The sequence below is a fragment of the Pholcus phalangioides genome, unplaced genomic scaffold (genome assembly GCF_987345545.1).
Source record: "Pholcus phalangioides strain wild (caught in Gottingen) unplaced genomic scaffold, Ppha-v1.0 ptg000010l_1, whole genome shotgun sequence".
NCBI classification, from domain to species: domain Eukaryota; kingdom Metazoa; phylum Arthropoda; class Arachnida; order Araneae; family Pholcidae; genus Pholcus; species Pholcus phalangioides.
This window is the reverse complement of record NW_028301603.1, coordinates 39770209-39914387: the sequence shown is the minus strand read 5'-3', so window position 1 is coordinate 39914387 and position 144179 is coordinate 39770209. Positions and strand designations below refer to the sequence as shown.

The 144179-nt window shown below is 39.5% G+C and overlaps 1 protein-coding gene and 1 pseudogene across 1 annotated transcript; both read right to left on the bottom strand.

Annotated features, from left to right (window-relative positions):
• Positions 1-38254: 38254 nt before the first annotated feature.
• fd102C (forkhead domain 102C) lies at positions 38255-107675 on the bottom strand. The gene is made up of 2 exons (XM_089237343.1): positions 106026-107675; positions 38255-38400 (listed from the first exon to the last, which is right to left on the bottom strand). Exon 1 carries the CDS (start codon positions 107606-107608, stop codon positions 106157-106159), a length of 1452 nt encoding a protein of 483 aa, XP_089093469.1. The 5' UTR covers positions 107609-107675; the 3' UTR covers positions 38255-38400; positions 106026-106156.
• Positions 107676-120930: 13255 nt separating this feature from the next.
• LOC149081455 (U4 spliceosomal RNA) lies at positions 120931-121062 on the bottom strand (annotated as a pseudogene).
• Positions 121063-144179: the final 23117 nt, after the last annotated feature.

Sequence of the window (144179 nt, the reverse complement as noted above, 5' to 3'; positions counted from 1 at the left end):
TTGGGACGAAAATTTATTGTTTCAGTTAATAATTAATAACCATAAAAACACGACTTCAGTAAAAAGGAAAAAAAATTGAATAAATATTACATATTTGAATAGATCAAATTATTTTTTCAAATTTATTTTCAGTTCAAACAGAAAATTTCTTTCGAGAAAAAATTTCTTGCTCCCCCCCCCCCCCACACGAGATCAAACGATATTTTCACGAGAAAAATGCATTAAAGATCAGCTGTAATAATAAATAAATGAATATACGCATACATATATAAAAAAAAAAAATTATGTTGAAGATAATTGAATTGATTAATTTACTTCTCACATTCGAAATTTCTTCACGTTCAATTCCAATTAGAAGAGAAATTGGCGGAGATGCAAAAAAAAGATAAATAAATTGCTTCTCACGCGCGAAAATTAACAATAAAAAATGATGTTGAATTCATAATTATGGGAAAACTTCCTTAAAATAAAATTACCTCGAGAAAATTTTTCTTCTATTTAATATAATTTTATTCAATTTTTTTTTTTTTTGTTGCTTATTACGGACGGGGCTGTTGTATCGGTTTTAGCTTTTATAAGTTGTCTTTAGGTATTTCCGTGTTTGAATAAATATGAACTGTAATTAACCCCGTGGTTTTAATTAACTTTTTTTGCTGTCGAGGAATTTATCTCTTTCCTGCATAATTAACTCGGAAGGTGGGTGGTGGGGGAGGGGTGGGGGGAAATCGATATGCTTCGAAGAACGGGGGACGTGGACTTATTAAAAATTTTCACTGTTCGTGAGACGATTGCTACCCAGTCATTGCGTGTACATATCTCACATTATCATGATCTTTATCTTTTTAGTAGTCGGCTGAAGTTGGTTTTGCTGTGGTTCCCAACTTCAAGGCGCAAATGCGAGCCGATCTCCCCGTTAAAAAGATCTCGCCACAGAGAGCAACAGTCCTACAACGATAAATCATTCGATCATAACACTTCACTTATAGTTAGAAAAACTGGTGGCAGATGGCAGCACTACACATGACAAGCATTACAGAGAAACAAAAAAAAATATTTCACGTCAGGTTTCACTACACGTACACGCACATTCCCGCATGTACCGATTCGTTGGGGGTTCCGCGGGGTGCATGTGTGGTGTAGCAGTAGTAGGTAGGGCCTCCAAAAAATGGCTCGGGGATCCATGATGTTCTTAAGTCAGCCACCTCGTTGGGCAATTTGCCTGTTGTGGCGTTGTATTTGTATTATTTGTATAAACGCACCGAATTCATGATAGTAATTTTATCCCTACTCTTCTATTCTAAATTTATTCTGATTGTTTTATTTTTAGTCTTGTTATTGTTGTAATGTACCTGCTATCTTATCTTGTCTACTCTTTGTACAGGGCGTCCTGTAAGTGCTGATGCGATGTTTATCTCATCAACTGCTTGTCGTAGAGGTATAGTTTCAATTTAGAAAATGCCCAAAATGCGTTCGAAAATTACCCTGTACTTTTTCCAGTAAAAACACAGTGAGAAACGAGATAAATAAATTAAAAATAAATTTTTGTACGGTCCCCTTGTCTTTTAACTTCCAATTAAAAAGTTGTTGCCCTGTCTCTCTCTTGAAGTGAAGGGAAAAAAAAATTCTCCGAGTGTCTAAGTGCAATATTCGCTGAGGCATTCGTATTAAAGAATAAATAGGAGAAAAGTTGGAGAAAGGAGCGTTGTCTGTCCATTAGTTTTTTGCTGGTCTTTCCCAACTTTTCTCAGATTTTGAATTTGAATATCTCAGTGAATATTGCGCTTGGAAACTTGGATTTTTTTTTTGGCCTCAGGAGAGACATGGCAACAACATTTTAATTGAATTTCGAGGACGGGGGGGGGGCACCGTATATATATATATTATTTTGTAGTACACGGTACTTTTACTCTCAAAATTGGTACAGGGTAATTTTTGAACGCTTTTTAAGCATTTTATAAATATTTTATGAATTGGAATTATATCTCTACGATGGACGGGGTTGGTGAGATAAAGACCACAATAGGACTTACAGGACACCCTGCATATCTATCATGTTACGGTACCTTGTTGTTGCTCTGTTGCATATCATGCATATCGTCTTACCTTTTTTCAACATTGTTTTATTTATTTACAACATGCAGAAAGCGTATGACAACGTATGCTCATCATTTGCGGTAAGCCGTAAATAACTTGCATGAAATTCTAACATCTTTGCAAATATAATGTCATGATAATGTTCAGTAAAATCCAGCATACGGCTCATTTTGCAATCTCCTAAATCCACGCATGTATCTAATTGCTGCAACGATTCATTACCTAGTTTATAATATTCAGGGCTATAATACCCGGTGTTGTCGGGTTTTCTTCAATTACTGGGAGGATTGAAAAAGTATCAAACCATTATAAATGAATTATTAATCTAATCAATCAATTATACATAATACTGGCAGCATTAAAGAAGTGATGTCCGTCATTATGACCACTCGACCACCACAGCGGCTGTATATAGATTAGTGCGTCTACCCCGAATGCGTTGATCCGCTTTTTTGATAAAGAAATAGGGAGGTCATACAGATAACTCCCCTGGAAAAATTTGTTGGCGTTAAATTTTTATTCCCCTAGTTAGAATAACTTCACTTAACGTCATCAGCGAATTGCAATAGAGGGAGGGATGGGTGACAACAGCCCGATTGATATCGCAAGTGTACAAAGTAAAGGAGATCGGGCCTAAAAACCGATCCCTGGACGACTCCGCTTGGCACCTGGCATTCTCTGGACATGGCATTCGCTATCTTGCTATCTATCTTGTTATCTTTTTTATTTAAAATATTATCTTATTACTTGATTAAGATCATGGGCAGGGAACAAGTTAAAAATAAGATTTTTTCATTCTGTGTTATATTATGTTGCTCTCTTGCATCTTATCTTCTTTAATGCTGCTTTCATATTTTTTTGTTCTCTTGCTACCTATTTTTTTTGTTGCTATCTCTTTTTTTTGCTGTTATCTCTGTTTTTTGCTGTTATCTCTGTTTTTGTTGTCATCTGTTTTTACATTACATTCACGAAGATATTTATTCATATCAAATTACAGACATTAAATTGCAGATTACAGACACAAGAAAGTAAATATTAAATTTAGAAAATTTATTATAGAATTACAAAATACAAAAAAGCATATTTATCTTTATTTTGTTGTTACATCTTTCATTGCTGTTATCATATTTTATCTTCTCTGGCTGGGTCTTGATTGCTTTGTTATACTTTTTTATCTCATTTTCTTCTCTTGTATCTCATATTACCTTTTTGTATTTTTTAATCTTATCTTGTTCAATTGTTTGATCTTGTTATATTTATTTTATTGTTGTCATCATATCTGCTTCTCTGGCGATGGTCTCTATCGTTTTATAATTTTGCGCTATCCATCTCATCTTATCTTTTGTTGTATTGTTATTGTCTTATCTCGATCTCCTCATATATTTTCTTATTTTGGTGTTATATTATCATCCTCCTTGCTATTTATTGTTACTTTACAGCATAATAACTTTGCTATAATTATAAATAATATTTATATCACGTTGTCTTGCCTTGCTCTCATGCCAATTCTTTAAATTTTTATTTTATCATGCCATCTGCTACTGGTCATACCATGTTGTATCGTACCGTGTTAAAACATCTTGTTCTGTTGCTATATCTTTATTGTGATATTTAAAACTTTGTTATTTCTTACATCTTATCTCTGTCGTTATCTTTTATTTTTTGTCACTTCTGACTTTTTATCTCGTTATTCCTTTACTGTGGAGTTTTTTTTTTTTACCAAATTCAGCATTATTGTTAAAGCAGTATGATTAATTTTATCATTTATATGAGTTTTCATTTTCTAGGTAAGATTTCAAGAGGTCCCTAATCGAATGTCAAGAAAGTCTAAAGTAATTTCAATTCAACTCTTCGCTTGACATTATCACAGTATCGAAACTGTTTCAGCTCAATTTTATACAATGACAATATTGCAATTTGCAGTTTGGTTGCAAATTCAATATGTATCGTCCGTAGTGAATCAATCGGATCTCCTGCCGGATTCGAGGATCCATACAACACAAACTCATTATCGAAGGTAATGCACGTTGTCGGGCACGACCCATACACGAGGGAGCAAAACTTTTGACGCTGTCCCGATGTTTAATCCTCAGCATTTCTCTCCCCCGACATCGTTCATACACCCCGGTGATAATTGATTCGCGGATCAACCGCCCGAACCAAGAGCTCAAGCGTATTGCTTCAGGAAGCCGAACCGCTCTCGGAGGACTATCGACACACAAGGACCCTCGAAAAACCAGGAAACAGTCCTCGAATTCAATCCAGGAGCTTCTTCCGGCTTGTTTCTCGTTCCGGAAATTGTGCCCCGAACCAGGAAGCGGATGGCTTTCTGATGAGTCTATAAAACAAGGAAGCGGGCGGCCCCATCGGGTGAACCTAGGAACAACTATTATACATCAATGTTATATTGCGATGGGTGGTGAATGGAGTGGATCGCCGAACACACACACACACAAGATAGTCTGTTTGCACATATGTAGTCCGGATAATAGGTTGCGTGGTGATCTCGGTAGGTGGCCGTAGACAAATCTCCTGGCCCCTCTGGGAGATAGAGAGGTACGTCACAGTTAGCTAACCCTATAATCGATTTTGTAATTTGCCAACAACTGTAAGGGATTTCCCGTCTGGGAGATCGTCGTGATTGTTTCCAAGGATGATATCCTCGCGTGACACGAATCTAATGTCTCTTTCTGTACGGTACAAATGTGGAAACAGAATCTCGAACAGAAATTTGCAGCATTAAATCATAGATACGTAATTAAAATTACTGAACGTTCCAAAACACGAAAGTTTTGGTCACACATTGATATTTAGTTTGTGCATTTACATGTTCACTGCGCGGAACACATCGTATTTATTATTATTATTACTTCTGTTCGTGTGGAGCTTATATATTGTAGGACTTCAATCTTTTACGAGTCCCAAGCACCGTCTATGCTAGGTTCTTAACGTATGGGTCGCGACCTAAACTTGGGTCGCAAGGACTCCAGAGATGGGTCGTATAAATCCTCCCCCCCCCCTTTCCAGGTTTTCGAAATTATTTTTCTTTTTTTTCCTGGGGAATTTCTTCTTCCACTCTCTGAAACCATATAACTTCTCTTATTATTTATTTATTTTCAAACTCATTTTTACCCGCTTTGATCAATTGCAGCCAAAATTGCGAGAATACAAGAACCCAAGAATACACCAACCCCCATCTAAGCAGGGCAGATGATATTTTGACCAAGTCTCAACTGCTCCAAGTAAATATGAAAAAAGGTACTCCGAAAAAAAAAATCACAGCTCTGGAAATGAATAAAACTGGAACATCCAATTGAAGAATATCATTATTTAAACGAGCAGTGGATGCCGTATAATGAAGTGGAGCGAGACGGGGGGGGGGTGTTACCCCTTCCATTCGGAATTACTATAAAGAAAATAGAATTAAAACAGTCTCAATGCTGATTTCCATGGCGAAATTGCTTCTGTGAAAATAGTATCGGCCCGATCCCGAAAGAAAATGAAAAATCTTCTGAGGGTAGGAAAAGAGAAAACCTATCGTCTTGATCTAGGCAAAAGAATCAAACTTACCAGACTGTATGAACAATTCATTAGGGGCCGTTCAGGTATTACGTAAGCAAATTTTTATCCATTTTTGACCCCCCTCCCCCCCACTTGTCAGCAAAAGTCAGCAAACCGCTGAACCCCCCCCCCCCCACCTTGTCAGCAAAATTTCGTCATCGGCTCTGCCCCTCTGAATCCTAACTCATATTTTCATAAAGGGTGGTTGCTGACGTAAGCATTATCAAAAATCCCCCCTTCCCCCCCCTTGTCATAATATATTTATTTGTCAGCAAATCGGAAACCCCTTCCCCTCATCGATGATGACATAATATTTGAACGGTCCCTTATGAGCAGAGGAAAACCGATCATTATTCATTTCTTTTTTTTCTTTTTTTTTTTTTTGCTTCTCTAGGAGGTTTAGTTAGGAAGAATGATTGTGGTGGCGATTCTTTTTAGTTAGTGGCCTACACACAAGTAGCGCCATCTGATATGGAAATTATGAAAAGTGATGCTACCAAGGGTACGCAAGCAAGCGTCCTCCTTCCTCAGTTTCCTAACGTCCGTATTCACCGACAGAGTTTAACTGCAGTCGCAGGTTATAAAGGATTAGAGATCAAAACTGTTTGGTTAAATTCGGGATTTTAACCAATCTGTGTCGATCTCTGATCCTTTAACCTTCAAATGCGGCCATTGTGCAGTGTAACCTGTCTACGACAGGCACTGTACGAGACGGAAACCTGTCTGATGGAATCAAAATATAGTCTGTTCAATGACTAGTGCTTTTATTTGCACCTTTATAAAACGGAAATTTGTCTATAACGGAATATCATTTCAGTCTGTGTGTTGACGTTTCGTTTCGTACAGGTTTCACTGTATTTGCAACGTATGAGTTTGTGTGCCATCTATCTTTCGCAAAAGAGAAGTGAAAAGAAAGGGAAATTTTTTTCGCACTGCCATTTTGAGAGAATCATTCTCTGACTCTATTCCCGCAACCTAAGGGTTAAAAGCGTGAGAGTAAGTAATGACACTAAAATTGGCCACTGAATTTTCCTACGTACAATCTGCGGAATTTCAACACAAAACATCAGAATTTCTTAGTGCTGATTACATACAGCTGCGTATTTTCTGAATATTTTTTCCCCGCGAGGTTGGAATGTAAATAAATATTTGTGAAATTAATTAAAAAAATAATAATTTTCAAGAGATTTATAGATTACGAATCTGACATTCGAATAGAAAAGCTGACATTTTGTTGCCGTAAAAACGGGACAAATAACTCTTTCAATGATTAAGATTTCATTGTTGAAGAACTCAATTTTACAAGCGGGGTATTTGCCGCTGCAGATTATACAATGATAATTTTTTTTACCTCAAAAGTAGCGAAATTCACAAATTAGGAATATACGTATAATAAAATTCGGTAATTAACTTAGTTTTCTGCGGTATAGCATTTGTGAATCACTGAAATACACTGCTGGCCACCCAAATTGCAACACCAAGAAAGACAAGAGATATCGCAACAATATTTATTTTGTAGATAACATGTTGACCAAGCATCAAATGATTAAATTTATAGACTTCTGTGAAGTGTGGTTCCTGCCAAAATCAGTAGCCAGAGTAGCCGCCATTGTTGGAGATCACCGCTGCCACACGTCTCGCATTGATTCAAAGAGACTTTGGATGTGTTCTTGGGGTACAGCAGACCAAGTAGCTTCCACGCGTTGCCAAAGTTGATCTGGTGTGGCAGCTGGGGATGTAATCTGGGTCAATCGTTGAGCAACCATGGACCACATGTTTTCTATCGGCGAAAGATCCGGAGAGCGAGCTGGCCAGGGAAGCAATTCAATCTGGCGATTGACGAAGAACCTTTGGACAATGCGTGGCACGTGTGGTCGCGCATTATCCTGTTGAAATATGGCTGTGGGCAAGCCCTGAAGGTAAGGAAGGACAACTGGCTCCAACACCTCGGAGATGCAGCGCTGGCTTTTTAAAGTACCGGCAGTGCATACTGGAGGAGTGCGAGAGTGATATCCAATACCACCCCATACCATAATACCCGGTGCAGGACCAGTGTGGCGGTGCATAACGCAGCTGTTCAGCATCCTCTCTCCACGGTGTCTCCAGACTCGAATCCGACCATCGTGGTGTTGCAGACAGAAGCGTGACTCGTCAGTAAAGACAATTTCATTCCATTGTGCCGTCCACATCCTTCTTTCATCGCACCATTGGCGGCGGAGACGTCTGTGGTTCTGCGTCAAGGGTAGACGAAGCAATGGACGTCTTGCGGACAGACCACTCTGCTGTAAACAGCATCGAATGGTACGCGCAGAACCTGGATGATGCGGTACAGACTGAATGTGCTGTGCTATGGTTCGTGATGTGGCTGAGCGATCCGTCACTGCCATACGCACAATACGCCTGTCATCACGTGAAGTGGTGCACTGAGGTGGATGCGATCGAACACGTCGGTCCGTCGTACCCTCCTGCATCCAACGATCACATATCCGCATTACAGTTGTTTGGTTTCGTCCAACACGACTACCGATTTCCCTGAAAGATAATCCACAATCTCTGTAGGCCACTGTCCTTCTTCTGTCGAACTCGGATACTTGATCAAAAGATGATCGCTGTTTTCTACGAGGCATAATTGATCGTTTTTTTGAAAAAACCACAAGAAAAACACAATTGCCGTACTTCAAATCGTCGAAATCTCCAAGCCTTAAATAGCGCTTTGAAGTGGCGCCACAGGCGCGCGTGATGTGCGTCTGCGCTGAAATTCTAATCATTTGCATGTCTCACCTCCACTAATGCATGTTGTAAATTTCATATTATTTGCATGCTTCCTTCAGGGTGTTGCATTAACGGTAGCCAGCAGTGTAATTTTAATGAAATTAATTTCGGTGGAACTTGATTTCTATATCCTGAAGGAGAACGGCTCATATTCAGTAATACGAGTTGTCCTTGAGTGATTCACTGGGCTCTCGTACGATGTTAACAAAATAACACGTTGCACCAGTGGTTCTCAAAATTTTTCCACCCGCGGCTCCCCCTTGCCCCTAATCATAGTTTAGCTGCGGCTCCCCTGAATAGTTAACTGACATCAAGCACGTGCATAACCAAACCAATTTCAATGCACGAACAGACAGCCAAAGCAATATCTCCCGACGCACACTTTGAGAAACACCGTGATTTACGAGACAAGCAACGAAGCTTGTAATCGCGAGGATCCATTTATGATTGGTATGTCAAAGAGACTAACGTCACTTTTGGGGTCTTGCACGGCGGAAGAGTGCGGCATTGCGTCGCCACCGATTCGAGCATGGATGGATGGATATAACGGCAGCTCGGCCACCGTATAAATGGTTTCTAAAACCCAGACTTCATTCAGGCCGCTAGGTTTTCGCAGTAGAAAACGTTAGTCGATTAAATCAAAAGGAATGTTTCTAGACCATGATTCCCAGCCCGCGAGGGCCAACTGCCGGCATAAAAACTGGCCAAGAAGGCCTGTGAAGAAGAAAATATGTACATGTTTGTAGATAGATATGTGTTTGCATGAATGTGTAGTGTATGTAAAAAGAACTGGTCAAATTGGTGAAAAGTCATGATCTGGCTATAAGCAGGCAAATGTCATCACAGAAGCAGGTCACACAATCTGCAGCTAGCAACATCTATTCCAAGTGGAATGGGGGAAAAAACATCACATGGGAGTCGTGACGCAAAAAACCCCAGCAATAACATCAAAAATGCAATACAGGTAACAAAGTTCTGTTTCAACTCAGTGCATCAGAAATTAATGGGGATTTACTATTGACAAATTTTATGTATAAGCAAAACAATCCAAAGTTCAAAAAGAGTCCTCTCGCTCTTTTTTTTTACACCTTTTTCAAATGTACATCATATGCAGGTCAAGTTCAATATGTAAGTTCAATTGGGAAATATATGTGTATATACAAAATTCAATAATGAGAAGATACAAATCGAATAGATGCGAATAAATGTCAAAAGGGGATAGATACATAGTATGCAAGTAATGTGAGTATATACAATTGAATGAGAGAATTTATGTATTAAAATAGTATGTGTACAATGAGATTTGCAGAAGAAAACATCTTTACAAACTCTCCCATGTAAGGCGGCCAACATTCAAAAGGAAATTTCTAGATTGATAAATAAGTTTTTATGGTTTTATTTAATTATTTTTAAAAATGATTAGTTTTTTTGTTCTACAAAACATAACAAAATGTTATAATTATGAGTTCACCTAACTTATTTGAAAATTTGTGAGTTTCTTATTGTCATTGCTAAATGGCAGACACAACAAGCACGCAAAAATTTTCCAGATTCATTTTTCGATTTTTAAATCCTATGAAATTTTTTGCGTCTAACTGCTCGCGTTGTAAAATACTTTAATATAAACCGCTGGCAGGCATTACAATCTGCTAATGTTTTTCACTAAAATGCTTTTTCCTCAAAACTAAGTTTTTTGTTAGAATTGGAACATATTTTTCGAACACCACTCATTCAAGTGTCTTGACACTTTGCGTGTCTCTAACCACTATAGTGTTACATACTGTAACACGAGCTTTTAGGATTTTAATTGTTGAAATTAACAACTTTTTTTGTTAATCCATTTTTAAAAAAAAATTTTTTTTATCGAATTTTAATCTCCAACATGAAATTTTTTCGAAAATCACCAAAATTTACCCATATTTTTTGTGGCCTAAAAATTTTTTAAATAATATTTTAATTAAAAAAAAACATCCGGTTAAAGCATGTAACACCATAGTTTCGAAACATTTGGATTAGTTGGTGTTCGAAAAAATGTTCCTTATCTAACAAAAAACTTAGTTTCGAGACAAAAAAAAAACATTTTAGTGAGAGAAAAACATTAACACGTGTATAATGCCTGCCAGCAGTTTATATTAAAATATTTTAAAAATATTTTTTAAAAATATTCCTAGTACAAGGGGTAGAACAAAAACTTGAACGCAGTTAGACGCAGAAAATTTCACATAGTATTTAACACTAGAAAGGCCGGAGCAGTTATTTTGAGGGTTTTTGAAAACAGTATTTTAAGAACAGTATAATCTCGACAGTATTTAACGTGCACACTCCATTTTTTTGATGAATTTTCATTACTTCTGTACTTGTCCCTGTGTACAAAAATCTGAAAACATTGAGGGTTTTGTTCCGGAGACATCGAAGTTTATACCTAGAACGGCCAAGAGCAGTCATTTTGATTGTTATATGTAAACTAGCTGATACCCGGCGACGTTGCCCGCCCCGTAAAAAATTTATATATGTATAGCTTATTAATTACTTCTTAATAAAAAAAATTTCTGCATCAAGTAAGAGAAAATTACTTTCACATTTTTAAATATTTTAATTAAAAACTTGAGGTAATCGCTTGTGGATACACAATATTTTTTCTTTTTCCATCTGGTGTGTAGATGTACGAATTTTTTCTATTACCACACGCGAACAGGTGACGAAAAGGTGTCCGTGTGAAAAACAGGGCTCAAGTAAGTTGATACCTGCCACTGCTAAGGACTGGCCTTGCGCTTTGTTGATTGTCATGGCAAAAGTTAAACGAATCGGGAACTGTAATCGCTTGAAAGTGAATGGCATTTCTTCGGTGATGATTGGGATACGTGGAATAAAGACTTCTTTTTCTTTGTAACATCCAGTTAGAATCGTTGCTTCAATGATGCAATTGTGCAATTTCTTCACGCAGAGTCTGTTGCCATAGCAGAGTATCGGTGTCTCCAAATTTCTTAAAAGCATTACAGGTGCTCCGACTTTGAGGGTCAAATTGTGTGGTGGCAAACCCGGAATATCCAAAGGAGTTCAGAAATTCTGCAGGATACAGAACTGTCTGTGCCGTGTCTGTGACAGTGTCAACCGATTTGTAAGATGTGGAGTCTCCTGGAATAATTTTTAGGATTTTTTCGTTGATCTTGTTCACACTGTCATTTTTCGGTGCCAGAATCGCTCTCAGAAAGCCACTCATGGTTTTGGTCATTTTGTTGAATGTTTGGGAAGACTTTGTCTGCAAGTTCTTGAACTGGATTTAACAACTGGCAAAATCCATTTTGGAACGTAATCGGTCCAGTGCTTGTGTCTACTGGTTGGTCAACTGATGTGAAAATTATAGCAGTGCCGAGTCATTTTGCAGTTGAACTCGCATGTTGGTGGATAATGATAATTTTTTAACTTCGTGCCAGAGTGTTGATGATTTGAGGCAAGCATTGAGTTCATCAGTTGGCGTTGAACATTTTTATTCCCAGTTTTGTCAGCGTAGTTGTTGTTCTCTGTTGTTAGCGACGTCATACGTCCTGCTTGTGCAGCGAATATTATTCAAACGCCTTTTACGCATTTTTTAAATTGTAACTATACCTATACGATGGGCGGTTGATGAGATAAAGGCCGCATTAGCACTTACAGGACACCCTGTATACAGGCAAGCAAAAATACCCGGCGCTTCCCGGGTTTTCTTCAATTACTGGGAGGATTGGAAATGTGACAAACCGTTATAAATGAATAAACTGTTATAATAACATAATTAAAGGTGTGACAAACCATTGTAACCTGACACTGCTAACAACTGGCCTTGCACTTTGTTGATTGTCATGGCAAAAGCTAAACGAATCGGGAACTTCTAATCGCTTGAAAGTGAATGGCATTTCTTCGGTGATGATTGAGATACAAGGAATAAAGACTTCTTTTTCTTTGTAACATCCAGTTAGAATCGTTGCTTCAATGATGCAATTGTGCAATTTCTTCACGCAGAGTCTGTTGCCATACCAGAGTGTCGGTGTCTCCAAATTTCTTAAAAGCATTACAGGTGCTCCGACTTTGAGGGTCAAATTGTGTGGTGGCACACCCGGAATATCCAAAGAGTTCAGAAATTCTGCAGGATACCGAACTGTCTGCGCTGTGTCTGTGACAGTGTCAACCGGTTTGTAAGATGTGCAGTCTCCCGGAATAATTTTTAGATAATAATCTAGCTGATACCCGGCGACGTTGCCCGCCCCGTAAAAAATTTATATATACGTATAGATTATTAATTACTTCTTAATCAAAAAAATTTCTGCATCAAGTAAGAGAAAATTACTTTTATATTTAAATATTTTAATTAAAAACTTCAGGCAATCGCTTGTGGATACACAATATTTTTTCTTTTTCCATCTGTTGTGTAGATGTACAAATTTTTGCTATTACCAACACGCGAACAGGTGACGAAAAGGTGTGAAAAACAGGGCTCAAGTAAGTTGATACCTGCCATTGCTAACAACTGGCCTTGCACTTTGTTGATTGTCATGGCAAAAGCTAAACGCAAAAGTCGTAATCGCTTGAAAGTGAATGGCATTTCTTCAGTGATAATTGGGATACGTGGAATGAAGACTTCTTTTTCTTTGTAACATCCAGTTAGAATCGTTGCTTCAATGATGCAATTTCTTCACGCAGAGTCTGTTGCCATTGCAGAGTATCGGTATCTCCAAATTTCTTAAAAGCATTACAGGTGCTCCGACTTTGATGGTCAAGTTGTGTGGTGGCACACCCGGAATATCCAAAGAGTTCAGAAATTCTGCAGGATACAGAACTGTCTGCGCTGTGTCTGTGACAGTGTCAACCGATTTGTAAGATGTGGAGTCTCCCGGAATAATTTTTAGGATTTTTCCGTTGATCTTGTTCACACTGTCATTTTTCGGTGCCAGAATCGCACTCTCACAAAGCCACTCATGGTTTCGGTGATTTTGTTGAATGTTTGGGAAGACGTGGTCTGCAAGTTCTTGAACTGAGTTTATATATATAATAACTGGCAAAATCCATTTGGGAACGTTATCAGTCCAGTGCTTGGGTCTACGGGAATTCTTCCATTGCCAAGTTTGATCAACTGATGTGAAAATGATAGCAGTGCTGAGTCATTTTGCAGTTGAACTCGCATGTTGGTGGATAATGATAATTTTTTAGCTTCGTGCCAGAGTGTTGATGTCCTAACAAACTCGAGACGACCACCGATAGATAGAACCTTCACTTCCAACCCATCTCACTAATGGCAGTAAATTGCAATGTAGCGATATGGCCAGAGTTGGTGTTTGGTGAAGTAGAGTGCTGATGATTTGAGGCAAGCATTGAGTTCATCAGCTGGCGTTGAACATTTTTATTCCCTGTTTTATCGCCGTAGTTGTTGTTCTCTGTTGTTAATGACGCCATATGTCCAGCTTCTGCAGCGAATATTATTCAAACTCCTTTTAAGCACTTTTTAAATTGAAACTGTACCTCAACGATGGGTGGTTGATGAGATAAAGGCCACATTAGCACTTGCAGGACTCCCTGTATACATGCAAGCAAAAATATCTGGTGCTTCCCGGGTTTTTCTTGAATTACTGGGAGTATTGGAAAAGAGCCAAACCATTATAAAGGAATAAACTGTAATGATGGCAGCGTTAAAGATGTGACAAACCATTGTAAAGACATATACACGTCTGAAATGCATTGTTGGAAACCACGGTAACCAAAGTAAACGTTCCGAAAGTGATTGTTGAGGCCCCCAAAACCATTGTTGCCCGACAGTTTTTCGCCCATTTCGGGCATTTGCCCAGCTCTGCTTAACTTTTAAAGTAGCCTACGGCTCAATCCCGGACCTGTTTGGTATATATGCAAAATCTGGCGACGATCGGTCTAAAACTGTAGATTTGTATAAAGAGCATACATACATACATACATACATACATACTTTCACATTTATATATAAGATTGTATATGTTTTCTCCTTGTGATGGCCGCCGATGTATACTTTTTCTTTTAGGTTCATTCCCTGATGGCACACACACAACACAACATATATTCAGGAGTAACATATCAATAAGAAAAAATAAATGAATAATACTAGGGGCCATTCAAGTATTACGTAAGCAGATTTTCAGTCATTTTTGACCCCCCCCCCGTCAGCAAAAGTCAGCAAAACGCTGACCCCCCTTCCCCCCTGTCAGCAAAATTTCGTCAGCAGCTTAGAATATTTCATATCTTCAAAAAGGGGTGATTGATGACGTAAGCAATCTTCGAACCCCCCCCCCCCTGTCATCAAAAGTCAGCAAATCCGAACCCCCCCCCCCTTCGATGCTGACGTAATACTTGAATGACCCCCTATTTGTTTTGCATCGTGTTACTGGGTAATCTAAAATGTCTATTGGCAGGGACAGTATGCATCCATAATTAAAACACTATACAGGGATTCGACAAAATAATATGAACACCTGTGAAATGAGACAAAATCTTTATTAATAGGCAGTTGGCCCTCCTTTCTCATTAATTACAGCTTGTATCCGTCGTGGGATGGACAAATACAAGTCATGCACAACAGTCACAGGGATGCGTAGCCAGTCCTCCTGCAAAAAGTCCACTAATTCAGAACGTGTCTTTGGAGGCGGAAACCTACTGCACATTTTGGCCTCTAAATACCCCACAAAGGTTCAATGATATTAAGATAAGGGGATCGAGCGGGCCACACGAGGTGTTGCAGTTCATCCTGGTGTTCATCAAGTCTGTCTCCGACAATTCCAGCAGTGTGTAACCGGCGAATTATCTTCTTGGAACACGGGTCGAGAATCAGGGAACAAATGTTGCACCATTAGATGAAGATGGTCGGCGAGAATACTGACATAAACCCGCCCATCCGAGACAACACCTTCTAGAGCAAGAAGCCTTCGCTGCTGTGACGTCATCTCACTCCGTCCTGTTTTTTCCCCCATCGGTAGTGTTTGTCTCCCTGGTAGCCATATTGACAGCATTAGCGTGCACGTGCGCGCAGTTTTTTAATGATGTATAATTTATATTTTAAACATTTATTTTATTAATTTCTTCATAAGGCAATAAATAATGTTGCACACAAGTCCTTTAAAAAGAATAGTTGAAGAAAACAACGGCTAATCCGGCCACCGGCGAGCTTCTTTGTTTTCGGTGAAGAAGTATAAGCCTATATCTGTGTACAGCTGCATATAAAATCAGGTGAGTTCAGTTTTTACTATTACATGAAATGCATTGATGAATATTCTGTAATATTATTGCAAACATTGTTAATCTCATAATCCCAATTTTCATCAACTCAGTGCTATACATAGGGATAGGGCTTTATTAAGTTAATTGATAAATAATATTGGCACTGCTATTTGGATCATTTTTTAATGTTATCTTTCAAGGTAAAAAGTTTTTAACGAATAAACAGTTGGAGGGAATTTAGAATAATCACAGAAAATATATATTCCATGCACCTTCTCCTCACATCCAGGAGCCGGGCTTCTATGATAAAATTTTCAGTGGATCCCACTCTAATATTTCTCATTGGAGCCTTTGATGGAACTTCAAATAATTACGTGAAAGGAAATATTTTATTTCATGCTCCCTACTGAAACTGGGTCCCTTGGTAAGACCTGCTAGGGCCAAAGCAATGAAAATTCCAAACTTTTTTAATATTATAATTTCAACTCAATACATTCACAAATTTTGAAAAAATTCAAACGTCTAATGATGCTTTTATTTCATGTCAATAGGTGTGCATGACTTGGACAGTATCATGGGATCAGACCAGAATGATGTAAATTTGCTGAACGCCCAAGAAGAGTGAACTGGACTGGAGCATGAGGACTGGAGCTTGCATTGATTGTAACTACCAACGACAAATAATCTATCCCCAGCAACCTTGAACGATATGACATCCACAGGACTTGCCTCGTGCCATATTGCGACCAATCAAGTCGAGATGTTTGGGGGGGGGGGGACATACATTGTTTGTTGTGGACATTTATTCACAGTAAATGTGAGTGATAATATTCCTGCATATTTTGAAAGTACAGTTGAACCCTGTTATAGCATCTGTTGCTGTAGTGCCAACCCTGTTTGCCACCAGAAATTTTCAGTGAACACATCTTCAATTGGGGTTATAATGTAAAAAACGTAGGGATTATAATATAATGTAGAACTAAAATAATTTCAAAGGTAAGTGTAAAATATGTGTCTCTTAAGTTTTATATCAAGAAATATTCACAAGTAATGTATGAATTTTCTCTTAAAATTGAATGAGTTGAAATATTTATAGAATAGCAACTAATAAGACAAAGATAGTGTTTCATTATAAACGTGTGAATTTATGTAATGAAGCCTCTCTGAAACATTATTCCAACCATTACCCGATATAACGCCAAAATTCTTTGGGACAGGTGGTGGCATTATAACTGGGCTAGACGTTATTAGGTTAAAAAAATGGCAGCTTATTTTTCCATACAAATTAACAAATTTCTCAACACATAACACAACTTAAAATATTCAAGTGATTATTATATTGTTGATAGCAACGTGGGAGTAGTGTATAATCGTTGAGTATTAAATAGAATTTTTCTCCATGTCTATAAATTTGGTCAGATGCATATTTTACCAGTCTTAAACATATATGGCTCAGTGCTTCCTAATGTAATTCTCAAAATTGATCCACTTTGGAGGTTATTGGCTTTATTGTTATAGCCATCGCAACTGGTAATTGCATTAATAACAAAATAGTGGGTTTGTCTATTAGTCCCCCCATATAAATTTCCATGTTCATCCTCGCCCTCCAACATACAGGGTCAGACCATTTTTTCCCCTGATAGTGCATCTGATTATAAAATATCAGAAAAGCTGGCTGTATTAAAAAGGTGTTTTTTCCCCCCAAATAATTTTGTCCCGCCTATAAATTTTGCGAGGTTCATGTTTTGCCCTTCTTCAACATAAGATCACACGTTGCTTCATAATATAATTCTCAAAATTAATCTACGTTTGTCAGTGATTGGTACAAAAGGTGCATTTTCGAAATAGGCTTGCAATGCGTTATAATAAACAACTTCGGGTTCTTAGAAATGACAAAATACTGTGTTGATGAATTGGGTTTTATATACAGTCAAACCTCGTTAATGAGTCACTCTTGGGAGAGCAAAAATATGACTTGATAAACGGTGTGACTCATTAAACGGAGTAAGCCATAGCTGTGCCAATTCCTGCCTGAGGATAATTGGGACTTCCAAAAAGTGATCCGGTAAGCGAAGTGACGTGTTAACCGGGTGACGCACTAACGAGCACTAACGTATATATATAACTGGAAAATATATACAAATACTTATTCTTAAAAGCCAGGTTTTAGAAATATAGACAGGTATTAATAATATTTCTTTGAGGTAAGTTTTAATATTTAAGGGGGTAATTCTGTGTATTTAATCAAATTAAATCAAAGGTGATTGATAAAGGAAGCTATTCTTATACAATCACTTTCATTCTAAGAAGATACAGAACTGTTTTCTTCAATGCACATACATTTTTAATTCTGTATCACTCACATTTCTTTAAAAGTTGTGCAATTCAGCCCTGTTGGTTCAATTTTCTCGCTTTCAAACTTTAATATTGTAGTTTACAAACTTCAACCTCTCATCTTGGCAAAAAGAGACGGGGACAGAGAATATTCTCTCAAAGGACTATTATTATAAATTACTAGAGAATATTCCTATCAAATAATTATTATTCTCAAGCAGGGGCGTAGCCAGAAATTTCGTTCGGGGGGGGGGGACCACTTTCATTTTGGGGGGGGACCAAAGTGACAGAACAATGGATTTGGCCATCTTTTTCCCTTTTTTCGGTCATTTTCTCACATTTCGGGGGGGGGACCAGACCCCCAAGTCCCCCCCCCCTCGCTACGCCCTTGTTCTCAAGTTATTTATCGAGATTATTTATTATAATACATGTTATTACATACATTCTTGATAATAGTCTCTGGAAAGATTTTGGTAACTGAAGAATATTCTCTGCAAGCAATATTATTAACTTCAGAATAATTATTCTCTATATGAATATTCCCCAGTAATTTATGATAGTCCTTCCAGAGAATGTTCTCAAGGGTATTATATGTAACTATATATTATTATAAATAAATAACAGGAGAATATTTTCATCAACAAGAACTTATAAGAATATTCTCAAGTTATTTATGTTAGTCCTACCAGAGTAGTCCATTCATATCCAATCCATAGTGGAAGGAGCAAAGCAACGTATATTCCTTTCATAAAGTTTCCTTTTACATATTTTTTTTATAAATATTAAGTTTTTATTAAAACTCTGGCCCTAATTGATACTTGAAAGTAATGAATTACAAGCATAAACTTGTCTATTCGATTGCTCGAGTCCACTAGTTCGGCCTCTTTTTCTATAACATTGCGAAAAAATATAGCAACATGTGTTAAATATATAACATATCGGCGTTAGTGTGTGGTGCTGCTGGAAAACGATCTTACAGGGAAGGTGGGTTTCGTAAGACGGAATGAGATGACGCCACGAATCTCGGGGTCAGGCTTTCTGCTTTAGAAGGTATTGGCCGAGACCACGGTGAGGGTAGCGAGTCAAAATCGGACGGGACATATGCGGACAACATGGAAATAGGGTCAAAATCGGACAAATTTTGCCGCGCCCTCAATGTTGGCACTGTATCTCCCATTTGTTTCTCCAACCTGTTAAATGGCGACAAAATGGATACAACAAGAAACCGGGTCAAAATCGGACAAATTTTGCCGAGCCGGCGATGTTGGCGGTTTATCCCTAATTTTTCCACCAAGCTACTAAGTAGCGATTTTTTCTTTAATGGACATTATAAAGACATGTAGAGAAACTTTTGGTTAAATTTGAACAATGAAAGACGTGAGTCGTCTACCAGTCGCCAGAACAAGTTAAAAAAACCCGTCCTTCTTGAACCACTGACAAGTGATGGATTGCTACACGTATAAAAAACACGCCGACATAACCAACACTATAATAATATATAGCTTCAGTAGAACTATTGTCATTATTACTACCGGACTCGGCGCGGAGGTGATCATAAGTCCTTATCCCGAGGGATTTCTATCCTAGGAAGGGTCTCTACAACTAATCTCGCCTGAGTATTATCAGCACAGTGCGTGGACTACGGCATTGTCAAACCAAAGGAAGTTGATTGTTTCATAAGAGGGAAAATTAGTAAAATCATACATAAATTAATGAGCACTTATACGATCATATACATAAACGATATCGATTGATCGTACATGCAAGATATATCGTGGGAAAAGAAAAATAACTACATCAACTGAACTAAATTTAATCAATAAAAATCACGGCAATTCACAGATGTCACACGTGGATAGAAATATGATAATATAGAAAACATGTGAACTAGTTCGACAGAAACATTAAAAAAAGATTTTATTCTAATGAAGTGATCTAAAACTATGCACACACACACACTTATTCCGATTACAGTCAATCCCGTTTTTAACGTTCCCTCTTAGTACGACTTATTTCTGTGGTCTCAACTCTAAGTACAGTGGATCCCGCTTATAACATTTTTTTCAAAAACCTGTCACAAAAACATTGTAGGCGGGGAAATGCTTTAAATGGAAAATCTAAGAGCGAATTAGTGAGTTGTAAACACCAGAATAAGTCGTACTAAGCGGGAAAACTATATAAGCAGGATCGACTGTAATTGTCATTAAGATTTCCCATTTAAAGCGGCTCTCGCTTACAACGTTTTCCATGACAGTTTTGTGGAAAACGTTAGAAGTGGGATCCACTGTATTATTTAATATTTATGCATTTGCATATAATAGGTGGTCTATTAAAAAATCTTTGAGTTGAGCATAATGAATCGAAATGATAGATATCAAGTAGATACATGCGATCTTCATGCTTAATTGATTCAGAATTGAAATTCTATTACTGTCTTATTAAGGATGGGACGAATAGTGATTTGAGCGAATAACCGAATACTCGGCGGCCGAATATGTATTTTCTTAAAATTCAACACAATCATAAATAAAACTGGTGTTTTTAATTGAAAATAAAATTATTTGTAATTTCAAATGATTGACATTGAATTTTAGTTATACTATTTATTATTTAAATAAATAATAAAAGATTTTTATTGCCAAGATAATGACAATCAAATTTAAGGATGATGTACTGTATTTCAATATTACTTATGGAATTAATTTTGTTTTCAACACTCGTTACCAGTTTCATGTCTTTAATCAAGAAAATGTCTCAACCATTATTTACTCCCAACTATATAGTAATGTATCATAAATTTTACGACTTATTTTCTTATTTTTCCTCTCTAGATGTTCTTTGTCTCATTCAGGAGCTCAAAACGTATCTGGCCTAGGTACAACCTTCAGTTAGTGGAACTTGCGTAATTCATGCTAGCTTCCACCTTATTGAAGAAAAAAATAAGCGTGACCATACGTCCCACGTTTAACTAAACTTATCCGTTTTGTGGTCCGGAATTTTTTTATTGTTCTTGATTATGCCTGATAACTTGATCTACATTGCAGCTCTTATTGATGAACCATCGTTAGTTACACTTGTCCGAAAATGGGTAAAGAGCACTAATAGCTACATTTAGTAAGAAATTTATTTAAAATGCTCCAGAGGAGTATGGACCGGAGGAGGAAGCCGGACAAGTGAGAAGCCGAATTTTTCCTTTGCTTATATTCAATCGTTCGAGAAAAATTACTGGGGTTACTGGTCGAAAATCTGGGGTGAATGGCACCGAGACTACCTCAAATTACCAAGGATTAAGATCAGGAGTTTCGGAAGTATTTCGAACCAGTAGGTACTCATCTTTGTTTTAAACAAATAAATTTGCTTTCTGGTCGATTCTGCAGGTGTCGGATGCATGCCAAAAATTACCATGGGTGCACAGCACCGACTCGGATTATCCGAAAAACGATAGAAAGCGACTCTCGAGGGGGGGGGGGGGCTATATTGATTTAAGGGTAAATATAATAAAAAATGTTAAGAAAATACTAGGTTTATCCTGGGTCACAAAGCTGTAGCCCCATCCGCGTTCTACTTGTGTAGCGGCATTTGAAACATGAGCAGTTAACGGCCATAAGGAACTTACTTCCATTTGATGACATACTGTATAATAATTACATTAAAACAATTATTTTTCTAGTTTCTCTTCTTTTTGGACCTGCCTATTCAGACCCAATCTCCTCTGCTTTGTTATTAATTCAATAACTTAATTCGTTACAGATCAGGACTGCGAAGACCCATGACATCTTTATAAGGAAGACTGACATGGTTTCCAGATATATGAATGCTATAGTTTTTTGTTTGATGGCACAGTAAATTAACTATAAAGATGCTTATGAAAAATTTTAGCTAATCATTATAGGTACACGGAAGACCCCAGTTCAGGAGAAGACTCCTTCTGTCCCAGTCCAGTTCAAACGGGAATTGTAAGTACATTGTGTGTGCAGTGAATTCCATTCAGTAGTGTACGGAAAATTTTCTCATGAGGGCGGGGGGGGGGGGGTAAACCTTTTCTTCGTCGAAGGAGAATGGTTGAATGATAGTTAACCTACAAAATAGGGTAGATAGATCTGTTGGTTTTACATGACAGTCTTTGTTTTTGTCCAATTAGGACCCCGCTTATAACGTTTTTGAAAAAAGTCATAGAACTTTGAATAAACTGAAAACGAATTCCCTTAGAGAGAGTCAGACTGGGGCAGAGACAGGGAATGTCTAATTTCGTTAGCAGTGTTAAAATATCCTCTGTAACACTACTGAAAACGAAAAAAAAATCGGTTTACCGAAGAAACTTCAACGGTTTTAGGTTTTAGTGGGCTGCTGATTCCAAAACTGGCGTTGGTTTTGACGAAATGATTCTAGTTTTGAGATAGTGTGACGGTTGGTGAGGTGTATACGAAGCGACGAACATGAAGCATTCCTTTATTTTGCATTAACCTGTGAAACACACAACCCTTCGTCATGAAGGTTAAAATCGAACTTCTCGAGAATATCTTCTCTCGATGCCACTTAAATCTCACGTGTCTCGTGAATAAAAGTATTACTGTACATCCTTGTTAACAGCTTGCCTGTTACAATAGTACATATTCTCAACATTCCAATGCAGTCTGTAATCACTATTTTTTGCGGCAGATTTTTACTTTTGTGTTTATTTATTTTCCTTATTGTCTGCATTTATTTATTATTATTATTGCATTTATATCATCATTAAGGAAGCGTAATTTTCATATTTACGGAATAAATGCGATAAAAGTGAAATTAGCCGATGTAGATGAATAAATACGAAAATTTTGATTTTTATAACTTTTCCTCAAAAATTCGAAGATTTACAATTTTAAGCGAAAATAGGTTGTGATTTTGCTGAGCAAAATGCTTTTGAATTCTAACTCGTGAATTAAGAGTTCAGTTGCCTTCCGTTTCTGAGTTCTATCCCAAAATTATGGATGTTATTGACTATTTACAGAAGGACCAAACTAAATATCCATTCGCGCACGTTTTGCGCATCAAGTTAATTTTCTCATGAACGCAAAAGTCAGAGCCATTTTTTTCGAAAAGACAGAGAAAAGTTTGACAGCAGCAGAAGAGTTTAAATACATTTATTTTACACGATATTCGACGCAACAAATTAACCTCTGCAGCATATACAGTGGTTTTATGCTGGGCCTATCTGACGCCGTGACAACACTTACATCAACTTTGCACCCAAATTTTGTACTTAGGAAAGCTTCTCCAAGATAATATTTTTTGCAACGTTATGGCATGGTATGAAGTCATTGACAAATAGAATCATACTACTTTCAGTAGTCATCTAAAAGACTTCTGTTGATGGCCATGCACATGACATTCTACTACCTACTTTGCAAAGGCAGTTATTCAAAGTCTTCGTAGTCCAACTAATAGCAAGAATGCTGACACAGTCAACCTTCGGTTTACGAACGTCTCGGTTTGCGTAATTTTGGTTTACCAACAACAAAAATTGATTCGGTTTACGAACACGCAAGCAGGAAAATATTTGACTAAATTCGAAATGATAATGGAGAAATTGAAGTGTCTACGGCCGCATTTCGATTTTTTCAAATGCGTTCCTCCGAATTCGACTCCTTTTATCCAGCTCATAGATCAGCTTGTCATTTCAAATTTTGGGACGGTTTACATCAAAGAAATTTTTTAAACACGTTTTGCAATAACCTCTGACACATATATAATTACTACTATCTGATTTCTAGAAACATTTTAATGTCCCACATTGCTCGTAGAGCTTATTGATGAAGTTTGGCAGCAAGTGACTTATAAAACCAAACCATGAATTCGGTTTGGAACGCATTGTAGCCAGTTTGCTTTGCAGGCAGAAGTTTCGAGAACTTTGACACTGAGATTAATAGATGAAATTAATCAGGCTAGACATGGGTACGGCTCTGCCCTGGTATAGCATATATGCCCGTTTTCTCGTAAAGTCTGGATTTTCTCTGGAAAAAAGTGTTTTTAGTGTCAGTATGATTATTTCAATAGGTAGAGTTATTCACTTGAGCGTGAAAAAGTGTAAAAATTTACACTTTTCGGGGTCTTAGAAACGAATGAATTTATTTTTACATTAATTCCTATGGGCAAATGTGTTTCGGTTTGCCAACCTACCTCAGAAACGAATTAACTTCGTAAACCGAGGATCGAATGTATTATGTACCTACAACGCCGTTACTATTCACAGAGAGAAGTACTATCAAAGAAGGAGATATGCAGAGACTACTGAAATATTAGCTTTTAATTAAGTATTTTATTACTTCGCTTCAAAATGAAACCTGAAAGAAAAATATATCGTTAGTTTTGTTCATTTTTGCGAATAAATGTAAAATCTCTAATTTAGAAAATTTTATTTTTGCGAAATTTCGAAATTTTATGCGCAAAATTTACGTATAAATCATCAGACATTCGTTATTTGTCATGATCTTGAGCTGATGAACCTCTCACTGGGACAACAAAGAAAATATTTTCAGAGAGCCAGCGGTTCTCATAGACAAAATACATCTCCCAACACTTCATATAAAACTCGGCTTAGTGAAACAATTCGATAAAGGTATTCAATAAATAAAGTGGCGAGTGCTTCCAATTAATTTGTAAAACGTTTCCTGGACTGAACAATAAAAAGCTGTGAGCAGGGATTTTTGATGGTTCTCAAATTCATAAATTTCTTAAAGATTCGAAATTTTCATCATTTTTGACGGATATTAAATCTTCAGTTTGATCATGTTTCGTATCGGTTGTTGAGAATTTTTGGAATGATTACAAAGCAGAGAACGATGAAGAATTGCAGTAAAATACGATTAATTTGTAATTTGAATTTAAAAATTTTCAAACGTTTGAAAAATAGGTTGTGAATATGAGCACAAAGGCGCATTTTCTTCTTAGTTACTTGGTCCAATTTCACAGACAATCTGAGTCATTTTAATGACAAGAGAGGCGGTTTCATCAAGATATGAAAGTAATGGAACAGAAGTATCAAGGCAAGCTCGAGCCTCGCGTGTGATGGCTGATTACTCTACCGAAGCCTCCTATGAAAGACATTCAAAACCCATAACAGAAAATCATGCAAGTGCTTCTCCTTGAATTAATTTAATATCATTTTGTGTTCATTTTAGTGGACAAAATGCAACATTATAGAGCATATCATTACTGCATTGATCTATTCTGATATCCTAAATATATTCCTTTATTTTCATTCCATATATTATACGATATATAAATGTATACACGATATGTATAATGTATATTATACATATATATTGTTTTACTTTTATTCTGAACATAAATGTACCACAAATTTCATGTGACGTGCATTACCTGCATATTGAAATCTGATAATTGAGAGGAGTGTTTTTAAAGATGTGCATTTATTGATTTACAAATACGCATTACTTCATTATCAACGACGGGCTTAAACATTTTGTGGCCCTCGAAAACTGAGTTTCCTAATACCCGAGTAACCATGAACACCCTGGAGCAAGCCAGGTTTACATGCGCAGAATGAACATCAAACTACTATTTCATGGTCATAGAAAAAAATTATTCGACAATAAATTTAAACGATATTGCCCGCTGCTTCCAGACATTTAAAGGTTTGAGAGCTGTCGGAGAAATCGGACCGATTACCTATCCAGGACCTCAACTTCATACTCTTTCAGCCGGGCAAGTATGTCTGCCTCGTGTAATTTTTTAAATTTTAAAAGAAGAATTTAGCAACCCATCGTCCGAGCACTCTAGATCCACCTCCATCATTTACTTCATTTGGAGGAAGGGGTTTTGTGAAAACCCTAGGCAAGAGCAATAGGGTTCGATGTCTGAATTTTAAAGGTTTTAGAAAAAAATTTTAAGCCGAAACCTCGATACAACGACCAAGAAAAAATGTCGTTGTAGATTATGTAGGGATTATATATCGTTATGTCGAGAGGTAACAGTTTAACATTAGAGTATAGGCATTTTCAAACAAGGCTTGAAAAAATATCGTTGTAGAGTAATTTATCGTTACATTGAGTATCGTTGTAGAGTAATTTATCGTTATATTGAGTATCGTTGTAGAGTAATTTATCGTTATATTGAGTATCGTTGTAGAGTAATTTATCGTTATATTGAGTATCGTTGTAGAGTAATTTATCGTTATATTGAGTATCGTTGTAGAGTAATTTATCGTTATATTGAGTATCGTTGTAGAGTAATTTATCGTTATATTGAGTATCGTTGTAGCGAGGTTTAAATGCATTCGCTTTGTTGAAAACGAAGTTTTTAAATTAAAATGCAAATCAAAGTATTTTCATTCATCACGTTTTTGCGGCTCTAACATTTAACGCCCCGGTTGCGGCCAACTTTCACACTTGCCGAAGTCCGGCCCGTCAGTATTGACCTATCTTCTGATTTATTTATTGATTACTTTTCATGATTAAATTGATTCATTCCATTGATTCAAGCTTTCTAGTGATGTAAACTACGCTCGCAGATTTAAATGCGATTTGTGTGCTGCTTATGTAGTACTACTGAAATTTAATTTTCATTTTATGTTAAAAATTAGAGCGTTTGAAAAAAAAATAATGCCAGATTCACACATAGAATGAGCACTCAAAATTATCCTGAAATCACTAAAAAGTTTTTAGCAATAAAATTAGTGTTGTGCAGTCTACGTGTCAAAGCACTCGAAATTTCTGCCTGAAAAGCAATCTGGTTATAATGCGTCCCAAAAGGAATTCATGGTTCTGTAAGTCTAAAGCCGCCCTTAGAGGTGTGCGGCAGGTGCGGTTGCACCGGGTCCCGCACTCACGGTAACTTATTGGAGGCTTCCATCAATTCTTAAATTATGTCTTGCATTAATTCCGAATTTTCATCAATTCTAGAATTTTTTCTTCCGTTCATTCTAAAAAAAATCAATTCTGTTATTATTTTTCTAATTAATTCTGAATTTTCATTGGTGTTGGATCCATTTCTTAGTTACAGTTATTTTTAATTCCTCAATTCTAAAATTTTCATCAGTTTCTGGAATATTGTTTCCTCTCATTACTTTAAAATTACCTTTAAGTACTGAATTATCATTAATTTTTTTTATTTACATTTTATTGTGTATTTAAAATTTTTTGTTAGGATATTTCTCAGCATTCCTGCATATTCTGAAATAATAGATGATGATCTCCCCTCCCTACAAAATATATAAAATCGGGGCTAAGGGGTCCCTAAACATTTTTGATGCCTCGAAATTTTTGAGATGCAATTGACCCCGTGTCTGATAGCGGCGCCCCTGTGTAAGCCACTTGCTGCAAAGCTTCATGGATAAAAATTATGAGGAATGTAGTGTATTAGTTTATTAAATTATGTTTGCAGAAGTCAGCGATTGTTAATTCTGAGACAGAGGTTATTGCAAAACACCTTCTTAAAAGTCCTTTGATTTAAACCTTCTCTCAAAGTTTTAAAACTACTTTTTTATCCATGGGCTGGATAAGAGTCGTATTTGGAGGTACGGACGGCAATGTTAGAAAACGACGTTTCTCAGAAGAAAACAAGGCGACAATTGACTTTAATCCTCCCAGCTCTCAATCAATTCATTCTTCTTCATAGTACAATCTCCCATGGGGTCGGCAACCGACATACATTGATTCTTCTTCAAACTTTCCAGGAACTTCTTATTCTCTCTCCCCCCCCCCCCCCTTCCCATTCAACACATTTAGAAAATGTAGCTCGAAAAATCGCCAGAATCATTCACCAATAAGTGTTAAATTATCGGTAAACATAAAATGTCCGATTTTGACCCGATCGCGACCAGAGAACGTACCTTAAAAATCGCCAGAATTACTCGCCATTAATGTTTGATTATTGGTAAACATAAAATGTCCGCATATGTCCCGATTTCCGACATGTCCGCATATGTCTCGTCCGCTTTTAACCCCTAATCACGGTGAGACATCGCGCTCCACAGCATCACTGATCCCCCTCCATGCTTAACAGTAGGGAAGGAGCCAGTCAACGTCATAGGCTTGTGCTGGCGTTCTCCAAACGTAAACACGTCCGTTAATCTGGAATAATGTGAACGACGATTCGTCTGACCAGATGACATTCTCCCATTGTTGTTGTGTCCATTTTTTATGGTCGTGACACCATTTTCGTCGTTTCAAGGCATTGCATGGTGTCACCAATGATTTTGGAATAGTCGCTTTACCTTGTATGTTTGCTGTGCTGCATGCAGTTCACGGCGGATAGCTTTTGTCGATACACCTTCTTGTAGATGTGTGTTCATCTCAGATGTTATCTGGGATGCTGTTGTCTTGTGCTTTCTGGCCACAATCCGCTTCAAAACCCTTCTGTCTCTATCAGTCATCTTCGACTTTCGGCCACTGTTATGCTTGGTAGATGATGTCTTTCCCTGTTTGCTATAGGCTATCATTACCATCGACACGGTACTTCTCCCGACACCAACAAGGGTGGCCGTTTTCGTTACTGTGGCCGCGGCAAGACGGGCTCCAACAATCATGCCCTTTTCGAAATCTGTGGGGGTCAGCCATAACGAAGTTTTAACCCCCCAGTATAACATCGCATCCGAACGCTATCACTGCTACGACTAGACTGATTTTGTTACGCTTATTTTATGGTTCAATAAAGTAAAATAAATTAAAACATCATTAATATTTCAATGTTTATTGGTCGCGCAGCGTGTTCGAAAAACAGGAATTTACCAAATTCTTGCAGGTTTCGTTGTGCAGCTTTTCGTCCGTTTTGTTAGAACAAAACGACCCAGAATTCATCACAAGGAGGGGACTGAACGTCGAGTTTCACCCACACGCAACCCAATCAACCATCCAAAATAGGCGTGTGCGTATAATTTCCATTATATATCAAAACCAGTCATCAAAATTAACACGTTCAAAATATGACTTTTCGGAGAAATCAGTCGTAACTGATCATGATAATAGCGTAGATCTGATGCACACTTAGGCTTCTCATGTCTATACACTTTAGTTCAGGCCTCGGTAACAAGTTTGATGCATCTCTCGACTGTCTGAGTCCGTCGGATAAACCTTTCGATGCCTCTGATGTGGTTAGTGTCGGAATTGATGAATGATATAATATCATCATATACTTCCCGTTGCATTGGGGGAAGGATAAAGAGGCAAGTATTAAAGTTAGTAATTCCAGTGTATTCGGTAGCTTTAAAGTTTTTCTTACGTAGCACGAAGTGTCTAATGGTTTTTCCTTTAGAGGCGGATTGTTTTACTTCAACCCTTTAGATCCGACATTGAGAAAAGTAGAATAAAAGGAAAATTATAATAAATTAAAATAAAAGCATAAATGTGATGGCAATAACAAATAGTTAACCTACAAAATCATTTGGTAGGTCACTTTAGTTCTAATTAAAGAAAAACTAGAAACAAAAACAATGTTTTTGAAACAATTAGTTAGTTTGAAACAAATTTATTTACCCTAGTACTTTGAAGTACCTTCTGGGTATAAAAAGGGTTAAAGTTCTTCTATATCCAAGTTCTCTCGAATGTCATCAACAATCATAGCCAACAGTAAATTTTTTCAGGGTGTCCAAAGAACGCATTGGGTTCAACTATTGGATTAACAACTTTAAGTAAGTCTCACTCATTAAATAAATACCACAATTTTTGAACTGCTGGAAAAACATGTTTAGAAGGTCATTGAAATACTTGTTCTTTTTGAGGTGGGACCACACAGGCACGTACGATTTCAAGATGAAGAGAACTTCTGGTTCTCAAGAGGATTTGGCTAACTTAAGTATTCCTATAACCTTAGCACTCTATTGGCCGCATTTAGCCATCTAGAATGTGACAGACGACCAGGATCTCGAATTGACAAATCCCCTGGAAAATTTCCTGGCTTTATTGTTTTGGATATGCCTAATAAATACAGTACTACTGGTCTTTTCTCAGCATCTTTCTGTCTACTTCTAGAAACCAACAATCTACAGATTCATACTCCAACACAGAGAGCTTTCACATCCAGTAAGCTGTTATCAAATAGGCCCAGAAAAAGATTTTGGCCCTGTAGATGCACCATCTATATCTGTAGTTCCCGACTTGAGGCGCGAATGCGAGCCGATTCCCGTTAAAAAATCTTGCCATAAAGAGCAACAGGCCTGCAACGGTACGAATATTCAATCATTTCACTTCACTCACAATTTCAAATTTAGATGATAGCGCTAAACATTCCCGCACAACACTAAATACGGCTCAGATTGTCAGGTGCACATACTTTGTTCCAGACTCCGTAACGAAGCTGGGCTGGAAGAGATCCCGGCAACGGGAAAAATCCGATAGCAGAGTCCTGACGTTCATTGATTCATTGCACCATCTATATGCGGAAAAATATGATGGGAGAGGAATTTCGTTGAAATGAAGTAGATGCACGATTCACTGTAGTGGTCTTTCCACGTGATCCAGTCAGACTCAGACAGTTGAGGGATATGCCTAAATTGTTACCGATGCCTCAACTAAAGGATGTGACATGGAGATAGAGATAGTTACATCAATCTATGCTATTATCAAAATCAGTAATGCTTGATTTATCCCAAAAGTCAGACTTCAAACCTGTACACTTGTTAAAGAAACAGTAGAAGAAACTATAAACCACCGAATTCTAGTCAATTGTAGTAACTATTTTTCAAATATAGTGTGAATTACACACTCACACGTCTAGTTTGGAAGGTTGATTGTGTTGCGTGTGGGTGGAACTCGACGTGCAGCCACCTCCTAGTAATGAATTCTGGGGTCGTTTTATTCTGACAAAACGGGCGAAAAGCTCCACAATGAAACCTGTAAGAATTTGGTAAATTCCTGTTTTTCAAACACGCTGCGCGACCAATAAACATTGAAATGTTAATGATGCTTTAATTTATTTTACTTTATTGAACCATAAAATAAGCGTAACAAACTTTTGCGTGTCGATCATAGAATTTTATCTAATATTAAAAGATTTAAGAAAAATGTTTGATTTCCTCAATTTTCATAAAATTCAAGTTCAATGCGCGACCGGAAGATATCAACCGATTTTAAAAAAAATTTTACGTCCTTTTTCTTCTCATTAAAGGAGGCAAGTTTTCCGCACTATAGCGATTTGAAAATAAAAAATTCATTTCTTTCGTCCCACCCTAATGTGCACGTTCCCGCCCGCTAAGTGGCACTCTTCCACACTAAAGGGCGGGAGTATAAGACAGGTTCCCTGGAGTGTTTTTTTTTTTTTCACAGGTGTCCATATTATTTTGTCCAACCCCTGTATATTATTTAGCTACAGCCTCTGTTATCAGAGTTGAGAACACTTTTTTTTTTACCATTCACCTGGCAAGCTCAGTTTTTGTTTTGTTTGACATTTCGTAACTCTTCATGCCTCAATCTGCTTCGAAAGCTTCCGGGGAAACAGATTCGTTCACAGTGTGTAAAAATGGCTCTTACATAAAGGATGTATTAGAACAAAACAAAAAGAAAGACGTGTAGTCTTTAAGACTAAGTCTAAAGTTCTTAACCTAGGCATGCAACATCATCACCAAGGACTAGGCCTCCTCTCTCATCGCTAATTAGTAGCTAGAGCCCGGATTATATGCACTTAAGAAGTGGCAAAATATGCTTTAAAAATATGTAAATATGCACTTGAAAAGGCTAAAATATGCACTTAAAAAAGCCAAAATATGCACTTAAAACGGCCAAAATATGCACTTGAAAAAGCCAAAATATGCATTTAAAAATTCCAAAATATATACTATCTTTACACACATCCCCTATCTTTTATGGGTAGCTTTTTTCTGCCACCTCGTTAGGCAGTTTGCCTATTGTGTCCTTTGTGTTTGTATTTGAAAAATCCTGAAAAAAGTTAAAAATTCGAAAATATGTACCAAAAATGAGAAAATAAGCTTTAAAAAAATCACCATGCAAAAAAAAAAAAAAAACATATGTTTTTAAAATGCATATTTTCTATCCATTAGTGCATATTTTTCATTTACCTCCTTACTTATGCATATACTGCATATGCAAATAACTTCTAAATATTTTTTATCCAAGCATTTTCAATTAGTAACGAAATTAACAGTAAAAGAGAATTTCGTGACTATTTCTAAAAGAATCGAACATTTTCGACGCTAACGCTGAAACAGTTGATACATGCATATGGAACAAAAGCAATCCCACCTGCGGGAAACAAAACCCGATGTTATGAAAATATTATGAGCGATATTCATTTGAAAAAATATGAAGAAGTGATTGAGCTTGAATGAACCTTCACAAATATGCACTTATTCTGAAAATTCTTTGATTTTATGCATTTATATGCATTAATGCTGGTGGGAAAAGCCAAAAATGCAAATTCATATGCACACATGCATTTTCATATAATCCGGGCACTACTAATTAGCATCGAATTATTTAATCGGAAAATTCTAACCTCTTCGCTTCCTTTTTCACCATCTTTTTTTCTGAAAAAAGAAAAATCCTCTTCAAAAAAAACCATAAAATTATTTCGTGAAAATTCTCAAAACAAAAGCGGCCATTTAATCGTGTTTCTTCACATTTAATCGTGAAAAATCTACCCTTTCTATCGTTTCCGGACTTTAAAAATAATCGTACTGATCCTTTCTCTTTTTTCCTCATGCCTTGCCACTAACTTTATTTTTCACTGTATAAAAATGTATTTTTCAGGTTCCAGCCAATGGGGAATCGAGTTCTCGTTTCAGCCAATACGAGACAACCAGGCCAACATCAAGACGTTGCCCGACCGGGCTTCTTCACATTGAACATTGAAGGACCGGACACACCCCCGCTTCCCATCTCAAGGAGATATCAAAGCGTTCCCGAACGATGGGTGCATCCGGAATTTTATTAAATATGTATATATATCTATATAAATTTGTATAACAGAATAACAAGTCCAATTACAGGAGTATAAATCAACGAAATAATTATGATAAATCATGATCTAAGAATCGATCAAGATAAATCATGATCAGCGAAGCTAATAATACTAATCACGTGAGGCAGTGGCGGCATTTCACCAGTCGTTTAAATCCAAGTTAAAAAAATCTCCAGGACCATTTTATATTCACCGAATAGAGCCAGTCACGGGCTTTAAACATCTGATTCTGGTCTGGTCTAGTGGAGCAAAATAGTCTAATTTTATCAGCGCTGAATGATATTTCGGACAATTTGAGGCTGAGTAGACTTACGATGCAAACTAATTTGTAGTATGGAATTTTAATAGCGCCCTAGTTTTTCCTAGATAGTGCAAATTTACGGTGCCATATGAGGGTATATACTATCCATAGCGTGCACGAACAACTAAAGTGAATAAAAAAAGACCGTGATATAGGCCTACATATAAAAATATGTACATCATCAAAATGGAGCAATGTACGATGTGATGTAAATGCAGCGTTTATCTATCTTTTTTCCAAGGTAAATCTTGTCCACACTTGGCCTATGAATTTACATACTTATATTTGGAAAAAAGTCATTTTATGGACACCCTGTATGCTTAAGAAAACGCAAATTTCTTCAAAATAAACAAATTAACTATGTGGGATGATGCTTTTTTTTTTTTTTTTTGCAAAATTTAGTATGATTAGTTCACTAAAAAAGAAGCAGAAATCACAAAATGACTGCCATCGGCGCTTTTAGGTATAACGTATAGTCCGGCCTTTCCAGTGTTAAAATTTGGAAAATGTGTTTTTTGGAAAATTTGCGTACAAACACTAACCCCCTTGAATTATGAAAAAATCGCGGGGCCACTTAAGTGCTCTGGAACTGGGTCGCGGGTCGCTCAAGTGCTCTATAAATATGTCGCGGTTCCATCAATAAATCTGGAAATGTTTGGCGGGACACACTTAAGTAATCTTTTAATGTGCCACATTTTTGGCCGTATAGGCCCCACGTTGAGAACCAGTAGTCTAACCTGGTAGACCTCTGATCAGACAGAATGTGAACATGACGAAATCTGGTAGGCTTACTAGACTCACTTAATTAGCAAAAAAAAAAAATAAATAGCAGAAGTAATTTGCGGACTAACAAAAAATAAATAAATAATCAAGTAATTAAATAAATATATACAGCTGAATCCCGTTGTAACGAACTTCAAGAGACCGTAGAAATCACTTCGTTATAATGAAATTTCGTTATAAAGGAATTTCAGGTTATTTAAAAATGTCCCTACGTAAACTTCCCTGGAGGATTAGAAAAGTTCGTTAAAAACAAGATTTTCGCTATAACGGTATTCGTTAAAACGGGATTCGACTGTATATATATACAGTAAAACCTCGTTAAGTCGTCACCCTGGTAAGTCGTCACTTTTTCTTCAGACCCTTCCAGCTCTCATAGACCACAATGTTATTAAACCCTCGTTTACTCGTCGCTAATTTCGGTTAAGTCGTCACTATGAAGAAGTTTGAGAAAGTGGGAACAGACTATTTTTATGGCTCCCATTAAAAAAAGAGCTCGTTAACAGCATTGCCATATGCTTAAAAGTCACCATAAAATCCTATATACCCAAATGGGGAACAGTTTAAGTAACGAAAGTTGCCATGGGGAAGTTCATTTGCCGACTAAGGTTTTTGGAACGTTGGGGACTGTTCAAGCTAGATCTCATTTCTGCATGGGCTGCATTGGAGAAACTGGACAAACCGCGAGACACCCAAGCTCTGTCGCAAGAAGCAACGTAAGCACTTCGGCCCCCCAGGGCATCTCCGGCAAAACCAAAATTTATTGATTCGTCAAAGATTACACATAGTGCAAGGAAATCAAAAATTATGTAAATCGAAGAATCAAATTTATCAAGTTAAAGTCAAAGTGCAGTGCGGATACAGATAATAAATTATCATAGAAAGTATGGACTCTACTAATTTAGGGCTTGAAATTTGAACAAAATATCTTTGTTGAAAAAAATTTGACATTCTTTCCCAAGTTGACGTCTTCTGTTTACTTTTCCCTGCCCAGGGCCCCTCGACCAAGTCAAAAGTGTTCGGGATTACTTTGTAGTTGTATCATGAACTACTGATGAAGAATTCAAACACTAAAATTAAATTTGATGCATACAGTACATGTGTGTACAGTACATTTCACCACAATAATTTAAAGAATAAAAGATAAAAATATTGCTATTATTTTTTCTTTCGCAATCTATAAATTTTATTAATACCGTTATTTTGATTCATACTTTAATGAATGTCATATTACTTCAAACTTACACGATTTTCAAAACATTGCTCATTAAAACTGACGGAACTCCGCTTAAGCCGTCACAATTTTTCGATAACTTGAGGTGACGACTTATCGAGGTTTTACTGTGTATATATGTTACCGGTAACATACATATAATAATAAGTAAATGAAAGAAATAATTTGCGGACCGACAACATAATTTTATGAAAGAAAAAATTTGAATTACGGCAAAAAAAAAGGGGGAAATAATTGGCGGACCGGCAAGAAACAAGAACAAATAAATGGGAGAAATAATTTGCGGACCGGGGGGGGCAAAAAAAATAAAAAAATAATAATTTGGAGAGACGAGTAAAAAGTAATTAAATAAGAAAATTAATTTGAGTGACAAAATAATTTGCGGGCCGACAAAAAGAAATGGTTTGAGGACAGACGGAAGAACTATTTAATTGAATAAGAGTAGTAATTGGAAGACCGGCAAAAAAATAAATAAATGAGAATTAACTTGCGGAGTAGAGCAAAATTTGATAAACAGGATAAATTACTTGCGGGCCGGCGGAAAATAAATAAATGCCAGCAAGAATATATATAAGAGAAATAATTCCGGGAATGATGGGAAAAAAAGGGGGAAGAAATGTTCAGCGGACCGACGAAAAACGAATAAATTGAGAAATAACTCGCGGACCAGCAGAAATAATTTGCGGACCATCAAGAATTTAAATAAATAGGGAAATAAGGCTACATGGACTAGGCGAAATTGGGTACAGAACTATACACTACGACAAGTAGAAAGAGTTACTCGCTCCTGAAATGAAGGGGCCCTGGGTAAGAAGGTGAGGGGGGGGGGGAAACGGCATGCAATGAAGCAAATGCATTGCAAGAAGCAAATATGGCCCCAAAGGGGGGCTGCGGGCTTTGAAACACCAAGAAACACTATTACAGTCGATCTCAAAATCCCAGTTTTGGGATCAAATAGTGATAATAATATGAAAAAAAATCACGGAATATATTTAAATATAGCATGGCAACATACAGTAATATGATTTATAAGGTTCCTCAACTGTCAACAGTCCTTATAAAAATCCTTATATATAAGCCGTAAGAAAAAAATAATAATGACGCCTTTTAAGATGATGTTATTATTACTTATATACTGTTATACGAGAAAATAACCACGAAGAAAAACACCTTCAATTCAAGTTTTCTTGACAAGTTACTTGACAGACTCCGTGACTTGAAGGCTTCTTATTTATGGGCGAGTTTTGAAAATTCCGTGATTTCTCGAGAATACAACACACACACACACCTGCTATGTATTATTATTATTATTATGTATTTCTTTTTATGTATGACTCATCCGTCACACACACACACACACAAGTGTCTTTTCAATCACGGAACCTTTAATACACTTTCGTATTTGTATCATCAATCATATTCCATTATCATCTATGTCAGGTGATGATTTCGCGGGAATATATTGGACTATACAATGTTAGGATCAAATAATTAATTATATAATGTCGTGGCTATAAGAGGATTATTATTTCTCGGATTTTGTGGGATTTAGTGCGGGTTTTTGCGGGAGTAGATTTCCCTTGGGATCGGTTATTACCTCGTAGTGGGGTGGAAAAATAGAGATTTTATCATAGATTTCGTATCTCTTGGTATTTTATGTTTTTATTGGGTTTTGGGAGAGGATTAGGGGCCACTCCACCACACACATGGCAGTCAGTTGGGTACTTGCGTTTAGGGATCGCGTTTAGATTTTGCGGTCCTCTACAATAATAAAGGGCTAGTTACAGGGCCGTAACTAGGATTTTCGCCTCCCAGGGCAAACATTATTTTGCCTTCCCTACAACTTTAAATTTCGTAATGGTGTTCTTTACCCACACTTAAAAAACTGCCGACCCTTAAATTTTTCCGCCCAGGGAAATTGCCCCCCCCCCCTGGGGCGGCCCTGCCTACAACAATACAAATATTCAATCACTTCACTCACAGTCTGAAAAATAGATGGCAGCACTAAATAGTCGCGCCGCAACACTAGAATACGCACTCAAACTCTTGTTCACACGTACACATTTCCCGTTCAACTCATTCGGTAGTAAATTGAACATGGAGATAGACCGGAATTCTGGTCAGTTTGAAAAGGCCCATTACAATATCTGTGTGCAATGGCCTCTACAAGGAGGAATCTCATTTTATGCATATTTTTTTTTTTTGTTTTTCAAAAAATTAGACAAAAAATCAATACAAGGGTCTTTACAGGAACCGGGCCCCCTGGAACCGGGCCAAAGGCTAGAATGTAGCAGTAAATTTATAGCGTAAAGAAACTAAAAAATGGATTCAGGTTCTCCCCATCCGGGACCTTTACAGCACAAAAAATCTTGGCGGTATGGGAGAGGTTGTTTGTATACAGGGTGTCCAAGAACTCTATCGCTAAACATTATTTCCAATGGAACTTGGGGTCGCAAATGACATCATTGTTTAGCGCTCCTCTCAATAGTCTGAAAATAACCACTTCAAAGCATTCGGACGTCACGTCAATACCACATCAATATCACCAACTCGCCGCGACGCCCTTGACAAAGGTCGTGTTCCTTTGGAGTCGCGACGCCCACTTTGAGGAACATCGCCTCGGAGAGGAAGAAGGGACGAATCTTTTCCGCCTCCGTAATTACATGTGACTGAAATTCAGAAACTTCCCTGTCGCTTCTCATGATGTTAAAAAATGGCCGCCGTATTTTGGGCACTTCTCTGAAATGAGGCAATGCACGCATCCCTAGAATAAATGAGTTGCGACCTGGGTTCCATTGAAAAAATTTTTTGTCTTGACATTTGCATCACCCTTCTCATTAAGCGGTAGAGCATAGGACTTCTTATTCAGAACTTGACGGAATAACTACGGCTTTGTTCAAGAAATCGAAGCCGAAATGCATTTTCAATTTCGTTAGACGGCCCTAATATTTTAAGGCTAGTATGTTTGTAGTCTTGGCAATTATAATCGCAAATATCCAAAGCCACGTTCAACAGACATCGCACGAGTGTGAATACTTCATTTATTGATACAACCATAATACAGTTCGAATGTAATAAAATCCCGCAGCATACTATACATAATATGACATTAAACAATTAGAGCCATTTTCCTCTCTCCATTCATATACTGATGCCTTGATTGCCATCATTTGATACATTTCATGGGAAATATTCCAACCTGTAAGTAAATAAATGAATAAAATTGCGTTATTTCATGGGATATTATACAAAAGTCGCACTGTAATCACAGACTCGTATAATTTTCCGATCTGTTACATGTTATTAGATTTCAATTACGATTACCAAAGATTCAAAATAGGTCTGCAACGTGAATATGAGTGCACGGGTGTCCCTTAGAGAGCTTCCAGGAGGAGGGGGGGGGGGGACAAAGATCCTCTGGACCCACAACATTAAAATTACACTGAAACACCGGTTTCTTACTTCTGGATGTAGATGATACATGGCGGAAGCACCACCAGTACGACATATTATAAGCATAGTAAAGTAAAACACTGTAACAAGTGTATTTTGCGTATCAAGCTCCGATTTTTTAGTTAACAATCGCTTACACGGTAGTGGCAAGAAATTCGGAGGATCTATATTTGTTAAACGGGCGATAAATATGGTAACCTTGTCCTAACCTAACAGCACGTTAGAAAAAAAGGAAAGAAAGTGGAAGAAAAAAAAACTAAATGAAAGGAAAACAGTACAATAGATAAATACAGATAAGAGAGGATATAAAAGAGAATAGGTACACGAAGTATGTTTCTCTTTTTTCGCTCTTATACGTATATAGTAGAAGGATGCATCACTGGGGGGGGGGGGGGGGTCACTAATAATTGTATATAAATAAAAGAAAGGAGAGAACTTCATAGTTTTACTTACGATGATGAGGTGAGAGGAAAGAAAACAGAGAGTTACATCCCACAGGCATTTGGACGCAATGTTACGTCCTTGATCGTAAAGTGATTTTCGGACATTTTCTGACATTTCAAAGTGAACACACGCCAATCCCCTCCTCTCCTCTACACACACATAATATAAGCAAACACTTGAGACCTCAAAGGACTGCGAAGTTTTTCTAGTAGGCCTAAAATGTTTCTTCAGTGATGGCGAAGTTCGCGAATGGCTGAGACTACAGGGTGTTTCAAAAAGAATCACCCGATTTGAAATGCGTATATTACGAAAATATTGAACACAGACACTTAAGATTAATTTTATATTACATGGTTAATTATAATTTTTTTTTTACAAACCAAATTAAAGGTGCTCAATATGTCCACCTTGGGATGCACGACATATGTCTACACGGTAGTCAAATTCGTTCTAAACTTTTGCGAGCATATTCGCATCCACTGCGTGTGTATTCCCGTGGACTAAATGCGAAACTCTGTCGGATGCCCTCCGCAGTTTCGTCTGACGTACGGGGACGGCCATTTCCCTTTCCACAGACAACCCGTGTCTCAGAATTGTTTATACCGTCGCCTAATGCTCTGAGCTGTAGGAAGTTCAATACCAGGGTATTGCCGACGAAAAGCACGATGAACAATTGTTACGGACTCGCACCTCGCGATGCTTAGAACACAAAACGATTTCTGTCGCGCAGTCGCCATCTTGACAAACACTGGAGTGGCGGCCAAAGGAAGAGCGTTATCGCTGCCTGTCGGCAACTGCGTGAAAAACTCGAGATTTCCCTCTTTTTACCTATACATTATTCGATCAAAACGGATTAAAGGCTGAATAATTACGATTTTTTTTTTTAATCGGATGATTCTTTTTTGAAACACCCTGTATTATAAGGCCGCCAGGAAACAAACAAAAAAAAATTCAAGATATACAGAAGACTGGATGTTGTGAAGATATTTATTATTTTAGATGTTAATTTTTTTTTTTTTTTTAAGGAAGGAAAAAACTCATCTCTGCCTCTACCGGGAGTCGAACCCGGGTCCCTCGATTGCCGGACGAGTGCTCTGACACTAAGCTACAGAGGAGATAGAGATTTTCCTTCGCTAGAGCGTATATGTGCCGAACGGAACCGTGCAATGGACGGTGAACCGATCAGCTAATAGCTCATGGACGACGAGCCACCAGATGGCTATATATTATTGACATGAATGTCGCTCTCCACTTGTTAATACAAGATATACAAAAGACTGGATGTTGTGAAGATATTTATTATTTTAGATGTTAATTTTTTAAGGAAGGAAAAAACTCATCTCTGCCTCTACCGGGAGTCGAACCCGGGTCCCTCGAATGCCGGACGAGTGCTGTGACCACTAAGCTACAGAGGAGATAGAGACTTTCCTTCGTTAGAGCGTATATGTGCCGAACGGAACCTGTATATCTTGTATTAAGTGGAGAGCGACATTCATGTCATAAAAAAAAAAATTGCACAATAACTCAACATGACCATTAATGACATCAAAAAGTCTCGGGACCGCGAAATTTTAAAGCAGCATTGACTTCCATCAGACACACACGAGGCACTTACAAAAGTGGATTCAGGCATATTCATCAACAGAAATGGTATCTCACGGCCTGCTCATAACTCACATTACCAACCGTTTGTTTGTTCCATGAGCTACAACAACACCCGTACACATACATACACACAACACACACACCAACTTCAACATTACATTAACGACGTTACCATCCAGGAGTTGCGGGGGGGGTTAACAGTTTCGCCCTCCGGTATGCGGTGTATATATCTAAAAATCCCAACGTGTTCGAGGATACTACAAGGATAGAATAGATCACATTAGATGGCGGCTTGTACACTGGATACATCAGAAATGGAAATATGGTGGAGCCTCGTTTATACGACGTTCGAAAAGCCGGGTAAAAACGTGGTACAAAAGCGTAAGTCGAATAACTGAGACGCCTTTGAAAAAAAAAAACAAAAAAAAAACGACCTGCTGCACATTTTCCTAACAACTCAAGCTGCTTGCTGCCAGGGCCGTCTTAAGAGTATCATGGGCCCCCGGGCCAATTGATTTTTCTGAGGCACTACCAAACAAATTCTCGAAAATTTCAACCAGATCTCATTTTTGTGAGGGTGGGCCCATGCCTTAAGATGGCACTGTTTGCTGCACATTTTACAAATAACTTAAGTGATCCGTGGCGCTGTTCCAGATCTCTTAATTAAGTGATCCGTGGCGCTGTTCCAGATCTCTTAATTAAGTGGCCCGCGACACATTTCCGGTCAATGAAGTGGCCCGCACTCTCCTAAAGGTTGAAAACTTTTGGTCTACAGAAATCGCGCGCATTTGATGGATATAAAGGAAGAATAAAAATGAATTATTTTAACATGTATTGGAACCAATTGTGCGACGGAACAGAACGTCGTATAACCGAGAGACGTATAAACGAGGTCCGCTGCATATATATATATATATATATATATATATACTTTTATACTCTGTACACATACATCGATATGCCCCGAAGGGAGTGAGGGAGGTTATATTGGCCATTCTCTCGTATGAGAGCCGCAGTAAGGGGAATTGAATAGGAGCATGGGAAAGAGGTATATATGGGCGGGGGCAGTCTTTGCTGCCCCACCTGATGCCCATTGTCTCGTGGGGAATGGGGGGCGGGGCGGGTACATTGTTCGCTGACCGTTACCGGAATATTGATACGAAGATGATGTACTGGATGTACTGTATATACATGTGAAAAAAAATTGGTTACATTGAGAGAGAGCCGTCTTTTTGTGAAAACCCTATATAGATCGGGTACATCTTTTATCGAAGACCGAGTGCAGTATTCCCCCCCCCCCCACTGTTGAAATATAGTAGAAAATCCGTTATAACGAAGATTTCGGGAAATTTTGTCGTTACAACCGAGGTTGAGGATCTCTCGTGTGTGAAAATATAATTAGATTATATCAGAGTATATATCAAATACAATTATGCATTTGTATTATCCTTTAGTGAAGCACCCTGGGGCGCAAGAACTCTGTATATACAGTCGAATCCCGTTATAACGAACTCCAAGAGACCGGAGAAATCGCTTCGTTATAACGAAATTTCGTTATAAAGGAATTCCAGGATTTTGCATTTTGTTCTTACGTACACTTAATACTTGGGGGGATTAGAATGTTTGTTAAAACGAGATTCGACTGTATTTGTTTGTGTGTTTTTTTTGCATTTTTTTGCGCACCGTGTTACCTCAATTTATGCAAGATGTACAAAGCATAATGCATATACAGTATTTATTTTGTATTTTTAGCATTTTTTCTCGCTTACCGTATTTTTTTTTTCAATTTACGCGTAATGTTCAAGGCGTATTTCCATGTACAGTCGAATCCCGTTTTAACGATTACCGTTATAGTGAAAATCTCGTTGTAACGAACACTTTTCTAATCCCTCAGATAAACGGAATTAAGAACAATGTAAAAAAAACTTGGAATTCCTTCATAACGAAATTTCGCTACAACGAAGTGATTTTTCCGGTCTCTCGGAGTTCGTTATAACGGGATTCGACGGTATCTCTATCGTATTTTGCATTTTTTTCGTGTACCCAGCTATCAATATTTTGTATATATATATACTTTACTTTCATACATGCAGTAACAAAATACAATATCTGTATACGTATTGCACTGCATAGTTGCCAGCACGCACTGCATATTACTGGCGAGCCGTTGATCTTAGAGGCATACTTCCAATTAGAATAAGTATCCAAACAACGCGTAGACCACATATGCATCATTCACGTTACACAAAGGGCTTATCCACATTCTATAATAGATAAGCCCTTGTAACATGCTTAATATATAACATGCTTAACATAGATATATAAGCCCCTATCTATATCTATATATATAAAATTGATTTTCTGTGTGTGTGTGTGTGTGTATGTTCTCTATACAAATCTACAATTTTAGATCGATCGTCGCCAAATTTTGAATATATACCAAATGGGACCAACTTAAACGATAGGTTACTTTAAAATTTCGTCAGACCAGGGCAAATGCCCCAAATGGGCAAAAAACCGTAGTGCAGCAATGGTTTTTGGGCCTCAACAATCACTTTCCGAACGTTTACTTTGGTTACCGTGGTTCCCTAGCGATGAGTTTCAGACGCCTTTACAATGGTTTGTCATTTCTTCAACGCTGTCAGTAAATGTATAATATTTATGCCTTTATAATGGTTTTCCACATTTTCAATATTCCCAGTAATGACTTTTTTTTTGAATGACGTCGTAATCATCATCAGCATCGCTTTGATGGTCAGGAAAAGGGTGATCCTCATAGAAATCAGTGTTAAAATTGCCGATTTTAATGCAGAAATTTGCTGGGGTTTTCTGTCACATCAATAGTTTTGAAAATTGTATTGAATTCTCGATTTCTCAAATATTGAGTTCGCTTTAGAGATATACGAAGCCCAGGAGATTAAATATGAAGTAGTTAGCCCCGGACCTACTTTCGAGTTGGACATTCATGCAATAACATTGATCTCAACTATTTATTCATATCTTCTTAAAAATAGGAAAGAATATATATTTTTACGTTTCCTTAAATCTAGATTTGTTTCTTTCATAAGTCGTGCAGGAAGTCGCCATATTGGTGAACTTAGACACGGTTTGCATGTCCCTCAAGGAAAGAGGGAGATATCACGGGATCCAAAAAAGCCTCATCGAAGAAAACCCGGGCAACGCCGGGTATTGTAGCTAGTAACATATAAAATCACAAACTCGAAAAGGGCCTGTTTCTATGGGGCCGTTCAAGTATTACGTCATCATCGATGGGGGTTTCCAATTTGCTGACTTTTGATGACAGTGGGGGGGGGGGGGGGTTGGATAATGCTTACGTCATCAACCACCCAGGGCCGTCATTTCAACTCTTTCCAGGGGAGGGGAGAAAACATTTTCCGGGGGGGGGGCAAAGCACATGTACTCAATGTATGTATATATATATATTTGTTCATATATATATTATTTACCATTTCTAGTGTATTTTCAAAAGTCAGAGGGGGGGGCAACGGCCCCCGCCGCCCCTTCCCTAAATGATGGGCCTGCAACCACCACCCTTTATGAGGATATGAAATATTTTTAACGACATCTTACTCGGTGCGCCAAAAACGGCAAAAAACCTTTCGATAGTTTGCGGGAACTTGAACAAACATCCCCCCCCCCCTCCATTGATAAGTGATCCCACTTTAGTGATCTCTAAATGTTTCGCGGCTCCAAGTGCTCTGGAAATGTGTCCGGGCCGCTTAAGTGCTCTGCAACTGTTCCATGCATCACCCAAGTGATCCGTAATTATATGCCGCGGATCAGTTGAATAATCTTCTTCTTCTTACCAGGCAGGGACCTGGCTCTGTCCCGCTAGGGATATTAGCCATTTACTCGGCTGAGTTGGTCCGTGCCGGAGAGTGCTGAAGGTGTCCGACCGGGAAGCCCTCGAGACACATTCGAAGGCCACACGGTCCGGCACATCCAGCCCTCTTTCCTCTTTTTATCCATGATGAGGGCACTATCCAGTCCCCCCCCCCCCATCAAGCAGCATTAGTGGTGTCCCTGTGGGCCGCTCGTTCCGACCTGATTTGATGCAATTCTGCCATCTGGCTCTTTACCAAGCTGTGGCTCCCGATGTTGCACATGCGCACCACCCAGCGAAGCCCTACCTCTCCAGAATTTTTTCATCAAATATCATATTCAGTTAAATAATCTGAGAATGTGCCGCGGGTAACTTGGGGGGCACTTAAGTGCTATAAAACCACGTCACGTGTCACTCAAGAGATCTCTAAATGGGTCACGGATCGCTTAAGTGTCCTGGAACCGTGTCCCGGGTCATTTAAGTGATCTGAAAATATGCCACGGGCCGCTTAAATGTTCTGGAATTGTACCCCGGGACACTTAAGCGATCTGTAAATGTGTCGCTTAGTTCATTTTTACGAAATTAAGTTTAAGGAAGGCAGGCCGCATCAGATAACCCACAAGGCCATATTTGGTCCGCTGGCCAAGGGCCTTTATGCGATTTATCATTATATGGCTTAGAGGGTGGGTCGCAATGAATTTATTAAAGATAAATTTTGGAGGATAAATTTTCAAAAATGGATAAAAATTTGCTTACGTAATACTTGAACGGCCCCCATGCAACGGAAATCTGTTACGTTTTCCGGTGAAGTTTTCATTTAACTGTTTAGTATATCGGGAACCGTTCGACCCATCGGCATCAAATTATGTGTATGCACCGAGAGGCGTGCCCCCCCCACACCCCCATCCTACAGCAGGTTCCCAGGCTGGGATAGTTGGTGGGCCTCCAAACCAGCTCTTTCACGGGCCCCTATGTGGATAATTTATAGTGTGAAAAATCAAAACTTGGTAAGAATCGTTCTGGTAATCGCTCGTCACCAGTAAAATGGGGCAAGAACATTATGGAATCACCCTGTATACTATTATTTATCAAAGTTTTCTTCGGCACGGTCCAGGGCCGTCATTTCAACATTTTCCGGGGGGGGGGTGGGCAAAGCACATGTACTCAACGTATGTATATATATATATATATATACTGAAGAGCCAAAAAAACTGGTCCACCTGCATAATATCGTGTAGGGGCTTCCGCGAGCCCGCAGAAGTGCCCCAACACGACGTGGCATGGACTCGACTAATGTCTGAAGTAGTGCTGGAGGTAATTGACATCATGAATCCTGCAGTGCTGTCCATAAATCCGTAGGAGTAAGAGAGGGGTGGATATCTCTTCTGAACAGCACGTTGCAAGGCATCCCAGATATGTTCAATAATGTTCATGTCTGGGGATTTAGGTGGCCAGCGGAAGTGTCTAAAGTCAGAAGAGTGTTCCTGGAGCCACTTTGTAGCAATTCTGGACGTGTGGGGTGTCGCATTGTCCTGGTGAAATTGTCCAAGTCCGTCGGAATGCACAATGGACATGAATGGGTGCAGGTGATCAGACAGGATGCTTACGTACCTGTCACCTGTCAGAGTGGTATCTAGACGTATCAGGGGTCCCATATCACGCCAACTGCACACGCCCCATACCATCACAGAGCCTCCACCAGCTTGAACAGTCCCCTGTTGACATGTAGGGTCCATGGATTCATGAGGTTGTCTCCATACCCGTACATGTCCATCAGCTCGAAGCAATTGGAACCGAGACTCGTCAGACCAGGCAACGTGTTTCCAGTCCTCAACAGTCCAATGTCGGTGTTGTCGGGCCCAGGCGAGGCGTAAAGCTTTGTGTCGTGCAGTCATCAAGGGTACACGAGTGGGCCTTCGGCTCCGAAAGCCCATATCGATTATGTTTCGTTGAATGGTTCGCACGCTGACATTTGTTGATGGCCCAGCATTGAAATCTGCGGAAGGGTTGCACGTCTGTCACTTTTAATGATTCTCGTCGGTCATCCCGTTCTTGCATGATCTTTTTCCGGCCGCAGCGATGTCGTAGATTTAATTTTTTACCGGATTCCCGATATTCACGGTACACTCGTGAAATGGTCGTACGTGAAATTCCAAATTTCATCGCTACCTCGGAGATGCTGTGTCCCATCTCTCGTGCGCCGACTACAAACAACACCACGTTCAAACTCACTTAAATCTCGATAACCTGTCATTGTAGCAGCAGTAACCGATCTAGCAACTATGCCAGACACTTGGTGTGTTATATAGGCGTTGCCGACCGCAGCGCCGTACTCTGATTGGTTCCATACCTCTTTATTTGCATACTCATGCCTGTACCCGTTTTTTTGGCTCTTCAGTTTATATTTGTATGTATATATAACATTTTTAGTGTATTTTCAAAAGCCAGGAGAGGGGGCAACTTCCTCCCCCTGCTCCCCTTCCCCTACATGACGGGCCTGGCACCCCTTAACTAATGGGCAGAGGAATAACTGGCTGAAATTGACTAAAGTCGATAGAACCTCGGCCGTGTTCGGTTTGAAAGAAAAAAAAAGGAGAAAGGGCACCAGACCCTAATGCCCCCCCCCCCCAGTTGCGGTTCTACTTCTTAAGGTAGTATATTGAAGCGGTAGTATATTGCCTGCCATAGACACCCCCCCCCCTCTATGTATAGCAGCAGAAACTACAGTCATCTATCGGCGAGATTGTGCGCGGAGAATGGAGGGCATTCTATACAGTTGTAGTACATACGATGCGATAGAAAAAAAAATATCATCTACTGGACTACTACTACTTAACCGTACATGCACCTCGTACACCGTACTCCAGGCCCGTATCCAGAAATTTCGTTCGGGGGGGATATCAAAATGATAGAGCAATAGAGGCCATCAAAGGCCATCCTTTTCCCTTTTTTCGGTCATTTTCTCACATTTCGGGGGGGGGGGGGCACCAGATTCTTGAGTCCCCCCCCCGCCCGCTACGCCCTTGCCTTACTCTATGTGCATGTACGTATTGTGAATTGTAACAATATTACTTGCTGCAGTCTCCCAACGTTGCAGCAGTACCTTTTCGCGTTGATTTAATGTTTTTCAACTTTTCACATTGTTATTTTTTTTTTTTTTACAATTCTACAAGTAGGCCGTGGACCCCTCCATTTGGGAACCGCTGGTATATATTGGATGATTACAGTGAAACACCGCTACAACGATACTCGATATAACGATGAATCCTTCTACAACGATATTTCTTCATGGAATTGTATAGTCTAATGTTATACTCTTCCCTCAATACAACGATATCCTTTACTACGATTAATCCATCCATAGCGGTATTTTTCAAGAGATTTTGCAAGCAAGCGCTATAACGCGGTACTTTTTTAATATGTATTTCTCCCGAAATTGTCTTGAGTTCAATGTCTTCGCCTCTTGTTTTCGTTCTTACGATGGCGTCAAATGAAATCGGTATTTTGCACCACCTGATCATCGAAAAATGTTGATGAAGTTTTCGATACTACGTCTGTTTCTGTGTGAGACAAGAAGGTACAATGCGGTAAACAACTTTACGGGGCAACGCATCTAACTGAATCTTATCATCACGAGAATTAGAACTTCGCCTGGTTTTAATTTATAATACAAAAAAATTGACACGCTTTCAAGACAAATGAAATTTTAATTGGTCGACGCGTTTCGGCTCTACAATGGAGAGTCGCCGTCAGGACCTCGTGGTGAGAAATCAAACAAGTGAGTCGTTGAAGGGGGGTGATGTTTATGTTTGGTCGTATAGAATCCTACGGTAAGTTCGTGACTTCTATCGCCCACCAGAGGGGGGGGGGCGATATTGCCCACTTTGGGACCGATCCGATCAATAACAATTTTTCGCAGTTGATAAAATACCTAAAACCCGTTTTCAAGTGGTACTAACAACGCTGATTCAGAAAAGATGCCAACAAAAACAAGAATTTTGGTAGCGCCGCTGAGTATCGTTGTATCGGATTTCCACTGCATGTATTACGTTTACTTATCAAATTAAAAATTTCCGAGACCGTCCATCCCTTTGGGAAATAGCGCAGACCATCCCAAGATGGTCTGCCTGTGCGGTCACCGGTCATGTATATTATGTTAGCACCATCTATTAATGGTTTAGGTAACCAAAGTACGCATCCACTATTTCCTGGGAATCTCTTTCAAATGTAAATTGAAAATATAATTAACTTTTCATTTTTGTTATTAAACGGAAGTCTTATATTCATATGTAATTGATAGTAAATATTTTAGCATTGCACATGTAAAGATTGAGGTTTTTTACAAATGCCAATACTTAACATCTAGAACATTTGGCTACATCAATCCCGATACCTCATAGCGACATGATAGACGAGATTCGCCAATGATGACACTCCGGGGGAGTGTCAAGTACGTGTTCTAAGCACCCAATAGAAGCATTTATCGTTCATTACATACTGGCTGAGAAGTGGCAGATGGGGATCCCCACTTGACAACCAACACCCTTCAATGTACTTGGTATATGTACACACACGATAGAAATGAGTAAAAAAAAGAACACGAGAAGGACACCTTTCACATCACGTAACCCTCCTCCTTTTTTCTTGTACACAATACTGTACGTGATGGCTCCCGTGTAAAAGTCGAGGGGTAAAATCAGGTAGTGAAGTATTCGTATTACCGGATGTATTCGGTTGCGGTTTTCCCCGCGTTGTGCGTAAATAGGTACGAATTATGGGCTTGAATTGTGCCGTATGCGCCGTCGGGTATCGTATGTCGTACAATTTCGGGGTTTGTCCTGAATCGTTATTGGGAAAATTTTATTTCTCTGCGTATCTTGTTGTGCTGTGCATCGAGAAACTTGGGCAATCTCCACAGATACTCACGACCTAATCTCAAGGCCTAATATGTACCATTATGTGAACGAGGAAGACACTATGAGTAGTGGTTTGAAGTGCAGGGGCTATCCAAAGATAAGTTATCGACCATCTCCACAGATACTCACGACCTAATCTCAAGGCCTAATATGTACCATTATGTGAACGAGGAAGACACTATGAGTAGTGGTTTGAAGTGCAGGGGCTATCCAAAGATAAGTTATCGATACTCGAATGCCACATGGAAGCTGAAAATTTAGGGAACCTATAAGCCAGTGGCTCTCAAAGTGGGCGTCGCGGCGAGCTGAAGATATTGGTTTGCGTGCCTATTTATGCTTTGAAGTGGTTCTTTTATAAGGTATATCTGTTAAACTATTCTGGTGGGACCGCAGATGACCCGCGGCTCCCTTGCCGCGGGTGACAAAAGTTTGAGCACCACCACCACTGCAGTAGGTTATTTCTCTTTGGGATTAGTTTCTCTGCTCAAATTGATCACCATTTGATCATTTTTGCCGCACCACAGTCATTTTCAGCACGCGAGATATGGTTAGACCGGACCTATAATTTATTGTCGATTCCGAATGGCAGCCTTTTATTGTATACTCACCTAAAGGTTCCTGCACTGACCCCTCGGTGTGGGACTCCCTGAGGTAGTAATCTTTTTCTGCGGTCTTGTCGACGTTTCTGTTGACCCAGGGCCGGAACTAGAGGTGGGGGGGGGGCAACTGCCAGGGTTGCAAAATTTAGGAGGCGGTAAAAATCCTAGTTACGGCCCTGGTTGTATTTCCGCGTCAGAAAAGTTTCTGACTAGGGCTGGGAAGACCCACCAATTGGGATTTAATTTTTCTTGAGAGCCTCTGTCATTAGAGGTGAGGTCATTAGAGATCCCTTGTGGGGACAGAGAAAGTTTTCCGTTTCACTAAGGCAGACAAGTTCTTGGTCTAAACGTGTTGGCATGTCAATTGAAAAATAACCATTATGAGTGTTGTTTTTCCTCCGATTGATATCATATTGGAAGTTTTTGACTTCTGTTTGAGTTTTGTATTACTCCCATCAATGAACACGGTGTTCTCAACAGTTTTTGGCACGTGGAGATCTTTTTAGCATATGATTTCTGTATTGAAGTCCCGTAGGCATTTTTTTTATTCGTGGATAAAACTTACTGATTTATTCTATTTTCCTTCGGTAGCCACGGAGCACTGGTTGAGAACCACTGCTCTGTAACGAATTTCTTTTGCTGTTTCACCCAAAACAAGGAAGAAAAATCGTGATGCGCGCCGAACACGTTTCGATATTGCGATATCGGTGAAGTTCCCGAGAGCAAGGCTGAACAAATCAGCCTTGCTCTCGTATATAAAACACTTACATATAAAATTATGGATCATAGAGGGGGCTCCAAAATTGTCTGGGTCCCAGACCCGGAAGCCGAAATCATCAAGACGCCATTGAAACCAGTGAAGGAACAAATTAATTTATATCCGGATTTATGAGGATTCGCGTGAGTCATCTTAGAAGTCACTGGGACCCATAGGTTAAAACCCCCTGTTCTAGGAAGAACGAGACGTCGGTCCTTCTAGTGTTAGAATCGGCTGCATTTCCCGTCAGAAGACGCAATTAACACCGCCGAAAATTAAAGACACGATCGCACGAAAACACAAAAATTACCACATTCGGTTCTCCCCAGACACGATTGAGAAGCGCAAATCGCGCTTCACAATCGAAAAAACACGTATCCAAATATATTCTCAATCCCACACCACTCTACGTTCCTCTATCCATACAATAATAGGTGGAGTTTATTTAACCGCAATCCATCAAAACATTCTTTCCGCGTTTTTATTAAACGAGTTAATTGCCAAACATCAAGTAAAAATTCCCTTTTGCCAACACATTAACGCCTAATTTTCCAAAACACCATTCAATTACAGAAAAATATTCCTATAATATATTAAAAGGGATTTCTTCTTCTTCTCTTTTCACATACAAAAAAAGAGGAACTCCATCTTGTCGAGATTTGTTCGTATTCAATGTGAAGACGTCACTCAAATACTCACGATAAAAGCCTTGTATATTCCATTTTTATTTTTATATTTTTTAATATTTAACATATGAAAAGCGTACCAACTTTATCATACAAAATAATAATAATAATAATAATAATAATCCTGTTAAACATTACGCAAAAGGAAAAAAAAAAACAGGATAAAGATCTAAGAAAGACGTATAAAGTGAGAGAGAGGCCTATGACTTCTCTACGCACTTCACCTCCATTTTATATTGTATATACATTTTAACGTCTAATTCTTTTTTATTATTATTATTATTATTCGATGTCTTCAAAAGGAACGACGGGGGGCCCCCGCGAATGAAATGAGTCCCCGCACTTTTTGCGTCGTGGTGACAACTCAATAAGCGGACGCCCCTCTCTCTCGCTCTCTTCTCTTACCTTATTTTCTATTTTATTTTTATTTTTGTGTAATGTTGTTCGCGTAGGGCCTCTTCTATTCACTCGCCCATTAGGCCGATCAAAGCCTTGCTTTTTTTTTTTTTGAATCGCGGCTTTGAAGTAACAAACAGGGCGGTAACATGGCCCGAGTCCGGGTCGGGAGGTTAGATGCTCCTCTGCGCCACCGCTTGATGGAGAATAAAAAAAAAAAAAAAAGAGACGCACACGCTGCGGGATGCATCGCGCGCGGCCCGTTCGGGCCCTTTTTTGTGTTGTGTGTGTGTGTGTGGAGAAGGGGGGGGGGCTAATGTAAAAATTACGGCGATGGAAATATCTGTAATTTCTGTGCGTGTGATGGATGAATTACAGTTGAAAACACTTGGTTATTACGGCATCGAAAACTCCGTGAAATGTTGCCGTTATAGCCGAGGTTGAATAAAAATGTAACCGTGGATGCTGCGAAAATACTGTGCATGGAGCTGTTATTTCATTATTATTAGGGGGTGATAAAATTTAATCGATGAAAATACGAAAAATTCCTATCCTAAGTACGGAGCATTACCAATTCTCACCAAAAATGTTGACAATATAGTCAAATATTGCTCATAAATATAACCCGGAGTAAATGCGCCAAAAAGGGAGTAAAATATGCATTAAAAACGCAAAAATGTGCATTCAAAATACCGAAATATGCATTCAAAATACCGAAATATGCATTCAAAATACCGAAACATGCATTCAAAATACCGAAATAATATGCATTCAAAATACCGAAATATGCATTCAAAATACCGAAATATGCATTCAAAATACTGCAATATGCATGTTATGAATAAAAATCCATCAATGATGTTCTAATATGTAATTTAAAATATATCATGCATTACATACATAATGAAGAAAAAATATATATGCCATTAAAAAGCTGAAGTTTCCTTGAAAATGAAAAATGTGCACAAAAGCAAAAAATATGCATAAAAATAAAAATTAGGGACAAAAGAAAACGTATATCCATAAAAATAAAAGTACGGTTCAAAAGTGAAAAAAAAATGCACATATTAAAAGCACTGAAATAGGCCTATGGCTTCACCTAATAGAAAAGAAAAATATGTGCGCAGTAAACCTTAGAAATAGGCCTATGGCTTCACCTAATAGAAAAGAAAAATATGTGCGCAGTAAACCTTAGAAATATGCGCAACAAATGAAGAACACGTGTACTATTTAGAAGTGCAAAAAATATGCATTTAAAAAAAATGAAGCAAAAATATGCATTTAAAATAAATGAAGCATGAATGAATGAACGCCAGGGTCTCTGTCACCGGACTTATCCCGTTGCCGAGATCTCTTCTAGCCCAGCTTCCTGGCAGAGTCTGGAACAAAGTGAGTGTGTACACCTAACAGTCTGAGTGTGTAGCTAGTGTTGTGTATGATATTTCAGTGCTGCCATCTATACTTCAAATTGTGAGTGAAGTGTAATGATTGAATATTTGTAACGTTGTAGGCCTGTTGCTCTCTGTGGCGAGACGGGGAGATCGGCTCGCATTTTAAAAATGCAAAAAATAATGTCCTAAAATGAACGAATAGGCCTATTCACAGTAGTGAAATATTTTCTTGAAAATTGAAAAAGCAAAAAGTGATTGAATTTGATGAATGAAAAATAAAAACAATCGCGCTTTTTTGCAACATTAGGACAGTGACACGGCAATAGAGAAAATGCCAAAAAAATATGCACGTACTCTAAAATTTTGGCGATTTTATGCATTTATATGCATTAACTGTAGAATGTGCTGATACATATATATATAATTATGCATTAATGCATTTGCATTAAAAAACCTAGCCCTTCTTGTACATAACTGGTGGCGAGAAATGCGCAGCCATTTAAAATGTATTTCATGGAGGAAAAAAAAGAAATTGCAACACATGGGGTAAATATGAGAGATAAATGCAAATTATGCAAATTATTTTCCTCCCTCGTTCTAGTAAAGATTATGAATCGAGGCAAGCTTTGTCGAGGAAACGGGACATGTTTATGAAAATAAAGTCAGAAGGTCGGGTGAAATATTACGGGGTAATACGGGAACGTCCCGCATACGGGTCATGCCAATGAGGAGTGAGTTTCGGAGAGGTTAAGTGACAAACATGGCCCGAGTCCGGGTGAGGAGGTTAGTTGTTACTGCGCCACCTCTCGATGAAAAAGAGAGAGAGAGACACCCGACGGGATGCATCGCGCGTGGCCCGTTCGGGCCCTTTTGTGAGTGTGTGGGAACTTTCTTATTAATGGGGGGGGGGCCTAATGTAAAAATTACAGCGACGGAGATAGCCGTAATTTTTGTGTGAGGGATAAATTACAGTCAAACTTTGTTCATAAGACATCGAAAACTCCACAGAATGTTGCCGTTATAACCGAGGTTGACGTTTTTTTTGACTAAAAATATAATGAGATGCTTGTGCAAATACTATACATGATGTTATTTCTTTATGATTAGGGGGTCACCAAATTTGATTGAGAAAAGAACGGGTTAATCGGGATCACAAATACGGGTCCCATCGCCAATCCTCACTAAACGTTGCAATTTCGTTGCTAATCGTTGGCAATTTTGCCAAACATTAAGAGTTGAAGAAGTAATTTTAGAATTGATGTGGGGGGAAGTTATTCCGTAATTATTGAGAAAAATAATTTCATACGTGGCCCTCGAAGTCGTCTTATGTGGCCCGCGACCTCAAATCTAAATTTGTAAAAATGAACGAAGTGATACATTTACAGATCACTAAATGGAGGCTGGCATATTTAAAGATCACCTGAGTGACCCAGGCACACTTGCAAAGCACTTGACAGGCCTGTGGCACATTTTAACACGACTTAAGTCACCCGTCGCACATTCCCAGATCATTTAATTGACACCCGGCATATTTATATATCACGTGGGTGATCCGCGGCACATTCACAGATCACCCAAGTGATGTGTGGCACAGTTCGAGAGCCCTTGAGCTGCCCGCAGTGCAGTTACGCATCACTCAATTCTATTTACCAGCGGCCCAGTTTCACATCACTCAAGATGTTCAAGGCACATGACCTAAGTGGCCCGCGGTACATTCCCAGGCCTCAGAATTGCCTCACGGTATCTTTACAGATCAATTCAGTGATTCGTAGCACATATACAGGCCACTTAATGAAGCGGCCCGCACTTAAAGTGTGATTGAGCACGCTTGGTATAAACCAGACATCTTCAACCTGTTGCTCGCGAGCACCACGGTGCTCCCTTAAGTCCCCCAGAGTGCTCGATGTTCATGTCCGATTTTGTGCTCGCGAGCACTTGATGAATGTCCCAACGAAACACCTTGTATAAATTCCATTCAGGGATTGAAATCATCTTGATTTCATGAAATGAATTTCATGCATTCGTATGTCAAACTTACTGTGGGTGGGGGGGGGGGGTGGGTGCTCTTCTTTTGATGATGGGTACAGGCAGTGCTCGCGACTGGAAAAAAGGTCGAGGACCTCTGGGGTATAACCCATAGTTTCCGAAACTTTTCGTTCCATTGCACCCCCCCCCCCTCCTCTTTCATTTTCTCTTTCTTCTCATCGCCCCCCGAACTCAAACCAACCCATAGAATCCTATACTAAACCCCAAGTTTCTACCGCCCCCTGGAACCTTCCATCGCCCTCAGGGTCGATATTGCCCAATTTGGGAAACACTGGTGTGAACAATTGAATAACGATCTAATACTAGTTTAAATCACCGTAATTTCCGGAAGTTAAGCCCCATCTTCGTATAAGCCGCACACATTTTAATTCAGACACAATTTCTTTGTGCGTTTGAATAAAATTTGTTTCGTTTAGGAATTTTATGACATTAACAATTAATTATTCGACACTATCCCCCCCCCCCCATCGGCGATGACGTAATACTTAAACGGCCGATAAGCGCTATCTACCGTGTTGACAAGATAATACAAATCAATAAGGGGCCGTGCAAGTATTACGTAAGCAAATTTTTAGCCCTTTTTGACCCCCCCCCCTTGTCAGCAAAATTGCGTCATCAGCTCTGCCCCTCTGAATCCGAACTCATATTTTCATAAAGGGGGGGTTGATGACGTAAGCATTATCCAAACCCCCCCCCCTGTCGTCAAAAGTCAGCAAATCGGAATCCCCCCCCACCATCGATGATGACGTAATACTTGAACGGCCCCTAATAACAAAGAAAAAAAAACCTGAATTTATAATATTTCTGATAATGTAATTAACAATGCTTAGTTCTGCTTATTGCCATGTTAATTACTAGGGTTCGGATTTTTAAGCCCCTAAAAACCCCTAAAAGCAACGAAGTTTCATCTTTAGGGGCATAGAAATCCGAGCCCTATTAATTACGTTAACCACGACAGGGTCTACAAATTATGTACTTATTTATATTCCTCTTTTCCTGCCGGTCTAAAAAGTATTTATCTCATACTACAGTTATCAACTGCAGCAAGAAATTTTAACCAGGGTTTCCCAGACCCTTGGAGAGGGTTCCGTGAGCGTTAGATGAGATTAAAATTAACTCATCATTTCCACATTGTCGTGTGCTAACCATGGCCCCAATAAGGGGTGGGCTGACAAGGCTTCACCCCTGGGGCCCGGGAGGGTTTTAATCATGTTTTTTTTTGTTTTTTCACGCTATAAATTCATCATAAAGGGGGCCCTGTGAAAGTCTGGTCGGGGGTCCCGTAAAAGATCCCAGCCTAGGGGGCCCTGCTTCAGGATGTGGGGGCCATGGTGCTAACTGCCGTATTCACCGACACGGTTTCAACTGCAATCGCAGGTGAAAGGATTCGAGATCGACATGGATCGGTTAAACTCAGGATTTTAATCGATCCGTGTCGATCCTTTAACCTGCGATTGCAGTTTAAACTCCGTCGGTGAATGCGGCCGTATAAATATTATTCTGTGAAGAAGGGATGTACATTCAACCTTTTCAGTCACCGGGAGAAACTGGAATGTATTGAGGTGAGACGATTAGAACAAGCATTTCATAGGGCATTTTCCCTTAATTTTTGGCAAAATTCCGACTTTTCCACAAAAAAAATTTCCGATTTTCAACGAATTTTACCTGAGTTTATATTTTTTTATTGAAATCAGGGATTCAGATTATAAATTACTAGCTGTAATACCCGACGCTGCCCGGGTTTTCTTCAAAATGAGGCTTTTTGGATCACGTGATTTTACCCCTTCTTTCTTTGAGGGACATGCAAACCGTGTCCAAGTTAACCGATACAGCGATTTCCTGCGCAACTCATGGAAGAAACAAATCTAGATTTAAAGAAACGTGGAAATGGATAAATTTTTTTCCCCTTCTTTTAAGGGCTGGTAGGTATTTCGATCCCCCCCCCCCCCGAACTTGCAAAATATTCCCATCTGCCTGTTTCAGTTTCCAAAAATGCTTAGTTAAAGCTGTGGAATTTCTTCGATTCACTTTATGGGCCCATAATTACAACAGCCTAAACTACACTGCTCAAAACAATTAGGGGAGCAGGCAAAAAAGTGAAGAAAACCGTGCGAGACAGCCACGTATTGGCATACAATGGATAGTACACGCGTATCAATGCGCAATACAGAAAAAAGACGTAAAAAAATTTGGAATTAAGCTTTAATTCTTTGAAAATATGGAAAAAAACATGAAAAGATGATGATTTAGGGCAACAATTTGGTTACGTGTAAACGATAAAAAAAAGTACTGTTTAGACATGATGCATGAGTTTTAATAGGGCGTGTGGTCTCCTCGAACAGCTAAGACTGCTGCACACCTGTTTGCCATGGATGCGATGAGGTTATCGATCAGACTTCGGGGAATACTGTTCCACTCCTCAAGAAGTGCAATCTGCAAGTCTCGGACAGTAACAGGCGGCCTTGGTCGCGCAGCAATGCGTCGTCCGAGCATTGGATTCAGGTCAGGAGAGCACGCTGGCCATTCCATACGCTGTATTGTTTCAGCTTCGAGCATGTTCTCCACCAGACGAGCTCTATGCGGTCGGACATTATCATCCTGGAAAACAAAGGAATCTCCAATGGCTCCAGCGTAAGGGATGACATGAGGTCGCAGTATCTCGTCTGCATACCTTCGGGCCGTCAAAGTGCCATTCCGAATGATATGCAGGTCCGTACGTCCGCCTATGCTGATTGCACCCGATACCATCCAACCAGCTCGTCTGTATCGTGACCTTTCACGAACGAATGCGGGGTTATTTCGAGTGCCCCTGTCCCTCCATACCAGAACACGTCGGGTGTCACACTCCAGACTGAATCGGGACTCGTCTGTAAACAGCACTTGGCTCCAATCATGTTGCTCCCAATCTCGATGTTCAGCAGCCCATCTTCTTCGGGCCGCACGGTGGCGTGGGGTCAACGGAATGCAGACCATTGGCCTACGTGCATAGAGCCCTTCCTCATGAAGCCGATTACGTACTTTTTGGCTGGACACCCTTCGTCCTGTTGCCAAGAGCAGCTGTAGCATTCTCTGTTCTGTTTCGACGGGCTGTTAACCGTATATACCGGTCATCAGTTGCTGTAGTGCCGCGTGGCCGACCTTGCCCTGGTCGACGTCTAACATTTCCTGTTTCTTGGAATCGATTCCACAGCCTTGCAACAACACTTCTGGCGACTCCAACAGCGTCCGCGACACTACGTTGTGTTTGCCCGGATTCCAGTGTGCCTATAACACGCCATGCCATGGATTCCGGTAAATCACGTTGTTGAGACATCCTCAAGTCACCTTGTCTCAAAAAAAGAAATACTGCGCAATCGAATTTCACAGTTACGGCAGTAAAACAGACGTTTCTGCAACATCCCGATTTCTGCCCTTATCTCCTTTTTCTGGTTTTTGACGTCATGAACTTTGATTTGCATATGAAGTTTTCTTCTTCCGTTTCCTGCTAGGCTTTAAATTATGGATGATTCATTTTATGTTACTTATCGGTATACATCTTTGCGTAATTTTGTTAAAACCATGTGCTCCCCTAATTGTTTTGAGCAGTGTATATGAATTTATGCAGTTGAGTATTAAAAGACAATACAGACGTATTTTCATTTTCGAGCTTATTATGAAAATTCGAAAAAATTAGAAGGAATTGAAAAATTGGAAAAATATGGATCAATGAGGAGGTCGTTATCAAGGGGAACCCCCCACATTGCTCCAAGTTGCAAAAATGTTTCTAATGATGGTAAGCCTAATAGGCATAAAATTACCATCAGTTCCCCCGACATTTTTGCGATAAACAAGCTTTGGAAGTCAAAAGGCAAATATAAGAATACACAATTATAACCAAAAAAAAACCCCATGAAAATCATATGAATAGCACAATATAAAAAGATATTTACACAAAGTGTGTTTAAAAATTTAAAAAATTAGATTATAAAATTGAAGAGTGAAGAAAACATACCAAGAGTTAGACATTTTAAAACATGCCGCCTTAATTAGCAATTAGGATAACGTGGGTGAAGTTTGAAACCCATAAAAGAAGATGGATAACCGTTGCCACTCAAGATATGTAAAAATTCAGAATATGCTTCTAAAAAATCCTTAGCATTATTACAGGGTTTTTTTTAATTCTTGAAAGTTGTCCAAAAAATATATTTTTCAAAATTCCAATACTAATATTAGAATTGAAATTAGACAGAAAATCAACTTCAAATTTAAATTATTTTCTTTTATCAAAAATACCGATATAGGCAATGTTATCAGATAAGCAGATTGTAAGATCTAGGAAGTCCGTAGATAGGGGGTCGTGATTGGTTTTCTTGAGTGTCAAGTCCGTAGGGTAAACTTCACCGCTAAAATCCAGAAAATTCTCAAAATTAAAAATGAGATCATCGATATATCTAAAACTCACGATTTTTTGTTTAGTGAAAATATTAGTTTCATGGAAATGTAGAAAGATGTTTGCAAAAGCACTAGAAAAACAAGTGCCCATTGGTATACCTTTGATCTGTTTAAATATATCGATGCCATTATGAAATTTGTGAAATATCTATTTGTGAAATTTGTGAAATATCTATTTGTGAAATTTGTGAAATATCTATTTGTGAAATTTGTGAAATATCTATTATATAGAGTCTATATGTATATTTAAAAATTTAATACAATTTTTAAAATTATTGATGTGGCGGAAACCCCCACTAAATTTCCGCGTTTCTACAGTTAAAATCGGCAATTTTAACGCTGATTTCTATGGGGGATCATCCTTTGCCTGACCTCAAAGTGATGCTGATGATGGGGTCTATTCAAAAAGCTCTCGTTACTGGGAGGTTTGAAAAAGTGGCAAACCATTATAAAGGCACAAACTATTATACATACACACTGGCAGCGTTAAAGAAGTGACAATCCATTGTAAAGGCATATTATACACGTCTGAAACGCATTGCTAGGGAACCACGGTAACCAAAGTAAACGTTCCGAAAGTGATTGTTGAGGACCAAAAACCATTGTTACCCGACCCGACAGTTTTTTTTGCCCATTTGGGGCATTTGCCCTGCTCCGACGAAATTTAAAAGTAGCCTATCGTTCAAGCCGGGTCCCATTTGGTATATATGCAAAATTTGGCGACGATCGATCTAAAATTGTAGATTCAGTGTTTCCCAAAGTGGGCAAATTCCGAAAATCCCAAAGTGGGGGGAAATGGAAGGGTCCGGGGAGTTGATAGGTTTTCTGAGTTTAGTATAAGATCCTATGGGTTGGTTTGTGGTGGGAGGTGATCAGAGGAAAAAGGTTTGAAGAAAAGTGGGGGGGGGGCAGGGTGATGGGAAAAAATGTTTGGGAAACTATGCTGTAAATTCATATATGTAATAATATACTGTAATACAGGCCTATTCTGTGCCAAAATTCCTCGTTTCCCGTCTCAGTGGAGGCGCCGTACATGCTCTGTATTCGCATTGTGTATTTAGACCAGGGGCTCTTCAAACTTTTCCTAGCCGCGAGCACTGCCTGTACTCATCATCAAAAGAAGAGCACGTTTGCAGCAAGTTTCACATACGAATGCAATGTATGCGAGGTGTTTAGTTGGAATTGTTGATCAAGTGCTCTCGAGCGCGAAACTAGACACGAGCATTGAGCGCTCTGGGTGGTTCAGGGAAGCGGTGGATTCAACATGCCTGGTTTAGACCATTCTCGAATCTCTCCCACTTCAACATGGCAACTTCTTCTTTTTATACGTCCTCCACCAGTCTCTTCTCCACACTTTTTTTTCTTTCGAAATCCCGGGATACGGTCTCTGGCCCTTATGAGCCACTGGGCGCATATGAAATTTTTTTCCCCAGGCCATTGTGTTCAGCTACCCATTTATAGTGCTTGGTTTTTTTGCTTTGGTTTTTCTTTTGCACCATTTTGGCTTTTACGCTACGTCGACTTGATAGCGGTCTTCAATCATTTGACCATTTTCGTCGCACCACGGTCATTTTCTGCACACGAGAGCTAATTAGACCGGAACCTACAATTTATTGCCGATTCCGAACGGCAGGCTTATTCTTTTACACTCATCGAGAGGTTGGTACGCTAACCCCTCGATGGGGGGGGACTCCGTGCGGTAGCAATTTTGTCTGCGGTCATGTCGCCGTTGTTGTTGTACACCTGTGTCAGTAAAGTTTTCTGACAAGGACGAACCGGATATCGAACTCGCGACACCTCTAAACATCCTTTGGTACTTTAGGCGAGTATCTTATCGAACTGGGCTACCACGCCCCTAGCGGTCTTCAATGGCGTGAGTGATTTGATACTTACGAACGGGGGAGGCACTGCTACAAATTTTTGCTAACTTCTTCCCGACACAACTCTGCCTGATTTGAGGTAACGGAAATAAGTTGCTTTGCATCGGTCGTCCGGGGTTGTGTGTGAGCAGTTCTATCTATCTACCACACAGAGGTCTTCAACCTTTTTCCAGTCGCGAGCACTGTCTGTACCCGTCATCAAAAAGAAGAGCACCCCTTACGGCAAATCTATCATACGAATGCATGAAATCAAGATGATTTCAATCCTTAAATGTAATGTCTACGAGGTGTTTTAATTGAAACGTTGATCAAGTGCTCGCGAGTACGAAATCAAAAATACGAGCACTCTGGATACCTCAGGTACTTCGGTTGAAGATGCTTGATCTACAATTCCCCGCTTACAATGTTTTTCAAGGCGGTTTTTGGAAAAACGTTATAAGTGGAATCAACTGTAAATACGTATTACAGAATTATTTCCAATAATATGTATTTTCTGAATTACTTCGAAAGGAATTTTTTCTGTGTGTCTGTCTGTCTGTGTGTGTGTGTGTGTGTATGTTCTCTATACAAATCTACAATTTTAGATCGATCGTCGGCAAATTTTGCATATATACCAAATGGGACCCGACTTGAACGATAGGCTACTTTAAAATTTCGTCAGCCCAGGGCGAATGCCCCAAATGGGCAAAAAACTTTCGGGCAACAATGGTTTTTGGACCTCAACAATCACTTTCCGAACGTTTACTTTGGTTACCGTGGTTCCCTAGCAATGCGTTTAAGACGTGTATATGCCTTTACAATGCTTTGTCACTTCTTCAACGCTGTCAGTATATGTATAATATTTATGCCTTTATTTCCTATTTATGCCTTGTGTGGGAACCGCTAAGACACTACTGTGAGAATCCAGATACCGAAGTATGACTTGTTGGCCCTCGGGCTTCATGGAAATTTTTCTCTTGGCCCCGAGGCCTACGTTTTGTTTTTGATGAATTATTTGCTTCGACGATAGCTTTTAAAACGTCTTTACTTGCATTCGATGATTTTTTTTCGGCTGTATTTAGCAACTATATTTGTCTCTGACAATGAATTTTGGCTGTAAGTGGCTGTTCAAGTATTACGTAAGCAAATTTTTAGCCATTTCTTTACCCCCCTCCCCCTTGTCATCAGCAAAACTCTGACCCCCCTTCCCCCCTTGTCAGCAAAATTTCGTCATCAGCTCTGCCCCCCTATGAATCCTAACGCCTATTGGTGGGATCAGAGACGTACACGGGGATGGGGCATGGGGAGGGGGGGGGGCTCTCGTGCCCTCTTCCCACGATCAAAAATTTATTTTTTTAATGCAAAAAAATATTTTCTTTCTGTAAATTTGAAATTTCGGAAGACAATACCTTTTTATATGCTATAATAAATTTCTGTTAATTTCAATGTTATTTGAAGGGTAAGAACTTAAAATTTATATCTTTAATAAATTCATTGCGACCCACACACCCTCTAAGCCATATACTGATAAATCGGATAAAGGCCCTCGGGCCGCGGACCAAATATGGCCCTGGGGTTTGTCTGATGTGGCCTGTCCTCCTCAATTTTGTAAAAATGAACCAAGTGGCACATTTGTGCCCGTGGTACAGTTCCAGAACATTTAAGCGGCCCGTGGTACAACTCCAGAACATTTAAACGGCCCGTGGTACAATTCCAGGACATTTAAGCGGCCCGTGGCATATTTTCAGATCACTTAAATGACCCGGGACACAGTTCCAGAACACTTAAGCGACCCGTGACACGTTTAAAAATCCCTTGAGTGACATGTGACATAGTGTTAGAGCACTTAAATGGCCCCCAGTGCGGTTCTACATCACTCAAGTTACCCGCGGCATATTCTCATATTATTTAAGTGATCCGCGGGTCACTTTCCACATATAATTACGGACCACTTGAGTGATGCGTGGCACAGTTCCGGAGCACTAAAGTGGCGCGTACACACTTGCAGAGCACTTAAGCGGCGCGTACACATTTGTAGAGCACTTAAGCGCCTCGGACACATTTCCAGATCACTTGGATCCGCGAAACATTTAGAGAACTAAAGTGGCTCTGTAGGGCGCTTATCAATAGGGTGGATGTTACTTCAAGTGCCCACAAACTCGTTTTTAGCGCACCGAGTAAGATGCCATTAAAAATATTTCATATTTTCATAAACGGTGGTTGATGACGCAAGCATCTTCCAAACCCCCCCCCCCCCCACCTCCCTTGTCATCAAAAGTAAGAAATCGGAAACCCCCCCCCCACCCATCGATGATGACGTAATACTTGAACGGCCCCTAAAAGCCAGCTTTACATCCCAGTGACAGTTTTTGTAGCGGTGATTGGTAGCGTCACGATTCACCGTATATTCGTGAAGGACATATGGTCAGCCAAAATATTTATCGTTACGATTTCTGCCAAAACACCTTTCCGCTGGCCGGATAGAACCCCCTGGGCCGGCCGGAGGTTGTGCATCCCCTGCTCTATAGGAAACAGCCCGCATCGCAAAACTATTGACGTTATAACTGAGGTGCCGTTGCAATTAAGGTCGTTATTACTAAGTCCGACTGTACAAACAGTTCGATTTTTAATCTCTTAATTCGAACTACCACTATTACTTAACCATCAGCAATGTATCGGTATACGTCGTCGATAATTGAGCCCATTGCACCAAGAGCCAAACATGTGGAGACGCAGACTACTTACTCCACAGGGGCCTCGGACTCCGCAGCCCAGTACGTCGGATTGGCCGGGCACGATGGAATGATAGGCGGACTCTAACAACATACCGGACGAGAACTCGCAGGCTACTATACCGGAGACGCAGGATACCTATGGCCACAACTCGCCTGGGACTTATCGTCAGGTTAGAGCACAACCTGCTGCATCCAGAAACAGGGTACAAATACCTATTCGCAGGTATGTGACTTTGAAACCTATACAGTCATATATATATATATATATATATATATGCAAGGATGACGTCACTCTCCGCTACCATACGAAGGTTTTTTCACCAACTGGCTGTTGAGAAGATATATTTTGGAAAGATAGAAAATTCAACTGCCCCTGCGGGGAATCGAACCCACGTCCTTTCACTTTCCGGGTAAGAACGCCCTATATATCTTCGCAACAGCCAGTTGTTAAAAAACCTTCGTATGGTAGCGGAGAGTGACGTCATCCTTGTATAAGTCGCCATCTGATGGCAGCGTCAGCAGTTGTGAACTTGGCCTGAGTCAGGTCCGGCCGCCCATGTCAGCCCCGTTCAGTGCGTACGAGCTCCAAAGAAAGATTGAGATTGGTTGCCTTTGTAGTCTAGTGGTCTAGGGCGTTCATCCGGAAAGTGAAAGGACGTGGGTTCGATTCCCCCGCAGGGGCAGTTGAATTTTCTCTCTTTCCAAAGTATATCTTCGCAACAGCCAGTTGTTAAAAAACCGAGTCATATATACTATGACTTTTGGAATGGCTGACTCTCAAAGCGAATCTCCTTGCAAACTATTTACAGACTATGGAAAAGTGACTCAATGACTACCTACTGACAAGGACTCATGCACCTCGTACACATTCCTCTACGGAATTGCTAACGAATTGGTACGCGCCGGAACACGTGTTCTAAGTTTTCGTGTGAGGCCCCTTAAAGTATTTATGTTGTCAGAATTGCGCTTGTTTTGCGTTCTTGCTGGTGCTACCATCGGCGTATTGGCTTCCATATTTTGTAAAGATGGCAGAGGTTTGAATTTTCATGTTATGTAAGTATCGTGTTGTAGGTTTGCCAACTCTATATGGAAAGAACTTTTTTTTGAATGGGGCGACCGGCTCGCATTCATGCCTTGAAGATGAAGTTTAAATTGCCGTAATTTCCGGTAATTAAGCCCTGTGTAATTATAAGCCGCATGCAGAAAAATTACAGTTTTCATAGAAACGTTGCAGCTTCGGTATAAGTCACACGAATTGTTCCTCAATCATAATTTTTCCCCCTCAATAAAACTCGATTTTGCGCGTTTGAATGGATTTGCTTGAGATATTTAGGAATTTTATAATATTAATAATCTCTTATTGCACATTATACTGGAGTGACAATAAACACATAGTGAGAAATTGAATTTTCTGGATGTTATGTCGAAACTGATGTTTGGAAGGAAAAGCGATTTGTCTCCTCCGGGAATCGAACCCGGGCTTCAATTGCATTACACACACTTCTCAATTCCTTATAACACGCATTAGTAGCGTGAAGCAGTGCCGTCTAGCGTGAAGCGCTGAGTGGAGTCACAGGCTGAACACATAGTGGGACGGGGAGCAAAGCGACGATGAGAGAAGAGATCCGAGCAGCGAAATCTAGCACACTGATTCCAATGCGCCAGCGTATAGTGGCGCGCACCGCAGCAGAGCGGGAATTCCGCGACAACCGATAAGAGCAGCGCGTTTAAGGTATTTTGTTTCCGCCGCTCTGCTCGCTTGTGTGTAGCTTCAAGATGGCCGTCGAAGGGCTTGTTTCCGCTGTTAAAAAGCGGGAGTGAGGTCAAAAATGTCACCAGAATCGTTCATGTTAAATTTGTTCTCGGCGTACTTCGAAAAGGTATGGACGATCGAATGAAAACAGCAAGCACCGAATATAATTTTCATATATTTCCCGTCAAACGTTTTTCGTGCGCACGTGCTTAACCAAACCAAAAATGATTAATATTTTGAGTTTATAACATTTACATGAGTTTTAAGCTAATTTATTGTGCACCGTGTGTGGGAAAATGTATTTGAGTAGTCTGAGTTAAAAATCGTGTATGTTTCTGTGGAAAAATTGGCAAGTTTTATTTGTTTGTTTATTTTCTGTGTACCGTCAATATTTCCATACTGGAGGCGTACCAAAACCAAGCTGATTGCGAGTTTCTATTCGGTACTCTCTGCTACATCAAACGCCCCCCACTATGTTCCTTGCTCACAGCTATATTCTCGTGTCGCTTCTCTTCCTTCTGATTCGTCCTGTTGCTCGCCGCTTCCACTATGTCCTTAACCATAGGCTGCTATGACTCCACTCAGCGCTTCACGCTACTAATGCGTATTATAAGGAATTAAAAGTGTGTTTCTGGTGTAATGCAAGGGGGGGGGGGGGGACCGGGTTCGTATCCCGGAAGAGACAAATCACTTTTCTTTCCAAACATCAGTTTCGGCATAACATCCAGAAAATTGAATTTCTCAGTATATTTGAGGCCGAAAAATTTTTCACCATCTCTTCGGATAAACACATGGATTTATTAAAATTCTTTGGAAATTAGAATGCCGAAAAAATTATTTTATGGCTTCAAATAGGCCTCAATAGCTGAAAATGAGCATTAAAATCTGTGATATCACAAAAAAAGTTACGTTAATTCTATCTTTTTCAGTTACTCGTTAATTTATCAATTTCAAATTTATGAAAACAAGTATTTCACAACAATCATTTTCTTGCGTGAGCTGCGACATTTTTAACGAATACAGAACTAATTTTGATAACGAGCTGGGACGTGATCGTTATACGAATCGCTCGTTATTCGAATCAAACTCCCCCATAAGAAATAATGGAAACACGGATAATTCGTTCCACAATTATTCATTCACATAAAAATGACGAATAAGAACGGTATTTTATCAATAATACAATGCAATAATAATAATATATAATACACATATTTTACGAGCCAACGAATTTTCAGAGATATTGACCTTGGCCCGCGCCTATCCTGGGCCGGAAATCAGTGAACTTCCCTCCTGCGGGGAGGGCGTCTCAACATCATGGGTCTCCAGGAAAAGTGCAGGGTCGTCTTAAGAGCCTCCAGCGGCTTCCCGCCCCCCTTGGATACAGTAATTTTTCTAACTGTTGCTACTGGAATAGAAATGCCTATCTAGTACGCTATTCACATATTGAAGCTCTCGAAAATTTTGATCAAATGTCGTGATCATGAGCACCCCTTTCAAACTTGAGGCCCCCCTGTGTCGTTCCAGGGTGGGCCCACGTATTACGACGGCACTGACGACTAATTGTTCTGGGGTCACCCCCGTACTTGACTGGAGAGAAGTAATAGCTTACATATTAATTACATCCAGAAATTGTCGTACGAGATCTCATCATGTGCCCCCTTCCTATGGATATGAGGGCCCGCGGATTTCGATGGCCCTGGTTCCGTGCTGTGCGGGGAGAAAGTATTGACATTTTCTCCCACCATAATTCACTTGAAATCTATCACCTCTCTTTCTCAGGGTCCTTCTTCAGCACTTGTCGTGGTAATCCTTCATCTGATTTTCACCTGCGTTGCGTTCCCCCCCCCCCCCTATAATATCCTGGAGACGCTAGAGAGATATATGGCTGACCATTACAATTTAACATGTTATCTCATAAATTTTAAATATCTGCTGCCATCTAACGAATAAAACTATTACGATTTTTTAATTGACATTGGAAAAAGGTTTTCCGATTGGTGAACTATATCGAAAAAGTAATACGGTCGTCCTGGTTTACGTCCTCCTTAACTTCAATTACTCACTAGAGTAAAAGACGATCGCCTCTGATTAAATTTAGTCAAATTACATTACTGCTTACAAACATCAACTGATATAATTTTTTGGTAAATTTCATAATTTTATGTATATTATTGTTTTTTAAAATATTATTAATATAATACAATATTTTTTTTATTACTTGTTCATGCTTTTCAGAAGACGGTCGGCAACTTCGATCGGAAATTTATAATAGTTTTTATTCGATAGGTAACAGCAAAAGTTCCATTGAAATGATTTGTCTCTCTTTGCATGTTATATAATGCTGCAGTAGTTCGCAACCTGATGCCATATAACCCGTTTGTGGCCCTGGGTTACTCTAAAAGGGGGGAACCACGACAAGTGCTGCAGGGGGCCGCACACACAGAAAGAGAGGTGAAGAATTAGAGCTTTCAAGTGAAATATGTACAGTATAGATAATGTAATAACGCCATAAACAAAACATGCGATATGATATATATATAATGTATACAAATTAACTTACCCTAACAAAGAGAGAGAAGAGGACTATCTCGTGTTGGACGATTTACGGACTCGCTGTTGTTTGCATTCTTATTCTTTTTGTGTGTTTTAAAAAGAACTTATTCAATGACGTTTGCTTTTTGCCTCCTTTTTACGATTTTCCGGAGATGGAAAATTGCATGTTTTACTGTGCTTCTATTTCATTGGTACTTTTCTACTGAATTTTGCACGGATTACACATCTCTTTAATCACATTTGAAAAGTGAGGAACTTCTCACTTCTTTCTTCCTCAGAAAAAGATACCCTCAATATAATCTCTTGCTGTTGTATGCAATGGAAGTCCATCAGTTTGTCTATGGTCAACTCCTGGCCAAGCAGAAATTATATAAAAAATAATCGCTCATACTCGCGATTACAATGCGACATCTAGTTTCGTATAATACTCAAACTCAATTTTTCCAGTGAGGCACGCTGACCGGACACTGTAGTGGAGAATATTACCCACAGTTCCACAGTACGTGTGTGCACGAAAGCGAAAAAATCATCAGCTAAGTTATGAAAGCGTGACAATAAATAAACAAGGCGCAAAAAATTTCTGCTCGTTAATCGAATCAATTTTTTTTTCCCCAAAATTTCTGCTCGTTATGCGTATTGCTCGCTAACCGAACCGCTCGTTAACCGAAGTTCCACTGTAATTTACCTAATTCTTACAATAACAGTGTTGTTTCTGTGATAATCTGCCAACTTAGATGGTAACAAATTTAGAGAGCAAAAAAGATAAAATAATGAGATTTCTACAATAACTCTCATTAGCTTAGCGGTGAAAAAATGCAGTTTTAATGCGGTTAATTTTTCAATTACAAAAATTCTGTAGTGTTTGGTCAGAACATGATAACTCCAAAATCACATTTTTAAGATACAAGTATTTTCATTGTCATTTAAAAATCGAAAATAAAGCATACACAATACAAATAGTGAATCATTAATAATCGATAAATTTGTGAATTTATCTCACTTCTAATTTGTTATAAATTAGCTAGATTTAATTTCAGATTAAAAAGCCATTTTTTGGAGATATCATGTTCTGACCAAACACCACAGAATCATTTAATCTCTCTGAATTAGCCGCAATAGTTGAAGGTAATGGTAATTTTGTATCAATTAAAATTTTGCTGTAATTAAAACTTCCTCAGGGACGGGCTTGAGTATTTTTGCGGCCCGGTGCAAAACAAATTTGCCGCCCCTATGAACAGGGGTTTTCCAATACCCCAGGGTGTCCGTGGGTACTCTGGCGTCCGACAACGACTGTAAAACTCCTTCGTAGTCATAAAAAATGCCATTTGGCAATAAATATGGACAAAAGTGTCCGCTTCCCAGTGAAAAAAAAAATTGCAATTGGGCCCCCCAGGCACTCGAAGATTTGGGGCTCTCAGGGCTAGAAAACCGATTATCTACCCACGCCCTTAACCTTAGAAGTTCTCTATCTTGAACTGAATTTTAAGCTATTGCTTTGCTGAGAAGTTGAAGTCAAAATATAATGAAAGCATTTTTATCCCCTTTTGCGGCCCGGTGCGGCTGCACCCTTCGCACCTGCCTAAGTCCGGCCCTGAACTTCTTTGTCACAAGAAATTACTACGATTTTATCATTAAATTATTTGCCAGTTGATAAATTGTAAAGTCATCGTCATCAAAAGAAATTTTTTTAAAGGGCAACAATTTTTTAAATTTTAATAGAATACGAAACTTTTACGGAAAATTTTTGTGATGACCGCTATCTACCGTCTTGACAAGGCAGTGCAAATCAATAACGAAGCGAAAAGCCAAATTAATGAGATCAATACCATATCCTCTCATTAAATCACAAATACATTAAAAAAAATAATTTTAATGTAAAAAATTATTTTAAATGGAATTAATTGATCAAAAATTAATAGTTATTAACGGTATTAGTCATTAGACATTAACTGTTTTTATTTGTTACGTCTTCCCGTCCAAATTCGTTGGTTACCAAATTACCTTGTTGCCGGGGACCGGGTGACAGGGTATCGCACCAGTTATTACATGTAGAAATGAATTATAACCAGGGGTTCCGTGCAGGGCCGCAACTAGATGTTTGGCCACCCGGGGCAAGTGCGCATTTTGTCGTCGACCCCCTTGTAATGTTGAAGGAGAGGTTTGAGAATAAAATTTGCGCCCCCCTCTGGTCCGGGGCACGAGACCCGCCTGCTCCCCCCCCCCCCCAGTTGCGGCCCTGGTTCCGTGAGCTTAGACGAGATTAAAATCAACTCATCATGTTAAAACATGATTGTGTTCCGAATTCTGAATTTTATCCTGCAACACAGGGTTGTGGCTGCACGTCGAGTTCCACCCACACGCAGCCTAATCGACCATCCAAACTAGGCGTCTGTGTGTGTTATTCACACTATAATTGAAAAATAGTTATTACAATTGACTAGAATTCGGTGGTCTGACCTTTGGAAGAAATCAAGCCTGACTGATTTTGATAATAGCGTAGATCTGTGATGTAGCGAACACTGGAAAATAACGAGAGATTGCGCCGACATTCAACGCGTCACGTGATCTTCCGACGAATGATATTGCCGACGCCGTTCTCAGCACTGCCAGGGCGGGCCACCGCTGACGTCGTAGGCCCACTCCCTCCAGTAATACATATGAGCTTGATAGCTATGACCGATTGCTGTTAATAGGCAGCCTTGTTTTTGTTTTTTAATGGAAGGACTACTCGTATTCAAGTCTCGAAGTGGGATAGTTACAAAACTGCTTAACAACGCTTTGCCTATCCTTATTGATCTTTTAATTACGACTATAAGATGGTAGTTATACTACTGTATACGCCAGAGGTCTCCAACTTTATTCTAGTCGCGAGCACTGCCTTTAACAATCACCAAAAAGAAGAGCACCCTTACAGCAAGGTTGACATACAAACACATGGAATCACAGGATGATTTCAATCCTTGAATGCAATTGCACTAGGTGTTTAATTGGAACGTTTTGAGCAAGTACTCGCGAGCACGAAATTGGTCATGAGCAACGAACACTCTGGGTGCGTCAGAGAGCACCGCGGTGCTCGCGGGCAACGGGTTGAAGATGCCTGAGCCGGAACGATGGATAGCGGTCATTTTTGTGGACAGATTTCATCCTATCCTTGAATGCAATTCGTACCAGGTGTTTAATTGGGACATTGAACAAGAGCTTGCGAGCACCAAATCGTACTCTCGGTGCTTCTGGAAGCACCTATGAAAATTCTGTTCATTATAAATTTGGTGAGTAAGAAGGGTTTCCGCCCTCATGAGGGGGGGCCTTAGGTAAGACCTGAGAGCCAAAAAGAAAAAAAAAATGGTCCAAGGAGGTCATGGGCTGTAAAAAAGGAACACTGCTATAAGCCATGAGGGGCCGTTCAAGTATTACGTAAGCAAAGTTTTAGCCATTGTTGACCCCCTCCACCCCCTTTTCAGCAAAAGTCAGCAAAACGCTGACCCCCTTTCCCCCCCCCCTGTCAGCAAAATTTCGTCATCAGCTCTGCCCCTCTGAATCCAACTCACATTTTCATAAAGGGTGGTTGATGACGTAAGCATTATCCAAAGCCCCCTCCCTACCCCCTTGTCATCAGAAGTCAGCAAATCGGAAACCCCCCCCCTCCCCATCGATGACGACGTAATACTTGAACGGCCCCTGAGAAAATTTTCCTGCTATAAAAAAGTATCTTTCTTAGCTATAAAGTTCCCACTTACAACGCTGTTCCGCTTAGTGCGACTTATTTTCGTGTTCCCAACACTTTCCTAATAGGCTAACGCAATAGATATTCCCTGTTTAAATTCATTTGCCCACTTTCAACGTTTTTTATGGCCGTTTTCGAGAGCGGGGTTAAAACATATAAGCGGGAACCACTGTAAATCGACAGAGAAAGGGCTAAAAAAATATATATACATACATATATATCTTCCCCCGCACACTTGAAAACTCGAGACCTACAGAATACCGACACCTACACGCAAAGTTATTTTGTAACCAGCCCCCCCCCCCCCCCACTCTAGAAAACGACGAATTCTTGTGTTAAAAGCCAAGCCGCTAGTGGAAGAAAACCTGACAAATGGGCGAACCCCCGCTGATACTACAATCCAAAAGAAAAGCCTGTCACATCATAACATTAGGGGAGAAAAAGAGCCACAGAAATAGAAGAATAATAATAATAATCATAATAATCATAATATTCGTCGGAAAGAAGAAGAAGAGAAACGAAAATAAAAACGTTTCAATCGTAAAAGACGTTTTGCGCTCTTTTATCAAAGAAAGTTTTCAATCTTTTTCTTCCCCCCATCTCCACAACAACAAGAGGAAAGAAAAAAGGTAAAATAAAAGAAGATAAAAACTCTTAAACCCATCAGTGATCTCTGGGAGGTGGTAGTGGAGGCGGCCATCTTACTTTTACACACACATATATACATTTATATTTTTGTAGGAATTATTAGCCCGTCTGTTTCATAACACAAGAGGAACCTTCTCTTTTTTGCTTTCGAAAGCCAAGCAGCAGCAGCAGCAGCTAAACCTTAAGTGTGTTAATTACACGGTTTGAACTAAAACGATGAGGGAAAAACGTCACAAGCGCCATCTGTTCGCGGGAAAATGTTCGAAAGAAGAAGAGAAATGTTACGTTGCATGACAAGGTATTTTTCTCGTTATATTTTTGTGTTTTTGCGCGACCGGAAGGAAGGAACATCGCCTTAACGCTTTAATTATACCCCTTTTAAACACAGAACACGACAACACATGCGTTATGTTAGTATTAAGAAGTGGAAAGTGGCTCAAAACGTCTGATGGGATAATAGAGTCTTGTCTCTCTTTTAAGGTGTTGGAATGTGCGGCCGTCTCTCTCTCTCTCTCCTTGGTGAATCTTTTAGTTGGGGTCAGTATAGAAAACAATCGGAGAAATAATCATTTTCTTTCTTATTTTCTGAATGGCATCTTTTTATTTAGTTGCCGGCGAAAACAATGCAGAAAAACACCCGAAATCGGCGTAATTACCGCCAATTTACGTGGCATTTTTTCTTTTGTTTCCCCCCCAGTATTTGTGTGTGAAAACGTGTGTTTCCTAACGTTGTGATACGTCTCGATAGGGTTGGTTGAATATTTTTAAAATGTTTGCTTTTTTTCTTTAACAATGGTGTTATTGCGAGTACGGTAGAGCTTCGCCAATTATTTCACGACCGAAATGCTGGGAATTTTTTTTACGCCAAGAGAGTTCAAGAGGTGATCCGATTTGACTGGATGCGTGTCGAATTGAGAGAGAAATCTGTGTGAGAATGGTAGAAATTGTGAAAAATTGGAAACGAAAATGTATGTTTTCTTTCTTTTGTACCGAACAGCGTTCACCAATACGCATCTAGATGCGTGCTCCACGCATCAGAATTAAATTTTACTGCTCCAAGTTCCGTTGAGGAGTGAAAATAGTCCTTAAAATTTCACAAAAATCTCCCTTAAAAATTTTGGGGGGGCGGGGAAGTGAAATTACTAAAATTGTATTTTCGGATAGCACTGGTACCGAACAAGGCGGTGGCCTCTATCACCGATTGGCAATTTCAGCCATTGCTCCCAAGAGGGGCGAGACCATGTAGGACTTTATTAGGAATAGTGTAATAATCACGCATACATCACAACAATCAATTACCTGACAAATTAGAAAATATTGAATATAGAATCTAAAATAAAATTAACAAAATTCGAAAATACCCATGAAACATAATTTAAAATTAAGTAAATAAAATTGGCAATAACATTTGACGAAGTCTCGAATGTTCAATAATGTACATAAAATAACATGTCCTGACTGACTGATTCATCATTCGCCAAGCAGATACCACTTAAGTTATAAATATGAAATTCAGTCAGTAGTTTTATTTCATGCCGCCAAACTTCGCTAAACAGGGTTTCTCAAAATTCAACCCATAGGGGGGTGGGGGGGGGGGGTCTCATGCAAGGGTTCACAGGTAACATTCGTGGAATTTAGTCTGTAGTTTCATTTCATGACGTAAAGGCTCACTAAAAAGCATTTTTTCGAAATTCGGCCCATGGCCCCCACAAGGGGGGGGGGAGACTGAAAGGGCTCCACCCTTGGGGCCCGGGACAATTTTCATCATTTTTTTGTTTTTTCACGCCATAAATTCACTATAAAATGCCCCATGAAAAGTCTGGTCTGGGGGCCCAGCCAAAAGTCCCATCCTAGGGGCCCTGCTCCAGGATGTGGGGGCAGAATTTCGGCCCCGTCCAGAGAGTCATGGGGGGGGGGGGGTTCAAAGGGAACATGGAGATATCGCGCCGAGCCAAAACCGCTGAAGCTATAAATAAGAAATTTTGTCAGCATTTTTTATATTGTAACGTAGAGACTTACTGAGAAAGGATTTGTCGAAATTCAACCTCCCTAATGAGAATTTCAAAGGTTATATGGAGGAATCATCGCTGAAGCCATGATACAAAATTCAGCCAGTGTTATATTTTACAATGCAGATACCCACTAAACGGAAATTCTGAAAATTCATCCCCCAAGGGGAGTCATGGGGGGAAGTTTCAAATATTATAAGGAGGGAAATAATCGCCGAGTAATTTCGATTACCAAATCAACGCGGGCGAAGCCGCTGGTAACAGCTAGTAATGTACATTTTTAGTGTTTCTTAACCGCCGGGTCGCGGCCCGGTACTGGGCCGTCGTGACACATCATTCATACCGGACCACGATTGATCTGTCGTTTCATCCCCCCCCCCCATTCATTTTCCATTAGTCGTGTATCTGACCGGGCCTTCCACTTACAAAAATAAATGAAACCGGGCCGCGGGCTTCCAAAGGTTGAGAACCACTGATGTACATAAAGTTCTTCTTCCCCTATAGTTAGTTCGTGCTGATAGGGCAGCAAAGTCTTGTCTCGTAAGTGAAAAGTCCAACTTAATCGAAATTAATACAAAAAAAAACCATGCGAACAATTTCCCAGGTATCGAAATTTTCATCAACTGATGCACCACGTGATCAAGTAAATGCCATCGTATTGCTCATACTATACTGTATAATAAAGTATAACCGCGTAGCTTCCATTTATTTTTATACGGTCGGACTCGATTGTAACGAAGTGCGGAAAAAATAACGAAACTATTCCATTATAAGCGAACTTCGTTATATCTGTACCGACTTGAAAAATGAGATGTATTTAAGCCAAAATACACTCATGTCCATAAATTAAGGATAATGCCAACTCCGGCAAATAAAATAAAGGTTCAGAAACAAAACAAACGTTACTTATTCATAAAGCCCATTTATTAAACAAAAGATAAAGAACAAAAACGATGGTGTATGTATGATACCATTCATAAAAACTGCGATTTTTGCTCCCTGGAGCAATTATAAAAAATATCTCCCTTACAAAAACTCACTATTACATGGTTGGTATGATGGTTAATACATTGTATGTCTCCCATGCGATGAAATACAGTCCGTACAACGCCTAGGCAGGCTGAGTTTCCAATTATCGATCTGATCTTGGGGAAGATCCCTCCACTCAGCAAGCAATGCTCTCCGAAGTTCCGGTACACATATAGGAGGTGGTTGACGGGCTGTAACTCGTCGGCCAAGCATGTCCCACACATGGTCTATCGTATTCAAGTCAGGTGAGAATGCTGGCCATTCCATACGGGTTATATCCTCAGATTCAAGGCATTCGTTTACGATGCTTGCTCGGTGAGGACGGGCATCCATAAACACAAATTCTGCGCCCATGGCACTCCTAAACAAACGTACGTGTTGTTCCAGAATGATGTCCCGATAAATTTGGGCTTTCATGGTTCCGGTTTGAACATGCAGATCTGTTCTGGAACCCAGTATAATTCACCCCAAACGAGCAATGCTGCACCACCGTAACGGTGTCGTTCAATGATGTTGTCTTGGTGGTAACGGGTACCTGGCATTCTCCATATGAAATTCCGACGTGAATCAGACTGCAAGCTAAACCTGGACTCGTCGGAAAACATCACACAAGCCCACTGTGACGATGTCCACATTGCATGTTCTCTACTCCAGGCTAATCGCTGCCGACAGTGAGTTGCCGTGAGCGGAACACATCTGACAGGCCTGCGAGCATATAGACCAATATCTTCCAAACGTCTGTACACGGTTTGCCTTGAAACTGTGGTACCCGTGGCTGCAGATAGCTGACGAGACAGGTCGGATGCTGTGCTCCGTCTGCTTCTTTTGGCAGTTACTGCCAAATACCGGTCTTCATTCGGCGTTGTAACTCGGGGGCGACATGTACTGTAACCTGTAACGTCTACTGACATTTCCGTTATCTTGGAATCGTTGCCAAAGCCTAGAGATGACACTTTGGGCAATTCCAAGTTCCTCGGATACTTCCATCTGAGTACGCCCACATTCCAGGCTGCCGATAATTCTACCACGTAAAAAATCATCCACATGCGTCCTCTGTGTCATAACTATTCGCTTATGGCACTGAGCGCCTTTCAGAACTCTTGTGAACAATTTCACTTCTTTGCCACCATTCTTTATATACCCCTCCCCCTTACACTCTCGTCATTGTGGCGTACTATCGGCATCATCTGGTGGCTTCCTGAAATTTGCATATCATTCTTGCAGGTGTGTGTGATAATTCTACAGGTGAAATTTTTACTTTAGATTTCGATTTCCGTGTGATTCTGAATTATTCTTAATTTATGGACATGAGTGTAATTATAACATATTACAGTCGAATCCCGTATTAACGAATACCGTTACAGCGAAAATCTCGTTTGAAAACGAACACTTTTCTAATTCCCCCAGATAAGTTCACATAGGAACAATGCTAAAATCAGGAAATTTTCTCAACGAAATTTCGTTATAACGGTATTAATTTTCGTTATAACGAACTAAAGTAACGAACTAAAGTTCGTTATAACGGGATTCGACTGTACATGCACGAGGCGCATTTTCCAGTAATCTGAACATTGTTATGAAATAAAATATTTCAAGAAAAATAGTAAAAATTTAATCAAAATATCACGTAATACATCAACAAAAATATGTGTCGTATCAATAGAGCAGCGTTTCTCAACCTATGGTCTGCGGGCCAGAGGTGGTCCACAGGCTGACATGATAATTTTAATTACAACAGTGAAAACTGTTCTTATTGATTTTAGCAATATTCTATCCAAAAACTTTTGGATAGTAGTAAGTATCCGATTTTAGTAATATTCTTATGCTTTCAAATATATATTAGACTTTCACACTTAAAGTAACCATATCTAATAGCAGAAAACACTATAAATCGCAACACTAAATATGGAGTAAATTGTAGCCAAAAAATGCAATTTATAACGAATTTGCTGATTATTGTTAAAATTGCTGAAGTGTGGGAAATAAATGACTGCAACAAATCGCAATAAACTGAAATACATTTCAGTTTATTGCGAAAAAGCATTCGTCATAACTGGGAACCATTTTCATTGAGGAAAAAATACGGGAAACTGCGATCTGAAATGCAGGATATTGCCAATTGTTTTCTTAAACTTTTTCCACAAGCTGGCAAAATCACCAATTGTTGCTAGAATGGCTGAAAATTATGATTCAGTAGAAACTGAAGGACTACTGGAACTCAAATTCGCTTGAAATGTATTTCACGGGAAAAAACGTTGAGATGAGTAGGCTTAGAAAATAGCATAATTACCATACTGTTATTTATAATTTATGAAAGTTACCTTCATTCATACCCTTCCTCAAGAGAGGGCACCCAAGACCACTCTCTCCCTTTCTTTGTTGGGTCTCTTCGGCTCTCTTGGAGACCCAACAAAGAGAGGGAGAGAGTGGTCTTGGGTGCTTTCTGCTATTAAATGGAGGGCTTTGGGTGCAGGACACCCCTTCCCGCTCTACGAGCCAGGACTGGCCCCTGTCGCCAGAGGCGAACTGGCTTCCAGAAAAAGAAATGGTCCATACATAAGAAGATCTAGATAGGGCTACAAAGAAATTTCTGACAATCCCATGTTAAAAATCGGTCGAAAATTAGTTTCAGGCGTAGTTTGCTGAAATCGGTGCTCGTTACAAGCAATCAAAATAGCGCAGGTAAGCAATAAGAAATTCTCGGAAAACGGAAAAACTTCGTTAGGGGTCATTCAAGTATTACGTCCGCATCGAGGAGGGGGTTTCGGATTTGCTGACCCCTTTTTAAGATATGAAATATTCTAAGCTGCTGACGAAATTTTGCTGACTGGGGGAAGGGGGGGTTAGTGTTTTGCTGACTTTTGCTGACAAGGGGGGGGGGGTCAAAAATGGCTGACAATCTGCTTACGTGAAACTTGAATGGCCCCCTTATAAGAAAAAATTCATAATATCCGTGTTTGTTATAAGCAAGTCCGACTGTACTAAATAAAGTAGCCTATAGTATAGGCCCTATACTATAGTAGGCTACAGCCAAATCTCGATAAGTCGAATTCGCAGCGACCGACGGATAACTTCGAGTTATCGTTAGTTCGACTTATCGGAAATCCCGATTTCAGTGGGGGGGGGAGAAGTATTGTATAATAATATTTATATTATTTTATTTATTATCTATCTTCTATCTATATATATAAAATTGATTTTCTCTGTGTGTGTGTGTGTTCTCTATACAAATCTACAATTTTAGATCGATCGTCGCCAAATTTTGCATATATACCAAATGGGACCCGACTTGAACGATAGGCTACTTTAAAATTTCGTCTGCCCCAAATGGGCAAAAAACTGTCCGGCAACAATGGTTTTTGGGCCTCAACAATCACTTTCCGAACGTTTACTTTGGTTACCGTGGTTCCCTAGCAATGCGTTTCAGACGTGTATATGCCTTTACAACGGTTTGTCACTTCTTTAATCCTGTTAATATATGTATAATAGTTTATGCCTTTATAATGGTTTACCACATTTTCAATATACTCTCAGTAATGAGGCTTAATCATCATCAGCATCGCTTTGAGAGTCAGGAAAAGGGTGATCCTCATAGAAATCAGTGCTAAAATTGTCGATTTTACTGTAGAAATGCGGAAATTAGTGGGATTTCCCGCCCCATCAATAATTTTAAAAATTGTATTGAATTCTAGATTTTTGAAATATTCAGTTCGCTTAGAGATATACGAAGCCCAGGAGATTAAATATGAAGTAATTAGCCAAACCTATTCTTTTGAGTTGGATATTCGAGCAATATCATTGATTTCATTTATATCTTCTCAAGTATGAAAATTAATGTCTCTTTTGATATTTATTTGCATAAATTCATGTGGGTTAGGATATTTTAAAATTAGTTATGAGCCCGTCAAAAGTGCATCGAAAAAATTCCACAGCATTAACTAAGCATTTTTGGAAGCTGGAACAGACAGATGGATAACTTCAAGTTCGGGGGGGGGGGGGGGTGACCGAAATACCTAGCGCCCCTTAAAAAAAGAAAAATATATATTCATTTCTACGTTTCTGTGTAAATCTAGATTTGCTTATTTCGCGCAGGTCGCCATATTGGTTAACTTGGACACGGTTTGTATGTCCCTCAAGAAAAAGAGAGGGAGATATCACGTGATCCAAAAAAGCCTCATTGAAGAAAACCCGGGCAGCGCCGGGTATTATAGCTAGTTTATTTATATTATACATTATATAGAAGTTATATATTAAAATAACAGCGCTCTGCATTCACGCATTTCGTATTAGTAAAACAGTCAAACTACTAGGCATGAAGAAATTCGAAAAGATTAGTTATTCTAATTTATTCATATTCAATTATTCAATGAGAATATTTGGAAACAAACTAGACGTACATACATACTGTACTGTATTGGGGCCATTCAAGTATTACGTAAGCAGATTTTTAGCCATTTTTGACCCCCCCCCCCGTCAGTAAAACACTGACACCCCCCCCCCCCTTGTCAACAAAATTTCAGCAGCCTTGTCAGCAGCTTAGAATATTTCATATCTTCAGAAAGGGGTGGTTGATGACGTAAGCAACCTTCAACCCCTCCCCCCCCCCCCTGCTGACGTAGTACTTGAATGACCCCATTATATAGTAACTGACTCTTACATAATATCCTTATAAATCAAACGAATTTTGAATAAAGTGTATACAGGTTTGTTATATGTCGTAAAATGCAGTAATTCTTGACTGTCTCTCTCTCTCTCTCAATTTCTTAGAACGTTTTGCCCGCTTGGTACGATTTATTTTCTCGTGGTCTCGACCCTGACTAACTCTCACTAATTAAGATTTCCCGTTCAAAGCGTTTTCCCGCTTACAACGTTTTTTTTTCATGACGGTTTTCCGAAAACGTAATAAGCGTTATCGACTGTACTTCTAAAAGAACAGCAACTCAATTAAAAACGCAATTATAAAAACTAAATACTATATAGGCCTAATGATAAAATATAATACAATGCCCATAGAAAAATATTAATGAATGTCTTATCTAAGTCTCGATTTACCCCCAACATGCTGATGACCCATATTTCTAAATGGTGAATTCTATTGCTAAATGCAATATTCGATAGCCAAATGCTAAATTCCATTTCTTGAATGCCAAATTCTACTGATAAATGCTAAATTCCATTTCTTGAATGCCAAATTCTACTGATAAATGCTAAATTCCATTTCTTAAATGCCAAATTCTACTGATAAATGCTAAATTCCATTTCTTAAATGCCAAATTCTACTGATAAATGCTAAATTCCATTTCTTAAATGCCAAATTCCATTTCTTAAATGCCAAATTCCATTTCTTAAATGCCAAATTCCATTTCTTAAATGCCAAATTCTACTGATAAATGCTAAATTCAATTTCTTAAATGCTAAATTCAATTTCTTAAATGCCAAATTCTACTGATAAACGCCACATTCTACTGATAAATGCCAAATTCTATAACTAAATGCAAAATTCTACTGATAAATGCCAAATTCTACTAATAAATGCCAAATTCTATCGCTAAATGTTAAATTCTACTGATAAATGCCAAATTCTATCGCTAAATGCCAAATTCTACTGATAAATGTTAAATTCTATAACTAAATGCTATTTTTTTTTTTAATTTCTCTCATTCTCGAAAACTTCCACTGGAAGAAAGAAAACTTCGAGTTTAGGGAAAAATTTCAACACTAAAATACAGTAAAAGTTCTGGGGCTGAGTGGAAACTTCGACTTAAACATACATTCGGGTAATCGGAGTTTCAACTAATCACGAATTGACTGTGTTTATACACTAGCATTAATATAATTGTAACAGTCATTATTTCAATGATTTTTTGGCAAATCTGTTGAATACGATTTCTGATAATATGTTGAAAACTACGTAGTTTTTTAAAGACATTTTTGATAGAATTTTTTGTTCGTTGGAATGGAATGTCGTTCATTTTCATTAACATGCCAAGTCAGAGTTTTCCATTTGACAATGAAACACTCGATTGCTCTATAAAGGTCCAAATCAAGAATAAAAGATGGCGACATTGAATTCCAATAGAAGTTTAGCTGGATTAGAAATCTTTCGAATTCATAAAACATTTCATTCATTCAAAATAGAAATATTTCTGTTTCTAATTCGAACGAAAGCATTAACAAGTAATAGTGTAATTCCGTCTCTCGTATTTTCTTGATCAGAAAAATTCCCTTCATCATAACATCCCGATGAATATTTGAATCCATTCACGAATAAAGTAGGCCCTACGTATTAAACATGTGAGAGATATTCCAAAAGCGGCCTGAATAGGGCCATCTCCGAATTGCCACTTCGTAAACATAGAAGAGTGCGTGCTTTTGGATTATGTTGGTGTATTTTTATGAATTCGTCTGTCTCATCCGGATTGAACTAATTTATGTTAGGCATTTGTACCATGGTTTAAATGCCTGAGATAAGATTTTTTGCACAAATTTTTCATTTAAATACAGTCAAACTAAGTTTTCACACCCTGCGTTATTGCGAATCTTAGCGTCGATAAATGACTTTTTCGATAGATTCCACGGGATAGTAGCTCTCGAAGTATGCGTCGCGGCTTCCAGGGGCGTCGCTGAAACTTTTGTCAAGGGCGTCGTACCAAACCAAGGTTATTGCCTGTGAGATTGCCTACTCTAAAGAACAAAATAGAATTTTTCCAGATCATACAATTTTGTCGCCATGGTTTGGCTACATATTACCACCTTTTCTTTCTTTCAAACCGTTTACGGCCCAGGGTCTATCAAGAATTATTGTTAATTTATATTATCACCAGCGAAAGAAATCGGTGATGGCAGAAGTTTGAGGACCGAAACTGTTATACAGAATATTGTATATAAATCCCAACCTTTCTTGTCCCATCGCCCCCTTCTTCAGAATTTTTTTTCTCCCATCGCCCCCAAGGCAATCTAACCCATAGGATCCTATGCTATAACCGTAACTTCTACCGCCCCACTGGAACATTCCATCGCCCATGTTGTGAATCACTGATTTGAATGATTGTAACGAAAAACAAAAATCTTCGTTACCAAAACGGCAACTCGGATTTCTAATGACCTGGGCCACTTCATCAGCTGTTGGAGTAACTATGAGCGACTTTTTCCCTCAGCCAAAGATATCAAGGTGTAATCGGGAAAATCTCATGTTACCATCTGCACCACTGTGTGGACACACGACCCTGCCTTCTTTTATTTCACGTACTGTGAGGTGAGGCGCTTGCCCGGTTTGCAAGAAGGTCTAGGTTAGAGTCCCTGTGGGGGACCAGGTGATTTTTCTTTCCGTGTTCATCTTGGCATAATACCCAGAAAATATATGTTTCCATGCATCATGGCGTTTCCATACACGCACTGCATAATGATAATCTCATGTTTTTATTTTATTTTAAAGGAATCCATTGTATAACCTGGGAAAATTTCCATGTTCATGAAATTTGTTTTCGTGGTAAGTCAAATTAGTCTCTGCAGCAAATTAATACTTTGAGCCGGGACATACGACACCCTTCTCGAAAGTTTACAACTCAAGAATACCCACCTAGAGTAAGAGTAGCCTACCCACGGTCTTATCGCATTGCACAATCAACGTCAATTCTGATAGGGGATCACTTGCTCTGTGAGTCCAAGGGTCCATTTCATGCCTATTTTGGCTCTTTTTTGAAATGACTCTCTTAAAAATTACGGTGCTTTTAGAAAGGCAATCCGACAAAAATGATGACGGTAACCGACTGGTTGCCACCAGGGCTATACTGTGGAAATACAGTGTGTAACAAAATGAAAAAAAAAATCTAAATTTTTATACGCCTCCTCCATATCCTCTAACTTCTAATTAGAAAGTTGTTTCCCGCGTTAACCAAAAAAAAAAAAATTCCAAGTCTCTGAGTGCAATATTCGCTGGGATATTCGAATTCAAAAATCGGGGAAAAGATGGGAAAGAACAGCATAAATGAGGGAAAGGAAAGGAGTATTATCCGTTAGTTTTTGCTTTTCTCTCCCAACTTTCCTCCGATTTTTGAATTCGAATATCTCAAGGAATACTGCACTTAGGAACAGGGAAATTTTTTTTCTGTTGGGCTCAAGAGATACAGGGCAACAACTTTCTAATTAAAAGTAAGAGCACAGGGGGAACCGTGCAAAAATTTATATTTCTTTATTTTGTTACTCACTGTATTTTCACTCTCAAAACTGGTACAGGGAGAATTTTTGAAGGCATTTCTTTTAGAATAGGAATCATACCTCTCCACGACGGACAGTTGATGAGATAAAAGCCAAATTAGCACTTACGGGACACCCGGCATATACAGTGGATCCCACTCAGAACATTTCCTCGATAGTACGACTTATTTGAGTGGTCTCAACTCTTAGCTGCGAATCACTGAGATTTCCCGCTTAAAGCGTTCTGCCGCCTGCAACGTTTTTTCATGACAGTATTTTGTGAAAATTTATACGAGCGGGATCCACCGTGCACACTGTATTATTTCAACTCATGTATGCATGGCTCCCACAAGGGCGGGGCTGACAGGGCTCTAGCCCTGGTGCCCGGGACATTTCTAATCATATTTTGGCTTTTTCACGCTATAAATTAACTATAGAAAGGCCCGTGAAATGTCTGACCAGGGGACCCGCAGAAGATCCCAGCCTAGGGGCACTGCTCTAAGATGTGGGGGCCATGCATATATGATACTGTATTGATTGATTGCTAATAGCGCATCCCGCTAAGAGCGTAAGGCCGGGATTGCATTATAAAGTACTTTTATAAAACTTGAAAAATGCCAATAATAAGATTATTGGAAATTCTAGAAAATGCAACCGTCTTATTGGTAGCATTTTTCAAGTTTTACAAAAAGACTTTTATCAAACTTTTATAGTGTAATCCCGGCCTTAGACGCATTGTAATGCTCATGCAGGGCCGTAACTAAGATTTTTTTTCCTCCTGGGGCAAACAGGATTCAGCCGCCTCCGCAACTTTAAAATTCGATAATTTCGGCGTTCTTTGTTCCCACATAAAATTGCTGCCCCCCCCCCATAAATTTTTCCGCCCGGGGTATTCCCCCCCCCCCCTAGTTACGGCCCTAGCTTATGACACAGTGAATGGTGTCTTTACATGCAACGCCGTAACATTTACGGAACATGAAGTAATGGAGGAAACGAAATGATGAATTATGCGCAGCGGTTCCCAACCTTTTCTGACTCGCGGAGTGCCCTTTTCAGTGAATAATTTCTCTGGCGGAGCCCTGTTTAACTCGAGGAGCCCTTTTCAGTATCTTATTTATAGGGCGGTGTCCTTAGGCCTCTTTTTTTTCTTTATCAAATTTATTGATTTATTTTATTATTCTCGAGTGGCCGCGGAGCCCCTGGTAAGCACACACGGAGCCCCAAGAGCTCCGCGAAGCACCGGTTGAGAACCGCTGAATTATGGCCTAATCACTTGCGGCAGCGTGTGACCATTTGCTTCCTAACACTTTTATAAGACATTGTTCAATCTTCCGTAATTTGAGCGGTTGAGGATGTAATTGGTGCAAGTCTGTTTGACCTCATTTTTCAGGACAAAGGAGAGAATTTGCATTTGAGATTACTCTATAAATTCTGGTGCCAGAGAAAACTACGTTATTTTGCATTGTTCTATGTCTTCATTGTCACTTAATTCCTAAGTAGGATTCAATTAATAGTAAATTTATTTGCTTAAGCACAAATCAGTAAAATCTTTGCTCACACACGACTTTCATTCTCTCAACTCCTCATTTGAAAGAATAAAAATGCCTGAGATAAAAGATTTTTTTGCACAAATTTTTCATTTAAATAATTAATTTACTAATTTTCCACGCCCTGTGTTATTTGCGAATCTTGGCGTCAATGAATGACTTTTTCGATCGATTTCCACGGGATAGTAGCTCTCGAAGTATGCGTCGCGGCTTCCAGGGGCGTCGCTCAAACTTTTGTCAAGGGCGTCGTACCAAACCAAGGTTATTGGCCTGTGAGATTGCCTACTCTTAGTGCGATTATAATGAGCAAAATAGAATTTTTCCAGATCATGCAATTTTATCGCCATGGTTAGGCTGCTACATATATATTATCACCTTTTCTTTCTTTCAAATCGTTTACGGCTCAGGGTCTATCAAGAATTATTGTTAATTTATATTATATCACCAGCTAAAGAAATCGGTGATGGCAGAAGTTTGAGCACCGAAACTGTTATAGAGAATATTGTAAATCATAGTTTCCCAACCTTTTTTGTCCCATCGCCCCCCTTCTTCAGAATTTTTTTCTCCCATCTCCCCCAACGCAATCTAACCCATAGGATCCTATGTTATAACCGTAGCTTCTACCGCCCCCCTGGAACTTTCCATCGCCCCCAAGGAAGCGTTAACGCCCACGTTGGGAATCACTGTCGTAAATGAACATTGTTTTCAACACCTACAAGGATGCAAGCTATTTGTGAGTATCTCTCCTGTGAGCGAGATCCATCACTCTATTTAATGCGTGCGGTCTTTATCTATTTTCGTCTAAACCGTCTCTCTGACATTGACGAGATATCTCGCCTTCTCAAAAGCCTTCATATTAGCTATGATAATCACTTATATTTTGTAAGGCTTTATATATATAAATTTAATTCCCAATGGGACATACTTTTCTATTCTCCCTCACTTTGCACCTTCCGAAAATTGGAAAGAAAACCTACTTTATAAAATATGTAGCCTATATACTGTTATATATACAGGGTGTTGTCTTGAAGTGGCGACAGACTCAGAGGGGTTACATTAGCCATCAAGAGGGAACAAAAAAATTGCCGTGGAACACGGTATCGCAAACCACCTTTAGTCGGTGAAAATCGCAAAAATACACATGAAGGGTGTGACGTTGAGTGGGACAATTAATAAGTGGAAAGAAACATTTTTTTGACAACATGATTACAACACAGCCTGCGGAGTACAAAATAAAGTACAATAATAAGTACACAATCTCCTGTAATAATTTCTATTCAACTACTTTCTGACATTGAACTGTGCTGCACAGGTTGTACTGAAATCAAGCTGTCAAATAAATTTTTTTTCTATTTATTACTGGCCTTTTTGTCCTCTCTTGACGTCACGTCGTATAAGTATTTTTATGGTTTTCACCGACTAAATGTGGTTTGCGATGCCATGTTCTGTGGCAATTTTTGTTCCTCTTAATGCCCAATACCAACCGCCTCTGAGTCTGTTGCCACTTCGAGGCAACACCCTGTATAAAAATTTTACAAGAGGGTAAGTGTCTTCAGCTATGCTGGTTCCAAATGGTTAGGTTTAAAGATAATTCCGCAATTCAAGAAGGAATATGTCTGGTTCAAAAAATTCTTACTTGTCGTTATAACGGTGAAATAACGTGAAGGAAGGGGTGGAAAATATGAGACAAAAATTACAATTCTGTGGCTTCGGAAAAAGACATAATAAAAGCCTTAAAACTTTTTTTAACCTCATGTTCTAACGCGAAATATGAATCATGCGTGTATTTCGTTTGAACGAAACATCCGTTTTTGAATTCGTGTCAGACGAAACAAACATGATTCTAACCTCGATTCATGTTCGTTTCTTTGCGAACAGGCACACGTATTTTTTTAAGGTATCCGACTACCCTTCTTGTCATTTTTCTTTAAAATGGTTCTGGAGTGAACTTTGAATGCATTTTTTGATAGAAAGTGTCTCGAAATGGTCAAAACAGTGACAAATTTTGGTCTACCTATTATATTTTCTATGAAAAAGTCGTTTTTATGTCAAATTTTAGGCAAAATTCATGTGATATTCGAAACACGATAGCAAAAAAATGTTATTAATGAAATGCTTTGTGATTCTCACAGTACATTTAGCTAGTAATGTTGCAGGTTATGAACCGAAATTTAAAGGATTGCGTGATATGTTCATAAGTTACACCAAAATATGTTTAAGTACGTGTGAAGTTTTTTGAAATTTCATCCTACATTTTGCCTATAAAACACTGTAATTCAAAAAATATATGTGATAGACCTTAGATTTTGGTTCGTAACCTCAACAATATATAGCAAAATATCACATTAAAATTTCGTAAGGATGCTATGCATCAATTTTTACAAATCATGTCACAAAGTCAAGTAAAATGTCAAAAATAGCATTCTTCGTAAAACACGTTTAAAGTCTTTATGCGCGTATTACTTGTATGTAAAAACGCAACACTAAAGTGAACGTAACTTTGATTCTAAGCATCGTATAAAGAAAACAAGGCCCGTTTTGGAATTACAACAAATAGGGCTTTTATAAAAAATAAAAAAAAATGGAAATCCATATTATTTCTTCCAAAATGACGTTTTCAACGTAGTCGGATACCTTAAGAATACGCTATTGATACACAAAATGCACAGCAAAGTACAGTTAAGTAGTGATGTAGTGAAACCACAGTATATGCTTTTGAATAGACAAGGTCGCTTGTACAAGTAAGTGCCTCTCAACAGCGAAGTGTGTGGTTTGGTTTTTTTCCCACCAAAAGTTAAATTCTAGACCCCATTGGTAATATTACTTTTTTTTTCCTAATGATGGTAATTGCGGTGAAAGTTTTAAGCAGGGTGTGTGTGCACTGCAAGCGATGCAGTATGCAACTCGACGCGGATTGGCTAAAAACCCTGTAAGTTTTTGAGGAGGTTGTGGTGCACGCAGATTTTCCAAAAAAAAACCACATTTTCCAATTTTTCAATTTTTAAATACTATGAATTTTTCTGCGTCTAACTGTGTTTAAGTTTTTGTTGTACCTGTATTTTTAAAGTATTTTTACATTAACTGCTGGCAGGCATTACTCATGCTAATGTTTTTCACTAAAATGCGTTTTTTCTCAAAACTATGTTTATTGTTAGATAAGGAACATTTTTTTCGAACATCGCTCATTAAAATGTCATGAAACTTTGTGTGCCTCCCAACACTATAGTGTAACATACTTTAACACGAGCTTTCAGGGATTTTTTTTATCGAAATTTAACTCGAGCAATTTGCAACTTTTTCAAAAAATCATCAAAATTTGCACATATTTTGTGCCATAAAAAATTTAAAAATAATTTTAATGAAAAATTCCCGTGTTAAAGTGTGTAACAGTACAGTGTTGAGAGACACACACAAAGTTTCATGACATTTGAATGAGCGGTGTTCGAAAAAATGTTCCTTATCTAACAATAAACATAGTTTTGAGAAAAACGCATTTTAATAAAAAAACATTAGCACGTGTAATGCCTGCCAGAAGTTAATGTAAAAATACTTAAAAAATATTTTTATTACAGGTAGAATAAAAACTTAAACACAGTTAGACGCAGAAAATTTCATAGTAACTCATTTGCACTTAGGCCGGGGTTGCACTGTAGAAGTATCAAAGAACGAATTACTTTTATTCAATTTTTATAATGTAATCCCAGCCTTAACCCTAATCGCACAAACTTTTTAGCAGGCCCAAAAGTTTTACCTGAATCAGTTTTTTTTTAAACCAACCAGCATGCTGCATCGCTTGCAGTATCGCACAAGTGTGCAGCATCCTGCCTTAAAACGTGCATGAAATCTGCGATGATATTCTATCCGGGATCGGACAAGTTTTAAACCTGGGAGCTGTGGGTCTGGACAAGACGGTTGTTTCGAGCAGCGGCATGGTGCTGAGCCCTTTCATTAGCCTAACTGAGACGCCTGAGGGACGTTCGTTGTTTCATTTTTCCCTCCATTTATTTCGTATCCTCATCGTGTGGTGGGACTGCGCTTTCAAGTAACAGAAAGCAATAGAGCCCTGGCCGCGGTCCCAAATAAAACCGCTGATCTCGAAGATGATGATTAGAGTTGATGACCTACGTATTGGCATGGCAGAAGTTCGAAGAAATCCCAAAAAAATAGAAAACTCGGAACTTGGTGGAGATTCTAAAAGTCCCTGAGAAATTTCTCAAGCGTTCCGAGAAAAGCCGTCGTAAAAATACCGCACGGATCAATATTTACCGCGGTACATGATCCCGAAACACAAACGGACACATTTTTAGGGCGCCCCGCCCCCAGATTTTTACCTGGTCATTGAAATAATTTTTATGAATTATCCTGGAATGTGTGCTAAAAAAGTACGTAGATGCTTCCAAGCAACTGAATTTTTAATGGATGATAAATTTTGTGTGAACCCGAGAATATATTATTTATCCAGGGCCACAAATTTGGAATATAGGCCTATTCCAAAGTTCAGGAGAACCACTCCTGCGCACCACGTGTACTAATTTGCCACCACGGGCTTTGTATCTTCGCATGTGAAATTTTTTCACAGCCCTCTGTGCTCCCACCCTTACCTACTTGTCATGGCTTCCCCCTCCCCTACGTGATTTTATCTTGTGGGCCCCTAGAATATACACCAGGACCACGACGGGGATCATATGGCCAAGGTTGAGAACTATACGAGTAGGCTTCTATTCGTGAACGTCGAAGAAACCGCTCACGGCCCTGGATAATAGGCAAATCTATCCATTGTCCGCGTCAGGGAGGGGTGAAAATTGGCAATATAAATTGTGGCGTACTCTTTTCCCCTCCACCGATGAAATGGAATTTTGATCTGGAACTGTACCGGAAGTCACTCAAGTGATCTGTAAATATAATCGGGTCATTCATGCGACTAAGGGAACATACCGCCATTTAATTGATATGTAGCTGTGTCGTCGAATGTGTCATGGGCCACTTGGGTCTTTTCGAGCTGTGCCGCTGGCCACTTGAGTGATCTGAAAATGCATCACGGGCATTCAAGTGATACTGGCTAGACTGCACCGATGGTCACTTCAATGTAATGTGGAAATGCGCCGCTTGGATCATTTTTACAAAATTAGATTTGAGGTCACGAGCCACGTATTTTGCATCTATTATTTAATTCAGGAGTTTCCAACCGGGGTTCCGTGACGGCTTTTTTTGTGGTTCCGAAACGCTACGGAACTCTTAAAAATCCGGAACCCGGAGAGCTCCCAAAGAAGAAAATTTTCTTGTTACTAATACTCACAAAGCTGTCCTTTATTTTGAGTTTCAACGAAAGAGGTGTCTCTAAAAACATAATCAGCACATTCAAAAACACATTATAAATCAGGGAAAGAAGCGTCATCCGTTAGTTTTTTAAGCTGTTTTTTCCGCCAACTTTCCCTCAATTTTGAATTCAAATATCTCTGCGAAAATTGCGGAGTGTGGATTTTGTTTTTGTTTTTTTTGCCTCAGGAGAGACAGGGCACTCAGTTTCTAAACTGGCTTTTGAGGACAGGGAATGGTTTTTTTTATTTTTTTATAACTATACAACCCTCTGCAACAGGAATGACGCGTTTCTGATTTCTACGCGTGTTATTTGGATATTTTTTTCTAACTGGACGTATGTGTCTAGAATGAACAGTTTGCCTTCTGACATATAATAAGTTTAATTTCTGAGATGTATATAATAAGTTTAATTTCTGATACATAATAAGTTTAATTTCTGAGATGTATATAATAAGTTTAATTTCTGAGATGTATATAATAAGTTTAATTTCTGATACATAATAAGTTTAATTTCTGAGATGTATATAATAAGTTTAATTTCTGAGATGTATATAATAAGTTTAATTTCTGATACATAATAAGTTTAATTTCTGAGATGTATATAATAAGTTTAATTTCTGAGATGTATATAATAAGTTTAATTTCTGATACATAATAAGTTTAATTTCTGAGATGTATATAATAAGTTTAATTTCTGAGATGTATATAATAAGTTTAATTTCTGATACATAATAAGTTTAATTTCTGAGATGTATATAATAAGTTTAATTTCTGATACATAATAAGTTTAATTTCTGATACATAATAAGTTTAATTTCTGAGATGTATATAATAAGTTTAATTTCTGATACATAATAAGTTTAATTTCTGATACATAATAAGTTTAATTTCTGAGATGTATATAATAAGTTTAATTTCTGAGATGTATATAATAAGTTTAATTTCTGATACATAATAAGTTTAATTTCTGAGATGTATATAATAAGTTTAATTTCTGATACATAATAAGTTTAATTTCTGAGATGTATATAATAAGTTTAATTTCTGAGATGTATATAATAAGTTTAATTTCTGATACATAATAAGTTTAATTTCTGATACATAATAAGTTTAATTTCTGATACATAATAAGTTTAATTTCTGAGATGTATATAATAAGTTTAATTTCTGAGATGTATATAATAAGTTTAATTTCTGATACATAATAAGTTTAATTTCTGATACATAATAAGTTTAATTTCTGATACATAATAAGTTTAATTTCTGATACATAATAAGTTTAATTTCTGAGATGTATATAATAAGTTTAATTTCTGAGATGTATATAATAAGTTTAATTTCTGAGATGTATATAATAAGTTTAATTTCTGATACATAATAAGTTTAATTTCTGATACATAATAAGTTTAATTTCTGATACATAATAAGTTTAATTTCTGATACATAATAAGTTTAATTTCTGATACATAATAAGTTTAATTTCTGATACATAATAAGTTTAATTTCTGATACATAATAAGTTTAATTTCTGAGATGTATATAATGAGTTTAATTTCTGATACATAATAAGTTTAATTTCTGAGATGTATATAATAAGTTTAATTTCTGATACATAATAAGTTTAATTTCTGATACATAATAAGTTTAATTTCTGATACATAATAAGTTTAATTTCTGATACATAATAAGTTTAATTTCTGATACATAATAAGTTTAATTTCTGATACATAATAAGTTTAATTTCTGATACATAATAAGTTTAATTTCTGATACATAATAAGTTTAATTTCTGAGATGTATATAATGAGTTTAATTTCTGATACATAATAAGTTTAATTTCTGAGATGTATATAATAAGTTTAATTTCTGATACATAATAAGTTTAATTTCTGATACATAATAAGTTTAATTTCTGATACATAATAAGTTTAATTTCTGAGATGTATATAATAAGTTTAATTTCTGAGATGTATATAATAAGTTTAATTTCTGAGATGTATATAATAAGTTTAATTTCTGAGATGTATATAATAAGTTTAATTTCTGAGATGTATATAATAAGTTTATACTACTCCTGTATAAGATATACAGGAGTAGTGTTGCTGAGGGTATCGTCCCGAGAGATTGGAAACTGGCTAACGTTGTTCCGATATTTAAGAAGGGTAGTAGAGAAGTGGTGTCTAATTATCGTCCAGTGAGTTTGACGAGCTCCCTCTCGAAAATTTTGGAAATTATCATCAAAAGGCAGTTTGTGAAGTGGATAGACGAGAATAATGTATTGTCGGATAATCAGCATGGGTTCAGGAAGGGGAAGTCATGTGTAACTAACCTCCTTTGCTTCTATGATTACGTGACTAAGGCTTTGGGTAAGAGCAAAAATGTCGACGTTGTTTACCTTGATTTCCAGAAGGCATTCGATCGGGTACAACATGGCAAACTCTTGAAGCGTTTACACGAGATTGGAATAGGGGGCAACTTGCTGAATTGGATAGAATCGTGGTTAAGAGATAGGTCGCAACGAGTTATGGTGAACGGGGAATTCTCTGGTTGGACAGACGTCACAAGTGGAGTTCCTCAGGGAAGTGTCCTTGGCCCCATACTTTTTTCACTTTTTATCGACAAACTCGATCAGGGTATCGATGGAATTACTAGCAAATTCGCAGATGATGTGAAGCTAATGGGGGTAATCGGGAATGAAAGCGATAGGGAGTTGCTCCAGACCAGCTTAGACAAGATTGCAGCATGTGCAAATGAATGGAGCATGACGTTTAGCGTTGATAAGTGCATGGTAGCTCATTTTGGTTCGAACAACCCACGGTTCTCTTACGAGTTGAATGGTGTCACTATCCCGGATGCAACTAGAGTCACCGATTTGGGAATTCTCATTGACGAGCGACTTAAGTTTTCTGAACATTGTTCAGCGGTTGTCAAAAAAGCGAATAGAATGCTTGGTCTCATTTTCAAAAAGGTCTCTTCGCGTTCTCCTAAAGTCATTCTTCCGCTTTTTCGAGGCTTAGTTCGTCCTGGACTGGAGTATGCGGTAAGGTTTTGGAGACCATACCTACAGAGGGACATAGACTTGATTGAAGGGGTGCAGAGAAGAGCTACGCGTGTCCTTATTGGCACACAGGGCTTGAGTTATGAAGAGAGACTTCATTTTCTGAATATGTTTACATTGGATGAACGCAGGTGTCGAGGAGATATGATCGAAGTGTTCAAAATTTTCAATGGGATGGATAGGATGGACCATGAACTTTTAGTACACCGCCAATCAACCGCTTTTACAAGGGGACACCAGTATCGATTGGTGAGGGACAATGCAAGGTTATGGTGTCGCAGGGAATTTTTCTCTAATTGGGTTGTTAATAAATGGAATAGCTTACCCCCGGAGGTAGTAAATTGTAACACAATTGACACGTTTAAAAAGAAATACGATAAACATGTTGGGGTAAATCGAGAAGCTATCCATTCTTAGAATAAGACAACCATAAGTATTCTTTATGGGCATTGTATAATATTTTATCATGTGTATATATTGTTTATAATTTGTGTTAATTGCATTTTTAATGGGGTTGCTGTATTTTTGAAACATATGACATCCATATTTTTATGGGCATCTTTTTATCAGCCACCTCGTTGGGCATTTTGCCTGTTGTGGCGTTGTATTTGTATTTGTATTTGTATTTGTATTAATTTCTGATACATAATAAGTTTAATTTCTGAGATGTATATAATAAGTTTAATTTCTGAGATGTATATAATAAGTTTAATTTCTGAGATGTATATAATGAGTTTAATTTCTGATACATAATAAGTTTAATTTCTGAGATGTATATAATAAGTTTAATTTCTGAGATGTATATAATAAGTTTAATTTCTGAGATGTATATAATAAGTTTAATTTCTGATATATAATAAGTTTAATTTCTGAGATGTATATAATAAGTTTAGTTTCTGATACATAATAAGTTTAATTTCTGAGATATATAATAAGTTTAATTTCTGATACATAATAAGTTTAATTTCTGATACATAATAAGTTTAATTTCTGAGATATATAATAAGTTTAATTTCTGATACATAATAAGTTTAATTTCTGATACATAATAAGTTTAATTTCTGAGATATATAATAAGTTTAATTTCTGATACATAATAACTTTAATTTCTGATACATAATAAGTTTAATTTCTGAGATGTATATAATAAGTTTAATTTCTGATACATAATAAGTTTAACTTCTGATACATAATAAGTTTAATTTCTGAGATGTATATAATAAGTTTAATTTCTGAGATGTATATAATGAGTTTAATTTCTGATACATAATAAGTTTAATTTCTGATACATAATAAGTTTAATTTCTGATACATAATAAGTTTAATTTCTGATACATAATAAGTTTAATTTCTGAGATGTATATAATAAGTTTAATTTCTGAGATGTATATAATAAGTTTAATTTCTGATACATAATAAGTTTAATTTCTTAGATATATAATAAGTTTAATTTCTGATACATAATAAGTTTATTTTCTGAGATATATAATAAGTTTAATTTCTGATACATAATAACTTTAATTTCTGATACATAATAACTTTAATTTCTGATATATAATAAGTTTAATTTCTGATATATAATAAGTTTAATTTCTGAGATATATAATAAATTTAATTTCTGATACATAATAAGTTTAATTTCTGATACATAATAAGTTTAATTTCTGATACATAATAAGTTTAATTTCTGATACATAATAAGTTTAATTTCTGATACATAATAAGTTTAATTTCTGATATATAATAAGTTTAATTTCTGATATATAATAAGTATAATTTCTGATGTAAAATAAGTTTAATATCTGATATATAATAAGTATAATTTATGATACATAATAACTTTAATTTCTGATATATAATAACTTTAATTTCTGATACATAATAAGTTTAATTTCTGAGATGTATATAATAAGTTTAATTTCTGATACATAATAAGTTTAATTTCTGATATATATTTAATAAGTTTAATTTCTGATACATAATAAGTTTAATTTCTGATATATAATAAGTTTAATTTCTGATAAATAATAAGATTAATTTCTGAGATGTATATAATAAGTTTAATTTCTGAGATGTATATAATAAGTTTAATTTCTGAGATGTAATAAGTTTAATTTCTGATATATAATGAGTTTAATTTCTGATATATAATAAGTTTAATTTCTGATATATAATGAGTTTAATTTCTGAGATATAATGAGTTTAATTTCTGATATATAATGAGTTTAATTTCTGAGATATAATGAGTTTAATTTTTGATATATATAATAAATTTCTGATATAAAATAAGCTGTTTATATTTAGGTTATAAAAATGTATGTATTTCAATTACAATACGATTAATATAAAAGTGTTATCTCTATATCTTATATATATTGTATGTGTTATATGGTTTATGTCTACGAACGATATTTTTTTAAATATTGAATATTTTATTTTTTCCTCTTATTGTGACCTTTAGGAGAGCATACTGCATTTATACTTTGGACATGACGTTGGACTGGACTTTTGTTTACTCTACACAAACACACACACTCATGCTTTACACATACATGTACAAACTTGCCTTTCTCCTTCACAACGCCTCAGAAAGGCTATGTGTAAGTCGTCAGCCTCATTGGGCTGGGAAACGACACGAAGTAAATTAATTTCTTTTCTGTGATGAATATAAACGGTGGAATTTTGCAAAACCCTTGAAATTCCAACGTATTACAGTAAAAACGTACTGAGATTCCTATCACACACACGGGCGATAGAATACGTGGTTGCGGCCCTGACTGAGATGACCTCAATACAGGGCCGGAACTAGAAAGGAACAAATAACCCGAGCGACAAAATTTAGGGACGGGTGGCAGTTTAAGTCCCGCGAAAACCAGAAATTCGGACATTTTGACCCGGATAGTTTGCGAAGTGGCCAACTTCAGATTTTAAGATAGTAACATATATATTTGGCATAATATTTAACATATATATTTATACAGGCAGTAACATATATATTTGCTGAATAAACTTTTCATGATAATATTAATTGGGCTCCATGCTCAATAATGTGAAACCACATGAAGAAATTGACCATGATATGAATTATTCTTTTAATTTCTATTTATTTTAATTAATTATATCTTTAGGGCAAGAGGTTTGCTCTTCCACACACACACACACTCATCTTTTCAAAATCATAAATTTAGTATAAAAACAATACAAGTGGCCGACCTCAAAATCCTGGCCTATAGGCCCGCTCAAGATGTAAGAACTACACGACTGGGCTTCATCCAGAGAAGATAATCAGTTAATGCCTTTACTTTATGAGTATTAGGAGACAGGACCATATCTTAACAGCGTTGTGGGGGGCTGGACAATGTAGTGCATCGACGGGCTCCCACAAGCTGGTCATTATTGATATCGACGTAGTGCAATATTACCCTGCGTTCGGAGTGCCAAACTCTTCTAGTACACTTGCAGCTCATAAATGAGCTTGGGTAAATTATCTAGTGCAGCGTTTCTTAACCCTCCCGTGAACCCAGGGATCAGTGAAATGTATGAAAACATTCTCTACGGAACTGTTGTGGCCTATCTTACGGGGCATTCCTGAATTTTCAGTTGTCCCGTTTGTTTTAAAAGATGCTTATTTGAATTTGTAATGTTTACTAATAAATAGCGTTTTTGTACTTTATTTGATAAGGGTCTCGGATTTTTATGATGTAAAGATGAAACATCGTTGCTGATAGGTTGGAAAAACTGAAATTCAGGTTTTTTAAAAATCCGAGCCCAAATAACAATTACAGCTTCGAATACTAATATTCATCTCACATAATTTGTCAGGTTCAACGTTTTTCCTGAATTTTTCAGTGATTTTGACTACAAATGAGGATTTCGAAGATTTATAACATGGTTTTTGATGGCAATTGGCGACGTCATATATTTTACGGACTTGCCTGGCGTTTAAATGTTTTTTTTTGTGAAATCCATTTTTCGCCAATTTATATAGCGCCCCTTTATCCCCCCCCCCCCATTTACCCATTTTGGCAGTAATTAGCGCATTTGTCGTAAATTGAATTTTTTGTCTACAATTAGTGATAACCCGCATTTGAGATCGCAATTTTCCTTGATGAGTTATGGTAAACGTAAGTATCAATATACAATTTTTATTTGAGCCCATATACAGTAGAGTCCCGTTTCAACGAATACCGTTATAGTGAAAATCTCGTTTTAACGAACACTTTTCTAATCCCCCAAATAAGTTTAAATAGGGACAATGCCAGGTAACCTGGAATTCCTTTATAACGGAATTTCGTTTTAACGATGTGATTCCTTCGGTCTTTTGGCGTTCGTTATAACGAGATTCGACTGGAATTATTAACATCAATTAACGAAATCGAATTCGGTCAACATTTCGTTAGAATTGGATTTATCAAGTCTGCCTGCGGACCACCTCTTGCCAGCGGATCGTAGGTTGAGGAAACGTTGATCTTAGGCCGGTATTACACTATAAAAGTTTGATAAAAATTATTTTATAAAACTTGAAAAATGTAACCAATAAGCACATCTGTCACATTCGAGCGAACTTAACTGATCCGTCTATTGGTTGCGTTTTTCAAGTTTTATAAACGAACTTTTATCAAACTTTTATAATGTAATGCCGGCCTAATGAAATTCCCGTCGATCTTCAGACATTTTAGCGACAGCCTGGGGTGCCATTGGCCCCTCCAGTTTAGAATCAGATATTTTTATTACCATTACTGATACGATTTTATAGCTAAAACATGTCAGTTGTGCGTCTCAGATTATTTTTCGTCAACCTACAAGGCCACGGCACACTATTTGGGTATCACTCTAAAGCCGGGTTGCATTATAAAAGTTTTAGAAAAGATCTTTTACAAAACTTGAAAAAAGAAACCAACAGCTACAACAACCGGTAAACCTATTCGTTACATTAATACGCTTATTGGTTACATTTTTAAAATTTTGTAAAATATCTTTTATCAAACTTTTAAAGTGTAATCCCGGCCTAATGCGTATTTCTCTCACATACCTAAGTAGGCCTACCTCACGGGTTGATCGGGGGAGTGATGAGATATTTTAGATTCTAAATCTCATGAGTGTGAGTGACATAGATAAAACATGAAAAATGTTGATCACGTTATTATTAAAAAGTATTTGCTCTCACTAAAGCTGGATATAAAGCACTATAAAAGTTTGATAAAAATTATCTTATAAAATTTGAAAAATTTAACCAATAAGCATATCTGTTGCATTCGAGTGAACTTGACTGATCCGCCTATTGGTTGCATTTTTCAAATTTTATAAATGAATTTTAATAGTGTAATCCCGGCCTAAGGTTAGGATTGAACTATAAAAGTTGTTATAAAACTTGAAAAATCCACCAGTAAGTGGCATTCGCTCGAACGTAACCGAAGCGCTTAGTGGTTGCATTTTTCCAAGTTTTATAGAACTTTTTATAAAAACTTTTTACAGTGTGATCCCGGCCTAAAGAAGGCCCCAAAATGTCTTATTTAATCGGGCCTTTCTCAAAATTAGACTATATATCTGAATGATAATACGAATTACAATCCCGTAAGAGGCCGTTGCGCATCAGTTGGGAATCCGTTTAGCCAAAGGCCTCAGTTGTTGTTGGTTCATCCATGTCCGAATCACTATTTTTCACTAGAATTCTAATAAATTTAATTCAATCGTTTTAAAAACTATCTTAAGAAAATCATTTATTCTGAATTTTTTTTTTTTTTTTTTTTTTGGATTTTCACGTACAAATAGTTTGCACAAAGTACATCTTCAAAACACGAATTTATTAGAATTTATATAATTTACGTTTTTTACTCGTGGAATTTATAGTATCTAAATCACAGTTTTTGGTATCGCCATCTCGAGACGGAAATTTTTAAACACATCATAAATGTTAATGAATTTATAAGAAATTGCATGAATGATTGCATTAGAATGTGAGTTTTTTTCATGTTTGTGAATCAAAAAATTCAAAAAATAATTATGTTGTTATATATATATATATATATTTTTTTTTTAATTTAATTTATTAATAAGTTTCAAAAATACCTATAATTGTATAGTAAATAGGTCACAGCTCTTCTCCATCTACATCAATGACTTCCCTGCCCCCCAAATAGGCATACTGGAACTCTTTGCGGATGATGCAATTATTATCACCAACAACAGAAAGTCTGATGAATGCAGAGAAAATCTTCAGGAGACTCTAGAGGAGGTTGAAGACTGGTGTGAAGATAATGCTGTCGAGCCTAATCATGCCAAGTGTCAGTTCATCTGGATAACAAGAAGAACCAAATTCACTAGAGCACCAATCTACCTGGGCAGAGAAGCCATAAGACCTGTGAAGGAAGTGAAATATTTGGGATGTATTCTAAACCAATCATTATCCTTCGTTCCGCAAATAAATCACGTAAGAACTAAAGGCTACCCAAACCATGGGAATGATGTCACGCATTACATTTCCAAGTGCAAGAATAACTCTTAAAAACAAAGTCATATTGTTTAAATCAATCATTAGACCTATCATGACCTACGCCGCCCCAGTATGGGCTCATGTTTCAAAAACCAACATGCAGCGTCTGCAAAGTCAACAGAATAAAATACTGAGAACTCTTGTGCGTGCCCCGAAGTACATCAGAGGGGCTGACATTAGAAAAGACCTTAAGATTCCAACCATCCTCAGCTACATCCAACAAATCTCAGAGGATCACTTCGAAAGGATGAGGAACTCAGAATACGAGCATCTGAGAGAGCTGGTCGATTACAACCCACGTCAAAGACTAAAATTTCTCAGGCCTCAAAACGTGCTGCACGTGCCATGGTCGGTGCGTTAGGGTCTGAACTACTGAGCTGTGTAATCTTTGTGTATCTATCATAATATTTTTGTACTTTTAATTTGTTATCGAAATAATGATGTACATGACTGATCTTGCACTGCACCAATTTGTATAGTTTCGGCTAACACACTTGTTTTGTTATGACTTCTTTTGTATGTTAGATTTATTTTTTAATTATTATTTTCTCATTAGTGCATTATGTAGCGTTTTGGTGAATTGTACATAAGTAATTTCATTTTTGTGTCCATTATAATATACATTTATCGCATAATATGTATATGTGTATGTATATATATTTATATATTTCTTTTTACTCTATTGATTTTACCGATCAACTCTATTGCATAGAGGAACATTTAGATGAAGTTTGGCTGATCTTTGTGCATTGTACTATTCTGATGGTAGCATTTATCGGACTGTATGTGTGTTTTTTTTCTCTCTATTAACTTACAAGCACTTCACATCTACACAAACACGCACAAACTTGTCTATAACTCCCTTCATAGCTAGCATGACCAGTCTGTAAGTCGCCAGAAATTAGATTCTGTCTGTCTGTGAGTTCGCACGTCTAAGTAAGCGTGTTGTTGAGCAGGAATGTTACGAAACACGTGAGATTCCGAAGTAATATAGTCGAATATCGTTATAGCGAAAATCTCGTTTTAACGAACACTTTTCTAATCCCCCAGATAAGTATACATAGGGACAATGCAAATACCTTGAATTCCTTTATAACGAAATTTCGTTATAGCGAAGTGATTTCTCCGGTCTCTTGGAGTTCGTTATAACGGGATTCGACTGCATATAATTTTATGTAGGCTACTGAGGTTCTTACATACGGAGCACCAAAATGCGTGCTTGTCGTGATTGAGATGGCTTCAATTGCCCTATGCATACCGTATTTAAATACAACGTTTTCATAATAAGTAATTTAGATCGATGTTAGTTAATGTGAAACCGCATGAAGAAATTAACCATTCCTTTATCATGATTGATTTTCTAATTCATGTTCATGAAAAACTCATTTTTGACTATATCTTGGGGGGGGGGGGCTTTAAAAAATATAATTTTTTAATATTTCTAATTCTCTAATACATAAATATAATAGAAAAATCAATGTAAAAAAAGGTGGGCCACACCACAAATCCTTGCCTATGGAATGGGATTCCACTGAAGATGTGAGGACTAAGCGACCGAGTTTCATCAGAGATGAGATAGTCCTTATATTAATGCCTATATTTATGAGTAGGACTATCTTAACAACGTTGTGGGGGGGGGGGGCTGGACAATGAAATGCATTGAAGGGCTCCTACATGCCTGTCGCGATTGTTATTGACCGCCATCCAAGGTTATCATGCGTTTGAAGTACCTTAATTTTTTAATACGTTTGAAACCCCTTGGGAATGTGCTTAGGCATTAAACTGTCAGGCGAGGGTTCCCGTATAGTTCGAGGCACTTTATGGGCATCCCTTATGGGTATTATAGCGCCTGATTTGTAATAACTCATCTGAAATACTTCCGATATAATGTTGCGGCTAAAACATTTCACATAGCTCTCGGCTTATTTCTCGTCAATCCACAAGGCTACGACCATGGCCCCACATCTGGGACCACTAGGCTGGGATCTTTTGAGGGCCCCCGGCCAGGCTTTTCACGGGCCCCTTCTGTAGCGTGAAAAGCAAAAAAATGATGAGAACTGTCCCGGGCCCCAGGAGCTGACTGTCCCTAGAGCCCTGTCACCCCCCCCCCCTTCGTTTGTGGGGGCAGTGGCTCGACACACTATTTGGGTATAAAGTTGCATATTTCTCTGACATCTAGGTAAGCTATCTTGAGGATGAAGTGTTGCCTGAGACATTTTAGATTTAAATCTCAAGTACGCCAACGGCCCCAAAATGTTTAGGAAGCCTTGCTTGAAGCGAAAGCTTTCAACGTCTTAGTTCGTGGGGGGCCGGAATAAATCGTGACAACACAAGGCCTACTGGCTGATCTCAGACAGGTAAAAATGCCACGGCACATCGTTCGGACCGAAGATGAAAACTAATAAACAAATGAATAGAAATCAGTTTAATTTTTTGGTTGTTTAATGGTCCAATCGGAACGGGACTCGTGGTCCTAAGGTGCAATCTGCCGGGGGGGGGGTCTAAATTGGCGAGCGTAGCAGAAGGCGCAGAGATCAACGCTATATTTTCATAATTTTCTTTGAAAAAATTTACGAGAAAATTAAAAGATGGGGGGGAGGAAGGTGAATTTCTCAATCAGGGACCCTCAGAAACAGTTGTAGACAAATTTTAAATTTGTAACCATTTTCATACTTAAAATGCAGAGGTACCGACATGAAGAAAATATTGAAGGGGGGGGGGAGGGCTTGAAAGTTGTCAGTCGTCCCGTATATACGGAACTTAAGCCCGTATGTAGGGTAAAGGTGCGTTGCATTGTATACTCATCATTTGTTGGAGGGGAATGGGACTCAGCATCCTCACAAAGTTTATTCGGGAGAAGCTAAAATAGCGTCAGACCACAAGTTACAGTGCTTATGCTAAAATGTATCTATAAGTTATGTATTCAATCATTTTTTATAAGTAATGGGCCGGACAGGAAGCTTTTGGGGCCGCCAGTTCACTGCTGATGGTCTATGCTCATTATCAGGGAATGACGAACATCTACGTGTATTCTCTGACTTGTGATCGAACGCAAATTTGCATAAAGCCGATCCTTAAATCGAATATTTTTCCGGTGCTTCAGGAAGCGCCTTCCCCCCTCTCCCCCCACTTCTTAACATTCAGGAGCTGAAAGCTTCAAGTCCGGCTCCGTAATAAAATCCTGAAATCTGAAATTGGTTGAAGTTGATGTCTGTGGAATTTTTGTCGGTTTTTCCGGTAAATGTTTGGGTTCCCTCGAACAATCCAGACCCGTTTCAGAAAAGTTCGGGCCATCGGCAAACAAAAATTTTGTGGAGGCATCACTAAGTATCTATTAAAGGAAATCATCACGTGATTATTTTATATAAATGTTACGTTTAATGTCCAAAATCTCGACTCTTCGATAAGTGGTCAATGTTCGAAATGGCCCTCCGTTTTAATTTCGGACTTTGACCGTAGCATAAATACTTTCAAAATACATTCTATGACATTTAGTTGTTTCACAATGCGTGCAAGTGGTAACTGCAAGCCCCACCACCTGGAGCCGGGCCTCTAGGCTGGGATATTTCGCGTGTTCCTCCGGTCAGAATTTTCAAGAACCCTTGTGTAGTTAATTTAAAGCGTGGAAAAAAAAAGGGGGCGATGATGAAAATTGCCCCAGGGCTAGGGCCTTGTCAGTTCCACCCTTGCAGGTGGGGGTGGGAACATGGTTCAATGTTCTTAGGCCATGGACAGAGGCGTATTTGGGGGGGGGGGGGTTTAAGCAAGCGGGGAATCAAAGTAAATGTTGGTCAAGAACATCAAATTAGAACGGGATAAGAACGGAAAAGTTTGAATAGCCCACGAGGGTCATCCTTCCTAGACGCGGGGCCCGGTCCGAAAATTTTAACCCCCCCACCCCCGTGCCCGATATTTTTCCTTCTATGTGAGAGAGACGGGGGGGGGGGGGATCGATCAGAAAATGGAAATCATGTAAATTCAGAATTTATGGAAGAGATGATTCCAGAACTTGAAGAAAAATGCACATTTATATACAGAATTGATAGAAATGTCAGAATTTTCGTTGAAGAAATCGTTGTTGCCATAAATCAGTGCCGTCTCAACCATGGCCCCCACATCCTGAAGCAGGGCCCCTAGGCTGGGATCTTTTACGGGCCCCCCGACCAAACTTTCACGGGGGTCCCCTTTATGATGAATTTATAGCGTCAAAAAACAAAAAAATGATTAAAATCCTCTCGGGCCCCAGGGCTGGAGCCTTGTCAGCACACCCCTTGTGGGGGCCAAGGTCTCAACGCATGGACCTCAAGAGGATAGGAGGCCTCACAAAAATTAAGAAGCGGTTGAAATTTTCGAGAATTTTCCAGGTAGGGCCACAAAAACATCACTTGACCCAGATGAGCCGATGGTGCTCTTATGATGGCCATGCGGGGCCCGGTGCGACTGCACCCGTCGCACACTCCCCCCCCCCCCCGCCCCAAGAGTGGCTATGCTGATCACAAATCTGCCTCCGATCTGGACAAGTGCTGCGAGAAAAGGGCACTGCGAACAGAGAGAGAACATTTAATAATTTCGCCATGGTTATTATGAGAGAACTCAATGACAGTGGAACCTCCTATGACGGACACTGTATGGATGTGGACATTTTTCTTTAAATTATGTAATCAATTTTCAATGTATTTCATTACCTTTTAGTGGGGCACAATTTTCGGTCCCAAGAGTGCTCCGTATCGAGAGGTTTCACCGCAACGAGGTTATTCTCGAGGTCCGGATTATTATCCGTCTCGCTCCCACAGAGGAGAGCACCTCAGGTGAGCACCATGGCCCCACATCCTGCTGCAGAGCTCCCCAGCCAGATTTTTTACGGGCTACTCCACCAGTAAATTCACAGTGTAATATATATATATAAGAATCTTCTCCGGGCTGGTGCCCTGTCAGCATCACCCTTGGGGAGAGCCATGGTGAGCACCACGGTAAAAATGATTATAATATCTTGCATCAATATTAGTAATCGATTTTTAACTCACATTTCACACGCACTAATCCTAGGATCAATTTTTTTTTTTTAAATTTCAAAAATTGATAATTTAATAATTATTAATTATAATTATTATTAATTATAACAGTACTCAGGTACGGGAAAACTAAGAAAGCGACTCATTACCTGTCAAAAAAAGATTTTAAATCTCATTAAATGCACCAAAACTAAATTTTAATGAGTTAGATTTTTAAAAAAGTTAACTCGGATTAATAATTAATTTTTTTAATGAATTTCACACTCATTATATACAATTGTAATTATAATTTTTTTTGCCCGTTTGTTTCGTACATACCTGAAGAAATGTAGCAAGCAGTGGCGTAATGTAACATATGGCAGTCACACGGGAGAGAGTCACCAATGAGTCACCATGGGTCTCAGTTCGTAGATAATACATATAAATTAGGAGTCACTTATTTTTTTTTGTCACTGTTCTTTGTGACAGTCCTCGGTGTCAACTGCCAGCCGATGAATAGATTCTTGCCACCGGTTCATCAGGGTATTGGCCATTGGAGATGACGACGACGAGCACGGGTTCGACACCGCGGAGAGATCCGTGGGTCTCAGTCCCTGGTTCGAGGTCCCGGATCCGACGGAATAGTTCAGGAAAGACGCCGCCTGGGCCGGTGACCAGCATGGTGTCGACGCGACGTTGAAAGGTAAGGTGTTGAAGGACATCCTGTACGGTCCAGCCGGTCCCTGCATCGGTAGGGACATTGTCCACTGGACGGCTCTCCTCATGGACAGGTTCGTCGGTGTCGGGACGGCGATCCTCTGGTGACCGTCCAGTTCTTTGTCGTTGTGTGGAATTTTAGTCTGGTCGATCAGGGGGTTGTCCTCGTCGAGGCGGTCACCGTCCTGGGGGTCCCTATCGGTCATCGGTAGGTCATCGCTGTCCGGATTTTCCAGCGCCGGTGACGACGAGACGCAGGGCCTGAGAGAGTCCAGTTTGGGACTAGGACTTTCGACGTCGATGTGTGGAGATATGCATTGGGGACTCACGGTCCTGACGGGGTCCGGTGCCAAGAGGCTGTCCATGTCAAACTGGCGCTTCTGACGACTAGTGAAGGGGAACATCGCCATCTTCGACGAGAAGTGGTTGGCACTTAGGATGGGGCCGGCGAGGATTTTCGGCGGCGGATGGTGCCCGCTGCACAAAAGCATGCCGATGTCGGACACCCCAGCTGTCGGAGGCAGCACAGACGGGTGCTGCGCCTGCTGTGGAGGTGGGGTCGGCGAAGGGCTGTCGTCGTCGTCAGGCACCGACAGCCCCATGTGCTTCCGGACTTTCCTCTGAGCCTTCCTGCGCCTGAAATCGCCCTTCTTGAAGTCGTCTATGTTAGCTGGATGGATAGCCCAGTAATGACCTTTCCCGTTCGCACTGCGTCCAGCCTTGATGAAGCAATCGTTCAGCGACAGATTGTGACGGATACTATTCCGCCAACCGGGCCCACGGTTACGGAAGTACGGGTACTGATCGAGAATGTACTGATAGATGTCGCTCAGGACCATCTTCTTCTCGGGACTGCTGAGAATAGCCATGGCTATGAGCCCGATGTAGCTGTGCTGGGGCTTGGGTTCCTCCTGGACGAATCGAGTCCTCGGGTCGAATCTCATGAACGGGGACGGGAACCCGTAGGCAGCGAGTCCAGCCGTGTCCGATATCGACGGGAACCCCCCGGCGGCCGCGAAGCCGTACGGCGAAGGTAGGCCGAAGCCCGGGTGGCCGGCGGCTGCGAACCTCAGCCGACTGACCGCTGCTACCTGGGCGTAGTCGTACAGCTGTATTCTCTGGTAGTCGGCGAGGGCCGCCGGAGGAGGCATCGAACCGATCGAGCCGAACGGAGTTGGGTTCGCGTCCGGCATCACGTTCTTCATGGCTGTGGGGGAAGTTTTGTATGCAATCTTTGTCACTCTTTCAAGATGAATGGGCCAAAAGCGAATTTCTAACAACCGTCACATGACTGATGTTCGGCGTAAACAGTTTTTTCCCCCCGTCACCCTCCCTCTCTCTCCCTCTTTCAACCCCCTCAACACCAACCATCCAATCACATTTCAAAAACCTTTTTCACTTTCAAAATCAGCCGGCTGCTTGTTTGAAAAACGTGTTTTCGGAGCCTTCCACTGGCTCACACTGGCCGTTGTTTCGTCACGCCCCCCACAACGACCATTGGATGATACAAACAACGGTGTCCGTGCTCGGATCGTCGCCATTGGCCTAAAATCTGCTGTTTTCTTTTCCGTTTGTTCATTGGCTCGTGCGGGATGCCGGAGAGCAAACTGTTCCCGCCTCTTTCTCTCTCTCTATCTTCCGAAAATATAGGAACTTGTTTATATATTTTTGGGTTTCTATATACATTTTAAAATATATAGACAGAGATTTTTACAAAAATAACATATTTTTTATTCTTCAATCGTTTTTGATCGGAAGGGAATGAATGGAATTGAATCAGTTTTTCTTTTGTTGTTGTTGATTGGAATGTAGGGAATGAAGAATTGCCAATGCCTTCGTGAGATTTTTCTCTCACACACGCACAATCATATATAAAAGGCGGTTTTCAACAGATATTTCGGGTAATGTATGTTTTCTATATTTATAGATACGCGAATATTTATCGTGACTTGACGATAATCGATAAAATTCGAGTTATTGATTAAAGGCAGATCTTTACCTAAAGGGGCCATTCAAGTAATACGTCAGCATCGGGAAGGGGGGGGGGTTCGGATTTGCTGACTTTTGATAGGGAAGGGGGGGTTTTTTGAAGGTTGCTTACGTCATCAACCACCCTTTTCTGAAGATATGAAACATTCTAAGCTGCTGACGGTGGGGGGGGGGGGGTTTAGTGTTTTGCTGACGAGGGCGGGGGGAGGGTCAAAAATGGCTAAAAATATGCTGACGTAATACTTGAGTGGTCCCCAAAGCACTGTTTCCCAGTATGGGCAATATTGTTATCTGATGGGGAAGACGGCGGGGGGGGGGGAGAGTGATGGAATGGTCCGGGGGCGGTAGCAGCTATGGGTTTAGTTGATTTGGGGGCGATGAGAAAGACATTTTTTGTGAAGAAGGGGACGGCGGCGGAATCAAAAGTTTGAGGAAACTATGACAACGCAAGGACTTCTAAAGTGGGGGGGGGGGGGGGGGCGTAAGAATCCACACAGGGGCCATTCAAGTATTAAGTAAGCAGTTTATCAGCCATTTTTGACAACTCCCCTTCCCCTGTCAGCAAAATTTCGCAGCAGCTTAGAATATTTCATATCTTCAAAAAGGGGTGGTTGATGACGTAAGCGACCTTCAAACCCCCCCCCCTCCCCCTTGTCATCAAAAGTCAGCAAATCCGAAACCCCCCCCCTCCCCACCCCTCGATGCTGACGTAATACTTGAATGACCCCATACAGTGCGGTTATGAATTGGTTCCAGGGACCTCTTTTCGGTGGCTTGTGACTCTTTTTTTTTTGGCTCTTTTGAAAAGCCCTGGTATTTTTTGGAGGGAAGTCAAAGGAGGCCATTCAGAGAAATATTATATTATCACAGAATGCACAGGAATGAGGAAAAATATTTTTAAAAATTCAATGAAGATATTCATAACTGACGAGATTTCAAAATTAGTGAAAGAAATTACGTGCTGCATAAAATAGACTACTGTAAGAAATTGAGATATTTCTAGAATTACTGGAAAATAATGCTGAACTAATCAGGGGGAATGACTATAAATGAATGAGAGAGAAGTAAATCCAGAGCTAAGAGCAGGCCAAAATAAGAACACCTCTAAGGAAAATGGATGAAGACTCTTTTGTGATTGGACGAAATTTTGAAATCAATGAAAACGACACCTACATAATTTCCGGATAATATCCTTTCCGGAAATATTGGAAATCCTCTCCAGAATTTTGTCAGTCCGGAAACATCCTGAATTGAGGAAAACAAACGAGAGCAATAAATCCGGAATTAATAAACATTCAAAATTCATGATCTTTTTTTCCCCTTCAGAATTAGTGGAAGCTTTTAGTAATTTGGGATCCCTGTTCCTGATGAATTTTTGTCGCACAAAGATTATTTTCTACACGCGAGGGCCAATTAGACCGGGACCTGCAATTCATTGCCGATTCCCCGAACGGCAGTCTTGTTCTTTTTTTATATTCACCGAGACGTTGGTGCGCGTACCTCTCGGCGTGGGACTCCCTGCGGTAGCAATCTTTTCTGCGGTCATGTCTCCGCCAGGGCCGTCTTAAGAGTGTCATGGGCCCCCGGGCCAATTGGTTTTTCGGTGGCCCTACATGGTAAATCCTAGAAAATTTCTACCAGATCTCATTTTTGTGAGACCCCCCTCTTTTCTTGAGGCCCCCGGTGGACCCATGCGTTAAGACAGCACTGATCTCCGCTTCTGTTGTAGGCCTTCCCCGCGTCAAGAAAGTTTCTAACGAGGACGAGCAGAGTATCGAATTCTCGACGCCTCTAAACATCCTTCGGCACGCAAGTATTTTATCGACCTAGGCTACCGTACGCAGGCTCCCTGTTTGATTCGAGGACTTTAAAAAACTTACGGCCGTATACACCAACACAGTTTAAACTACAATCGCGCAGGTTAAACGATTAGCGATCGACACGGATTGGTTAAAATCCTCAATTTAACCAATCCGTTTCGATCTTCAATCCTTTCTCTCACCTGCAATTGCAGTTTAAACTGTGTTGGTGAATACGGTCTTGAATGTTCCAATTCAGAGCCAGAATAGACTTAACTGCAATATCAAATCATAAAAGACAGTCCAGCACCTCCTAGAGATAGAAGGTCTCAGGACTGTTTGCCGTAAACGTCATGCAGACTACCTAGCAAGTTTGCCACATTCTGAAAAACAGCCTCCTCTTTCTCTCTTATTTTGGCGAAGAATCTTCCTGATTGGCCCACAAATACCGCATAGTGATTGGATGTGGGGGCATAGAAATCGCCAATTCTGAGCCCGGTCATTTCTTTTCCTCGCAACGATGATACTGGCACGAGTAGGGAATTTTTCTCCCTGAATATTCTGAGAGAAAATGGAATACTTACTGACGTCACAAGCAGAGTGCGGAGGCCTTCTATCTCTAGGAGGTGCTGGCAGTCCCGTATGTGAAGAATGAATATGATTTTGTCACTATAACCATCTAGGGTTCTACGAAATAATCTTATATACGAAGATATTGATATTCCGATTCCTTTGATCGTTAGGGTTGCCATAGCTAATCATAGTAATTATGTTTTGCTATGGCTAATTATGAATGTTCATAATTATCAGAAAAATTACGCCAACGCGTCTATGTACCCGAATAATAGAGATCGATATAGGGATACATGGGGATCGATATATAGGGGCCGGCCTATTTCGGACATTGGCCAGGTCAACTAGGCCGGCCAGTTCGCAAAATAGCCAACTTTGTCGAATTTCTGCGAAATTTCAGAAATTTTTCTTTTTGCTCCGGTTTTTTTTTCAATCTTACGGATGAGCTCAAAAGCTAAGAAAATCCCGTTCAAAGTGTTTTTTCTTGCACGTATGTTACAGTAAATGTCATGAATCGGTTATTATACATAATAACTCTTTATTATGCATACTTATCGATCGTCTTGGTAAGTTTGATGAATTTATCACTTTCACCGCGGCGGATATGCATAATACCCAAGCGTCGTTGGTGAATTTGATAAATACTGAAAACATTATAACTTTTACCGGCGATTATGCATAATAACCAAGTGTCGGTAAATTTGACGAATAGGGAGACCGGAGATGGTTGTCAAACTTTTTTACATTTCAATTGGTTTCTTTTCTTTCAATGAATTACTTTTTTTCCCCCTACTTGAAATTTATCGTTTTTTTTTTCTGCGATTATGCATAATGCCCAAGTGTAATAGGTGAATTTGATCAATATGGGAAAAAAATCCAAATCAGCCTAGTATGTGTGGTGAATAGTCTGACACCGATATAATTATAACAAGTTTTACGATCGTGAACCGATATAACGACACAATACATGTATGAGTTATCACGTATTGTAGACCTATATCATACGCGCGTTCGATTTATCATGTTTACCAGCGACGCTTGGGTATTATGCATAATTGCGGGTAAAAATTATGTATTTTAAATAGGGCCTACTTAATAAATTTACCAACGGCGCTTGGGTATATATATCCAGGCGTCTTCAACCTTCCCCGAGTCACGAGCACTGCCTATACCCATCATCAAACGAATAGCACCCCCTCTTACGCTAACTTCGACATACTTATGTCTGGAATTATCATTATTGCAATCATTGAATGCAATTTTTAAAGGGTGTCCAATCGAAGCGTCGATCAAGTGCTCGCGAGCACGAAATATGAGACGCGACCATTAAACACTCCCGATGCTTCAAGAAGCACCATGGTGCTCGCGAGCAACAGGCTGAAGATGGCTGATACGGCTGCATGCTTAATCACCGGTAAAAGTGATAAATTTAGGGAAATTTATTATCAAACGTACCGAAATGCTCAGCGAATATGCATTATAACCGGTTATTATGTACAATAACCGGATTTATCACTCCCCCCGTAACGTATGTGTTTATGCATTTACACTATAATAAAATTTTATAAGAAAAAAGCTCAACCGATTAACACAAAATTTTTTTGCATTTGGTTTTTGCAACACATTTTCATGCAACTAATTTTTGACATTACGGTAAAAAGACTGGTGAGACCTAGGATTTACCGGCAAGACGTAGGTTTCACCAAATTGAGCTGGTAAAAGACCGGAATACGCTTGTAAGCGTTTCCATTTCGGACTTGTTACCAAAGTTCGTTTTAAATGAATCAGTTGATCATCATCATGCGCTTCTCCATCCGTTACTGTTTTTAATTGATTGATAATGATTATTATTAAATGATCGCTATTAATTGATAATTAGCTAATGAATTAAATAATCACTATGAACTTATTAGTTCCTGACGCTAGCTATGCGAGTAGTTTTCATTAATTGTATGTATAATAATATATATATATATATATACGTTTGAATCCCGTTTTAACGAATACCGTTACAGTGAAAATCTCGTTTTAACGAACACTTTTCTATTCCCCCAGATAAATTTACATGAGAACAATGCAGAAACCTGGAATTCCTTTATAACGAAATTTCGTTATAACAAAGTGATTGATTTCTCCGGTCTCTTGGAGTTCGTTATAACGGGATTCGACTGTATTTATGTATTATATATTTATACATTATATATATTATATAATATATATATGTTTTCAATAATTGTATATATAATATATATAAAATTAATGAAAATTACTCGCATAGCTAGCGTCGGGAACTAATAAATTCATAGTGTTTAATTAATTCATTAGCTAATCATCAATTAATAGCGATTATTGAATAATTATCATTATCAATCAATTATTAACAGTAAGGGATGAAGAAGAAGCGCATGATGATGATCATCAACTGATTCATTTAAAATGAACTTTGATTTGAATTGGTAACAAGTCCGAAATGAAAACGTTTACAAATGTATTTCGTTTACAAGTATGAACATTTTATCAATTATATAATACGTATATATATTATATATATATATATTATTAATTGATAATTAATAATTAGTGAATAATTAATAATTATTAAACGGGCTTTTACTGTTTTCGGAGTAACTTCAAATTAAGTTACTCCGAACACAGTAAAAGCCCGTTTTTAATGAAGGTATAGTGAATAATCATGATTATATAGGCCTATATAACACAGTCGATCCCGCTTATTATGTTTTCACTTATAACGTTTTCCGGCCTAGTGCGACTTATTTTCGTGTGATCTCAACTCTGAATAATTCTCATCGAGATTTCCCGTTGAAAGAGTGTTTACCCGCTTGCAATGTGCTTTCATGACGGTTTTTCGAAAAGCGTTATAAGCGGGATCTACTGTAATTGATTAATAAACGTCATTGATTCATTAAAAGAAAGTGGCTACTGTTGGAGTAAATTAGTTAATTAATCGATACAACTTAATGATTGCGTTATTAGCGTCAACGAATGATAAATACATGGTAATTAGTTCATTTGATTAAATAGGTAGTTAATTGATAAGTAATTATTAAATAATTACAATTATTGATAAAATAATTAGTGGTAGAGGATCTAATAAATTCATGCAAAATGGGTTATGATTGGTAAAAGTCTGAAAGGCAAACGTTTGCAAGCGCATTTTAGGCTTTTACCAAAACTTCCTTGGTAAATCCTCGGTTTTACCAGTCTTCGGGATTTCACCATAACATTAATTCTTGCTTTTATTTTGAAAGAACAAATTGACACCAAATCTTTTGGTGTTTTGGTTCTTCGTTTTTAAAAAATCGACTTGAGGCAACACCACCTATAGCACAAGGCCTCCGCGCGAAGCTTGTGACGTCAATGAACAAGGCCATTTCTCCTATTGCCATTGGATATATTTAAAAAAAAATGGCAAAGATATCGCATGCGTCGGCCTGCTATATCCAATGGCAATAGGTGAAATGACCTGCTTCTGTGACGTCACGAGCTTCGTGCGGAGGCCTTGTTCCATAGGCGGTGTTGCTTGAGGGGCCGTGACAGTCCATAAATGGGAAATCTTGATGAGTGTGAGTGAAATTCTGACGGGATAACTAACACATAAATCATAATAAGCGGGTAAACGTTCGAAGAGGGAATCTTATAACAGGGAGATCCACAGTATTTCTTGCCTGAAGATGTAACAACATTTTACACAATATTTAAGAAGCCGAACGAAAAATTTAAAAATAAGCCAATGGACCTATTATTTTCTTGAGATTTCATTGGATTTCGTAAGGACAACACCATCTATATCAGAAGATCTCCGAGCGACGCTCGTGACGTCATTGAAGAAGGTTTTCTCACTTATCGCCATTGGGTACACTGCAAAAAAAGGGTAAAGATGGCGCACGCGTGGGCCTGCTATTTCCAATGGCTGTAGGTGAGGTGACCTCCTTCTGTGACGTCACGAGTCTCGCGTGGAAGCCTTCTGCTATAGATGGTGTTGGTAAGGGGACTCAAGTGCTCCTCATGAATAAATTAAATCCATTAAAATTGTCTCTCTCTCGATGAAATAATTTCATGTGTGGCTCCCGTTTCTCAGCTTCAACTTCAATAATGGTTACCCCACAAGGACGTCGAGCTGAGAGTAGTCGAGCACCCACGGTAATTTGTGACATGGGTCTGAGCACCTCCCACAATTTATTCGGAAATAAAAATTTTCTATATAAAGCTCAAGACGAGCGCACCCGTGGATTAGAAACACTTCCGACTCCCCTGCATGTGAATGACCAAAAAAGTGACCTAGAGCGTGTGCAAGCATCATAGGCGGATTTAACGGCGGGCGCACCGGGCACCTCAACTTCTGAAGGAGCCTCGAAAAACCCGAACATTACACTTTTTGTAATTCAAGTGGGGGGGGGGGGGCAATATTTTCTTCTGTGAACGGGGCCCCATCCAACTTTAATCTGCCTGTCAGGCCAGACACGACCCAAAGCCTCCTAGATAGTACTTCTAGGAGGCTTTGACACGACCCGGGCTCTTTCCCTTCTGGAATGTAAGCCCTTTACCAGTGGTTTTTTTTTAAATCCGCCTCCTGACCGAAAGTCACAGACCGTGTCGTCGGGAACGGGAGTGCTCTGGGTGATCAGTTATTTATGGTAATTATACCGTTAATACCATATGGCATGGGTCTGAGTGTACCCCCCCCCCCCATGTTTATTCAGATATAAAAAAATTTCCCAACGTAATGTCCAAGATCAAGATGACACCCAGAAGTTCAGTGGCGTCGGAGCCGGTGATACTCAAGCACCGACAGCAATTTATAGCATGGGTTTGAGCACCCAACTGAATTGATTCAGAAATGAAAAAAATTTCCGAACCAAGACGAGCACCCTCAAGTTTCAAACACTTCGACGCCCCTGGGCTTACAGGACTCTGGCCCGGGGGTCCCGGAACGATGTTTACTTATTTCCATCTAATGTAACAAAACAACTATAGTATGTGACCACCACCATGTAAATCTATCCATCGCACGCCATCTCATCGAACGTCCCAGAAATTCGATGATTCATTTCTCAATATTACAAAGAAAGAAAGAAAAAATTGGCAGCCATAATAACAATGAGCGGAGACGCCAATACCAGTGAGAGTGGGAAAACATGAAACTTCCATGTTATGCTCAATAATAATGATAATAATAACGCTTGAATGGCAGATAACGGCCGCGAGTTCAAGCCTTTGAATGCATTTCTACGGGACGGGAAGAAATATACTCGCTCCCTGGAAATTCTATCTGCCTAATAGGCGCTCGGGGGGGGGGGGCGAGCCTATACCCCGTTGAGAACCTATTTTTGGCGCACCCATGGGTTTGGTATCTCCTTGACGATCTCTTGGATCTTTCGGCTTCGGTTCCAGTGCCTCAACAATGTTTCCGTTCGACTCGCCTAATAATCATATCTGTCATATTCATTCGTATCCCGTAGGCCCATGACACATCGGTCAGTGGTGTAGCCATGTTTTGGTCAGTGGTGGGGGGAGGTGTGAAATTCGGAAAGGCGCCATTTTTTTCTTATTCCTGCTTTTAGGCGCAAACTTAAAATTATGCACTAGTAGAAAAGAACTTTAAGAAAAATTAAAATTTTTCGATTAATTTTGAAGTAGAACCGGCAGATGCTTGAAGTCTCGCGTTATGCAAGTACCACGGTGAAAGCCTGCCTGCTCTCTGCGGGAAAAATTTCTTACTGTCAAACCAACTTGTCAAATCTAACTTGTCAAACGATAGATCGGTTAGCATTCATACCTCGAAATTGGAAAAACGAAAGAAAAACAAAAACACTCACTTCGCAGTCAACCATCACGTTGCCGCCAGTAGGTTTCAAACTGGAATTATCGCGATATGAATCCATCATGATGCCCGCACGATCGCACAGTGGCTATCACATACTACTGGGCTGCAGACGTACAAGTAGAGGATGCCATGCATCCAAAAACGTTTTTCGAACTGCTGCTTCTATAATGCATTTAAGTATGTCTGAGACGTGTTTGAGAAATGCCACTGCTCATTTTCCGAATCGAAGTGAAAAAGGTAGGTACGAATCGATTGAAATAATTTTTATGTTTGATGGTCTATCGGTTTCCTTTGGAGAAACTGTTTGTAGGGAAGTTCTGCGAAAGTTGAAAAACTTAAGCAGACATTGTGCTCAGTATCATCACCGATACAGCTGATATATCACCGATGATGTCGACGGTGATGTATCAGCTTCCTGATTCGTAACCTGGCAATCCTAGTCAGTAAGGTCGTAACGCATGGGTCTAGCCGGGCACGGCCTAGGGACCTCAGGCGCGTAGGAAAGCCTTAATCATAGGATCTGGTAGTATGATTTTCTAGAGTAAATATGCAAACTAGCAGGTTGATTATTCCAGTCAGATAGATGCCCCTGAACGTAATTTCCCGGGGAAAGGGACGGGGCTCCATTATTCGCTTGAAGTTCGCAGCGGAAGAGTGTCATTGATTACATGAATTCATATTGTAGGCCATGGGCTCCCCACATCAATGAGCAAAGACCCAAGGCTTGGATCTTTGGGGGGCCCCCAAGTCAGATTTTTCACTTGACCCACTTCTATAGTGAATTTCTAGCATGAAAAAACAAAAAAAAATTATGGTAATTGTCCCGAGCTACAGGGGCTGCAGCCCTGTCAGCCCCACCCTTGGGGGGGGCCACACTGTAGGCTAATGATGCATCATTTTTATGGTAATTATTAATTCCATTATAGAAGAATAATCGACGTAAAACGAGGTTTCATATCTTACGCCTCACTCTGTTTCTCTCGAGCAACCCACCCCCCAACGGTGCTGTCTGTTGCATTTACAATGTAATTTCATGCTCATGAGATCAACAGCTTACAGAGATACCCAAATTGAACCATCTCATTTCAATTAATTGTAATATTCTTGGTTTCAGCATAGAAGGAAAAGTGACATATCTGAACAAGGGTATCCCCTCGGATCGTAGCGTAGGGGTGGAGCTAGAATTTTTTTTGGGGTTCATGGACCTGCTGCAGATCCTGCATATAAACGGTGCTCATGATTCGAAATAGTTTGAAGATTCCCGCTTTATAAATTGATTGCTGACAAGATTTATGTTATCCAAAGATGTCCAGGGTCGCAACTGGGGGAAAAAAATAGATCAAGTGTCCCTGGGTTTCGAATCAAAGCGGATGCCGAATTAGCCCTTCTATAGCTACTTCAACAATTTTACTGCGTGATTGCTGCTCTTAACGAAGCATCCGTTTACGGTCCTAAAGATGGCACACACGTGCACGATTAGCATTGCCCACGAACGCATTACATCGCAGACACATCCATCGAATCTTAGTAAAAGCGTCCCGACCGAGTGACAAGCCGCATCCGTTGCGACGCAAAACGATCAGAGAACTATCAAAGCTTAGTAGCTGCGTCCCGAGTGACAAGAATCGTCAGTTGCGATGCTTCTGTGAAAAATGATCAAAAACCATTAAATCTTATTGGATGCATCCCGTGTGACGTGAGCTGTCGGTTGCGACGTTTCTGGGACACGCAACAAAATCTTAGTGGATGTATCCCGAGTGACAAAAAGGCGTCCGTTGTGTCGCGTCACTCACAAACCGATATAACCCAACCATCAAATCTTAACGGATGTATCCCAAATGACAAGAAGCAGCTGCTGGGGTTGCTTTATCCCTAAAACGGTCAGCAAATCTTTGTAGGTGCATCGCAAGTGTCATGACTAGAGCCCGGATTGTATGCATTTAAGAAGTGGCAAAATATGCCAAAATATGCACTTAAAAGTGCCAAAATATGCACTTAAAAATGCCAAAATATGCACTTAAAAGTGCCAAAATATGCACTTAAAAGTGCCAAAATATGCACTTAAAAATGCCAAACTACATTTATATACCATCTTTACACACATATGGGTATCTTTTTTCAGCCGTCTCGTTAGGCAATTTGCCGGTTGTGGCCTTTGTGTTTGTATTTGAAAAATCCTAAAAAAAGTTGAAAATTCCAAAATATGTACCGAAAATGGGAAAATATTCGTTAAAAAAATCCCCGCAAAAAAAAAAAACAACAGATATGTTTTTAAAATGAATACTTTCTATTTGTTAGTGCATATTCATTTACAAAAAAAATATCCTCACATATGCATATGCAAATAACTTCTAAATATTTTTTATTTAAGCATTTTCAATTGCTAGTTAGTCGCGGCTGTTCAGTAACGAAATACCAGTAAAAAAGAATTTCGAGGCTATTTTCTAAAAGAACTGAACATTTTTGACGCTAACGCTGAAACAGTTGATACTGTATATGGAAAAAAAGCAATCTCACCTGCGGGGAAAAAGAACCCGATGTCATGAAAATATCATGTGCGATATTCATTTGAAAAACTATGAAAAAGTTTCAATAAACCTTCACAAAAATATGCACCTATTCTGAAAATTCTTTGATTTTATGCATTAATCCTGGAAAATGCCAATAATCCGTTCTCTAGATATGACGCTTCGCCCACAGAGAAATCAATATATAGCGATCAAATCTTAGTAAATGCATCCTTAGTGACAAGAAGAGCCCATTGTGACGCTTCTGAGACACACAAAACGATGAATAACCAACAAAACCTCAGTCGATGTATCCAGAGAGGCAAAAAAGCGTCCGTTGTGGCGCTTCATCCATAAAACGATCATCAAATCTTAATAGGTTCATCCCGAGTGTCAGTTATAATGCTTCACCCACACAACTATCAAAAAAAATCATCAAATCTTAAAAAGTAGATGCATCCCGAGTGATAATAAGAAGCGTTAGTTGCGACGCTTCTGGGACCCACAAAGAGACCAAAAAACCCCATCAAACTACCCCTCATTATGCCATCTTTCCAACTCTCACACATAAATACAAAAATAACCTTTTGATGATTTTCAAACCACAGCCAATCAGGGCAACAGTATCCTTACCATTATTACCAAAAAATTTCCTGGTAATTCTACATCACTATTTTTCAATTTAGGGTAATTACTGTCCAAATTTAGGCTACTGCATCCCATCTTCACGGGGATGGGATAGGGGGGAAAAGGAGCCCAATCGGACTAAAATTTTGAGGTCTTACGTGTGTACATAAGAAAGAAGAAGACATGTTTGCTTATCTCGTTGGAGAAATACGAGAAGGCTCGAGAAAAGCAGATTCAACAACGAATGGAGTTTCGGAATCGTAACAATGGTAGTCAATTATGGTCCCCTGGAGCAGCTAACAGCTTCCGCTCCAACGGGGCCCTTTTCTTTGTCGTGGAAGAGAAAGAGTTTTTCCAGGGATGTAAACACCTTCTCCTAGTCAGGACAATTCGTGTCCTCATCTTTTTTTTTTTGCTTCAATACTCTGTACGTGTATACACTCCATTCTGTACGCATGCGTGTGTCCATTTAGGAAACACAAAAGAGCTGTTATTTACAAACTCTCTGGGATGGAATTCTCCGCCCTTTTGCACTTCGGACTTCTTTTATTCGCTTCCCAATTTTCTGGTCAAGTTTCCATTCCCTTGGATGGCAACACCCCCGTCATTTCTTTCTTCTCTGTTTACTACGAGAGCTTCTTCATTCTTCTTTCCCCCCCCCTCCCCCATTGTCACTGCATATATGTATCGCGCCTTTGGCTGCTGACTCCATTGTCGAATTTGACATGAAAGGAAGAAGGGAATGGGGCTTTGATAATAATTATACAGATGGGATTGGGAGTGAAGGACTTTCTCCTGTAGTTGCTGGTGGGCGGTAGTTGGGATGGATAGATCGGAGGTTTATAACGTTTTCAGTTAACTTGGAACCCTTGATGGTCGCAAGACTAATCTACGGAATCCATGGTGTGATGCTGTTCCCCAGAACCCTTGATCATGTCTCCCACATATTAAGGTAAGGCTCTAAAAAGCTGGGATCTTTGGCGGGCCCCTAGATAGATTTTTCACAGCCTCTTCGTAGTGATTCTGTAGTACGAATGAAAAAAAAAAAAAAAATTCAAGGTAAGAATCGTCCGGGGCCCTCAGGCTTACTTACTTATTAGCCGAAACGGCGACTCAGTCCATATTCCAGTCCAAGCCCTCGAGCTGGAGATTTCTCAGCCCCCCCCCCCCCCTCGTGGGGGAATCATGATCTCGATATCTATAAGAATGTACTACTGAACCATCAGTGATACTGTTTCGTGGAACCCTTAGTTTTCAACTAGCAATATTCACGCCTCGGTAGGATCTCATTGGCTATGACACTGCCTCTGTGCAAAGCTGATGGAACCCTTGATGGTATTGATCTAACTATAGATAGTTACAAGACTGTTCTAACTATTGATGGTTACCAGACTGTTCTAACTATTGATGGTTACAAGACTGTTCTAACTATTGATGGTTACAAGACTGTTCTAACTATTGATGGTTACAAGACTGTTCTAACGACTGACTGTTCTAACTATTGATGGTTACAAGACTGTTCTAACGACTGACTGTTCTAACTATTGATGGTTACAAGACTGTTCTAACGACTGACTGTTCTAACTATTGATGGTTACAAGACTGTTCTAACGACTGACTGTTCTAACTATTGATGGTTACAAGACTGTTCTAACGACTGACTGTTCTAACTATTGATGGTTACAAGACTGTTCTAACGACTGACTGTTCTAACTATTGATGGTTACAAGACTGTTCTGCGAAACCATTGATGGTTACGATTACGAGACGGTTCAACTGAACCTAAACGAAATCATCAATAGTTCCCCTATACAGGTACACAATTTACAGAGTAAAACTTTTAAAACCAAAGAAAATACAAATTAGATTTCCCGGAACTCAATGATTTCTCTTCCTTTCCCCCAAAATTCTGAAATGGGGCGTGGTAGCCCAGGTCGATAAGATACTCGACTAAAGTTCCAAAGGATGTTTAGAGGTGTCGCGAGTTCGATAACTGGTTCGTCCTCGTCAGAAAGTTTTCCTGACATAGGGGTACAACAAAAATGGCGACATGACCGCAGAATAAATTGCTACCGCAGAGAGTCCTTCATCGAGTGGTTAGCGCACCAACCTCTCGATGAGTATAAAAAACAAGCCTGCCGTTCCGAATCGGCAATAAATTGTAGGTCCCCAATAAATCTGGGCCCTAACGGTAGATTCTTGTTAGCGTTCTTTTCTTCCGGGTGAGGGCATGGGCATTAATTAGAAACGTTTCACCTCAGTCTCACATCAACCATTTCGCGCACGATAAAATAGTTAAAATAGACAGCTGATCTCCTGGGCCAACTCAAGAGCATCGTGGGCATTCCTTGCGAACTCTAAGAAATGCGTACAAGGCTTGTATACCCTTATAAATGCGCGCAAGTATGGTATAGCCCCTAGAAATGCGTACGAGGCTGATATACTCGTAGAAATGCATAACAAGCGTGAGGTGGGAGGTGCATACCCCCTAGAAATGTGTTGTAAGGGGTTTGAATAACCACACAAATGCGTAGAAAGCTTGCTCACTTCTGGATTTGCGTGAGAAGCATGCGCTGCGTACACCCTAGAGCATGGTTTCCAACTAGATTTAAGCGGAATCCAGGGATTCCGTGACAACTTTTTTTGGGGTTCCGCATGATCAAATGCCAGATAACCATTAAAAATCCCGGACTACTCAGAACTTTCAAAGACAACTTTCTAATTGGGTTTTTGAGGATAGGGTGCTCGTAACAAAAGTTAATGTTTTTTTATTTTGATAACAAAAGAACCCCTTGCAACATGAATGACATATCTGAGTTCTACAAGAATAAACGGTTCGCCAGTAAAATGCAACAAGTGAATCAAGTGATCGCCGTGCATATATATCATGTAAGAAACATAACAACTACTGTCACCTATCAAGTAAAAAATGCAACTGTTGTGATTTTTCAATTCAAATTGATGATCGGTTTTTGATTGTTTCACCGGATAGAAAAAACAGTAGAGTATGACAGTAACAGATGTTTTTCTAGCAATAATTTCAGTTGAATTGCCAATGTTTGCCAAAAAATGTAACAGTTGTTGTTTTTGTGCAGTTAACTAAGATGAATAAAGCGTTTCTCAATTACAAACAAATTTGGCAATTAAGCTAATTTTTTTGCTCAAAAAGTATTCATCAATATCATGCTTTATTGGTTTTTTTTATGTTGCGCATACATTAAAATAGTCCGGGTCATATGGTCTCGGAAAGTAGTGACATTTTTTTTTTCTCCTGCTGAAAGCTTCTTTCATTCGCAGCCAACTTGCTTCTCGCCGCTCTCTGTGGCAAGAGCGGGCGGTCGCTCCTCCTGAGAGCCTAATAATGTGCAGAAAATTTGTCACACGTCGTCCTTGATCCACCTGCCCCCTCTTCATTCGCAGCGGCTGATTGCTGCATCGGCTTCATTCGTAGATGAAGATGTCTACCTCGGCTTCTTTCACAGCTACGTGAGCGCGAAGACGTCTCTCTTCACTCCATTCGAAGTTTTCTTTCTCTGCCCCCTATTTTTCTGCTCCATTCACAGCTGAAGATGCCTGCCTCCGTTCCATTCACAGCATAGGCGGAGATAGACTTGGAAGTCTGGGGGGGGGGGGGCAAGGCCATTATTGCTGGGGGGGACACGATGATGTCAATTCATATATACACATATGCATTAGATCTGCCCACTCCACTTTTGACGCTGGAGGGGGGGGTGCCAACCACGCTCCCCCCCCCCGTATCTCCGCCCATGATTCACAGCTGAAGATGCCCACCTCCGTTCCATTCGCAGCCGAAGATATTTACCTCTGCTCAGGCACGGATCCATAGGATGGGAACGACCGCACTTCCCAAGGGCCTGATAATATGGGAAAATTTCTGTGTCCCGTAAAACACGGGATAACCAAACGAACTTATGCAATTCGCCCTCTTCTTATACCGTCCTGCATCCGAGCCTATCCTAGCTCCCTACCCTCCAACTACCTGTCGTTGATCCCTCTTCACTCGATTTTCACCCATGGCTTTCTTATCCGAGAACCACAGGAGCACTATATGACCCCCAAATTGAGAACCGACTGGTCAAGGGCCATGCCGAAAATCCTATCCTAGAAGAGAGGCATATTGTAGTGGTACTCATAAAGTGGGATAACTGACCTCTCCTCCGTCATCGATTTAGAGATAACACGAGCCTCACGGATTATTATAGAATTTAAAGCTCAAAATAGAAGAATGATCATTCTGAAGAACCAAATCCCCCCCCCCCCCATCATAATCACCCCTCTTCTTTGGGGTCCCTATAACCTGAAACGCGTAATGTTTTCATTGCCATCACTTAAGTGGTTAACACATTCAATGAACTGCGCCCGTACCAATAGCCTCGTATCCCCCCTCCACGACCAAAAAAAGTACAAAAAGGTACCATCCCATCAATTTCCCATTCAGTAAAGCCATTGTTATCCCGAGTGGCACGGACTCGATTTACCTACAAGTGAGGGGCGAGGGAGAGTCCCCTTGTATTTATTCCACGGCCCCGAGCAAAGAAGGGGGGGGGGGGGAGATTCACTGTGGGTATCCGGTTTTTTAAGGACAGTACCTCCCTGCGTACCTTCTCACTCTACAAAAATCATGAATATAATGTGTATAGATAACACTAGAAACCTGCGTCCTTTATTATTTATATTTACGCGAAGGTTTTTTCAATGGTTGGACAAATATGAAAGGATTACTTCTTGTGTAAACTTTGACCTCCTCCATAGCATTTAGGTGTATTAATATTTCGAGCGGTACAGTACGCGCCAAGTACTCGAAAAGCGCTACTTGTTGTACCCGAATGAGCGACCCGCGCACTCTCGTGATTTTTAAGCTTTATTTTGGTATATAAATGGTATGTTTATCTTTTTATTGGATGATTTCTCCCCTCTCCTCCTGGATCTCTTGGTACTCTCTGAAGTACTTTATGGCACGGTCTTTTCGGGACGCCTCCTGGTAGGTCTTTGGTGTGTTTGAGGAGATATGGGACAATGATCAGTTGGGGGTATTTATAGTGAAATATGATCATTTAGGGATTTATATCGAATATTTTTTATTGTTAAAAAGGTACTGAGGCACGTACTCAAGGACGTGAATGGAGTGAGTTGGTAACTTTCGACGTGGTTTTCTAGGTAGAGGTCTGTCTGGATGAGTGTGTGGTCCTTCGTCCTTGATGGCAATAGTCTACTGCAGCGTTTCTCTCAACCTTTGTGAACGAAAGGACCAGTGAAAAAGACCAGCGTGTCTAAAACAACTGTATAGATCACTCATGTCCCGTATTACGGGACGTTCCTGTAATTTTGGTCGTTCCGATTTTTTTTATGCATTTTTTTCGATGATGCCTTTATTTGAGAATTTGCAATATTCAAAGTCGCGAATATACTCTTAATTGCCATTATATGATTTATTTCACGTATTATTTAGGTTCAACGTTGTCGTTGGTTTTTTTTTTTTTTTTTGGCAGTTTTTTCAGGAATTTTAGCAAAAATTGATGATTGTGGCTGCTTTCGGCAACATTTTTGATGGTAAGTGGTTATGTCCCGTATCTTACCATATTTAAGATCCCGGTTCATCGTGTTTCTCTCAATGAAATGTGGTCATCTGATCATTTGAATATCTTTTTTTCGTGAATTACATTATGTTCATTATGATTTGCAGCCGACCATTATTTCCCCCACCCTTTAAGAAGTAATTAGAAAACTGAATCTATAAGGCAATAAATGCCTATCGCCCCCTGTTTGCTATGCCCCCTGTATACAAAGGGGTTTCGTCTGGCCCCTGAAAGGTGTTCCGTTAAAAAAGGTATCAGTAGTAGAAGGGCTAACCATATTTCTCCTTCATAAAACTACGGGAAATCGGGATTCATTCGGGCCATCGCCAATTATCACCAAAAATTTTTTTTCAAAGGTTAGGAGTTGCCAGTTATAGTCCAAAAATTTGTCAAAGGGAAGTTGCTAATTATAGTGAAAAAAATTGTCAAAGGCGATTAAAGTTGTCAACTGTCGTTGAAATTTCTGAAAAATTGCAAATGGCAAGAAATGAAGTTTTATCGCAACTTAAAATTGATTAAAATGTTGGTTACTAAAAAAAAAAGGAAACATATATAATATGTTTGACAAACATGTGAAATGGCTATCAGACTATTTCAATTATTCATTATCCTGACTATTTATCTGCTTATAATTAATCATGATTATTAGAGAATTATCATCATATAATATCATTATAAAATAGAAATTCAACTGAGATTCGTTAAAAAATGGGAAGAACGGGCCCCATATGGAAAAATCGGGATGCATAAATTACGGAAATCTTCCTTTACAATACGGGTCACAATGGTCATCTTATAAATTCCAGTCTTCGGACCGGGGCCCGAGTGGCGCCGTGCAGTGGCGTCGGAGCCGGGGGTGCTGTGGGTGCTCGAGCACCCACGGAAGTTTGTAGAACGGGTCCGAGCACCCACAGAATTGATTCGAAAATCGAAATTTCCTACATGAATATCAAGACGGACACCCACAGATTCGAAACACTTCCGACGCCCCTGGCGCCGTGGTAAGATGCTCGTCTTCCGCTATGAAGGTTACCATCAAGGTCCGTGGGTTCGAATCCGGGCGTAGAACGTTAGAAGGAAGCTCTTTACCTACTGAACCTGGGGCGACCGCCGATGGATGGAGCCTTCATTTCCTACCCAACTCCTCTGGTTGGAAATCGCCGTATGGCGATATGTGGCCGAATTTGGTGTGCGGTAAAGCAGCAGTCTTTGGACCGCGAGCTGCAGAGGTTCCACATATCTGGTCCACGAATCGAAAAAGTTTCGCACCCGTGGTACATCAGCACCTCCAAGAGATAGAAGGCCTCCACACTCAGCTTGTGACGTCAGTAAGTAGTCCATTATCCCTCAGAATATTCAGATGAAAAAAATCCCTGCTCGTGCCAGTATCATCGTTGTGAGGAAAAGAAATGATCGGGCACAGAATCAGCGATTTCTATTCCTTACATCTAATCATTACGCGGTATTTGTGAGCCAATCAGGAAGATTCTACGCCAAAATAAGAAGAAACGAAATAGGATGCCGTGTTTCAAAATGTGGCAAACTTGCTGGGTGGTCTGAATGACGTTTATGGCAAACAGTGCAGAGGAGACCTTCTATCTCTAGGAGGTGCTGACTTGATTGCTTAAATCTTTACATTCGTGATTCTTCTTTGTGAACCTTAAATTTCTCACGTGTAGGCACCCCTGGCCGACTCATAGTCGCTTCCGTGGCACCCCGAAATTGCTACGGTTAGCAAAATAGCAGTCCGATTCCTTCACGATATAACTTCATACATAAATCGTCTCACCTCCCCCCCGAATCTATCACTGTTTTGGAGTGGGGTGGGTCTCGTCCTGGTGCCGTATAGCCCCCTTTCCGGTCCTGCAGCAGTCTGGGGGGGGGGGCTACGGCAAATGATGAAGAGGGTGGCATTGAGCTGTGAAGAATAGCTTTCAAGTGAAACGTGAGAAAATGTGCCTACTTTCAGGATCCAGCAAGGCTGTTCGTGAAACCGGACAATCTCTAACTCTTTTGGTCGATATGGACATGAGTTCATGAAACCAGGGCCTCGTGTCCATATAGGAAATCTACATGATGGAATCTGCTGCTATGATTTTCGAGCGTTAAGTAGAATATTTGAATATGTAACCTGTGATACTTCCGTCTAAGTATGGGAGGGGGTTGGGGCCCCGAACATCTCTTTGCCCGGATACTCATGATGGTGAGACAGCCATGCATATAACCGATGCAAGAAGAAATCTCACTCTAGCCCATCCTAGGTGCGGGCCCATGGTGATGTATCGGGAGGGGTGATTTATGGTGCAGATTCTATGGATCGTTCAGTATTTTGCACAGGCCCCATATGATTCGCGTGTACAGTCCCAAAAAAAATATTTGTTTTAAATTTTAATTTGACAAAAGCAAATTCAGTTTAATAAGTACAAGGAGTCCGGGTAGGGCCCTCTGGGTAAGACGGGAGGTCACGAGTATAAAATATGGTCCGAAGGGGGGGAGGTCATGGGCTAAAAAAGGTAGGGAACTACTGTTTTACAGGGTGGGCAAAATGTCCGTAGGAACTTTAAAAATGAATAAAAACCGAAATAAAAAACGGTTTGCAGGGTTAGCATCGCTAGGTCACGGGAATTTTTTTGACCGGGAAAAAACAGCCGATAGGTGGCGTTGGTGCGAGCGACTTCAGTGGAAATATGCAAATGAGACGGTTATAAGAACTTGCTCTACTAATCCACAACCACTTCGCCATTGTAAACCGTGTATATGGAGCTGCTCCACTTTGGCCGTTGCTGGATTTGTGACTCGCCTGCAATGTGTTATCCCCTGTGGTGGCCATGTGGAACACATACTGCTGTTATAAACGATTTGGAGGCATTCTGTTCGTTATTTGCGTATCTTTCCGTTGACTTGTGTGCGTCAGCGCCACCTATCGGATGTTTTTTAGTTCCTCCCCCCCCCATCTTAAAAAAATTACCGTGACCTAGCGATGCTAACCCTGCAAACCGTTATTTATTTCGGTTATTTTTCCGGTTTTTATGAATTTTCAAAGTTTCTACGGACTTTTTGCCCACCCTGTATAAGACTCTTCTGGGCAGCCTTAGGTGAACGATGACTGAGATGAAGGTGTCGTGGGTGTTCTGAGAACCACTGTTCTAGACCGAAAGTCCAAATCGGGGGAATCGCAAAACTGATGGGCCGTTCAGCGAGGGGGGTCGTTCAGTGAAATAATCATTAATTCTGGTTATAATAAAGGTTTAACAATGATCGTAAGAGATCGACATTTGTGATCGTTATTATCAAATGTTGGCCTCAACCATATACTTCGTCATTTTGACGCTCATATCCGTGATACTGAACACGCGACGAAAATAAGGCAAAGGGTGAATTCGAAGCACCCCCCCCCCCTCCCCCCAGGTTCCACACCCTGGTTCACCAGATTTCTTTCCCGCTATATTGATACCATGGGTACGGTATAGAAAACGCGGAGTATTTGAATAGTCTAAGTTTCGATATACCGCTGTTCTAATCATGGAAGCAGCACACCCATGAGTGGAGCCCCTAGATCTTAACCGCCGAAGTGATATGCACCAATTTTATAAGATTCCTTCATTAATTTATTTATGAGGCTTTAATTTCTTAAATTTTCGCACCTTGAAACAGAATTTGGTAGCAAATTCTCTGTCAAAAATATCGAAGCTGGAAAATCTCCCGACGAGAGAAACGGCTATAATTCACCACTGCGTAGTTAAACTGATTTTTAATAGATGGAGATGCGCAAAACATAAGCCTCTAAACAATTGAATCCAGAAACTCATTTTGCTTATAGACTCTGATATCATCTTTACATTGATAAGAGTAACTAAACACACCCACACAAAAAAAAATTGCACAATCCAAATATCGGGGGACTTTCACAAAGTTTCATAGTGTGTGTGTGTGTGTGTGTAGTTCCACTGGTTTGTACTAGATGGCGCAACAAAGAAGACAACAATTATTTTTTTTCGTAAAGATTTTATCAGTTAAAATTTTTCGGGGCAATATATAGTACAGTCGTCCTCGATAAGGGGCCGTTCAAGTATTACGTAAGCAAATTTTTAGCCATTTTTGACCCCCTCCCCCCCCCCCCCGTCAGCAAAAGTCAGCAAAACGCTGACCCCCCTCTTGTCAGCAAATTTTCGTCATCATCTCTGCCCCCCCCCCTCAATCCTAACTCATATTTTCATAAAGGGTGGTCGATGACTTAAGCATTATCCGAACCCCCCCTTCCTCCCTCGTCATCAAAAGTCAGCAAATCGGAAATTCCCCCCCCCCCCCCATCGATGATGACGTAATACTTGAATGACCCCTAAGCACGGTTGTACAAAAGTAGTCCTAGTAGCTCGAAAATTAGAAAAACCAAACGCGAACACTGCTTTAGAGCCACACTGTACGTCCCTTATAAACGGATAACGAAACTTTTAATGGACCGTTCGTAGCTCGTTAACATTTTATCTATCCTTCTAGAGTTGTTACAACTTCTCAACACTGCGTGCAGTTGTTGACTTCCCCCGCGCCCCCAGTCTCATATATATATATATATATATTGTGCCTCTTTTAAAGCTGCATTTTCAATTCCCAACATCATTTTTAAATGAAAACCCCAGGAAAGGAATAAAGCTTCCTTTAAATCACTCCAGTTCCCCCGGATTACGGTTCTTTTGAATTGAAAACCCACCCTTTTCAAAACGATTCCCTCCGCCTCGAAAATTTTCCACGGCACAGGGCGATCTGATAGGAGCGGGGTGATCGGGGTGGATCGGGGGGGGGGGGTGCTCGTCATCGGGGTAAAAGGTAGGAAATCTCTCCAGGAAGTTCCGGTAAAAGGAGCAGGAGAATTCTAGGGGGGGGGGGAAACGCGAAGACACGGGAGAGGAAAAGGTAAATTGTTAACCGTCCTCCATCCCGCTAATGAACGAGCTCATTATCCGCCGCATAAAACGAAACGAGCCCCGCTTTTAAAAGCTTAAAGAAAAATCGTTTTTGAGAAAAAGGAACAGAAATCGAGTCGTTATTTGAAAAACGTTTAATTGGGACACTTAATTAAACATTTTTCTAATTTTTACTTTTTTTCTCCCTTAAAATTTTTACCCCTTAATGATCTTAATGCCGTGAATTTTTCATTATCGTTATAAACGTGTAGAGAGAGGTTATAACAGGCTAATGAGTACGCTTTTACAAAACAAGTGACGTTCTTTTAAGACAATGTCGAAATATTTTTTTAACTTTACATGAGGAAATATTTAGCTAGAAAATATACTGGGGGGGGGGGCGGCTTTTTTTCCCCCCATCGTTAATTAAACCGATTTTAATGAGTAATTATGGTCTTTTATCAAGAGATGACATGATAATTGTCGTGACGCTGTTATGAAAAGTGATTGTGACGGTTTTTGGAAACAAAAGCCGCCGCCGCCGCCGCCCCCTTTCGCGCCCCCGGCTCCCCATTTTCATAAGAGAGAGGAAAAATAGTTAGGGGAGGGAGGGGGAAAAAAAAAGGAAACAATTTCTGTAAATAATGCATGTGTCGAGTTGTTTTAATTGTCTTTGGAGACAATTAATTATTTTCTCTTCGGATAATGTTTGGCAATAAATAATTAATGTTAAGTTAATTTTCGTTGTATTATCGGATATCACGGTTATTAGTTTACTCTTTTTTTGTGTGTGTGGGGGGGGGGGCGCCGATCATTAATTAACGGGAGATTTTTAATTGGTTGATAAATTATATTCTGCTGTAAATACGATTAATTATTCATTTATTAAAAGACAATAGATATATTTTATTGCTTGTTATGGAAGAAATACATAGAAATTTAAAATACCATGTTTTTTTGTGATTTTGATTAATTATTTGAAAATTTTTTTTGCAGTACAGTTAAAACGTCGTTAATGAGTCACTCTTGGGAGAGCAAAAATATGACTTAGTAAGCGGAGTGACTCGTTAAACGGAGTAAGCCATAGCTGTGCCAATGCCTGCCCGAAGACAATTGGGACTTCCAAAAAGTGACCCGTTAAGCGGAGTGACGTGTTAACCGGGTGACGCACTAACGAGGTTCGACTGTATTTTAAATTCAATAAATGGAATTTGAATTTTTTAATCACGAGTCGAAAATTGTATTTTGCGTGATTTCTGCCTTTTTTTTTTGGCGTGAATCAAAGACTTAATAACTATTGTGATATCAGGTAATAACGAAACCTCGGCTATAACGTCAATAATTGGTAGCACCTACTGTTTCCTTTGGAGGATGATGTTAACGTACCTTGTTTGTAACGCGTCGACGAAAACGCGGCGAGCTCTACTCGGATACTCCGTTTCCCAAGATATTCCTAAAATATACGCATAAAAATATTTGCGCGCCCATGTGCGCTCGCGTGTGCTATTCCCACAATTTTCTACGTCAACTTTTCTACCAAGCACCTACTGCTCACTTGATTTACGCTATGGATCAGTGGTTAAAAACTGGATCTGTGCGGAAGCGGAAGTTGACTGAAACACCAAAATGAAGTACCGTGCACCAGAGATCCGTAAACGCGAAAACATATTTTGAACCTGACAAAAGTGATTCTGTACTTGAGCACAGTACAAATTTAAGCTCATTATATAAGCACTCCCCTCCGCAAGCAAGCATGCATCTTACAGCATGTTTGATGCACGGTGAAACTGAATTTTCACCAATGGTGTAATCTTTTCCTCGTCTCGCAATATCATAGCTAATGTAGTAGGGGACGTCGATAGCTTTGGCAGCCACGTCGGAACTTAACCCCGGTACAACCACCTAAGCACAGTACTTGAAAAAGAATTCAGAAAAAATCTTTTTATTTGTCACCCATTGAAGGGATTGTACGACTGTTAAGGACCTACTTGAAGCAATCGATCATTATTTTCGTTGAAAAATGAATTCACTGGTCAAGATGCGAGGCTCACCACACATGGAGGCGAAGGTTTCTTGCATCGAAACCTTTGCCTCCAAATGAATTCACTGGTCAAAATGCGAGACTCACCACACATGGAGGCGAAGGTTTTCTGCATCGAAACCTTGGCCTCCAAATGAATTCACTGGTCAAAATGCGAGGCTCACCACACATGGAGGCGAAGGTTTCTTGCATCGAAACCTTTGCCTCCAAATGAATTCACTGGTCAAAATGCGAGACTCACCACACATGGAGGCGAAGGTTTTCTGCATCGAAACCTTGGCCTCCAAATGAATTCACTGGTCAAACTGCGAGGCTCACCACACATGGAGGCAAAGGTTTCGATGCAGGAAACCTTCGCCTCCAAATGAATTCACTGGTCAAAATGCGAGGCTCACCGCACATGGAGGCGAAGGTTTCCTGCATCGAAACCTTTGCCTCCAAATGAATTCACTGGTCAAAATGCGAGGCTCACCACACATGGAGGCGAAGGTTTCTTGCATCGAAACCTTGGCCTCCAAATGAATTCACTGGTCAAACTGCGAGGCTCACCACACATGGAGGCAAAGGTTTCGATGCAGGAAACCTTCGCCTCCAAATGAATTCACTGGTCAAAATGCGAGGCTCACCGCACATGGAGGCGAAGGTTTCCTGCATCGAAACCTTTGCCTCCAAATGAATTCACTGGTCAAAATGCGAGGCTCACCACACATGGAGGCGAAGGTTTCTTGCATCGAAACCTTTGCCTCCAAATGAATTCACTGGTCAAAATGCGAGACTCACCACACATGGAGGCGAAGGTTTTCTGCATCGAAACCTTGGCCTCCAAATGAATTCACTGGTCAAACTGCGAGGCTCACCACACATGGAGGCAAAGGTTTCCTGCATCGAAACCTTTGCCTCCAAATGAATTCACTGGTCAAAATGCGAGGCTCACCACACATGGAGGTGAAGGTTTTCTGCATCGAAACCTTTGCCTCCAAATGAATTCACTGGTCAAAATGCGAGACTCACCACACATGGAGGCGAAGGTTTTCTGCATCGAAACCTTGGCCTCCAAATGAATTCACTGGTCAAAATGCGAGGCTCACCACACATGGAGGCGAAGGTTTCTTGCATCGAAACCTTTGCCTCCAAATGAATTCACTGGTCAAAATGCGAGACTCACCACACATGGAGGCGAAGGTTTTCTGCATCGAAACCTTGGCCTCCAAATGAATTCACTGGTCAAACTGCGAGGCTCACCACACATGGAGGCAAAGGTTTCGATGCAGGAAACCTTCGCCTCCAAATGAATTCACTGGTCAAAATGCGAGGCTCACCGCACATGGAGGCGAAGGTTTCCTGCATCGAAACCTTTGCCTCCAAATGAATTCACTGGTCAAAATGCGAGACTCACCACACATGGAGGCGAAGGTTTTCTGCATCGAAACCTTGGCCTCCAAATGAATTCACTGGTCAAACTGCGAGGCTCACCACACATGGAGGCAAAGGTTTCCTGCATCGAAACCTTTCCCTCCAAATGAATTCACTGGTCAAAATGCGAGGCTCACCACACATGGAGGTGAAGGTTTTCTGCATCGAAACCTTTGCCTCCAAATGAATTCACTGGTCAAAATGCGAGGCTCACCACACATGGAGGCGAAGGTTTCTTGCATCGAAACCTTTGCCTCCAAATGAATTCACTGGTCAAAATGCGAGACTCACCACACATGGAGGCGAAGGTTTCTTGCATCGAAACCTTTGCCTCCAAATGAATTCACTGGTCAAACTGCGAGGCTCACCACACATGGAGGCAAAGGTTTCGATGCAGGAAACCTTCGCCTCCAAATGAATTCACTGGTCAAAATGCGAGGCTCACCGCACATGGAGGCGAAGGTTTCCTGCATCGAAACCTTTGCCTCCAAATGAATTCACTGGTCAAAATGCGAGACTCACCACACATGGAGGCGAAGGTTTTCTGCATCGAAACCTTGGCCTCCAAATGAATTCACTGGTCAAACTGCGAGGCTCACCACACATGGAGGCAAAGGTTTCCTGCATCGAAACCTTTGCCTCCAAATGAATTCACTGGTCAAAATGCGAGGCTCACCACACATGGAGGTGAAGGTTTTCTGCATCGAAACCTTTGCCTCCAAATGAATTCACTGGTCAAAATGCGAGGCTCACCACACATGGAGGCGAAGGTTTCTTGCATCGAAACCTTTGCCTCCAAATGAATTCACTGGTCAAAATGCGAGACTCACCACACATGGAGGCGAAGGTTTCGATGCAGGAAACCTTCGCCTCCAAATGAATTCACTGGTCAAAATGCGAGGCTCACCACACATGGAGGCGAAGGTTTTCTGCATCGAAACCTTTGCCTCCAAATGAATTCACTGGTCAAAATGCGAGGCTCACCACACATGGAGGTGAAGGTTTTCTGCATCGAAACCTTTGCCTCCAAATGAATTCACTGGTCAAAATGCGAGGCTCACCACACATGGAGGCGAAGGTTTCTTGCATCGAAACCTTTGCCTCCAAATGAATTCACTGGTCAAAATGCGAGACTCACCACACATGGAGGCGAAGGTTTTCTGCATCGAAACCTTGGCCTCCAAATGAATTCACTGGTCAAACTGCGAGGCTCACCACACATGGAGGCAAAGGTTTCGATGCAGGAAACCTTCGCCTCCAAATGAATTCACTGGTCAAAATGCGAGGCTCACCACACATGGAGGCGAAGGTTTTCTGCATCGAAACCTTTGCCTCCAAATGAATTCACTGGTCAAAATGCGAGGCTCACCACACATGGAGGCGAAGGTTTCCTGCATCGAAACCTTTGCCTCCAAATGAATTCACTGGTCAAAATGCGAGGCTCACCACACATGGAGGCGAAGGTTTTCTGCATCGAAACCTTGGCCTCCAAATGAATTCACTGGTCAAAATGCGAGGCTCACCACACATGGAGGCGAAGGTTTCTTGCATCGAAACCTTTGGAAGTGTTCGAAATACTTCACGATTTCTTGTCACGAGCCGAGCTAAATTTAACAGTCAGTGATAAGATTATTGAGAGAGCACTTTTTTGGAAGGATTAACATCCTCGTTTGAAACATATCGTTATAACGGGATTCGACTGTATGATAACCAACATTTAGCTTGATTAAACTTTTTATGGAGCGAATCGAAGACTGAGTAATGATATAATTTATAATCTATAACATTAGTTCTTTTTTCCCACTAAAATGGTTTTTAATTCTCAGCGGAGTTACTGTATTGCAGTCGAATCCCGTTATAACGAACCCCAAGAGACCACAGAAATCACTTCATTATAACGACATTTCGTTATAAAGAAAATTCCGTGTTTTTGCATTGTTCCTACGTAAACTTATTTGGGGGGATTCGAAAAGTGTTCGTTAAAACGAGATTTTCCCCTATAACGATATTAATTAAAACGGGATTCGACTGTGTTTTATTTGCAATTAAGACATACATGCTCAACCCATGCAGGCCCTCCGGAAATTTGGCGTTGCTCGCGATTTCAAACCTAAATTTGGAAAAACCAAGTTTCAGGGACCCCAGCGGTTTTTTTACAGAGCACTTGAGTGATCCGCGGCACAGTTCAAGATTCCCAGATCACTTAAGCCATTCATGCTCATCCTATGGCCCGGGGGCAAATGTGGCCCTCGGAATCATCTGATTGGCCCACGACCTCAAACTTAATTTTGTACAAATGAACTAAGCAGCACATAACCAGACTCCTGTCCGCGGCACATTCCTAGAACACTCAAGTGTCCTGCAACACATTCCCAGAGCAATTAAGTGTGCCGCAAGACATTAAGAGACCATTTAAGTGACACGCGGCACATTTACAAATCAACTAAGTGGCCAGTGGCACTGTTCTGGATCACTTGAGGAACCCGTGGCACATTTACAGTTCACTTATGTGACCCTGGATGCGGCAATTCGGAGTGCAAGTGGCCAAGAAAATTAATAGAATGAGAGAAAGGTGGCAAAAATTTGTATGTAACCCTTTATAAATCCACCTCTGTTGAGACAGAAAGCGGGGACTAGGTCAGTGAGTGACCAAAAGAGTGACTTAGAGAGTGAGCAAGTGCGGAAATGATCAGAAAATGTGCAAACGTGTAAAATGATCAAAAGAGTGACCTATAAAGCAAGAAGCAATGTCAATGAATTGATCAAAAGCGTGACATAGAGAGTTTGCAAGCACATGAGTGAGCAAAAGAGTGACTCAGAGTGGGAACAAATATGTGAATGACCTAGAGCATGTGTAAACGTGTAAATGATCAAAATAGTGACATATAAAGAAAGGTCAGTAGTGAGAAAAAGGGTGTGCAACCATGTGAGTGACCAAGACAGTGTGCAAGCATGTGGATGACCAAAATAATGTGCAAGCATATGAGTGATCAGAACAGTGTGCAAGCATGTGGATGACCAAAATAATGTGCAAGCATATGAGTGATCAGAACAGTGTGCAAGCATGTGAGTGATCAGAACAGTGTGCAAGCATGTGAGTGACCAAAGCAGTGTGCATGCTAGTGACCTAAACAGTGTTTAAGCTCGTACGTGACCAAAATAGTGTGCAAGTACAAGCATGTAAATGAGAGACTTAGAGCATGGGATTGACCAGAAGAGTGAATTAGAAACACAGGGGAACTTGAGGGGGTCGGGGCAAGTGGATTACAGCACAGAGTGGCGAAGTCGGAATCGGTGTGTGCGTGTAGTGAACCTAACGTGAAGTTTGTTTCTGTGCAATGCTGGTCAAGTGTAGTGCCGCCATCTGCCATCAATTTTTCTAACTATGAGTGAACTGTGAGTGACGGAATAATTATATCGTTGTGGGCCTGTTGCTCTCTGCGGCGAGCATTTGATTACACTGATTACATTTTTAATAAACTTAAATTTTTTTGGGAAAACGTTAACGTCGGTTGTAATGAAAACTCGGATATAACGACACAATTTCTCGGAATCTCAAATGTCATCGTATTTAATTATTTGTAATACATTTATAAAATACTATAAATGTGTATTACAAATAATACTATACTTTGCGTGATTCTCTTCCCTTTAACGACGTGAATCGAGGACTTGAGAAATATGATAACAGGTTATAACGACACCCTCGGCTATAACGGCAGTAATTGGTGGTCGCGGCTGATTCCAACGGAGAACAACGGCAACGAATCGTGCTTTTAACGTCGATGGAAACGCAGCGATCTACAGTCGACCCCCACCCCGTAATCGCTGTTTTTTTTTCCCTTTGTTGGAAATTTTTTTGGCAGCACTCGGCAATCGTCTCATTCACGTATTTTGCTTACAAAATTTGAGTTGTGCGTGTTTAGGGTGACTCGTTTTTCTAGTGCTTCTGATAATGCTTCTGATTGTTATCAGCCACCTCGTTGGGCATTTTGCCTGTTGTGGCGTTGTATTTGTATTTGTATTGGAAAAGACCAAAAAAAAAAAAGTGAAAACTTTACGAGGAAAATTGGATATATTGACAATACTATATTGACTGCTGTGGGCCGCCATTACGGAATACGGAATCAACGAATCTACGGTAAGATGCGTAAGATGTATCAAGAGGAGAAGGAATCTGAAATTCAATCAGCCGGGGCTGTAGTCAGTGCCGTCTTAAGGCATGGGGCCCACCCGGGCACGACCCGGGGCCTCAAGAGAAGAGGGGCCTTACAAAAATGAGATCCGGTTAAAATTTTCCAGGGTATACCAGGTAGGGCCTCCGAAAAACCACTTGGCCCGGGGGCCCATGATACTCTTAAGACGGCCCTGGCTGTAGCTGCACCTATGGCACAGAAAACTTTGCATCGCCTACGGGATCCACGTGTTTCTCGGAAAAAAAATTCTTTTTTTTTGTGGTTACAAGCAGCACATCGAGAGATAGAAAGCCTCCGCACGCTACTCGTGACGTCAGCAAATAGTCCATTTTCTTTCAGAATGTTCACGGGAGAAAAAAAATTCCCTGCTCGCGTGCTAGTGCCATAGTTGTGCGGAAAAGAAATGATCCGGCTCAGAATTGGCGATTTCTATGACCCCATATCCAATTACAATGGGGTATTTGTGAGCCAACCAGGAAGATTCTACGCCAAAATAAGAAGAAACGAAATAGGATGCTGTGGTTCAAAATGTGGCAAACTTGCTAGGTAGTCTGAATGACGTTACAGATGAACTTGGCAACCCGTGCGTAGGCCTAGGAGGTGATGGTACAAGACTGCTACCAAAAAGGTATTCCAACTGATCGTAATATTATAACGGAAAAGGCGAAAACATTTTATGCTCTATAAAGGAAAGGGCTGGCGAGAAACGTCTATTTAATTAGAATTTCATGCAAGTAAAGGTTGGCTTTTCATAGATAGATAGACAGAACCGCTCACAACCAGGGCTGTCCTAATAGCATCATGGGGCCCCGGGCCAAGTGATTTTTCTGAGGCCCTACCTGGCAAATTCTCGAAAATTTGAACCGATTCTCATTTTTGTGAGGCCCCTCTTCTCTTGAGAACCATGCGTTAAGACGGCACTGCTCGCAACCCCGGACTGATGCAAAGCAACCTAGTTCCGTTACCACCAAAGGGGCAGGGTTGTGCACTACATGTTCCTGCATTTGAAGAATCATCTGGGTGGCCAGCACCATGACGACGGCGAGGTCAAAACGGCCGTGTTGCAGTGGTCGTCAAATCAAGTGGCAGACTTCTATGAGGATGGGATTCAAAAGCTGGTTGTACGACACGATAAATGTCCTTAATATTGGTGGAAATTATGTCGAAAAATACATTACGGTACAGTAAAAAAACCATTGTTAAGGAAAGTCAACTTGTTTTCTTTTTATCTCAAAACGGTACTTACTTAAAAAACACGCCTCGTACAAGCCGTTTGACTAAAATGGGTGACTGAACCCAATGACTAGAGAGAAAAATTGCACGTGCTCCCAGTGGCACATTAAGGGCCGGAGACCACAGCCTGGGATTCCAAAAGGAGTATGGAACTTACTTGCGGGACAAGTAAGAAGAAGTCGGCATGTTGAAGTGGGAGAGATTTGAGAATAGTCTAAATCAGTGTTTCTTAACCTTTTTTTGTCCGTGCCCCCCCCCCCTTTGAATCATATTTTCTTTCTCGTGGCTCCCCTGTCTTACCCAGAGTCTTCGACCCTCATCTAGAAGCAAGATCCTTTATACGTTTTGAATTGATTTTTTCAGCTAATTTAAACTGAGCGAAAATTATGCAAATAAGATTGGCCTCCAGACCTTTGGATTAGAATTTATTGAGCTCCCCGCTAGTCCGAGTTCTATTTAGGGCTCTCTCAACATCATGGGCGCCCTAGGCAAAATGATGCTATGGTAGTCCCATACTTAGCCGCAAATAAACAGCCTACATATTTCCTACTTATTTTCAAAACTTATTGCAATATACAAAATATTATAAGGTGGGGCCACTTATGGACATGAGACCCCACGGGCATGATCCCTCACAAGAGTGGGACTGACAGAGCTGCAGCCCAGGGCCTGATATGGTTTTCATCATATTTTGTTTTTCACGCTATAAATTTAATATAGTGAAAAATGTAGCCGGGGGCCTGCGGAAAACCCCCATCCTAGGGAACCTGATCCAATGTAGGCGGTAAGGCCCACGTGGGTCCATGCCCTACTTTGGCCGTTTTATGGGTGGTTTTGTTTGATTCTGCAAGTATATAGTCATTAATATAAATATAAATAATAGAAATATTATATTTCTTCACACCTTAATTTTTCTTCTCAGCTCTCTGCAGCCCTCCAAACGACCTGTCATGGCCCCCTTTCTCCATTTTCTTCCGTGGCCCCCTTGAAGTATCCCAGTACCACTAGGGAGGCCATATGACCCCCGGTTGAGAACCGCTAGTCTAAATCAGCGGTTCTTAACCTTTTTTTGTCTCGCGGAACCCTTTTCAGTATATAATGTCTATGGCGGAGCCCTGTTTTGCTCGAGGAGCTCTTTTTTGTGCATAATTTTTATCACGGAACTTTGTAGGCCTTTCTTATATACTTATGTATCAAATTTACTAATTCATTTTATTTTCCCCGAGTCGCCGCGGAGCACCTGTTGAGAACCGCTGGTCTAAGTATTTGAATATGAGAAGAAGGAAACCGAAATCGCAATGTTCTTTCGGAAAACATCGCCAACAATATCGCTGCACCCTCTCTTACATTCCCTTCTACCTCTGGGTCACCCTGCTCTTCTCATGATATTCAATAAACGAGATATTAAAGAAAGACCCTATGGTTTCGGTCATTCGTGGATTTCCGTATTCGCGGTCACTCCCGGAACGTAACCCCCCCCCCCGCGAATACGGGGGAGCGACTGCACTCTGATATACCGTCCCCCCCCCCCCCCCCACGGAGTTTGCATCAATTCAAATACTAATATCAAGGATGAAGATGAATTTTTCATATTTCCTCGCAGATTTGCCGTAGCACTTTATTTACAGCTAAGACATGCATGCTCAACCCATGACCCAATGCAGTGGAGTACAGTCGAATCCCGTTTTAACGAATACCGTTATAGCGAAAATCTCGTTTTAACGAACACTTCTCTAATCCCCCCAAATAAGTTTACGTAAGAACAATGCTAGGTAACCTGGAATTCCTTTTTCAACGAAATTTCGTTGTAACGAAGTGGTTTCTCCGGTCTCTTGGCGTTCGTTATAACGGGATTCGACTGTATTTACGGGAGGCTTAGCGTACTATAGCACAGGGCCGCAAGTTAAGAGACGCGGCAAATTCGTATGTATAACCCTCGATAAATCCACCTCTATCCGGACGGCAAGGAACTTGGTGAGTGAGCGATCAAAAGAGTGACTTATGTAATGTGTGAATTTTTGGATGTGATTTCGCTTCCCGTAAAATATATCAAATCGGGGCTATAGAAGGTTCCCTTTAAATATTTTGAGCCTCGGCATTGTTAAGACTTCCAATCCTGGCCTGGCAATTATTTAAAATTAATTATGTGGTAATTATTTTCACATTAAACCCTACGTTCTGGTAAGGGTGACCTATAGAAGGTTGATTGAAATTATGGAAATTATAGTGAAAAACTTTTCCGTAAGACTGAGAAAACATTGGGTGTAGCCTGACGGGACCCACCCGCGAAATTCCGCCCCTGGGACGTTTTGTCCCCGAAACATATCGTCCAAGGAAATTTCACCTCCTCTGAACGTATGTGCGACCAAGTAATTGGCTGACTGTATGAGTGATCAAGTGATTGGGTGAGTAACCATATAAGTGAGTGAGTGAGTGACTATGTGAGTGAGAAATTGAGTGTGTGACTGACTGTGTGAGTAAATGACCGTATGAGCGATCAAATGAGAGTGTGACTGACTGTGTGAGTAAATGATCGTATGAGCGACCAAGTGAGTGTGCGATTGATTGTATGAGTGAGTAAATGACCGTATGAGCGACCAAGTGGGTGTGCGATTGATTGTATGTGTGAGTAAATCACCGCATGAATGACCAAGTGAGTGACCGTAAAAATAATTGCGTGTGAGTGGCTGCACAGGTGAGTGAATGACCGCATGAATGACCAAGTGAGTGACCGTAAAAATAATTGCGTGTGAGTGAATGACCATGTGAGTTATCAATTTAGTGACCATTAGGAGTAAATGAGTGTGCGAGTGACTATATGAGTGAGTAATAGTATGAGTGACTGTACATGTGATCAAGTTGATGACCGTATGAGTGACCACACTCTTATACGGTAAAGGGGCAGGAGAAATAGCCCTACCGAAACGTCGCAGGTGAAATTTCCGTGCACAAAGTGAGTTACAAAAACTCCTATAAAAGATGCTTTTCTGCGATGATACACGATGAGAAAAATCTCCAATTCAAAAACTATCACCAAATTCCATTGATACTCTTCGCCAAACATAGAGTTAAGTCGCCAAAGACTCGACTCACGTAAAGTACCAAATGTGGGAAGTGCTCGAATCGGGAGCAAATTGTCAGGATCAAAAGACGCTCTCACTTCCCCCCCACGCGGAGAAAATAGCGAAAAGAGAGCCGATTTCCTGCAGGTGATTGGACGGCCGGCAACCATCGCTTTTCAATATGTACCCGCGCATGTGTACATTTATGAGCAGGGAATGTGTGTGTACTTGGGTATATACTGTATGCATGCATGTGCTTTCCTTGCTTCTGACAAAACAGCGCAGAGAAAATGATGAGAAATATTCACGCTACAGCGGCGGAGAAAGGAACGCAATGGAATACATGTATTCCAATCGAGCGCTATATACGCCGTATTCTGCTGCTTTCCGGCGATATTCTGAGGAAGTTCCATAAGAAATGGCGATGGATACATATCTAATGTCTATAAATATTAAAATGCGGAAAATATCAATATTTATGAACTGTTAAGAGTATTTAATATCCGACGATAACTGTTTTCTAAATTTTTTAATTCCGATATAGTTACCTACAGAAAGTTGGGGGGGAAAGTTTCTTATCAATTATTTTTGATAAGAAATTGTTTCAAAATCGATGAGAAATATGTTTTTTCATGAGAAATTGATTCAAAATCGATGAGAAATTATTTCAAAATGGATGAGAAATTATTTCAAAATGGATGAGAAATTATTTCAAAATGGATGAGAAATTATTTCAAAATGGATGAGAAATTATTTCAAAATGGATGAGAAATTATTTCAAAATGGATGAGAAATTATTTCAAAATGGATGAGAAGTTTTTTTATGAGAAATTATTTCAAAATCGACGAGAAATTGTTTTTGATAAGAAATTGTTTCAAAATCGATGAGAATTTCTTTTTTGATGAGAAATTATTGGATGAGAAATTATTTCAAAATGGATGAGAAATTATTGGATGAGAAATTATTGGATGAGAAATTATTGGATGAGAAATTATTTCAAAATGGATGAGAAATTATTTCAAAATGGATGAGAAATTATTTCAAAATCGATGAGAGAAATTTTTTTTGATAAGAAATTGTTTCAAAATCGATGAGAATTTCTTTTTTGATGAGAAATTATTTCAAAATGGATGAGAAATTATTTCAAAATTGATGAGAAATTATTTCAAAACGGATGAGAAATTATTTCAAAATGGATGAGAAATTATTTCAAAATGGATGAGAAATTATTTCAAAATTGATGAGAAATTATTTCAAAATCGATGAGAGAAATTTTTTTTGATAAGAAATTGTTTCAAAATCGATGAGAATTTCTTTTTTGATGAGAAATTATTTCAAAATGGATGAGAAATTATTTCAAAATGGATGAGAAATTATTTCAAAATGGATGAGAAATTATTTCAAAATTGATGAGAAATTATTTCAAAATTGATGAGAAGTTTTTTTATGAGAAATTGTTTTAAAATCGATGAGAAATTTTTTTTGACGAGAAATTATTTCAAAATTGATGAGAGAAATTAGTTCAAAATTAATGAGAAATAATTTAATAATTTGCTTAGAATTGATTTCAGCATCGATAACAACAATTTGGGAATTTATGAGAGTAAATTTTAGAATTAACTAGAAACGAAAAAAATTAGAACTATTAAAAATAATAATTTCAGATTCGGTGGAAAAAATTGTTTTTCTACTCATGAAAATTCATAATGAAAGGGAAAAATATTTCCAGGATCAACTGAAAGAGAAAACTTGAAGAACTCATGAAGAAATAATTTCAGAAAGATCAAAATATTCATATGCAATAAAAAATAATTTCATAATTAGTGAAATTCATATACTATATTTTAAAAAAATATATACGAGTTTTAGAATGAATGAAATTTTCCAATATATTCATAATATGAAGTTCCTGGTTGACTCGGGGCACCGGGTCCCGTTGGGCCCATCCGTTGAGACGCCATTGTATGAATCTAGACACCGCAGTATGAGTTG

Excerpts from the sequence above, each read along its gene's own strand:
- fd102C (XM_089237343.1), bottom strand. The coding sequence starts at position 107,608 with ATGAAGAACGTGATGCCGGACGCGAACCCAACTCCGTTCGGCTCGATC.